Source organism: Myxocyprinus asiaticus, chromosome 3 (assembly GCF_019703515.2).
Source record: "Myxocyprinus asiaticus isolate MX2 ecotype Aquarium Trade chromosome 3, UBuf_Myxa_2, whole genome shotgun sequence".
In the NCBI taxonomy this organism is placed as follows: Eukaryota; Metazoa; Chordata; class Actinopteri; order Cypriniformes; family Catostomidae; genus Myxocyprinus; species Myxocyprinus asiaticus.
The window spans coordinates 65130303-65274481 of record NC_059346.1 but is presented as its reverse complement, the minus strand read 5'-3'; the positions used below and the strand labels follow the sequence as shown (position 1 = coordinate 65274481).

At 41.0% G+C, this 144179-nt stretch overlaps 1 protein-coding gene and 1 long non-coding RNA gene across 3 annotated transcripts; one reads left to right on the top strand and one right to left on the bottom strand.

Annotated features, from left to right (window-relative positions):
• Window positions 1–64108: 64108 nt before the first annotated feature.
• Window positions 64109–65487, bottom strand: LOC127426501 (uncharacterized). Its single transcript, XR_007894788.1, has 5 exons — window positions 65368–65487; window positions 65161–65272; window positions 64959–65055; window positions 64355–64611; window positions 64109–64275 (listed from the first exon to the last, which is right to left on the bottom strand). It is a non-coding gene; the product is annotated as an uncharacterized LOC127426501 (long non-coding RNA).
• An 8569-nt stretch (window positions 65488–74056) lies between these two features.
• Window positions 74057–143738, top strand: LOC127426139 (G-protein-signaling modulator 1-like). 2 transcript variants are annotated; one of them, XM_051672710.1, is made up of 15 exons: window positions 74057–74230; window positions 93364–93585; window positions 93696–93831; window positions 95799–95941; window positions 96379–96502; window positions 96611–96726; window positions 97596–97751; window positions 107446–107554; window positions 108473–108587; window positions 116393–116463; window positions 116841–116990; window positions 132026–132182; window positions 138335–138540; window positions 139454–139647; window positions 140848–143738. In XM_051672710.1, the coding sequence occupies exons 1-15, from the start codon at window positions 74172–74174 to the stop codon at window positions 140882–140884; spliced, it is 1995 nt and encodes a 664-aa protein (XP_051528670.1). In that variant the 5' UTR covers window positions 74057–74171; the 3' UTR covers window positions 140885–143738. The 2 variants fall into 2 exon arrangements, with proteins under 2 accessions (XP_051528670.1, XP_051528679.1); XM_051672719.1 differs by lacking the exon at window positions 139454–139647.
• Window positions 143739–144179: the final 441 nt, after the last annotated feature.

Here is a 144179-nt window from a genome sequence, read left to right as displayed (position 1 = left end):
TTGCTGATGGCTGCAACCTTATTAGTAAAAAATGTGGCGAAGACATCTGCTGTCAGTGATGTGTCAGGCGGTGGAGGGGGAGGGCAGAGAAGTCTGTTGAATGTTCTAAACAAGCTGCAAGTGTCTGTGGTGCGTTGATCTTGTTCTGGTAATAGGAGGTTTTTGCAGATTTGACATTATCTGAAAAAGTTGCAAGCAGGGACTGATATTTACCTAGATCTGCTGGATCTTTAGATTTCCGCCATCTCCTCTCAGCTGCCCTGAGGTCAGTCCGATGTTCACGAAGGACGTCAGACAGCCATGGGCTGCGTGGTGTAGAACGTGCTGGCCTAGTGGAGATAGGACAGATGTTGTCTAGACAGGTTGTTAAAGTAGAGCTTAGTGTGACTGTGGCAGTGTTTACATTAAGCGTGGTAAATATATTTTGTGTAGGAAGAGATGTAGAGACAGCAGTGGAAAACGAGAGGGTGAGAGGGAACGGAGGTTACGGCGAAAGGAAACGCCGGAGGAGTCTGTTTTAATGTAGATGGGAGTGTCATGTTGAATTGAACAAAGTAGTGATCAGAGACATGTAAAGGAGTAACAAGAATATTTGAGTTGGTACAGTTACGTGTAAAGATGAGGTCCAGCTGGTTGCCCGATCTGTGAGTTGCTGTGATGTGTAGTTTTTCCAAGTCAAATGAGGCCAGGAGAGTATTCAATTCAGTGGCCTGGGGCTTGTCTTGGTGTATGTTGAAATCACCAAGAACCACAAGTGGCCTACCATCCTCCAGCAAGGAGGACAGCAGGACATCCAACTCTTCAAGAAAGTTTGTCAGCTGACCTGGAGGGCGATAGATGACAACAACATGGATTTTTGTGGGTTGCATTGTAGTAATAGCATGGAATTCAAAACTAGTATTTTTACATAATGAAGAGTGTGGTGAAAAAGTCTAGTTGTTATGAATGAGCAAACCTGTTCCCCCACCCCTACCGGTGCGTCGAGTGGTGTGAGAGAAGGAGAAGTTGTTGGAGAGAGCAGCAGGTGTTGCTGTATCCTCTGGATGTATCCATGTTTCTGTCAGTGCCAGGATGCTGAGGGTAGACTGCGTGGCAAAGGCTGGAATGAAGTCAGCTTTGTTCACAGCTGACTGGCAGTTCCAGAGTCCCACTGAGAAAGAGAGCGGAGCAGGTGCTGAAGTGCAAAGTGGCCATAGGTTGTGTGGGTTGCATTTGGTCTTGCATTGATATCGTGTAAACGGTCTGTAACAGATAACAGGGATGTGCTTGAAGGCATGTGTTATTCGTGAAGTAGACATGTTAGTATATAGAAGGAAAAGAGATACAATAACAAGATACTTAAGTGCTATGGTGAGTGGCGCCTTGTCGGTGTCCTTGCTTGGTGGACTCGCACAGGTAGACTCGCTGGTCTTTACACAAGTAGGTCTTCACACGAGGAGGGCTTTACACAAGTAGATCTTCACACGAGGAGGGCTTTACACAAGTAGGTCTTCACACGAGGTGGGCTTTACACAAATAGGTCTTCACACGAGGAGGGCTTTACACAAGTAGGTCTTCACACGAGGAGGGCTTTACACAAGTAGGTCTTCACACGAGGAGGGCTTTACACGAGGGCTACCACTTCCACTGCCGCTTCCGCGTCAGCATTCGAGTCAAATATATACGCGATGATAATGAGCCGTTCAATGAAAAAGGCAGGACACGCCTTAATGCTACTTAGCACAACAAAACTAGTCACGTGGTCAGCCAAAACTAAGGGTCGCGCGAGGTGACAAGTGCAACTTCCGTGCACCGCAAATAAATTATGCTGCACATAAGAAATAAATAATACCCTAAACCAAGTGAAGCACTGTTTATAAACACTAAAAACCACGATAGTTTTACACACACACTGGCCAGTCAACGCTAAATCTAGCAGTGAGTAACCTGGGACAAGTCAAAAACAATATAGCACACACACACACACACACACCAACCTTCGTATAAGCAACGCGGGTTCAAGACAGTAAACAAACAGCACAAGTCTAGCAACGAATACCACTCTTCAACAAAGTAAAACAATGAAATAAACACACTTACACGCAAACTGCAGACTCCTGTAGATAGATTGCTTATCCTGGATGACTATGGATCCAACGGTTTAAATATCTTACCTGGCACTGGACACGCCTTAATGCTACTTAGCACAACAAAGCTAGTCACGTGGTCAGCCAAAACTAAGGGTCGCGCGAGGTGACAAGTGTGACTTCCGTGCACCGCAAATAAATTATGCTGCACTTTAGCAATAAATAATACCCTAAACCAAGTGAAGCACTGCTTATAAACACTAAAAACCAAGATAGTTTGACACACACACTGCCCAATCAACGCTAAATGTAGCAGTGAGTAACCAGGGACAAGTCAAAAACAATACAGCACACACACACACACACACACACACACACACACACACACACATACACACACACCAACCTTCGTATAAGCGACGGGGGTTCAAGACAGTAAACAAACAGCACAAGTCTAGCAACGAATACCACTCTTCAACAAAGTAAAACAATGAAATAAACACACTTACACGCAACTGCAGACTCCTGTAGATAGATTGCTTTTCATGGATGACTATGGATCCAACGGTTTAAATATCTTACCTGGCGCTGGACACGCCTTAATGCTACTTAGCACAACAAAGCTAGTCACGCGGTCAGCCGAAACTAAGGGTCACGTGAAATCACGAAATTAGAAGATCCCTAAATGGACTGAAGATGGCGCCGAGTATGGCTGCTGCGTTGCGAGCTCCGACACAACATAGTAATGTTTTGTTTGTTTTGGGGTTCTCCGTGCACCGAGCGGACAGAGCGAAAGACCTCTCAGGTAAAAGCAGAGGTGATGGTGTATGTTTTATGATCAACAAATCCTGGTGTGATCAGAGGAATGTACATTCTATCAAGTCTTTCTGCTCTCCTGATCTGGAATTTCTTATGCTTCTGTGTCGACCATTCTGGCTACCGAGGGAATTCACAGCGGTCATTATCACTGCTGTGTACATCCCCCCACAAGCCGACACAGACCGGGTACTCAAGGAACTGTATGGGATTATAAGTGAGCAGGAAACCGCGCACCCTGAGGCCGCATTCATTGTGACCGGGGACTTTAATAAAGCCAGTTTAAAATCAGTCGCACCAAAATATCACCAGCATATTAGTTTCAACACACGAGGGGACCGGGTTTTGGACCATTGCTACTCTTCATTACGGGATGGCTACAAATCCCTCCCCCGCCCACCATTTGGCAAATCGGACAACTCTTCCATTCTGCTTCTGCCCGCTTACAGGCAGAAATTGAAACAGGAAGCACCCACCCTCAGAACGATCCAGTGCTGGTCGGACCAATCAGATTCTACGCTACAAGACTGTTTTGATCACACAGACTGGGAGATGTTCCGGTCCGCCTCTGATGACAACATCGAGCTTTACGCTGATAGCGTAATGTGTTTCATCAGAACGTGTGTAGAGGACGTCGTTCCGACCAGAACTGTACGAACCTATCTGAATCAGAAACCTTGGATCAATAGCGATGTTCGCGCGCCACTTAATGTGCGGACCTCCGCTTTTAATTACGGGAACGTGGAGGAGCATAAACAAGCCAGTTATGCCCTCCGAAAAACTATCAGAACCGCAAAACGCCAGTACAGGAGTAAGATTGAAGGACAGTTTAACACCACCAACTCTAGAAGCATGTGGCAGGGAATTAACATCATCACGGACTTTAAAGGGAATAAAAACTTCACCATGAACACCGCTGCCTCTCTACCGGATGAGCTAAATACTTTTTATGCTCGTTTCGAGGGAAATAACACCGCCCTTGCGGAGAGAGCTCCCGCGGCTGAAGCTACAGAGGTTAGATCACTCTCTGTCTCTGTAGCGGATGTAACCCGATCCTTCCGACGGCTGAATATCCGCAAAGCCGCTGGCCCAGACGGCATTCATCAGTCATCAGAGCGTGCGCGAACCAGCTGGCTGGTGTTTTTACGGACATTTTCAACCTTTCCCTCTCTTTGTCTGTAGTCCCCACATGCTTTAAAACATCCACCATTGTGCCTGTTCCAAAACAATCAAAAATAACTTGTTTAAATGACTGGCGTCCTGTTGCTCTGACCCCCATCATCAGCAAATGTTTTGAGAGACTAATCAGAGATTACATCTGCTCTGTATTGCCACTCAATCTTGACCCGCTGCAGTTTGCTTACCGCAACAACCACTCCACTGATGATGCCATTGCATCTACAATACACACTGCTCTCTCCCACCTGGAAAAAAGGAACACTTATGTGAGAATGCTGTTTGTAGACTACAGCTCAGCATTCAACACCATAGTGCCCTCCAAGCTAGATGAGAAACTCCGGGCTCTGGGCTTAAACAGCTCGCTGTGCAGCTGGATCCTGGACTTCCTGTCAAGCAGACGCCAGGTGGTTAGAATAGGCAGCAACATCTCCTCATCACTGACCCTCAACACTGGAGCCCCGCAGGGCTGTGTTCTCAGCCCACTACTGTACTCCTTGTACACACATGACTGTGTGGCAACACACAGCTCCAATGCCATCATTAAGTTTGCTGATGACACGACGGTGGTAGGTCTGATCACTGACAATGATGAAACAGCCTACAGAGAGGAGGTACACACTCTGACACACTGGTGTCAGGAGCACAACCTCTCCCTCAACGTCAGTAAGACAAAGGAGCTTGTGGTGGACTTCAGAAGAAAAGACAGAGAACACAGTCCCATCACCATCAATGGAGCACCAGTGGAGAGAGTCAGCAGCTTCAAGTTCCTGGGTGTCCATATCACTGAGGAACTCACATGGTCCATCCACACTGAAGTCATTGTGAAGAAGGCTCATCAGCGCCTCTTCTTCCTGAGACGGCTGAGGAAGTTTGGAATGAACCACCACATCCTCACACGGTTCTACACCTGCACTGTGGAGAGCATCCTGACTGGCTATATCTCCGCCTGGTACGGCAATAGCACCGCCCACAGCCGCAAAGCACTGCAAAGGGTGGTGCGAACTGCCAGACACATCATCGGAGGTGAGCTTCCCTCCCTCCAGGAAATATATACAAGGCGGTGTGTGAAAAAAGCTCGGAGGATCATCAGAGACTCCAGCCACCCGAGCCATGGGCTGTTCTCACTGCTACCATCAGGTAGGCGGTATCACAGCATCAGGACCCGCACCAGCTGACTCCATGATAGCTTCATCCCCCAAGCAATGTTCTCTCTTAACAACTGACTATCAACCGACAGCCTGAATGTCAATACAGTACAATACTGTACATTCTATATATATATACTTTTTTATATATATTTTTATTTTTTATTTTTATTGAATAATGTGTATCTATATAGTGCGTATTGTATATTGTACAGTGTACGTTATCATTTGTACACTGTTGAGTGTAATTATGTGTATATCAGATGTTTAAATTGTGTTGTGTTAATTTATTGTAGTTATTGTAAATTGGTATATGTCTCATCATTGTCACGACTGCTATGTTGATTGGAACTGCACCCAAGAATTTCACACACCATTGCACTTGTGTATATGGCTGTGTGACAATAAAGTGATTTGATTTGAGTTCGGATTTGCACTCCATCACGCTGTTTTAAACCCTAGAACGTATCCTCGTGTTGTGCTGTCTGCTGAAGGGTTGGTTTGTTCTCTGTATAAGCAGCGCATTGCCTATACAGCTGAAGTTTTGCTTACTGCCCCCTGGAGAAAACAGGTGGTACTTCAAGCTTGAATCTTCCTTATTAGGGTCTGGGGACATGATTAATTGCATAATTCTTTTTTAACTTGTTATTTTTTAAATAATTAATCGCAATGAATTAATTTGTTGAATTGAAAGCCCTAGTTATTTGTAAAAGTGAGTCAGTTATAATGGTTCCTACACCCCTGAATGGGGCTAAAGGCCCCCCAGTGTAATAGGCAGTTTTTATTGTATTTTCTCCCAAAACACTAAGCAAAAAAACTACCACAGCACTTTCCTAAATAACTGTTTGTTATGATGAACTGGAAAATGTTCCAGATCCATGAGGTATTTTGCCCTATATCTCCACTATATCACTATAACCCCCCTGGGGGCCAAGTGTGGCGTAAAGGGCCTGACTTTTAATCAAAACAACAAAACGTTTTTTATTTTCACACAAATTATGTTGCTCCATCAATATTCAATGAAAAAAAAAAAAAAAAAAAAAAAAAAAATATATATATATATATATATATATATACGTACTGTGCAATATTCAGAAAGTATTATTCAGACCAGTATTCATACTGCATTAACTAGTATTCCATTCTGAACATGGCGTAAGCAAAAGGAGCAAATGGTAACACAATTATAAGGCTATAAAAAACTATAGTGCTGCTGTATGTGCAATACAATGCATTAAATTTACTGGATTTGCTAAACTATTGACTTGTCAATAAATATCCCCAATAAATGAATATTTTTGTACATTGCAAAGTAGCACTTACATATGCATGCATTCAAAAGTATATAAACAAGTGGATGTGCATCAGGAGGTGAAGTTTGATGGTCAGGGGTTCGGTGCGCTGCTCCTGACACCAGGTCTCTTTTGTGCTGCTGTCATAATCAATCATAGATCTGAATGGGGTGTCTTGTGCAGGGAAGGAGGGCACCAATCACACGCATCATTAAACAGGCTTGGTTACTCAATGCAGCCGTGATCCCGACAGGACACTACGCCTGATGCTGTCTGCCGGGACACCAAACACACTGGAGTGAGGACACTGGGTGGAATCTCGCAACAGGTTTTACAGTCTATTCAAGTCAAAAGAACTGGGATAAGGAGGTTGTTCAATGTTTGAAAAGTCGATAACACTGCACAGTTATGTTGTAAACATAATGTTAACATTAGGTATTGCAGTAAATATTATGAACTAACAATTCCAGGTTCAGCATTTGTAGCATAATGTTGATTACCCTAGAAAATTATTTCGACTCGACCCTCGTTTATTAAAAAAAGAAGCAAAAATCTAAGTTACAGTTAGGCACTTACAATGGAAGTGAATGGGGCTTATCCATAAACATTCAAACAAACACAGTTTCAAAAGTATAGCCACAAGGCATAAACATTATCCTTGTTAACATGATTTAGTGTGATAAAATCACTTACAGTGTTTACCTGCATTTCGTCGTCATTGCAATATGGTTATCATTTTGGAAATAATGTTACGCAGATAAAATTAGTAAGTGATTTAATCACACTAAAATAATGTAAACTTGTATAATGTTTAAGTCCTGTGGCTATACTTTTGAAATAATGTGTATTTTAATGTTTATGGACTGGCCCCATTCACTTGTAAGTACCTTACTGTAACCACAATACATAATTGACTTCTTTTTAATCAACGTTATGCCACAAATGCTGCTGATTGAGTTTACTTGTATTGAAACAGTAACATTCCTTTAATGCACTATGAACTAAAAACTAACAACACTAACAATGGGATAACAACAGGATATTTAAAAATGAATGTTAAATAAATGCTGTAAAAATGATCACGATACCTAATGAATTAAAACATTATAACATATATAACCTTATTGTAATGTATGACCAGTTTTGGTTTATATAAGGGTCAATTTATATTTTGTGTTCCTGTGGCGCAACAGGTAGGACATAGCGGTAGCAACGCTAAGGTCATGGGTTCGATTCCCAGTAACTGTTCAAATGTACTGCTTAACTGCACTGCAAGTCTATTTAGATAAAAGTGTCTGCCGAATGCATACATGTAACACGTAAATATTTTGTCAACACCTTCCTACTTGACCACAAAAATGGTGAAAGCGTTGGTCCCACCCTGTCACAGTCCAAGCAAAACATTTCAATGTGCCGAAACATTGTTTTTGCCGTGAGTGACCTGTGTGGCCCTCGGCTATCTGTCTGACTAGCCGTTAGCCTAGCCGCTTCTGCAGTCAACTCTCATTGTTCTGAAAGTGTCCATATGGCAGTTTCATTGGTCAGCGATGGCTTCCTGAGCAGCTGGTGAAACTGTCCAACTGCTCTTCCCTGCACGTTCCTGACCGCCCAACTGCCGCCGGGAGTGTGCTGACAGTTCAGAGGGTCAGTGGCCGTGACGGCTGTGGACGGGTGACACCACTGAGCCTTTTGTTTGACAGACACAGTGACATAGTGCCTTACTACTGTAACTGTCTGAATATGATTAGCTGTAGTGATCAACCTTGTTAAACAAAGTCAGTGACGGTTGACACTGGTTAACTCATGAATGTCAAGGTGTCAATGTGTGTTTTATTTGATTAGTTGTTTGTATTAATGACCACACTGTCCATTTATTGGTGCTATTTTTTATTTTTTTTTATTATTATTATTTTTATTTTTTATTTCACAGTTATTTTCTGTACATTATATTAGATTGGGCATGTTGACAATTAATGTTTTTGTTTGTTTCTTGTTAAAAGCCATAAATGAAAACAAAGGGGAAAAAAATCAGCAAAGCTTTTAATAATGGTACAATAAGTAACACAAAAGCTGTATGTACGATGGAATAAAACCAACATTATCTCATAGAATCACGTTACTACACCTACTTTTTTATTCCAAATGATTTTTATGTGGCTCGTTGTATGTATCACGACAGTTTCCTGGTGAAATGAACAAGTGGCGCTACGACAACAACTTTTATACCCTTTTACACAAATCACGAGTAAAACGGCAGATTATCAGTTCAGAAACACTTACTTTTCGCTCTCTTCCCCACACAATGCTATCCTATGACATCTAAACACTTTACTTTAGCACATGACTTGTAAGGCAAGACATTTTAATGGTTGCATTACATAACCAATATCTACAAGCTTGTCTGAGTCCAATCAAATTGCATGGTAGCTCAACTCATAGATCACTGCACTTATGATGCAATGAAACAGAGTACGAGTCCCGAAGAGCACACGAGTCGACATGTGAGCAGAAAGTGTCATAGAAGCACCACAAAATAACATGGTTGCTTCAGCAATTGTGTTTTTCATCTCACTTTTGCTTTTTCTGACACTTTCGGTTAGGTTTAAGGTTCAGGGTAGAGAGGTCGGTTTTGTTGATTTAAAACTCGATAGAGCATTAACCTTAAAAACCTATGTTTGGAGAACATTTAACTCGCTTTTAGCACCACACACTGGACATTTCACATCAGAACTGCCATGATAAGTGTAATGAACCACATAATGTCAATTTTGCAAAAATGTCACCACAGTCAAGTAATTTGAATGCATTCAAGCTGAATAAAACATAACAGAACAAGCTTAAAACCTTGACCAATTTGGCCAACAGTTTGTTAGCGTGAACTGTTGACAAATTGGTAGGTATCTGGTTTGATGCAGAGCAGAGCAGGTTTCCCTTCATAATGTATGTCCAACACAGTTTGGCCATGAGCACATCAACAAAGCACAGTAGTGCATGAGCCTGTGAGAGGGGCGACTGCATCTCTACTAGAATCAGCCTCTGAATATTGAGATGCTAATGATGAACAACATAATGCAACAAAAGGCAGAGTGCTGTGACTGGACACCAGAACAATGGTCCTTAGCTTATGCTCTGACACATTTACAACCCAGCATGTGTCACTTGTTTCACCCTCTGTCCACCACCGCTAAGGAATCTCTCCACACACGTCAAGTCTTTTCATTCCTTTTGACATAAATAGCCCATATTTCTTTCAGCTTTAAGTGCCCCTTAAGACCCCTGCTTTATTTGGAGAAGTTTGGTTTTGCTTTGTCTAAAACTGCAAAGACAATGCACATCAGGTCAGACACACTACAAGAGATCAAAGTTCAAAGCCCTAAAGAGAAGTTAACACTTATCCCTGCTTCAAGAGTGGGTGACCTGTTCTGTCTAGTTCTTAGGTGGTCTGTTCTTTAAACAGTAAACGTTCACGTTAGTTCTACTTTCATTATTATTTTGTTATTTGTGTGATTAACTGAAAACCGTTACAGCTGTTTTGTGTTGTACTACATTAAAAACTTTTGGTTTCAGTGTGGCTTCTCTTGGTTGATTATAACTTAAACAGAGATCTGTAGGCTCATTTGTTGTATGAAGTGCCTTTTGACCTTTGTTGAAAAGTGGTTTGAATAACATTTTTAACATTGCATCAAAAAAACGCAGATTGATCTCATGAAAATAACGTGACTAACTTTATAATGTAAATAACGCTGCGGGATTGAGGTGAAATGTCCACTGTGTGGCCGCTAAATGCGAGTTAATGCTCTATGGAGTTTTAAATAAACAAAACATAGAGCATTAACCTCCTAACCAATGGTGTCATGAAAGCAAACGTGAGGTGAACAAAACAGGCATCCTTTCCCCAAACCCCACACCTAAACCTAACCGATAGTATCATAAAAGCAAATATGAGATTTAAAAATGGAATAGCTGAAGCAGCTATGTCGTGGACCTTCTATGACACGTTTGGCTAACATGTTTGTAGCGAACCCAGGTCTACTGCGTTCAAAGTCCACCACTTTATCAGTTACTTAGTCAGGCTTGAATAGGCTTTTAAATGTAGTTTCTTATGTAATACAAGCATTAAAATGTGAAAAAAAATATATGTGTTTATAAAGTGTTTATCTGACATTTTACTCATGATTTGAGTGAAAGTGAATAAAACTCATTGTTGTTGGACCTATAGTGTTTATTTCACCTGAAAACTGCAGCGATATGTAGAACGAGTCACGTAAAACTCATTTAGCAAAAATATAGTAATATGATTCTATGAGACCAGGTTGAGACAACGGTATGTTTATTGTTCAGAAAACAACACTGGTCAAGCTCAAATGTATGAGTTGTGGATTTCATCATTTAATATGAATAAACGATAATGTCATGTGGCCTAACAGGATGGAAAATACATCCTGGTTACTTTCATAATCTCCGTTCCTTGATAGAGGGAACGAGACGTTGTGTCGATGTAATGACACTAGGGGTCACTCTTGGGAGCCCCAAACACCTCTGCTTTTTTGGAAAAAAGGCCAATGAGAATTGGCGAGTGGAATTTGCATGCCACTCCCCCGGACATACGGGTATAAAAAGAGCTGGTATACAACCACTCATTCAGGTTTTGTGCTGAGGAGCCGAGACCAGGTCCCAGCCATTTCAGTGGGTAGTTCAGCATTGTGGCAAGAGGGACACAATGTCTCATTCCCTCCATCAGGGAACAGAGGTTACGTAAGTAACCAGGACGTTCCCTATCTGTCACTCACTCGATGTTGTGTTAATGCCAAAACTAGCTGAACTGTGTTACGTGAACTGGTGGTGTGTGACGGGCAGACTGCTGTGTGCCTTATAGCCAGCGCACCAGGCTGTCACGTAACCTCCCCCAACGCTCTTATGAGCGTCGAACGGTCCATCAGGAACAAGTCGACTGCTCAACTATAGAGAGAGGCTAGCTCAGCCGAGGCCTCTTTTCCCTCTCTTTTCTCCCCAAAAAGAGTGGAATTTGTTAACTGACTGGGAGCTATAAGTGTCTGCGTCGGGGGGGTGTCCCTCCCAAAGGGAAGACACCGCGGAGACCACACCCCACCCAAAAAGGGGGGGGGGGGGTATTTTGAATAGAATATGTCACATGGTCTTACCGAGTCTTATCGGAAGTATGTCATGTGGAGAGGTCCCATGGTAGGTCCTACCTAAAGGCGGAGGAGTTTCTACAGAGCATGGCGACTGGGGACAGAGGGGCCTCTGCCCAAGGAAGATGCAGTTTGCCGACAGGGAAACGATTTTGCGGAAAATATCACATGGGGTCGCCTTCGGGGAACCAGCACATATGGAGCACCTACCTCAGTACAGGGGCTCATTTGTGCACGTATTGGTCTGGTCAACTGCCAGAGGGCTAAGGAGGAAGTCATCCAGGGATCACAGTCTGTGAACACGACTGGGAGTCAAGAGTGCACGTCTTCACCTCAAGGGAGGGGAAAGGTGCTATGCGCAAGCGGTACACCTGGCCAGCTGTCCCAGAACTTACCTGCTCGTGCCTGCCAATACACGGGATGAGACCGGCTCAACCTGGAGATTGTAGAACCTCGCAAAAGTGTTAGGTGTTGCCCAGCCTGCTGCTCTGAAGATGTCTGCCAAAGAGGTGCCACTGGCCAGGGCCCAGGAGGCCGCCACACTCCTGGTGGAGTGGACTCATAACCCCACAGGGGGTGGCACATCCTGAGCCTGATATGCCATCATGATGCTGTCGATGACCCAGTGGGCGATCCTCTGTTTGGAGACAGCACTTCCTTTCCGCTGTCCACCAAAGCAAACAAAGAGCTGCTTGGAGCTTCTAAGGCTCTGTGTGTGATCCAAATAGATGCGTAAAGCTCGTACCGGACACAGCAATGCCAAGGCTGGGTCTGCCTCCTCCTGGGGCAGCGCTTGCAGGTTCACCACCTGATCTCTAAAAGGAGTCGTGGGAAGCTTGGGCACATAGCCCGGTCGGGGTCTCAGGATCATGTGAGAGTAACCCGTACCAAACTACAGGCACTCGATTTGCTGACAGAGAACACCTGCAGGTCCCCTACCCTTTTGATGGAAGTGAGCGCAGTCAGGAGGGCAGTCTTCAAAGAGAGTTTCAAAGGGCTCAAAGGGAGCTCCCTGTAGACCCCGAAGGACTACGGAGAGGTCCCATGAGGGGACGAGGCGCGGTCTGGAGGGATTCAACCTCCTAGCGCCTCTCAGGAAACTGATGATCAAGTCGTTCTTCCCCAAATACTTACCATCTACTGCATTATGATGAGCCAAATCAGCGGCTACATACACCTTCAGGGTGGAGGGGGACAGATGCCCCTCCAGTCTCTCCTGAAGGAAGGACAGCACTGATCCGACTGCGCATCTCTGGGGGTCTTCGCATCGGGAAGAACACCACTTAGCGAACAGACGCCACTTCAAGGCATACAGGCGCCTCATAGAGGGAGCCCTAGTCTGAGTGATTGTGTCTACCAACGCAGGTGGTAGGCAACTTAGGTCTACTGCTTCCTGTCCAGGGGCCAGACTTGAAGATTCCAGAGGTCTTGTTGTGGGTGCCAGTTGGTGCCCCGTCCCTGAGAAAGAAGGTCCTTCCTCAGGGGAATTCGCCGGGGGGGGGGGCTGTCACGAGGAGCGTGATATCCGAGAACCACGTCTGGGTGGGCCAGTAGGGTGCTACTAGGATGATCTGCTCCTCGTCCTCCCTGACAGGGTATGTGCAAGTAGGCTCACTGGGGAAACGTATATTTGCATAGTCCAGGGGGCCAGCTGTGTGCCAGCGCATCTATACCGAGGGGTGCCTCGGTCAGGGCATACCAAAGCGGGCAGTGGGAGGATTCCCAGGAAGCAAACAGGTCTACTTGTGCTCGACCGAATCGACTCCAAATCAGCTGGACCACCTGAGGGTTGAGTCTCCACTCTCCCCTGAGGGTAACCTGACGTGACAGCGTGTCCGCTGCGGTGCTGAGGTCGCCCGGGACGTGAGTTGCTTGTAACAACTTGAGGCACTGCTGACTCCAGAGGAAGAGATGGCGGTTGATGTACACTACCAACATGTGCTTGCCCTGGATCAATGGCCGAAACCTCTGCTGGGCGAGCAGTACTGCCAACAACTCTAGGCAGTTGATGTGCCAACGCAGCCACGAGCTAGTCCAGGAGCCGGCGGCTGTGTGCCCGTTGCATATGGTGCCCTAGCCCATCTTGGAGGCATCTGTTGTAACCACGATGCACCTGGAGACCTGCTCTAGGGGAACCCTGACTCGTAGAAATGCAAGTTTAGTCCAAGGGCTGAAGAGGCGGCGACAGATCAGCATGATGGTCATGCAAAGTGTCCCGTGGCACCATGCCCATCTCGGGACTCGAGTCTGAAGCCAGTGCTGAAGCGGTCTCATATGCATCAACCCGAGTGGTGTGGCCACCGCTGAGGATGCCATATGCCCCAGGAGCCTCTGAAAAATTTTCAGTGGAACCATTGTTCTCCATCTGAATGCCTTCAGACAGTTCAGCACCGACTGTGTGCACTCGTTCGTGAGACGTGCTGTCATTGAGACTGAGTCCAACTCCAAACTGAGAAAAGAGATGCTCTGAACCGGGGAGAGCTTGCTCTTTCCCCAGTTGACCCGAAGCCCCAGTCAGTTGAGGTGCCGGAGCATGAGGTCCCTGTGTGTGCAGAGAAGCGGGTCTCCTTGCCCCTGGGTCACCCGTATCAGGGGCGCTTCGAAACCTTCCTCGGATTCTTGGCGGCCGGCCGTGAGACGGGTGCTGTCTGCTTCCTGCGCTGGGCTCCACGCTGGGGCTGGGCCATGGGGGCGGGCTGCGGCAGAGCCGGTGTTGTAGTTGTAGAAGGACGCCTTTGGCGACGAGCAGATGGGGTCCGGGGTCTTGAGCCGTGCCGTGGCAAGATGTGTTGTATGGCCTCCGTCTGCTGCTTCACTGCCGAGAACTGCTGGGCAAAGTCCTCGATAGTGTCACCGAATAGGCCAACATGGAAGATGGGAGCGTCAAGGAACCGTGCCTTGTCAGCCTCTCGCATCTCAACCAAGTTGAGCCAAAGTTGCCGCTCCTGGACCACCAGGGTGGACATCGCCTGCCCGAGAGACCGCGCCATGACCTTCGTTGCCCGGAGAGTGAGGTCGGTCGCCGAGCGCAGTTCCTGCATCAATACCGGGTCAGAACTACCCTCGTGCAGTTCTTTTAGTGCCTTGGCTTGGTGGACTTGCAGGAGAGCCATGGCATGCAGGGCGGAGGTGGCTTGTCCAGTGGCACCATAGGCCTTAGTCATCAGGGACGACGTAAACCTACAGGCCCTGGATGGGAGTTTTGGGCACCAACGCCAGGTGGTGGCGCTCTGCGGACACAAGTGCACCACGAACGCCTTATCCACCTGGGAATCACTGAATACCCCCTGGCCGCTCCGCTACTGAGGGTAGCAAGAGAGGGGGAGTTGAAAGACCGGGACCGGGCAGTAAAAGGTGCCTCCCACGATCTTGTCAGCTCCTCATGCACTTCCGGGAAGAAAGGAACGGGGGTGGGACGTGGCTGTGGGCGGCGCCCCGAGCCCAGGAACCAATCGTCGAGCCGCGAGGGTTCAGGGGTGAGCGGAGGGTTCCACTCTAGCCCGATGCTCGCGGCCACCCGGGAAAGCATGTCCGTCATTGCCGCGTCGGCCTGGGACTGGGCGACCATTCCCAAAGGAGGAAGCCCAGTCGAAGCCTCTACGTCCGACTGGACGAGCCCGCTCTCCTTTGCTGCGCTCAATAACTCGTCTTCTTCCCAGGCTCCGAACGAGAGGTTGAACTCACCCTGAGACGAGCTGCCGATCTCGTCTGAGCGCCTGACCGGGGCAAGCGAGCGTGCTGTGGAATGGGAGGTCCATGGGGGGATACCCGGTGGAGGTGGTCCCATTGAGGTCCCCAAATCACCCCCAGTGCTAACCGGCACGGCCTCATACCCGTAGGTAGAAGGACCGAGGCGGGGAGCTACTGGGGTGGCTTGCTTTCTTACGAATGCAAGCCACGACCGCAACGTTGCCATGGTCATGTTCTCGCAATGAGGAAAAAACCCATCCACGAACGATGTCTCTGCGTGGGCAGCGCCCAGACACATAAGACAGTGATCGTGGCCATCAGAAGCGGAGAGATAACGACCGCAACCAGGAATAACACACAAACGGAAAGGCATATTTAAAAAGACGTTCCGTGAGAAGCCGGTGAAATGCGGCGTAGAAACCAGCAGATTAGGTGAATGAACTTCGTGGATGAATTCAGCTTCAATGAATAGAACCGCTTGGCACCGAAGAGAAAATCTGAATGAGTGGTTGCATACTAGCTCCTTTTATACCCGTATGTCCGGGGGATTGGCATGCAAATTCCACTCGCCAATTCTCATTGGCCTTTTTAAAAAAAAGCAGAAGTGTTTGGGGCTCCCAAGAGTGACCCCTAGTGTCACTACATCAACACAACGTTGAGTGATTGACAGATAGGGAACACTAACATCCTGGTTACTTGCGTAACCTCCATTCCCTGATGGAGGGAACGAGACGTTGTGTCGATGTAGTAACACTAGGGTTCACTCTTGGGAGCCCGAGACACCTCTGGTCTTTGATAAAAGGCCACTGAAAATTGGCAAGTGGTATTTGCATGCCACTCCCCCAGACATACGGGTATAAAAGGAGCTAGTATGCGACCACTCATTCAGGTTTTATGCTGAGGAGCCGAGACAAGGTCCGGTCATTTCAGCGGGTAGTTCAGCGTTGTGGTAGGAGGGACACTACGTCTCATTCCCTCCATCAGAGAACGGAGGTTACGCAAGTAAACAGGACGTTCCCTATCTGTCACTCACTCGATGTTGTGTTGATGTAATGACACTAGGGGTCTCTATACAAAATGCTTCAACTGGCTGAACTATGTTACGTGAACTGGCGGTGTGTGATGGGCAGACAACTGTGTGCCTCGTAGCCAGCGCACCAGGCCGACACGTAACCTCCCCCAACATAGTAATGAGTGTCGAATGGCCCTTTGGGGACAAGTCAACTACCCAAAAGATAGAGAGAGGCTAACCCAGTTGTGGCCTCTTTCCCCCTTTTTTTTCTCCACTCCTTAAAAGACAAGGGGGATTATCTGACTGGGCCACCAGGTCTAGTCAGGGGGTGTCCCTCCCAAGGGGAGAACAAAGCAGAGACCACACCTCGTCCAAAGAGAGGGGGGATATTTAAGTGGAAAATACGTCACATGGTCTTGCCGACCATGTGAAGAAGTCTCATGGTAGATCCTACCCAACTGGGGAGGAGTTACTACAAACATGGAGACTGTGGCAGAGGGGGCTCTGCCCAAGGAAGATGCAGTCTGCCAACAGGGAAATGAATTAGCAGAAGATATACATCGCATGGGGTTATTTTACAATCTGGAGGGGTTCAGCCTCCTGGCGCCTCTCAGGAACCTGATGATCAGGTCATGCTTCCCTAAGGACTTACCGTCCACTGTGTCATGGTGTGGTGCTATAGCAGCAACGTATACCTTCAAGGTGGAAGGGGACAGCCGCCCTTCCAACATCTCCTGCAGGAAAGAAAGCACCAATTCGACTGCACATCTCTGGGGGTCTTCCCATAGGGAAGAACACCACTTAGTGAACAAATGCCACTTAAAGGCATACAGGCGCCTCATAGAGGGGGCCCTAGACTGAGTGATCGTGTCTACCACTGTGGGTGGTAGACTGCTTAGGTCTTCTGTGTCCCATCCAGGGGCCAGACATGGAGATTCCAGAGGTCTGGTCACAGGTGCCAGATGGTGCCCCGTCCCTGAGAAAGAAAGTCCTTCCTCAGGGGAATTCGCCAGGGGGGGGGGCTGTCGCGAGGAGCGTGAGGTCCGAGAACCACATCTGGGTGGGCCAGTAGGGTGCTACCAGGATGACCTGCTCCTCGTCCTCCCTGATCTTGCACAGAGTCTGTGCAAGTAGGCTCACTAGGGGAAACGCCTATTTGCATAGGCCAGGAGGCCAGCTGTGTGCCAGCACGTCTATGCCGAGAGGTGCCTCGGTCAGGGTGTACCAGAGCGGGCAGTGGGAGGATTCTTGGGAGGCGAACAGGTCTACCTGTGCCTATCCGAAGTGATAGGAGCCAGTGGACTCATCTGGAAGCCCGATCGGGGCAGATGAGCATGCTGGGGAATGGGAGGTCCACGGGGGGATACCTGGCGGAGGCGGTCCCATTGGGGTCCCCAAATCACCCCCAGTGCTAGCCGCGCTGGCCTCAAACCCATAGGTATAAGGACCGAGGCGGGGAGCCACTGGGGTGGCTTGTTTTCTCATGAAAGCAAGCCACAACTGCAATGTTGCCATGGTCATGTTCTCGCAATGAGTACATGATCCATCCACGAATGCTGTCTCCGCGTGGGTCACGCCTAGACACGAGAGACAGTGATCGTGACCATCAGAAGGCAAGAGATAATGACCGCAACCAGGAATAACACACAAACGGAAAGGCATCTTTAAAAAGATGCGTCTTTAAAAAGACGTACCGTGTGTGCCGCTCTTTTAGAGAAATATACACTTTTAGAGAAATATACTCTCTTATTTCTGCCGAAGTGCCCAGGGGCGTTCTCTGCAGTGCACCAGTGCAGAGGAGGGAGAAGCCGCTGAAATGCGCCGTCAGATCCAGCAGAGATGAATGAACAGTCGTGAGAATTCAGCTCAGTGAGCATGACCGTTCGGCTCCGAAGAGAAAATCTGAATGAGTGGTTGCATACCAGCTCCTTTTAAACCATATGTCCAGGGGAGTGGCATGCAAATACCACTCGCCAATTTTCATTGGCCTTTTATCAAAGACCAGAGGTGTCTCGGGCTCCCAAGAGTGACCCCTAGTGTCACTACATTGACACAATGTCGAGTGAGTGACAGATAGGGAAACTTTCTTCTACCAAGGTGGAAATCTGAAGGTAAATATCTGCTGAATTTGTGGACAGGCACTAGCTTGGTTTAGGTCCTACTTATCTGACTGCTACCACTTTTTGTAAACGAGGAACTTTCAGATCAGACAGAAGTTAAGTATGGAGTGCCAAAAGGCTCTGTATGAGGCCCTCTGCTTTTCTCCTTGTATGTGCTTGATTTCTCATAACATTTGACTACCAGAGTGTGTACAAATGGGACATGCATTTTATAATAATATTAATACAAAAAAAATCAGATATCACAGAGTGAGACATTCCATGCTTTCCTTGTTGTATTTATCTCTAAATGTAATATCAGTTCAGGGAATTGATGTCATAGTTGTCTGGGTTAATGTTTTAAAGCTGCCATTTGTACAACTGGGTGGACAGCAATATTGGGGAGTGAAAATATGTACTACTGTTTGGAAAATTAATGATTCAAGACAAAAGAGAATTCAATGAACAAATGTCAATCAGGAGATTTAAAATATTGATCTGATATTTCATATGTTTGTGAAATAATTTCATTGGGTAAGTTGACAAATTTATACTTGAATAGAAATATCTTTATTTTGTAAAGAACATAATCATGTCAGGAGAAATTTCATTTAATGTTTTTATTTATTTATTTATGTGAGATAAATTTATATATAAAATGTGAGAATTTTCCTCAAGGGTAGCATATACCCAATGTCACCTCCTGCTTGCTAAACCTTTATTGGAGATGGATCCAAGCAAATCTGAGCAGGGCAAACTTATATGATGATGAATGTAATGAATCAGCTGCAAAATTAATGTATTTATTATTTGTAATTTCTCCACTTATTAATCACTCTCTATGTCAGTGCTTCTTGGCCAAATGGGCTGCCGTGAAGAGCGCAGAGGTCAGCCGTTTAAAAGCGTGCATTTATCACCATGTCGTTATTATATGTCATTATCGCTGAGCAGCGCTTGATTAGAAAACAATTCATTGAACACTCCACAAATCACACAGGTGTAAGTGCATGTCGCTGTCGAGCATTTGACATTTGTCATTTTTTCATTGAATAGTTTTCATCAGAGATTGAGTGATGTCTTTCATAAAGTCCTTCTTAAAGGACTCTCAAAACTGCAGAGCAAAACAAAGTAGGTGAAGACTGCAAATGAAGCGTGATGTTGTGGGACGGGGAGGGGCTCTGACGGGGATGCTCTAGGTCAATTGGGGGTACATGTTTTTCTTTTTTCTCTCCAGTGACAGCAGGATTTAGGAACGGTGGATAAGGGACAGCACACGTCTCCCGACCCATAATCCTATAGTCTCAGACTCATGACCCACTTTCTTGGAGGAGCGGCAGGGATGATCGGCTGGCGTGGAGCTGTGCTCGTGAGCCGAGCCTCAAAAAGGAGGGTGAGGTGGAGGGTCAAAGACAGAATGGCAGGGCAGACTGCGGGTCCCATTCTGTCTTTGACCCTCCACCTCAAAAAGGAGGGTGAGGTGGAGGGTCAAAGACAGAATGGCAGGGCAGACTGCGGGTCCCCAGGGGCCTCTTCCAGTCGAGGGGTCCATTCAACTGTTTATGTTTATTGTGCATCTCATGTGAAATCAGCATTTTGTGTATGGGTGTTTCTTTAATCATGGATAGTTTTAGCACTATGGATTTCTAGAAAGTATAGTGTTGTTAAAACTTGTTTCACATTCTCACAATTTTTTTTTATTTGTCTTCTAACTAGGTCTAACAGTGTATGTGCATGCATCACAGGTGATTTCTAAACATCATGAAAATTTCCACCACAGTGTAATTTCCAGCACATCTTAAATTCTGTATTGTGTTTAATAGAATTCTGTGCTGGAAATGACATTTTTAATGTTGTTTCTAAAACTAAATATAATTTCATAGCTAACATTTTATGTATCCTGAAAACAGACCATCAAATAATATTTTCACACATTTGGCAAAATTACTGCTGGACTGATAAAAAATATTCTGCACATAAGTGATATTTACCTTCATTTTTCTTCAAACATCACTTGTCTCATATTTCATCTCAAGCATGCTCTTCACTGACACTTTTGCCCACTCGGTTAACAAGTACGCTAACTTTTGAAAAAACGTTCACCCTTAAATGCAAGGGTGTTTCGCAAAACATTATTACCTACTCGGGTCTTTAAGAGACCCGGCACGTACAGTATATCTATCACAAATGGATCTACAAAATGCCCAGAAAGTGTCACATTTTCGAAACATTTTCAAGACAATTATAAAATAATAGAAAAGCAATATATTCTGATATATTTTTATCTTTTATTTTTCATATATCAAAGATATAATCAAATCAAATCAAATCACTTTATTGTCACACAGCCATATACACAAGTGCAATGGTGTGTGAAATTCTTGGGTGCAGTTCCGATCAACATAGCAGTCGTGACAGTGATGAGACATATACCAATTTACAATAACATCAAATTAACACAACACAATTTAAACATCTGTTATACATAATTAAACTCAACTTAAAACATCAAATTAACACAACACAATTTAAACATCTGTTATACATAATTACACTCAACTTAAAACATCAAATTAACACAACACAATTTAAACATCTGTTATACATAATTACACAACTTAAAACATCAAATTAACACAACACAATTTAAACATCTGTTATACACATAATTACACTCAACAATATACAGATAATAACATACACTGTACAGTATACAATATGCTGTTTTTGTTTTTTTTGTTTTTTACTATATAGATACTATATAGATACACATTATTCAATAAAAATTAAAATATATATGAAAAAAGTATATATATATAGAATGTACAGTATTGTACTGTATTGACATTCAGGCTGTCGGTTGATAGTCAGTTGTTAAGAGAGACATAATATAATAACAGTAATATAATTTATGACAGTCCGGTGTGAGATATAAGAGTAAGGGTAATAAAGTGCAGTGCTGATGTATTTTGATCGTGAGAGATCAAGAGTTCAGAAGTCTGATTGCTTGGGGGAAGAAGCTATCATGGAGTCGGCTGGTGCGGGTCCTGATGTTGCGATACCGCCTACCTGATGGTAGCAGTGAGAACAGCCCATGGCTCGGGTGGCTGGAGTCTCTGATGATCCTCCGAGCTTTTTTCACACACCGCCTTGTATATATTTCCTGGAGGGAGGGAAGCTCACCTCCGATGATGTGTCTGGCAGTTCGCACCACCCTTTGCAGTGCTTTGCGGTTGTGGGCGGTGCTATTGCCGTACCAGGCGGAGATACAGCCAGTCAGGATGCTCTCCACAGTGCAGGTGTAGAACCGTGTGAGGATGTGGCGGTTCATTCCAAACTTCCTCAGCCGTCTCAGGAAGAAGAGGCGCTGATGAGCCTTCTTCACAACGACTTCAGTGTGGACGGACCATGTGAGTTCCTCAGTGATGTGTACACCCAGGAACTTGAAGCTGCTGACTCTCTCCACTGGTGCTCCATTGATGGTGATGGGACTGTGTTCTCTGTCTTTTCTTCTGAAGTCCACCACAAGCTCCTTTGTCTTACTGACGTTGAGGGAGAGGTTGTGCTCCTGACACCAGTGTGTCAGAGTGTGCACCTCCTCTCTGTAGGCTGTTTCATCATTGTCAGTGATCAGACCTACCACCGTCGTGTCATCAGCAAACTTAATGATGGCATTGGAGTTATGTGTTGCCACACAGTCATGTGACATGTATAATGCAACAAATATAGAACAAACATTGAAATTTCATGAGACACAACTGGCACATATTGAGCCACAAATAACACATTATCGTCACATAATCTCCACATAAACTCCACATATATATTTTCTCAGGCACTTTTTGAGTTTTAAATAGATGCACCACTTACAAAATTTCAGTAGTACACCCAAATGACAATAGTTATATCATACTATTCATGTGTTACACTTGCTATAGTTTACTTCCACATTGCTTCTTCATCAAATATCAATGTCAAACGTAAATCAAGTCAATCATTGAAACATCAGTGCCACCTTGAGTAAGAAATAACATGTAGAATATGTATGTGTACATGCATGTGGAATACTGATAATTCACCATTGTCACACAGAAAATCAACGTGAAATAGTTGTCTTTTATATAGTACTCATTTGTGTTGTAATAAACAAAGAAATAGATATCCTGTGATAGTAAACTTACAGTATATAGGTATGAAATAATAATAAAAATATGATTTATGGAAGTGCAACCCCCCCAAAAAACTATTATGTATCTCAGATCTTTAATGACCCTATACACTTTTGGTAATCAAGCACTTATAACTTTTTTTTTTCTTCGGACTATTCAGAAGAGAAAGGTAGAGGAATACTAAAGAGGTGTGGGCATAACTCCTAAAAATGAATGAGGTGACACGGGGTATGCATTAACCTGGCAAGACCCCACGTCTACATGCATGAATGTTGTATTTTGGCTTCGCTATACGCAACACATAATTTAATTTTATTTAAACCGACTGATCTCAGTTCAGGAGACTCTGTGCTGTCAGTAAAGGGTTAAACTTGTGACAGTCAACAACATGTGACAAAACAACATGGCGGCGATCACAGAGGAGTTTGCGTTTGGTTGAAACGCCAACAAAACTACACCTGGTAAGCAACCTAATTAAGTTATTAGTTTGAAACCTGTTTGAGTCAAAAGATTAGAGTCTCTAATTTAATGCAATTTTTAAAATTTGAGCAATTTATCACGAAACGGCATGTTGTTAAACACAATGACCACATTTGTGGACTTTATGCTAAATTTCAGTTAAAATATCCTATATTTACTGTGCATTATCACAGTGAGAATCAATGGATGCATCCAAAAGCTGAAAAATGTTGCTTTCAGAGGCTTTATATGGAGTTATAAGGTGCATTTCAAACTGTTCTGAAACCAGTGCAGACAGACAGCACACTGGAGGTTAAAGGGGTAAAATTGTTTGTTGTTGTGGTTATGGCGCCTGCAGTTGTAATTTGTAAAATATATCTAGAAATAATTTTCTTAAAATAAATATAGGAATTTCTCATGTTTATTCCACTTTTTGTTTAGATGATCATAGTTTTAAACATACAATAGTTTATTTTTATAAAGGATTTTCAGTTTAATATTGGAGGTCTGGGTGTCAGGATTCACTAGAAGCGAGGAAATGCAGAATGGCGATAATGAGCTTTCATTAGAAAACAAAAGCTCTCACAATGTAGAAAAAAAACAGAATAGAGAACAAAACCAACTAGATAAAACAAAACCAATGGACTTGAAAACAGAAACAAAAACTCTCATAAGGGAGAGAGAGAGAAAAAAAAAGATAAATTCATAAATCACACCAGGCAGACCAAATACAGGCATGACCAATATCACAGAATAGAGACAACAAACTTGCACCAGACAGAGCACAAAGGGAGATTAAATAAGGGAGTAAACAAGGAGGGTAATGAGGGAGGCAGGTGGAAATAATAACAAGATAACAGGGCAAATGATGGGGCGGGGTTATCACTCAAGACAGAGGAGTGCATGGCAATGAGAACACAAAACAAAGCCACACACTCACACAAATGACAGAAACAAACAATAGACATGAGTGCATGCCGCCAGGATGACATAAGAGCAATATGCACTCATGCTAAAAAAATAACAAGACAAGAGAACACATGACAAGACCAAAAAGCCAAGCCATGTATTCTCACATAAGACACAGGCCAGACAAGACATGAGTGCACACCGCATGAGACAAAACAAAAGTGCCTGGACTCAGCAACTAAGTAAATAAAACCAAATCAAACGGAGTGGCTTAATCCAGACACGAGAGAGAGAGAGAGAGAGAGAGAGAGAGAGAGAGAAAACTAAGGGCAGAACTATATACTGTAACTACACAGAAAAGGTTAGTAAGCAATTTTATAACACAAAATAACATGTTATCATGCATATTGTTTACATTTTATGCCTATACTTGTTTATAAGTATACTATTTACAGGTTGGCCCCATTCACTTCTATTGTAAGTGTCTCACTGTAACACAGACTTTTGATTTTTTTAAAGAAAAAGAGGGATGAAACAAATTTTTTTGTGTTAATCAACATTATGCCACAAATGCTGCTGATTAAGCTTAACTTGTATTGAACCTGGAATGTTCCTTTAACTAACAATTTGCTTAATAAATGCACTTATTCATACTTGTGATGGCTGTTCATCAAAATGTTGTACTGTTGTGCGCTATATTTTTGTTATATTTCCCTGGAAGAAAAAGACAGTACATTTTAATCTATCAGCTAAAAAACTATTTTGTATAGTATATAGATTTTGTGAGCCACAGAGCTCAAAGAGAGAGATGCCGGTTATGGACAGCAGGTATTGTAAAGGTGTAGCTGTGCTCTTTTGGCTCCATCTGCTGAAACCTGAGTTTGAGTTTGTGAATGGGTTACTTTTGTGATGGTAAAACTGTTCCCATGGTAACGGTGGCCTGTAACTCGACCCCAGAAGAGCAGCAGTCTGTCTTTCCTCAGCATCTGGTCAGCAGTCAGTGACATCCTCAAAAGGTAATGCAACACTCCTGCAATGACAAATGCTTTTGAGTAATATATTTGTCATAGAACTGGAAGTATTCACTTTGATTTTGTGTTCCCAAATGTGTCTTTCTAATTGAATGACTATATTTCCAAAAGTGTGTCCAGAAGCACCCTTCCTGTGCTAATGGAGTGACTCTCTCTTGGTTTGCCATTAGTCAAGATTCTACTTTATATATATAAATATATAATGATGGAGCCAAGACTGAAAAATTCTGATTAATACTTTTTTCTTTTTCTTTTTTTATCCCATTTTCTCCCAATTTCAAATGCCCAAGTCCCACACTTAATAGGTCCTCATGGTGGCACGGTTACTCACCTTAATCCGGTTGGTGGAGGACAAGTCTCAGTTGCCTCCGTTTCTGAGACAGTCAATCCGTGCATCTTATCACATGGCTCATCGTGCATGACACCGCAGAGACTCACAGCATGTGGAGGCTCATGCAACTCACCACGCCCCATTGAGAGTGAGAACCACTAATCGTGACCATGAGGCGGTTACCCCATGTGACTCTACCCTCCCTAGCAACCGGGCCAATTTGTTTGCTTAGGAGGCCTGGCTGGAGTCACTCAGCATGCCCTGGATTCAAACTCGTGACTCAAGGGGTGGTAGTCAGCGTCAATACTCACTGAGCTACCCAGACCCCCTGATTAATACTTTTTAATAGTTTTTGGGTGATTCCACATATGCAGTGCCATATAAATTAAACAACTTTCTGTCAATTATCAATTATAAATTATCAAGTGTGTTTTCCTATCTCAAGCAATAATATTTCATTTTTTTCAGGTGCTTTTTTTCTTTCTTCCGGACAATAGCTGCATGTTTCTCAGCCTGTTACTAAAATAAGTCATGTTTTCCTTTTAACAGAGCCAATAAGCAGAAATGTATCACATTTTGTAGAAATGTGATTCAAAAACAGGAGTGATTTATATAAATTTATAATAAAACAATGAAGTAACATAGTTGAATGCTGCATGCCAGGATTGAATATTGGATAACAGTGTTGAAAACAGTGTGTTCAGGTGCGGTCACATACCTTTGCACAGCAAAATTCCGTGGGCAAAATACAGTCATCTCAATGGGAATCCGCACGATCATGAATTTCGCGCAAAGGACTTCCTGTTGGACTTCCGAACTTTTGTCAGCTTGACCAATAGGAAGTTGCTTGTGTAATGGGAGCCAGCTGGTACGTGATAGCTGTGCAGTATGTATAAACCTCACTCACCTGGCCTCAAGAGGCACACTAACGACTGACGCTAGAGGCTGTAGCATTTAGCCTTCTTTTCAGCGCACCTGCCTCCCATGCTGGCTGACACCGGTCTGAATCCCACTTGGAATGGGTCAAGCAGGACATGTTGCAGTGGTGCCGTGACCCGGATTGGGAGTGAGGTTTAGGGGGTTGAGTGTAACAGGAGCCAGCTGGTACGTGATAGCTCTTCTAAACCTCACACCCCTGGCCTCAAGAGGTGCACTATCGACTGGCTCTAGAGGCTGTAGTGTTTAGCCTTCTCGTCAGCGTGCCTGACTCCCATGCGGCTAACACAGGTTTGAAGCGGGTCAAGCAGGACAGGTACACTTGGTTTGGCAGTGACCTCTGAGTGGGTGGCACTTCGTAATCATAATGGACAAGGATATAATTTTAGCAGCGAGTTTCTTTTTAAATTCACTCTCACAGAGTATAAAGTGCCGCATTAAAAAAAGGCTGCTTGGCAGTTCATTTTTTGCTGATTTCAAACATGCTCAACATCCACCCACGGCATCTTCACCCACAGAATTTTGCCATGCAAAGGTATGTGTGACCCTGCCTTCAAGGTGTGACTCAGCCAACTTCCTTGTCAGGGCACTGACCAGGGAGTTGGCCATTTTTAGGGCTGTCCCACTTGCAAAATCATTCCACTGCACTCCAAACTTTTAAGCTCCAAAAAGGACATAAAGGCATCATAAAGGTAATCCATACGACTCGAGTGGTTTAGTCCATGTCTTCTGAAACTATACGATCCGTTTTGGGTGAGAAACACACCAAAACATAACTCCTTTTTCACTATAAATCTTGACATTTGCAGTCTCCTTGATGCGATCATGATTTGAAGCTCAATTACACTTTTTTATTTTTATTTTCTCCTCTTTTCTCCCCAATTTGGAATGCCCAATTCCCAATGTGCTCTAAGTCGTCGTGGTGGCGTAGTGACTCGCCTCAATTCGGGTGGTGGAGGATGAATCTCAGTTGCCTCCGCGTCTGAGACTGTCAATCCATTCATTTTATCATGTGGCTTGTTGAGCACGTTACCGCGGAGACGTAGTGCATGGAGGACCACGCTATTCTCCGCGGCATCCACGCACAACTCACCATGCACCCCACCGAGAGCAAGAACCACATATTATAGCGATCACGAGGAGGATGTGACTCTACCCTCTCTAGCAACTGGGCCAATTTGGTTGCTTAGGAGATCTGGCTGGAGTCACTCAGCACGCCCTGGAATCGAACTTGCGACTCCAGGGGTGGTAGTCAGCATCAATACTCGCTGAGCGACCCAGGCCCCGCTCAATTACACTTTTACTTTTTGGAGCTTAAAAGTATTGGACCCCATTGACTTGAATTGTATAGGTATATTCACATCATATCTTCATCAAAATAGCATAGTTTTTGTTCCGCAGAACAAAAGAAAGTCACATGAGATAGCATAAGGTTGAGTATGATGAGAGAATTATAATATTTGGGTGAACTATTTCTTTAAGTCATAAGTGTCCCAATGTTCTGTGGATCAAGATCCTTGGCAGTGCCTGAATTCATGTTCACGAAATACTGATTCACAACATAGGGAGCCAGGGAGTTAGATGAGATGCACTCTAAAACTTGGTCTTTATTCACTCAGATTACTCAAATGAATACATTAGATATGTTCGACTTCAACTGCACATTGCCTTACGATTGGCGAGAATTTACGGTTGCAGTCAAGGGAGAAGTTCAAAAGATAGCCATCAAGCCGGACACTTTGTGCTTCCTGTTCTGAACCTACATTTGTCAATGGATAGTATAGCATTCCAAACTTTAGTACACTGTCCCCCTCTGGTACAAAATCACTTAGTTTGCCTCTGAAGACAACTTATTCCTGGCTTTCCTTAACCTAAGCTTTTGATAAAGTTGACATCTGTATTCATTCTTTTCTGCATTGTATTGGTATTCTTTTCTGATTCTCATCTAGTGCTTCAACTGACAAAGTGAACAAATAAACCAACTCAAATAAGGGTGCAAACTCTGGTGTTTCTTTGTTTTTAAGGGCTTTATCTGCTCTGAAATATCATGGTGGCTTTTCTAGATGGCACTGTGCCAGCAGGTCTGTGAAAGAATCCACACACACACACACACACACACACACACACACACACACACACACACACACACACACACACACACACACACACACACACACACACACACACTCTGTGGATTACAGTTTCATTTCTAAACTCACACTTGCATCACTTGCATTAAGAAGTGTTTTTGTTTTCCAGAGAGCACTTTCCGGGAAGTCAGTTTGGATGAGCAAATAAACTTCAAGATTTTAATTAAATCATATTTTTAAAAATAACTTTAGAGTTCTTTACTCAACCTGACACTACAGTATAGGGTACAATGGGGTTAAGGGCACCCCTTAAAGAAAATATATATTTTTTTTTTCCTGGTCGAAAAGTGAATCAAGATTGAAAAAAATAATGTATTTTTATTGAAAATTGATGGAGCAACATAATTAGGTAAAAAATAAAAATAAATAATAATAACTCAAAGTTGTTTGGTTACATTGTTTTTTTTAAAGGGGGGCCTTTTGGCCCAAATTTGGGACAAAAGGCCCGTGGGGGGTTATCTAGTGTAGATACAATATACTGTACAGGCAATAGTTATAGGGCAAAATTGGGCTTCTTATGCAAATATTTTTGAGACAGCAGGATGCTTTTTTTTTTTTTTTTTTTTTTTGGCAGCATTTATACCGCAAGGCTATTAAGGCATTAGCACAGATCCGATCTGTTGACCACTGTTGACTGATTTTTTTTTTGTCCTGCCTGTTTACATTCACTTAAGTCATAACCGACATTAATCACCCTCCAAGCCGCACTAGGCTGTTAGTCAGCACTATTTAGCATTGTTAGAACTATTTAGCTAAATCTGCTCATGTAATTCAACCAAATAATTATCACTGATGTCCTCTACATTATTAACAATTGTGTGCACAAAATCAGCCTCAAGTGTATCGTAAAGCTTTCTGGTAAACTTACAGGGCTTACAGGGTTTTTAGCCTAATGTTTGTCTCCTCGCTGTAAAATGAGTGCTTGTCATTCTATAATTGATTGACAACTTGTACCTCCAGAATGTTGTTATATTACTTATGTTTAGGAAAGTACTGTGCTAGTGTGACTGGTCCTGCTCAACCCGCTCCAAGCAAGATTCGAACCGATGTCAGCTGGCATGGGATACGGGTACGCTCACGAGGAGGCTAAAGGATACAGCCTCTATTGTCAGTTGCTAGTCTGCCTCTTGAGGCCAGGGGTATGAGGTTTACACAAACCTTACAGCTATCACGTACCAGCTGGCTCCCGTTACACTCACTGACACCAGTTCAAATCCCGCTCAGAGCGGGTAGAGCTGGACAGGTTACAGTGGTGCTGTGACCCGGACAGGATAGCTGTGCGGTATGTGTAAACCGCAAGAGCCTCAAAAACTGACACAATAGACTCTAGTTTCTTTTTGATTTGTAGAGACAGTTGACTCAGTTGTTCTCAACATGTTTTGTGTCAGGACACAGATTTTACATTGGACATCATGTGAAGACCCAACACAGTACAAAAACTAACAAAAGTAAACAAAAATGTGTTGGGCATAGGCCCAACAATCTGACTAAGTATTACCATGACAAAATAGAAGAATTGATGATTTTGCCTTGTAAATGTCTCTTAATTGTTTTTCAATGGTTGCATGCTCTTGGCAGCCAATAATTAATCAGACCAAACACATTGTGATAGACAAAAAACATGTTTATACTCACTGCAGGTAAACTCATGTTTAATGTAGTCTGAGTCATATTGTCCTTGACCTTAAGTAGTTTAGTTTATGGTTTTTGAGGATGAGGGTATGTCACACAACCTGTCCATGTTGACATCTATCTTATTAGAGAAGCTTCTACGAAGTGACAGATGAATTTTACAGTAGAGTTTGATTGGACTCACGTCCTTTGACATCAACAACAAAAAATATGGGAAGCGTTTTCTCCTCCCTTTTTAAAGTTAATAAGCCTATTTATTTAGCTATTCTTACTATACACAGTTATATGTTTAGTTGTGTTTTATCATTTGCATTTACTGTAGCTTTGTTTTCCCCTGCTGTCCACGACCCTATCAATAGAGAAACACTAATCTAACATTGACAGTGTTGAGTCTCTCTGTCAATGTTAAGGGACACTTTCAAATCGTATTTCAGCAACGACTGACCATAAACAGTGCGCTTACAGCTCTCTCACAGGCTTTTCTGTCACGAAGAAATCTTGAGACAGGATCAAGGTATGACATCATTTACTTTTGTTTTGCTGTCCATAAAAACAAGGGGCAGAACAACAAGCGCAAGGAAGCAAAAACAAAAGTGTAATACAATAAAGTAAAAACAATACGGATTGGCAAGCATTATGTTAAGATGAGTAAATCATGCCATAGCATTTGAAATTCATCCCCTCCAACGTTGATCCCCGAATCCAGTATATTGTGTCTTTTGTACACCAGGGTCAATATCTTCTCAATGCACACGCCATGCGGGAAACTTCTCTAGTCAGCTTACTGCAGCGGTCCGAATGGCATAACACGCATTACTTTGGGGCTAAACCACACTGGAAGTCGAGGCAAAATGGCCATTAGCTTAAGGAGCTTGTCTGCCGGTCAGATGCATTGTCTTGGGATTGTGAGCTTGGGTGGGAGTTTTAAAAGGTTTTAGAGGAGGGCTAAAAGTCTTCTGCCACGTGCCGATCCCAAAGATGTGGCAGAGCGGAATGAAAACAATGCTATGGATTTGCCAGCTCATCACCCGGAGTCCCTCCCTTTCTCTCGGGTAGCTTTGGCTCGGCGGCATGGCTTTGGGAGGATTTGCTACTTTCTCATTAGGTAAATTGGTTTGGTGGCTTCCGAACCACTCGGCTTGACCAGTGAAGTCTGATGCATATATAATTTACTGTTTCTATAGCTTTTAGTACAAAAGACTAGAGTGAAAAAAGGGGACGAGGGCTTCAAGAGTTCAATGGATGTTCTAGGTCAGTGGTTCAACTGGTGGATCGCATCTCAAAAGTGGGTCACAGGTAAAGACAATGCTGAATGCAAATAATACAATGCAACTAACCATATTGATGTTCATAGTTAGAATAGAAAAATAAACAGATATCTCAACTTTTATAAAGGAGGAGTAAATTATTCCCAAATCCCAAATCTAGTGGTTGACGACAAAGGTTGTGCATCCAATCAAACTCTATGGTATTTTGGCACAAATTAGCCTTTTGTTTGGTAGTGTGACTGTGGCGACATTTTTGCAAAATTACATTTCACAAGTTCACCGTCTCATATAAAGTAGTCTTAGGACCTAGAGTGTATTAAGGTAAATGTATTTGGCATGCTGTCAATAATGGAGGAGCTTGAGCAATCTGTCTAAAGCAAGGAATAGAAAGAGAACCTTGAAAAAATAAATTATATAGACATTATGAAATATAAAGGTGGGATGCTGAAAGAATTGTCACACAGGAGTGAGAGAAGCACTCCTCTCGAACTTACATTTTGAACTTCATTATGTTGTTCCTTACATGTATCATGGCAGTTTTGAGGTAAAATGTCCACTGTGTGGCACTAAAAGCGATTTAAATGTTCTCCCAAACAGATGAGGTTTTTAAGGTTAATGCCCTATTGAGTTTTAAATCAACAAAATCTACCTCCCTACCCTTAACCTTAAACCTTAACCTAACCAATAGTGTCAGAAAAAGCAAATGTGAGATGAAAAATACAATTGCTAAAGTAACCACATAATTTTGTGATGCTTCTATGACATTTTGGGGTCATATGTGGACTTGTGTTCTCTTCAGGATTCATACCCCTGTCCTTTGCATCACAAGTGCAATGCTCTATCAGTTGAGATACTGCACAATTTGATCATGCTTGAACAAGCTAGTAAATGTAGTTGGTTATGTAATGCAAACGTTAAAATGGGCCATGCACTATAGTTAATTTTTTAGATGTCATAAGATAGCATTGTGTGAGAAACAGGGCAAAACATAAATGTTTATGAACTTATAATCTGCCGTTTTACTCGATTTACTGGTTTGTGTGAAAGTGAATAAAAGTCGTTGTTGTAGCACCTCTAGTGTTCATTTCACCAGGAAACTGTCGCAGTACGTACAACGAGCCACATAAAAATAATTTTGAGAAAATCTAGATATAGTAAAGTGATTCTATGAGACCAGGGGTGCGTTTCCCAAAAGCATCGTTAGCCAACTATGGTCGCAAGTTCCATCGTTATCAACATGGTTAAAATATTTGGTGTTTCCTGAAACCGTAGTTCCAATGAACATTTGCAAACAGCATCGCAAAATTGTGTAGTTAGAACTACAGCTGTCCACCTGTGGTTAGAAGCATAGTTCCTTGATGGTTTGTGGTGTTGATGTCATTGATTTCGCCACAGCTGGGGTGTGTTCTATTCAGACTTATCACCCTTATGTCCTATTCCTTTCAAAGACTTCACCATCCACTCTGAGAGCTTTGAAAGACTTGAAGTTGTGTTGCTCAGAGTTATTTTTATTGGAAATTCAGTTTGAAATAATCTTCGAGCATGACAGTCACAATTGTTCTCCCTTCGAAGTGCCCTCCAAAGGCATTATTTATGCCATTTGGAACGCAGAATTGGCTTCGTTCATGTAGAAAAGGGGAGTTATTTTATTATTTACAAGCGAATATCTTTGTTACAACATTTTCCAAAGAGAAATTTCACATATGGCTATATATGTAAAACACAATATGCATGTTATTGGTTTTCACTGATATAAAAAGTTATCTGTACTGTACATACAGTATATGCAACATTCCTGAAGTACTTTGAGTATAGTGTCAGAAAAGTGCTAAGTGTAAAATTTATTCATTTACATAATTTCCCAAATCACAGTGTAATTTTATATAGCCAATATGCCCAAATAAATGAACAATAATTGTAGAAATATACATGTATGGCCATATATCTGATTTCTGTTTGGGATATCATGTCTGTGTAAGTGGTTTTGTGTTTATTGTGAGGTGTTCACAGAAGTAGAATATATGGAATATTCTCAATAGTCTTTGTTATAGAAAACAGATGTATACTTCTTGTTTGCAGTAGTCTTTCAATTAATGTTTGCAGGGGGGAAAACATAGACCAAGGTAGGAAATTACACAAAATGTTTATTAACACAAGTTATGTCAATCAGATGAAATAATAGAAAATACAGTAACCAAAGTGTATAAAAAAAAAAGAGAAAAAAAAAAGTAACCAAACATTTTCTGAATGAAATGTTCTCTGAGTTCTGCTTCTGCAGGATGCATTCTGCCTTGATGTGGGTTCAGTTGATCACCAGTTGCAGCAGCATCTTCATCATCATCATCTGCCCCAGCATGACCCCCCTCTTCCTCCTCAGGAAGTTTAACAAATTTCCGTGACTGCAATGTTGTGACTGGAGTTTTTGAGGAGTTGTGGGGAAAGTCAGCATGGTGTTCATAAGCTGTAACAGCAAAGGTGTTACTGCTTTCACAGCTTTGCTGATCTAAGACTTGCTGAGCCACAGGCCATCACCAACCACCTCCATAAAACTTCCCACAGCACAATAACACAGTGCAGATAAGAACTGCACTGCTGGACTTAAGACATAGTTTCTTCTTGTGGCCCTCTGAAGGTGTGGTTTCACAACCTGCAGCAATTCAAGGATCTTGGTCCTTGGAATCTGGACTTTTCTTATGATGTCATCATCAGATAGAGGGTCAAGTGGGAAGAAATTTGTCCTTATGTAGGCATTTATATACACTACCTGACTTCTGCATCACCTTCTGTGCTCAAGCTCTAGAGTTCTTTGTAAATATATACATAGAGTCATTAATACACCTGCTACTGATGCACCTGAGGAATGGATAGAAACACCTTGGTGGCTAATAATCATCTAAATCAGCTAAATGTGAGTGTTTCATCAGTGATTTGTGACAGTAATAAGGCACAGCTTAATTTGATTATCAAATTATTGTATTAATCTGTTAATGGCTTTTTGGTTTTAAAACAGGCTGCTTTCATGCTGTTTTTTTTTTTTTTTTTTTTCATTGTTTTCATGCTGTGTCTTGGGAAAAATGAGAAGGTCTCTCTTTAGAATTGTCTGAGGATTTAAATAAAGGATGTGTTTTGTGTCATGTTTGGCTTATATTATCATGGCTATTATCTTGTGCATTGAGAAAATCTTTACTAAGCCAGCTTTAGTTACTTGACATACATAGGATTCGTAATCACACTTACAGTATATCATTTATTAATGACATTATTCTGGTAGTGGAAAATGAAGTAATGACAATGCATGACATGATTCACACAATAATTGTTTACATTTGATTTGGCATCCCAATGTTACTGTGATGCACCGTCACAAGTATCACTTATTGTGTGCTCATTTCCACATGTTAAACTGCTGGATGAATTCCCAGTGTATTAGAAAAGCACTAACTCAAACCACATGTTAAAAAAATGACAGAGTATTTTTGGTCATCAAATGGGATATTATATTTTGTATTTAAATTCAGATTGTGAAGGGTTTTAACTTGTCACTGAAAAGCAAGTTGAAAATTGTATGTTTTTTGCCATGCAGCACCACACAGCTTCACCAGAGCCCCAATTGCCAGACCCAGTCTGTATTTTTCACACCATATATATTTAATTCTATATCTTTCATTGTGTCAAGAATAAAAGTGGCATTCTTACTGGTTTTTGAAAAGTGTGCATATGTATGTGCTCAAGTGCGGTAAAGTGAGGTAAGAGGGAAACCCCGCTATTGCAACTCAATGCTGTGAGAGGTTGCGATGAAAACAAACACACCAGTAACAGAGGGGCGTGTGAAAATAAAGTGAAACAACGGAGAACAGAAAATATCAGAAGTAGTCCTCAGATGCCATGTTCACTATTTACAGCAGCATCGTGGGGGAATATTGTTGCTGTGGAGCTGCTTACTGACCGAACCGCTTGTATACTGTAGTAAAGAGTACGCCACTTACAAAGTGCATATAAATGTAAATGTCTATTTCTTGTCTTAAGCAGTTTGTTTTTCACAATAAACGGCTTTCTGTCCATGTAAATGAGCTGTTATAATTTGATTTCCATTCGATCTCTGCAGAAGTTATTACTCCACCCCTTGAGTAGCGTCATTAATGACAGCTCTACATTGTTGAACCAACGTGGTTCGAATGATGGATATGCGACATAGTTACTAGGGTTTCGGGAAACAGTCGTGACTAGCTAGTTAGTTTCTCTAACGATGTACCGTACTATGGTGGTTAAGCAGGGAGTTACGTCGTTGTACGGGAAACGCACCCCAGGTTGATATTTTTGTATGTTAAACAATTTTGCGACTGTATTGGTTCACCATTTGATGTAAATCTCTGCTCTAGATTTGAACCATTGAACTATTAGCACTCAGAATCAGAATGATCTTTATTCATGCTTCCACATACATGGAATTTTTCTTGGTGACAGAAGCTTCCTGTGCACAAACAATACAACAACAAGACAGAGATAATAATAATAATAATAATAATAATAATAATAAATGCATTTTTATTTAGTAGGTAACTCAATTGTTGTCTCTTAACATGCACTGTATGATGTATAGTCAGGGGCGGCGTTACGATTTCCAGGCCCCAAGCAACCATCCAGCCGGGGGCCCCTTTCAGCATACAACTGGAGAAAATTACATAAAAGTGATTTTATATCATAATTTTAATATCATTTCTAACAGACATTATAGCCAAGTACATTCAAAATATTTAATGAAATAAAAATCTAGATAAAGATAATGAATGCATGTTTTCCACAGTTACATTTTTTTCCACTAAATGAGCACAAGGAAGAATGGTATTTAATTTATAATATAATATAATTCATATGCACCAATACAGTAATAAAAAAGCAATATTTACCTACATATATTTTTAGAAAACATTTTTTGTAAATGAACAGGGTGTGCAAAAACTACAACTTTGCTTTATTTTGGAACGCAGATGAATATTATTTATTAGGCTATTGTCCAGTCAAGCATATTATTATAATTTGACACTTATTATTACTTTTTTTATATACTATAGTGATATATTTCTGCAGTATTTACTTCACCTGGAGCTTTTATTTTGATGACCTTTGATAGTGCACCGCTGTATGAAGGTTTACAATATCCTCTGTACAAATCTGGTGAAATATTGTCACCTCCTACATTTCTGTGGTACTGTGTTGAATTTAATATATGTATAATAACTTTAAGCGAGTACAAATGTTGGGAATTGTGCCAATGAGTGAACCTGTAGCACGTTTCGTTCACAATGCACATGAACAGCTCATATGTGTGAACATGGATCATGGGTGAATTCCTGTACATCTGAGGAGTACTTCCTGTACCTTATGTTTACCTGCACTATGAAATTTGCATAGTGTGCACAGTAAACACTGTAGCCGGTAGAAAAGTAAGACAAAATGTAAAAACCTCACATAAGCACTTCTTGTACAGTATCTGAGATGACTTCCATAAGAAATTGTCTGGGAAGGTATATATGACAGTCATATGATGTTTATAACACAAATAAAATGAATAAACAAACATCTGGTTTATCTTGCAAGTATGATAATGATTTTGTCAATTGCCTACATTTTATATAGAAATGAAATGCTTTACACAGGGATTTATTAAATCTATTTACTAAGTAGTAGACTGTTCTAAGGGAAACGTAACACAAAACCAAATCTCAGGACACACTAGGAATATGAGAATAAGAAAAATAATAACAAGAGCTGAGCATTATGAGAAAGGTAATGTGGACAGATGGTTCTTGTTTTTTTTACAGGATAGACAGTTAAAAAAATTAAACCTCCAAGCAGATTATGGAAATCTCATTTTGTCTTGGCTTTTTCTTCTCGCTCTGTACGGTAATAAGCTGTGCAGTTTTGAAATGACGCAATACAAAAATCCTGCGATGTTAAAGCCGTGGATTAACTGAGACACTTGATGTGAAAACAGCCTGTTTTTCTGTTCTTCCTAGATGTTGTGGTGGAAAATAAATCTACACATACTGTTTACTATTTCTTCAGCATATCGGATATTGTTTGAAAAGTGTTACATGGTGTGTTATACATAGAACAGTGATGCAATAAGATAGTTTAAAAATGCTGATTTTATCTGAAGATACTGGGCTCACACACACAGTCATTGTATGATAAGTATTAAAAACCATATCAGAGCAATTTCAAATGAATAGAATAAAAATAAATAAAAATAAAATATAAAACTATTATCAAAACAATGATGTTTTAAAAATGTATTTTAAGATTAGACAGAAAAAATAAAATACATAAAAATAATACAACTGTAACATTATTATATTCTATTAGTAATATATTCTCTAATGTTAAAAAAATTATGAAAAACTGTATGTATACATTTACAGTTTGACAGTTATGCTTTTGATTTAAAATCTCTCATTTCTAATCACTGTTAAAAATAATATGTTCTCTTTATTATTTAAAATATATTTAATAAATATAAAAATAATACAAATTAATATTATTAATAAATATTATTGTTTGTATAATTTAACAATGTTTATAAAATACACACACACACACACACACACACACACACACACACATGCACACAAACAATAGATAATGTGTCTTAAACAGAAAGAGCTTTTCAACTATTTCCTGTTTGTAGAGGTTTTACAGATTGTAAAAATGTCATACAGTGTGTCACGTTTATGGTGTCTGACGTGTTACTCATTTACAATATCAAGCATATAGGTTTTTCATGAAAAACAACACGTTATTGAAAAATAATGGTAAAATACAGCTAAATGCAGTTCCATTACATTTGAGCAATATTGAATACAGTGTCTGACGTCCTGCAATCTATTAAAAGTAGTGTACATTAAATCCATTGCAGAAAAATCAATGCAAATTCCCCAAAACATACTGTTCTCTTGACTCTCTCTTTATTAAATGACAAAAGTCCAGGAAGACCTGCATTGTCGAAGGCTCATTAAATAATGATCCTTTAAGCCCAAGCTGCTGACATATTTAATGTTTGCCCTGCATTTTCAGCCATGATTTTCTTAAATGGAGGGTATTAAGAGAACAAGTCTTTCCAAAATCCTGCTGTGCTGAAAGAACACATGATTTGATTCCTCTTAAGATTCATGTATCATTCATTAAATAAAGAGTTCCTTAAAGCTGTACTATCCAGTTGACCACTTTGACTGATAGGGTACGAGTGCAGATTATCGGCAAATGTACAATAATTATTTCCTCATGAAGTGTGTGTGTGTGTGTGGGTGTGGGTGGGGGTGGGGGGGGGGGTGATTTGGGGTAAAAATGCCCGTGTCACAAGATGCTCCACACTGAAACAATAGGACTGCAGGCAAGCCACGCGCCACAACAGATTGAAACCTAGTTGTGGGGTGACATGATTTCTCAAAGTGAAAGAAAATCTCCTAACAATCAGAGCCTGACTTTGTAAAGCATTAGAGAATGAGGCTGCCCCCTCCAGCAGTGTTTATGAGATGATTTTAGCTTGTTTTTTATTATTGTTTATCTATATGTGTCAGTATGTGAGCGCTTATGAAGAAATAATCTGTATATGATGGCTCATCCATGAGGAGGAGCTGTGTGTGTATAATCTATAAATACTTCTGTACTACACACCTGTAAATAAGTCAAATTGTCTAGAATATATCAAATTACATTTTAAACAAGCAAACAGACAAGTAATTTTTAAGCACATATTGATTCAGCTAATATTGGTCAATTTTAAAAATGTATGTCTTCAGTCAGCCCATATGATGTTTTTCATCTGCAGAACACAAAAGGAGTTGGAAAAAGATCCAATGTAAGTAAATGGTGACTGTCTGAAACTGACATACTGTCAGGGTTGGGAGGGTTACTTTTGAAATGTATTCCACTACAGATTACAGAATACATGCTGTAAAATGTAATTTGTAACGTATTCCATTAGATTACTCAAGGTCAGTAATGTATTCTAAATACTTTGGATTACTTCTTTTCTTCGTAAATCGTAATCTTTTTTTTTTTCACTTGTTTTGACTATAAAAACTCTGCCAGTACAGTAAGACAAAATACACATGTTAAAAATACATTCTCTGAAAAACTGAAATATCTTATGCAGTGTTGTTTCTAAAACAAGATAAATCAAATTGATCTTGTTTTAAGGATTTTTAGATATTTTTACAGGAAAACAATACAAAAATTATTATCAAGAATATGATTTTTGCCCTAATATCAAAGGTCTTACTAGAAAATTGATAAGAAATTATGATACAATGTGAATTTTCTTGATAAAAAAATATGATCGTGTCTGGTAACATGTGCATGTAAAATGGCTAGAAATAGCATTTTAGCTTAGCATAAAGATAATAATTTACACAAGGTTTATTTCTATTTCTTGTGCTCCAAACTTACTTCTCTGTCTGCTCGTATGAATGTAACACATCATAAGAAAGTGTTTCACCGCTGTTCAAATGCACTTTGGATCGCATCATTTATATGTATAAACGTTTTTCATCTGAAAGGACTAAATATTAAATGAAACAAATGACAATAAAATGCAAAGTAATCTCTTCAGTAATCAAAATGCTTTTTGAATGTAACTGTATTCTAAATACCAATTATTTAAATTGTAACTGTAGTGGAATCAGTTACTTATATTTTGTATTTTAAATACGTAATCCCATTACATGTATTTCGTTACTCCCCAACACTGCATACTGCATAACATCTTCTTTTGTGTTCCACAGAAAGAAATTCATACGAGTTTGAAGTGTAATCAGTAATGTGATCTTTTAGAGTACACTTTTCAGGTAATCAAATCTATTATTTATGGATGATTTTTCACATGTTTTGATTACAATCTATACTAAGTACCATTAAACCTTAGTAAACATGAAATCAAACAACACAACAACATGAAACAACATGAGGGTGGGTAAATGATGACATATTTAATGTTTGGGTGAACTATTCCTTTAATTTATGTCATAGTTTTAAGCAAAGTTAAGTTCGTTTTTGATATTCCAGACACATTCAGCGATAAATTACGATAACTCTTAAACAGCTTTGAAAATATATTCCAAAATAGTATTACTGTAAAACATGAAAAGCTAATAATATTCTTCAAGCTTGTTTTCATTATTTGCACTCAATATTATGAGCATTTGCCTGCAAAAGCCGTTGCAATGTGAGTTATCCTGGGAAGAGGTCCTCCTGTCGGCAAGTAAGGGACCGAGGAGAAAGTGCAATTCTTTTTTATTTTTATTTATTATTTATTTTTTATTTTTTTTGGTAACAGCTTGGTGTGTGAACAGCATGTCCAATATAAACCTTCGTTTTGTAATAGCTTTTTGTTAAAGGACATAGAGACATGAAACGTCTGGTTACTTTCGGAACCTCTGTTCCCTGATGGAGGGAACGAGACGTTGTGTCAATGTAGTGACACTAGGGGTCACTCTTGGGAGCCCCAAACACCTCTGCTTTTTGAAAAAAGGCCAATGGGAAATGGCGAGTGGAATTTGCATGCCACTCCCCCAGACATACGGTTATAAAAGGAGCTGGTATGCAACCACTATTTCAGGTTTTGTGCTGAGGAGCTGAGACAAGGTCCCGGCCATTTCAGCGGGTAGTTCAGTGTTGTGGCAAAAGGGACACAAAGTCTCGTTCCCTCCATCAGGGAACGGAGGTTACAAAAGTAACCATGACATTCCCTATCTGTCACTCACTTGATGTTGTGTTGATGTAGTGACACTAGGGGTCCCTATACAAAATGCCACAACTAGCTGAACTGGGCAGACCACTGTGTGCCTTGTAGCCAGTGCACCAGGCCATCACGTAACCTCCCCCAACATACTTATGAGCGTCGAACGGTCCTTCGGGAACAAGTCGACTGCCCAAAAAATAGGGACAGGCTAGCCCAGACATGGTCTTACCGAATCTTGTCGGAAGTATGTCATGTGGAGAAGTGCCACGGTAGGTCCTACCCGAGAGGGAAGGAGTTTCTACAAACATGGTGACCTGGGGCAGAGGGGCCTCTGCCAAAGGAAGATGCAGTTTACTGACAGGAAAACGATTTAGCATAAGATATCACATGGGGTAACCTATGGGGAACCACCACATGTGGAGAACCTACCTCAGTACAGGGCCTAATTAGCACACGTACTGAGCAGGCAGCGAGTTTCTCTGCAAACTTGTCTGCCACAGGGCTAAGGAGGAAAGTCATCCAGGGATCACAACTTGTGAACACGACTGGGAGTCAAAAGCGCACGTCTTCACCTCATGGGAGGGGAAAGGCGCTATGTGCAAGCGGTACACCTGGCCAGCTGTCCCAGAACTTACCTGTTCGGACCTGACAACACACGGGATGAAACCAGCACAACCCGGAGATTAAAGAACTTCACAAAGGTGTTGGGTGTTGCCCAGACTGCTGCTCTGCAGATGTCTGCCAAAGAGGCCCAGGAGGCTGCTACACTCCTAGTAGAGTGGGCTCTTAACCCCACGAGGGGCAGCACGTCCTGGGCGTGATATGCCATCACAATGGCATCAACGACCCAGTGGGCGATCCTCTGTTTGGAGACAGCACTTTCTTTCCACTGTCCACCAAAGCAGACAAAGAGCTGCTCGGAGCTTCTAAAGCTCTGCGTGCGATCCAAATAGATGTGTAAAGCACACACCGGACACAGCAACGCCAAAGCTGGGTCTGCCTCCTCCTGTGCCAGTTCTTGCAGGTTCACCACCTGATCCCTAAACGGGGTCGTGGGAATCTTGGGCACATAGCCTGGTAGGGGATTCAGGATCATGTGAGAGTAACCCTGATCGAAATCCAGGCACGATTTGCTGACAGAGAACACCTGCAGGTCCCCTACCCTCCAGTTCCGGATCAATCATCGTGATGGATTGGAAAGCGCGAGCCACGCGTCCAAGTTCCGCGCAAGGGGGACCAAGGGGACAACTTCGTCAGACGTACCAGCAGGTGGGGCCACACGGTGGGGCGGAGCTTGAGGTGCCACACCACGTCATGGCCGTGCTGAGTCTAGGGACATCGAAGCACTTACCTCGCTCCTTGTGACCACCCCCAGAACAGCCTGGGACAGGGAAGGAAGAGGCCTGTCCTCGTAACCCATGGAGACTGCCACATCGGGGGAGGCTGTGTGCCACAGCTGGGCGCTCAGGGGCGGAAAGGCCACTGCTGGAGCGCCAATCCTGCAAGAAAGAACACGTGGACGGTAGTCGTGGTGACGACCGTACACACCGGGTATGTGACCCAAGGAGGAAGGAAGCCGCTCTTTTGCTGAACTATTGGGTACCGCAGCTACTTGGGCATGCGGCGAAATCAAACAAAAAGGCAACAAAAGATTTTCCGCCCGGCCCTCCACCGGGGGATGGAGTGGTCTTTTTACCAGCTTCACGTGAGTGGGTTCCCTCGTCTCTGGGTCGCCCATCTCAGGAGTGCTTTGAGGACCTCCGTGGGTTCTTAGGCACCGGCTGTGAGACGGGTGGCGTCTGCTTCATGCGGTGGGCTCCACGCTGGGGCCGGGCCGAAGGGGCGGGCTGCGGCGGAGCCGGTGCAGTCACCACAGGGGGACGCCCTTGGCGACAAGCAGACGGTGTGCGGGATCTTGAGCCACGCCGGGGCAGGATGTGCCAGATTGCCTCCATCTGCTGCTTCACCGCCGAGAACTGCTGGGCAAAGTCCTCGATGGTGTCGCCGAATAGGCCTGCCTGGGAAATGGGGGCAGCAAGGAACCGTGTCTTGTTGGCCTCGCCCATCTCGACCAGGTTGAGCCAAAGGTGGCACTCCTGGACCACTAGTGTGGCCATCATCTGTCCGAGAGACCGCGCCATGACCTTCATTGCTCAGAGGGCGAGGTTGGTCGCCTAGCACAGTTCCTGCATCAAATCTGGGGCGGAACTACCCTCGTGCAGTTCTTTCAATGCCTTGGCTTGGTGGACCTGCAGGAGAGCCATGGCATGCAGGGCAGAGGCGGCTTGTCCAGCACCGCTGTAGGCTTTAGCCATCAGGGATGACATGAGCCTACAGGGCTTGGACGGGAGCTTAGGGCATCCGCACCAGGTGGCGGAACTCTGCGGGCATAGGTGCACCACGAGCACCTTATCCACCGGGGGAATCACCATATAGCCCCTGGCCGCCCCGCCATTGAGGGTAGTGAGAGCGGGGGAACTGCGGAATCAGGGCCGGGCAATAAAAGGTGCCTCCCACGATTTCGTCAGCTCCTCGTGCACTTCCGGGAAGAATGGCACTGGAGCGGGGCGTGGCTGCTTTGAGCGGCACCGTGAGCCCAGGAACCAATCATCAAGCCACGAGGGTTCCACTCTAACCCGATGCTCGTGGCCGCCCGGGAAAGCATGTCTGTTATTTCGGCATCGGCCTGTGACTGGGCAATTGTCCCCGATGGGGGAAGCCCAGCTGAGGCTTCTGTGTCCGACTGGACAAGCCCACTCTCCGATGCTGCGCTTGAGAGCTCATCACTTCACGGGCTCCGAACAAGAAGCCAGACTTGCCGTGAGACGAGCCGGCGAACTCATCCGGAAGCCCGATTGGGACAGACGAACGTGCTGGGAAATGGGAGGTCCGCGGGGGGATACCCAGCGGAGACGATCCCATTGGGGTCCCCAAATCACCCCCAGTGCTAGCCGTGCTGGCCTCATACCCGTAGATAGAAGGACTGAGGCGGGGAGCTGCTGGGGTGGCTTGCTTTCTTATGAAAGCAAGCCGCAACTGCAACGTTGCTATGGTCATGTTCTCGCAGTGAGAACAAGAACCATCCACAAACACTGCCTCCGTGTGGGTCACGCCCAGACACGAAAGACAGTGATCATGACCATCCGAAGTTGAGAGATAACGACCGCAACCAGAAATAACACACAATCGGAAAGGCATTTTTAGAAAGACGCGTCTTTAAAAAGACGTTCCGTGTATGCCACTCTTTTAGAGAAATATATACTCTTTTAGAGGAGGAAAAGCTCTTTCAGAAAATATACTCTCTTGTTTTTCTGCCGAAGCGCCCAGGGGCGTTCTCTGCAGTGCACCAGTGTAGAGGAGGAAGAAGCCGCTGAAATGCGCTGTCAGATCCAGCAGAGGTGAATGAACAGTAGTATTCAGCTCAATGAGCATGACCGTTCGGCTCCGAAGAGAAAATCTGAATGAGTGGTTGCATACCAGCTCCTTTTATACCCGTATGTCCGGGGGAGTGGCATGCAAATACCACTCGCCAATTTTCATTGGCCTTTTATCAAAGACCAGAGGTGTCTCAGGCTCACAAGAGTGACCCGAGTGAGTGACAGATAGTGAAAATATGTCTACATTTGTGAAATAAAGAGTGGTTTATACTTTTATGTAAGTCATACTCTTTGATATGTTATGAGTTAAAGGACCCATCACTGTAAATACTACTTAGTAATCTGGACAGCAGTATTTGCAGGTGTTGGTTACATTTTCACAGTTGTACTTCCATTGAGTGTTCTGTGAATGGGGACACAAGGTAAAATAATCTAATGGAGAAAATCTATCAGGTTTTACTAATAACAAAAACAAAATATGTTTGATGTTTAGCATTGATTTATACGTGTTTACATATTACATAATGTTAAACAGTCATTACTCTGCATTGTGTTTCAATAGACCCCCTTTGCCACTGCTGATAGTGTGATGAGTAATGATATATTTGACATGTATTTTTTACTGAATTTAAAGAGCATAAATTACATCTTCCCAAATGATTGCAGACAATCGAGTGCTACTTCCAATCACTGCTGAATACCAAAGGTTATGGGAAAAATATATTTTTTTATTCAACCACTACTCTGCCAGTGTAGTTGTGTTTGGGGAGAGGTCTGCATTTCTAAATCACAGTTTACAAAAGGTAAGCCTTTGAAATTGTAATACAATGAACAGGAAAAGGCCAGTAGCAGAATTACAATTAATGTGTTATACTGTATATATTAAATATTTTACAGGTCAGCTTTCAAGACTATGATGCTGTCATTGGGTTCATGCTTGTAGACAACAACCACTGGAAATTTATGGTGAGAACTTAATGTAAAATCATTGTCATATAGTTCATTACTCATGTGAAAGTGTAATTAATCAAACAATAGGTCTTTAATAGTATCTCAATAGGAAATTGGAGAATGTGTTCGTGGTGGATCCCCTTGGAAAAGAAGAAGAGAAAGATTCTCAACTTGCTGCCTCAAGATTCAGGTATTCTGTTAAGTTTGTTTTTGTTAGTTAACATTTCAAATATATGCATTTGTTGAAGCTTGAAAAGTAAAATTTTTTTTATGTTAAAGTAACAAGAATACTTGATTAATTTAAATATGACAGAATAGTTGACACTAACACGACAGTGACAGTTAAACACTCTCTTTAATTGTTCATTGACATCAGACCATAATAGATGTTTTATGTACATAACTTTAGTCATAATTTTGATAATGACAATTTGTTGTAAAACACGTCACGGAAAGACAGACTGGGTGGATGTGAAGTGGACACATGGTGTCTTGAATCACAGCAAACAGCAAGATGGTTACAGCTGTGGGGTTATGTCATGCAGGTGACTATAACATTTAATATAACCTTGACCCAACACTCTTTTTTGGTCAACTTCATTGGTGTAGTATTTACATTTCTCACTCATTTACATGGAAATCTATTTTGAAAATATATTTAATGTTATTTACATTGATAATCAAACAGATTATCCCTGGCTAGGGAGGTAGTGGATGCCATTTTCCCCTGACACCATCTGTAATCACGTTTCAATCGTGTAAGCGACTCCTGTCAGAGCTGTGTAAGGAGATGGCTGTAATGATCCTAGAAGTGTCAGGTGTGTATTGTAAGTACAAAATCAAGGTGATCCTGCATAGTGAATGTGTACAGTGTAAGTACTGTTATTACATATGTAGGTGTGAAAAGCCCGGCCCCCCTCAGTGTGTTGTCGCAGAGGCCAAGATGGCAATAGTTGTGATGTTTTATGCTCATTATTATGCTGGCTTGAAAAACCAACATACTGTTTTCCAATTCAAGCTTTTTATTATTATTGTGCTTCTTTTTCTACTTCTACTTCTTATTCCTCCTCTTCTTATTCAGAGACCCACATTTCTGACTGCATCTCCTCCTTGAACCTTCAAGATACATCCTCCAAACTCGGCACAGACCTTCAGCCTGTTCTGACTTGAGTTGCTATATTTTTTCTAACTAATAGGACTTTTCCGGTATGGGACATTCAAAATTCAGAAAAAATCCCATAGACTTACATTGACAGAATATTCAGATGGGCCAAAACCCTTCAAACCTCATTCGTCAGATTGAAACGTATAAATTGACACTTATAAACTGACACACAACACCTAATGTCTTCATATTACTCTCTCTCATTCGCTGTCTCTCTCTCTCTCTCTCTGTCTGTCTATCTATCTATCTATTTATCTACATGTCTGTCTGTCTGTCTATCGTTCGGTCTGTCTGTCTGCCTTTCGGTCGGTTTATCTGTCTATCTATCTATCTATCTATCTATCTATCTATCTGTCTATCTGTCTGTCTGTCTGTCTGTCTGTCTGTCATTGGGTTTATCTATCTCTCTATCGTTATGGTTACTTTCGTAACCTCCATTCCCTAATGGAGGGAATGAGACGTTGTGTCGATGTAGTGACACTAGGGGTCACTCTTGGGAGCCCCAAACACCTCTGATCTTTTGGAAAAAGGCCATTGAGAATTGGCGAGTGGAATTTGCATGCCACTCCCCTGGACTTAAGGGTATAAAAGGAGCTGGTATGCAACCACTCATTCAGGTTTTGTGCTGAGGAGCCGAGACAAAGTCCCGGCCATATCAGTGGGTAGTTCAGCGTTGTGGCAAGAGGGACACAACGTCTCATTCCCTCCATCTGGGAATGGAGGTTACGAAAGTAACCATGACATTCCCTATCTGTCACTCACTCAACGTTGTGTCGATGTAGTGACACTAGGGGTCCCTATACAAAATGCCACAACTAGCTGAACTGTGTTACGTGGACTAGCGGTGCGAGATGGGCAGACTTTTGTGTGCCTCGTAGCCAGCACATCAGGCTGTCACGTAACCTCCCCCAACGCTGCTATGAGCATCAAACGGTCCTTCAGGAACAAGTCAACTGTTCAACAAATAGGGACAGGCTAGCCCAGCCGAGGCCTGTTTTCCCTCTTTTTTCTCCCCAAAAAGAGTGGAATTTTGTTAACGGACTGGGATCCGCGAGTGTCCACGTCGGTGGGGGGGGGGGTCAATCCCAAGAGGAAGACACTGCGGAGGCCACACCCCGCCCAGAGAAGGGGGGGGGGTACTTCAAGTGGAAATACATCACATGGTCTTACCGAGTCTTGTTGGAAGTATGTCATGTGGAGAGTCGCATGGTAGGTCCTACCCAAGGGGGGAGGAGTTTCTACAAGCATGGTGACCGGAGCAGAGGAAGGAAGACGTAGTTTACCAAGAGGGAAATGATTTTACGGAAGATAAAACACATGGGGTTACCTATGTGGAACCACCGCATGCGGAGCACCTACCTCAGTACAGGGCCTTACCAGTGCACTTACTAAGCCGGCAGCGAGTTTCTCCACAAACTCGACTGCCACAAGGCTAAGGAGGAAATCATCCAGGGATCACAGTCTGTGAAAACTACTGGGAGTCAAGAGTGCACGTCTTCCCCTCAAGGGAGAGGAAAGGTGCTATGCACAAATGGTACACCCGGCCAGCTGTCCTGAAACTTACCTGCTTGTGCCTGCCACTACACGGGATGAAACCGACTCAACCCGGAGATTGTAGAACCTCGCAAAGGTGTTGGGTGTTGCCCAGCCCACTGCTCTGCAGATGTCTGCCAAAGAGGCACCACTGGCCAGGGCCCAGGAGGCCACCACACTCCTGGTAGATTGGGCTCGTATGGCTTCAATGACCCAGTGGGCGATCCTCTGTTTGGAGACAGCGCTTCCTTTCTGCTGTCCACCAAAGCAGACAAAGAGCTACTCAGAGCTTCTAAAGCTCTGCGTGCGATCCAAATAGATGCGTAAAACTCGCACCGGACACAGCAACACCAAGGCTGGGTCTGCCTCCTCCTGGGGCAGCGCTTGCAGGTTCACCACCTGATCCCTAAAAGGGGTCGTGGGAACCTTGGGCACATAGCCCGGTCAAGGTCTCAGGATCACGTGAAAGTGACCTGGACTGAACTCCAGGCACAGTTCGCTGACAGAGAACGCTTGCAGTTCCTGAGCGCAGTCAGGAGGGCAGTCTTGAAAGAGAGTGCCTTAAGCTCAACTGACTAGAAGGGCTCAAAGGGAGCTCCCTGTAGACCCTGAAGGACTACAGAGAGGTCCCACGAGGGAACGAGGCACGGTCTAGAGGGGTTCAACATCCTAGCGCCTCTCAGGAACCTGATGATCAAGTCGTGCTTCCCCAAGTACTTACCATCTACTGCATCATGATGAGCTGAAATAGCGGCTAAATACTCCTTCAAGGTGGAGGGGGACAGCCGCCCCTCCAACCTCTCCTGCAGGAAGGAAAGCACCGATCCGACTGCGCATCTCTGGGGGTCTTTCCGTTGGGAAGGACACCACTTAGCGAACAGACGCCACTTTAAGGCATACAGGCGCCTCCTAGAGGGAGCCCTAGACTGAGTGATCGTGTCTACCACCGCGGGCGGTAGGCCACATAAGTCCTCCGTGTCCCGTCCAAGTGCCAGACGTGGAGATTGTCACGAGGAGTGTGAGATCCGAGAACCATGTCTGCGTGGGCCAGTTGGGTGCTACTAGGATGCCCTGCTCCCCGTCCTCCCTGACCTTGCACAGGGTCTGTGCGAGTAGGCTCACTGGGGGAAACACATACTTGCGTAGTCCAGGGGGCCAGCTGTGTGCCAACGCGTCTATACCGAGAGGTGCCTCCGTCAGGGCATACCAAAGTGGGCAGTGGGAGGATTCCCTGGAAGCAAACAGGTCTACCTGTGCATGACTGAATTGACTCCAAATCAGCTGGACCACCTGAGGGTGGAGTCTCCACTCTCCTCTAAGGGTAACCTGACGTGACAGCACATCTGCTGCGGTATTGAGGTCGCCCGGGATGTGAGTGTCTCGTAGCGACTTGAGACACTGCTGACTCCAGAGGAGGAGACGGCTGGTGAGTTCTGACATGCCATGGGAGCATAGACCGCAGTTGATGTAAGCTACCATCGCTGTGTTGTCCGTCCAGACCAACACGTGCTTGCCCTAGATCAACAGCCAAAACCTCCACAAGGCAAGCAGTACTGCCAACAACTCTAGGCAGTTGGTGTGCCAACGCAGCCGCGGGCCAGTCCAAGAACCAGCAGCTGTGTGCCCATTGCATACTGCGCCCCAGCCCGTCTTAGAGGCATCTGTTGTAACCACGATGCATCTGGAGACCTGCTCTAGGGGAAACCCTGCCCATGGAAATGCAGGTCAGTCCAAGGGCTGAAGAGGTGGCGACAAATAGGCGTGATGGCCATGCGATGTGTCCCGCGGCACCATGCCCATCTCGGGACTCGAGTCTGAAGCCAGTGCTGAAGCAGTCTCATATGCATCAACCCGAGCGGTGTGGCTGTCGCCGAGGATGCCATATGCCCCAGGAGCCTCTGAAAAACTTTCAGTGGAACCGCTGTTCTCCGTCTGAATGCCTTCAGACAGTTCAGCACCGACTGAGCACGTTTGTTTGTAAGATGCGCTGTCATCGAGACCGAGTCCAATTCCAGACCGAGAAAAGAGATAATCTGAACCGGGGAGAGCTTGCTCTTTTCCCAGTTGACCTGAAGCCCCAGTCGGCTGAGGTGTCGAAGCACGAGGTCCCTGTGTGCACATATCAACTCTCGAGAATGAGCTAAGATCAGCTAGTCATCGAGATGCAGATGCCCACTTCCCTTAGCGGGGCAAGGGCTGCCTTCGTGAGCTTCGTGAAGTCACGAGGGGACAAGGACAGGCCGAAGGGGAGGACCTTGTACTAGTATACCTGGCTCTCGAAGGCAAACCACAGGAAGGGTCTGTGTCGAGGTAGGACTGAGACGTGGAAGTATGCATCCTTCAGGTCTACTGCCGCAAACCAATCTAGATGTCGGACTCTCGGTAGAATGCATTTTTACATCAGCATCTTGAACGGGAGTCTGTGCAAGGTACTCGCAGGTCCAAGATTGGTCGCAACCCACCGCCTTTCTTTGGTACGATAAAGTAAGGGTTGTAGAACCCTTTCCTCATCTCGGCTGGAGGGACAGGCTCTATCGCGCCCTTGCTCAGGAGGGTCGCAATCTCCGCACGCAAGGTAGCGGCGTTCTCGCCCTTCACCGAGGTGAAGCAGATGCCGCTGAACCTTGGCGGGCGCCTGGCGAACTGAATCGCATAGCCGAGTCGGACGGTCTGGGTCAGCCATCGCGATGGGTTGGAAAGCGTGAGCCACGCGTCCAAACTCCGGGCGAGGGGGACCAAGGGGATAATCATGTCGGACGTACCGGCGGGTGGGTCTCGCAGCAGGGCAGAGCTCGAGGTGAGTCAAGGGACATCGAAGCACTTACCTGGCTCCTGCCGCCCACCATAAGATTGGCCGAGGAGGGGGGAGGAGGAGTCTTATCCATCAGCACTAATCCCATGTGGGGGTATTCGTGCCACAGCAGGGCACCCAGGGGTGGGGGGTCCGCCACTGGAGCACCAATCCTGCCAAAAATGAACGGTGGACGGCGGTCGTGACGACGGCTGTGCACACCGGACATGTGACCCAGGAAACAAGGAAACTACTCTTTTGCTGAACCTTTGGGTACCGCAGCCTCTGGGGCATGTGGCGAAAAAAGAAACAAAAGATTCTCCTCCTGGCCCTCCACCGGGGGATGGAGTGGTCTGTGCACCAGCTTCAGAGAGATGGGTCTCCTTGCCCCTGGTTCTCCCATCTCAGGGGCGCTTCAAAGCCTTCTTTGGGTTCTTTGTGGCCGGCCATGAGACGGGGGGCGTCTGCTTCCTGCAATGGGCTGCACGCCGGGGCCGGGCCATGGGGGCAGGCTGCAGCGGAGGGTATTTCTGCCCTGGGGTTGATGCAGGAGCTGCGCTCGGCGACCGAGTTCGCTCTCCGGGCGACGAAGGTCTACAGAAGACAGCGGTTCCACTAAAATTGTTTCAGCGGCTCCTGGGATATATGGCATCCTCAATGGTGGCCACTCCGCTAGGATTGATGCATATTAGACCGCACCAGCACTGGCTCCAGACTCGAGTCCCGAGATGGGCATGGCACCACGGGACACATCGCGTGGCCATCACGCCGGTCTGTCACCGCCTCTTCAGCCCTCAGTCACGGCGCGGTCTCTCGGGCATGCAACGTCCACCTTGGTGGTCCAGGAGCGCCACCTTTGGCTCAACCTGGTTGAGATGGGAGAGGCCAACAAGGCACGGTTCCTTGGCGCCCCCATTTCCCAGGTTAGCCTGTTCGGCGACACCGTTGAGGACTTTGCCCAGCAGTTCTCGGCGGTGAAGCAGCAGGCGGAGGCTATCTGGCACATCCTGCCACGGCACGGCTCAAGATCCCGCACCCCATCTGCTCGTCACCAAGGGCGTCCCGGCGTGGAGCCCACCACAGGAAGCAGATGCCACCCATCTCATGGCCAGCTGCCAAGTACCTGCGAAAGGCTTCAAAGCACCCCTGAGAAGGGCGACACAGGGACGATGAAACCCGTTGCTCTGGAGCTGGTAAGCAGACCACTCCATCCCCCGGTGGAGGGCCAGGAGGAGAATCTTTTGTTACCTTTTCATTTAATTTCGCTGCAGGTAAGTCCGAGACAACTGGTTTTATCGCTTGCGCATAGCGCCTTTCACCTCCCCTGAGCTGAAGATGTGCGCTGTTGACTCCCAGTAGTATTCACAAACTGTGTTCCCTGGATGATTTCCTCCGAGCCCTGTGGCAGACGAGTTTGCGGAGAAACTAGCTGCTGGCTCAGTACATGTGCTAACTAAGTCCTGTACTGGGGTAGGTGCTCCGCATGTGTTTGTTCCCCATAGGTAACCCCATGCTACATACATATTCCGGTAAATCGTTTCCCTGTTAGTAAACTGCATCTTCCTTGAGCAGAGGCCCCTCTGCCCCAGTCACCATGTTTGTAGAAACTCCTCCCCCATAGGGTAGGACCTTCCATGGGACTTCTCCACATGACATACTTCCGACCATGTGACGTATTTCCACTCAAAATAACCCCCCCTCTCTCTAGGCAGGGTGTGGTCTCTCCGCGGTGTCTTCCCCTTTGGGAGCGACCCCCCTCCCCCCCAGACGTAGACCTGGTGGCCCCAGTCGATTAACAAATTTCACTCTTTTTTTGGGGAGAGGAAAAAAACAGAGGATAAGAGGCCACGACTGGGCTAGCCTGTCTATATCTTTTGGGCAGTCGACTTGTCCCCGAAGGGCCGTTCGACACTCATACCAGCGTCGGGGGAGGTTATGTGTTGGTCTGGTGTGCTGGCTATGAGGCAAACAGTGGTCTGCCCGTCACACACCACCAGTTCACATAACACAGTTCAGCCAGTTGTGGCATTTACTATAGGGACCCCTAGTGTCACTACATCGACACAACATCGAGTGAGTGACAGATAGGGAACGTCCTGGTTACTTGCATAACCTCTGTTACCTGATGGAGGGAACGAGACGTTGTGTCCCTCCTGCCACAACGCTGGACTACCCGCTGAAATGGCCGGGACCTTGTCTCGGCTCCTCAGCACAAAACCTGAATGAGTGGTTGCATACCAGCTCCTTTTATACCCATATGTTCGGGGGAGTGGTATGCAAATACCAGAGGTGCTTCGGGCTCCCAAGAGTGACCCCTAGTGTCACTATATCAACACAACGTCTCGTTCCCTCCATCAGGGAACGGAGGTTACGCAAGTAACCAGGACGTTTTCAGTGGCATTGCATAGGTTGTAATTTTTACATTAAAGTTGCAAAAAATTTGATATGATTTATCTTTGTTTCATTTTTTACATCACAAAAACCTGCTGTTTTAACAGGGGTGTGTAGACTATTTATATCCACTGTACATGTACTACGTGCCAAATTCTGGTTAAACATATTTGTGGAAAACAAACTTTAAACAGGATTTGCAGTACAGTAAGCTGTTGAGACAGAAACAGGCATGATGTAGTAAATATCTGTGTATACTATACTTAACTGTTGCCCAGCAATAAATTGAAAACAATATTGTATAGACAGTACTGTGTATGAAAGACCCATACAGTAATGAGTGAAATATTACTATTACATATAGGTGTTAGTTTTTGAAGAGTGAATATGTTTTGTAAAAGTGGAGTGTTATGACAGCTAAAAATACACTATATAGGTTTGTGTTAACAGTGGTAGACCATTAAACTGAGGGACACTCCTGTACTGTGATAGCCTGCCTGTATTCCACGATAGTAAGAAAAACATAAGCTGCCCTTGCTCCCAGCAAATTAAATTAAAAATGTTTTGTAAATATCAGTTAAAGATAATGACATGATCATGCAGCAATATATTTAACTCCCTGCTAAGTACCTACAGGTTTAGGTCAAGCATTGCCGTGCTGACTACTTGATGCAGTTAAACTCATGTTTCAAATAACATCATAATAAATGTTCTATAGTCAACTTTTATTAAGTTAATCAAAAGCACATATTTCTTTATCTGCCACAACTTATAAAATTGTATATGATTATATGTAGAAGTTAATATTGTAATGTCATTAATGTAGTATGTTCAAATGTAGTAAAGTTAATCTGTACATTAATATGCTTGTTATAATATAAAAGTATACAAAGTTTAATTGTCACAGTTTTCCCCCCACCAGATACAGTGCAGTACCTGCGAACATTGGTACCACTCCTTCTGTGTCAACTTGACGAAAAAAGACATCATCAAATTTAAGAGAACAAAGTGGTTGTGTGTGATCTGTGTGTGTAAAAACGTAAGCACATTTAAATATTTTATAAGAAATAAAAAAGTGTTATTTTCTATACAAGATTCTATACTTATTTGCAATTAATTTGAAATGCAGACAATACACAAGCTGTCATTTATGGTTTAGCCATGCAAGACAATCACACAATCAGAAATATATGAAGATATATAACCCTTGTGTGGTCTTCAAATTTTGAGTATTCACCCAGTGTTTGATGGACACACGATATTATTGAGTTTTTAAACCCTTGAGTGGTGTTAATTTTTATGTTATTCACCCAATATTTGTGGGTCTGATGGAGCCACAACATTTTTGTGTTTTTAACCCAAAGTATGCATGTAAATGAGTTTGGTCCATCTCCTTCCATCTCTCTCCAAAAACACCACTTTTCTCAAAGTTCGTGTAGCCCAGAAGATTTTCTATATGGTGTTTGGGATACAAATATCAAAAGAAGACTTTATGTCCTGCATATAAGTAACTGCCATCCGCATCGGCACTGGTTGCATCCTTATAACATTGTCAGCCATGCGGGGTGGCGCATTCCTTGGGCCAGAAGACCATTAAATTTCACCATCCATATTCCTGCTCCTGCAGGCTGCTGATGAGCTTGTTGTAGACAGGCTGGTCCTGGCTGACTGAGGGTCAATCACATCCTCTTCTTCCTACTCACTGTCTGACTCAGAATGGATGGGGTCATGACACTGGTTTTGTGTGTCTATCTCCTTTAACAAAAAAGCTATTACAAAAAGGTTTATATTGGACATGCAGCTCCCTATTCAACCACTAGAGGTAAAACGAAAGGATGTGAAAGTTGCGCACTGTCCTACTCTATTGAGTGACGTTGGTTTTGTGTCTCTATATCCTTCAACAAAAAAGCTATTACAAAATGAATGTTACATTTGGGCATGCAGTTCCCTATTCAACCACTAGGGGTAAAACGAATAGTTGTGAAAGTTGTGCAATGTCCTACTCTACTGAATGACGTTGGTTTCATGTCTTTATGTTTTTCAACAAAAAAAGCTATTACAAACAGAAAGGTGATTTTGGGCGTGCATTTCCCTATTCAACCACTAGGGGTAAAACGAAATAAGGTTGTGAAAGTTGCACACTGTCCTACTCTATTGAATGACGTTGGTTTCGTGTCTCTTTGTCCTTCAACATAAAAGCTATTACAAAAAGAAGGTTTATATTGGACATGCAGTTCCATATTCAACCACTAGGGGTAAAACGAATGGTTGTGAAAGTTGCGACATGCTCTCCTCTACTGAATGACGTTGGTTTCGTGTCTCTTTGTCCTTCAACAAAAAAGTTATTACAAAAAGAATGTTAATTTTGGGCGTGCAGTTCCCTATTAAACCACTAGGGGTAAAACAAAAGGTTGTGAAAGTTTCACACTGTCCTACTCTATTGAATGACGTTGGTTTGATGTCTCTATGTCCTTTAACAAAAAAGCTATTACAAAAAGAAGGTTTTTATTGGACATGCTGTTCACACACCAAGCTATTACCAAAATAAATAAATAAATAAAAAGAATTGCACTTTCTCCTCGGTCCCTTACTTGCCGCTGCGACAGGAGGACCTCTTCCCAGGATAACTCACATTGCAACGGCTTTTGCAGGCAAATGCTCATAATATCGAGTGCAAATAATGAAAACAAGCTTGAAGAATATTATTAGCTTTTCATGTTTTACAGTAATACTATTTTGGAATATATTTTCTAAGCTATTTAAGAGTTATCGTAATTTATCGCTGAATGTGTCTGGAATATCAAAAACAAAACTAACTTAATCTCGCTTAGAAAGCATTGCCTTGTCATGGATCAGATACTTGCAATTCCTATCATCAAATAACTATGGAAGATGTATCCCGCCACGTCATTCTTATCTCTTTTTTTTTTTTTCTCGCACAGTTGCTAGATATAAACTCGCAATTGCGTGATAAGATCTCGCAATTTCGACTTTTTTTCCCCCTCTCAATTTCGAATTTATAACACAGTTGTGAGATATAAAGTCACAATTGTGAGTTTTTATCACGCAATTGCGACTTTATGTTTGCATGTGCAGTGGCATAGTCTGTTATAGTCTAAATATAATTTTTTTTTGTGTGGATTTTAGTGATTTTTTTTTCTTAATTAATTGAATACTGTTTACGTATAATTAGACATATTGGAAAAATAATATCTGTAATAAGTCTCAAAATGCATCTCACTGTGAACCTATTACAACCTTTAGAATAAGAAAACAACTTATTTTGGTGATTTTTTTATTTTGTTTTATTTTTATTTTTTTTTACCCCTAAAACAACTGAATGCTGTATTAATATAATTAGAAATACTGAAATAATCTCACCTGTAGAAAGTCAGTCTATACACTAGTAACATACTACAGCCTTTGGAATGTGAAAATATGATTTGAATGAATTTTAGTGGTTTTTAATTTGTTTTTACTTAAATAATTGAATACTATATAAGTATAATTAGACATATTAGAAAAATAAGACTTACATCCCATTATGAGCCTACTACAACCTTTGGAATAAGAAAACAACTTAGTGATTTTCAGTGATTTTTTCCCCCTAAAATAATTGAATAGTGTATACATATAATTAGACATATTGGGATAATAATACTTTTATACTCTGACCTGTAGTAAGTCATTCCATCCACTAGCAACCTACCACAACATTTGGAATGTAAAAAAATAACATTTTTGTGAATTGTAATTTTTATCTTTTTTTATTTTTTATTTATTTTTTATTTTTTTGTTTAAATAATTGAATACTCTGTTCATACACTTGACTTACCAAATGATCAATTTAGCATGATTACTCAAGGATAAGTAGTTGGAGTGATGGCTGCTGGAAATGGGGCCTGTCTAGATTTGATCAAAAATGGCTTTTCACAAATAGTGATGGTGCTGTTTTTTACATCAGTAACGTCCTGACTATACTTTGTGATCAGTTAAAAGCCACTTTGGTGAATTAAAGTACCAATTTCCTTCTGAAACAGCAAAATCTGCACATTATTCCAAACTTTTGGCCGCCAGTGTATATATGTATATGTATATGTATAGAGAGAGAGAGAGAGAGAGAGAGAGAGAGAGAGAGAGAGTGAGAGATAATAGGCATAAGTAATTTGACTGAATGCTTGGACACCTCTGATGTTTCAGCACAGATGGTCCTTTACCTACACCAGGCAATGAAAGCGCATCCAAACGTTTGAAGGCTTTATTCTGTAGCTACAACAAATGTTGACTGTGTTAAGTAAAATGTTTTATGCCCATATAGTATGGTTATATACTCTTTAACCTAACTGTGCTTATGATATTTGTAAGACTGTCAAATTGAGAGAACCCAACACAATGACGAGAAATGCCACTGCAAATGTGAAAATAAAGTTGCAATTGCATGTTATAAAATCAAAATTGAAAGAAATGATGTCACAATTCCAAGTTTTTATCACGCAGTTTTGAGTTTATATCTCAAAATTGTGAGTTTATACATCACATTTGTGGCTTTTTTTCTCTCGCAATTACGAGATATAAAGTCACAGTTGTGAGAAAAAAAAGTCAAAACTGAGAGATAAAAAGTCAGAATTACCCCTTTTATTTTTTTTTTATTATGTGGTGGGATCCGTCTTCCATAATAACAGACTTAATCAGTCAAATAATAACAGAAAAGTCTCAAAATAAATAAATACAATTTGAATTTTCACTGGGAGAAGGCGGTAAGGGAACATAGTGAGCAACGATGCTCCTGATTTTTACAGTGCACTGTGGGATTTTTTTTGTTTCAGTGCACTTGAACTAATACGCGATTGACACAGCCCTAAAAATGGCTGACTCCCTGATCAGTGCCCTGACTACTGAACTAGGGAAATGATTGAGACGCACCCCAATCCTTTAGCAACGTCACTGCTTACGTCACACATGGAAGTGGTGGCAAAACCTGTGTGCAAACAGTAAACTTTTATCGGATATTGTTGTTGAAAAATGATTTCAAGGATTTTCGTAGATGGCTTTTGCTTTAAGCCATCAACAGAGCTGCCTGGACTGAGGAGATCCTTTCAGTTCACGGCTTTGCATCGAACATTTATAACACACATTATTAGAGGTCATATCATTATAATAATTGTATAGCTAAGAGTATTTGTGCATTTACGGTGGTTTTGTGTTGTATTTTTGTTTAATCGTCTAATCTGTAAAATCGAATTTAACAGTTTGCTAGGATTCATGGGAAATACAGAAATGCACTTACAGAAAAGTGTGCAAATGGTCTGTTACATTTGTGTGCTGATTCCAGCCTTTTACTCACTTCAGACTAATTTAGACATGCCCTCTCCTCAGCAAACCCCAGTGAGAATGATGGACAGACAGAAAGCATTTCTTAAAGGGATAGTTCACCCAAAAATGAAAATTCTCTCATCATTTACTCACCCTCATGCCATACCAGATGTGTATGACTTTCTTTCTTCTTCTTCTATCTCAGCTCTGTAGGTCCAGACAATGCAAGTGAATGGTGACCAGAACTCCAAAAGCAAGATAAAGTCAGCATAAAAGTAATCCATCAGACTCCAGTGGTTTAATCAATATTTTCAGAAGTGATCCAGTTGGTTTTGGGTGAGAACAGACTAAAATATAACTCCTTTTTCATCTTGCCATTGTAGTCTCTAGGCATGATCATGATTTCAAGCTTGATTACACTTCTTAGTGCTTAACGCACACGCAGAGCGCTAAATGGCGCTATAGGAAGTGTAACTGAGCTTGAAATCATGATTGTCAAGAATTCTGTCAAGATGTAGTGTTTTGGTTATATTATATTTTAAGTATTAGAAGCATTAGTATCATGTGTTTTGTAATACTGGTATTGTCTTTCAAGCAACTCATAATAAACAACTTATATTAAACTCTTTCAGAAATGCAACAGGCTAACCAAATCCTAAACATTAGTAAAAATTCTAAAACTTTTAAAGCTTTTCAAATTTATGTAAACACCTATTTTATTATTTTATTTATTTAATCATTGCTAACCTCATAATATCTATATTATGAATTTACTCCTTCACAGGTTTTTGTTTTATACTCATGAAAATGCAAAGAATGTTTGATTGGTAACACTTTACATAAAGGTTGTATTTATTAACATTAATCAACTACATTAGTTAAGATGAAATAACAATGAATAACAATTAACAATACCTTAACTGCATTTATTCATCTTCATTAATTTTAATTTCAACATATACATTTTTAAAATGAAAAGTTGTAGACTATTTGTATGTTATTAAATGCATTATGAACTAACATGAACTAACAATGAACAATTGTATATTTATACATGAACATTTACCAAGGTTCATTAATGCTGTTAAAAATATTGTTCATAGTTAGTTCATGATAACTCAAGACTTTACTAATGTAAAATGCAACCAAATGCAACTTATTGTGAGTGCTACCCTTTGAGTGTGAAAGCATTGTATAAGTGTAGAGCGCCATCTAGTGGAAAATATACAAACATACAAAACAAGGACAAAGAGCCCAGACACTGCATTTCAAACACTGCAATCTCAGCTGCATAGAACTCTTAAAACATTTCATCATTAAACACTGTGAATGCTGCGTTCAAAACAAAGATTATTGTTATTGAGGAGAGTCTCTGTGTCGCATATTTAAAACACTGATACGAGTTTATTGGCTGGTGTGAGGATGGCAAAAAAGACAGAAATCCCACCCTACCACACAGCAGCACTGTCCAAAATCCATCACAGAGACAAAAACGTGTGTTATTCCCCTGAATTCCACAGAGCAGGAAAACGTATAATCTGCAACAACTGAACAGGGCCGGCCCTAGCATTTTGGGGGCCCTGAGCAGATTTTCAAAATGGGGCCTCCCGCCAACAAGTACACCTATATAAACACACCCAACATCAATAACTAAGCAATTTTAAATTGAGAAATTTATGAGAGTAGTTTATCAGCACAGTTATATCAACTTCAGAAGTACAAAAAAAGAAAGAATATAGTTTTTGAAGTACATTGCTGGCAGTGGGAAGAAACGCACCTGATGTGTCACATAACGGGACCTCAGTACTGCTTTCTTTAAATGCCGAATGCGGATTTAGAGTGGTCTCTTCAGGTCCAAGAAATGGAAACAGAGTCACTGCCATGACCCTCACTTTCCACTAGCCCTTGAGATGCTGAGCCGCTGGGAAAAGCTGCCAACAACGCATTTCAGACCGGGAAAGGCATACATGCACACGTCACACTCTTCTCTGGACTGCCCAATGCTTAGTGAGCCTCCCGATCATGACAAAAACACCGTGTTTACCTTCAGTGATATCACACTCCCTATTTTTATTTAAAAATATATGACTTTCTGCCACATCAGATCTTAGGCAAAGGAAGGTCAAATTCACATACTTATCTATGCATGTCTTTTCTTCAGAGCGTATGCAATATTTTAAATAGTTTTGATAGGTTCCTTCAGTCTATTGGTGTGCATATAGCCAGGCTGTGTTCCCAGGGCAATTTTCACCTATTGCAAATTATTATTTGGAATACTGAACCTGTGGTAAGGGGGCCACTGGTGGCCGTGGGGGCCCTGTATGAAACGCTATATGAATATGTCGCTTAATAGGCAGGGCCGGCACTGCAACTGAATCAAAATAATATCCCAAGAAAAATCCACAGGCTCTGTACACAAACCACAGATGTTCTGCTATCAAAGCCAACATTATGAAGGAAATAGATGTTAAATTCTACCACACAAGAATGACAACTAAGAATATATGGAGGAAAACAAGATATATATACATTTATACAGTATACAGTTGGTGGTGGTAGTTGGCACTCATTCAACAGGGGCTGATCACTACTCATATTTATAAAATCATTATTCTGCTAAATTAATATTCATGATGTCTTGAAGCTTGTAAATATTTGCAGCAAAGAAGACTAATTCAGTTTTTAGTGAGCATATCTGGCCCCTGACAAAAAGTGGAAAATAAGTAACTCAATACTGAAGTTTAAAACGGCACACTGAGAGACCAAATTTGGACAACTTCTGGACATACACAATCACCACCAACCCTCCAGTAATGTATTAGCATAAAATAACTCCTCATTGTTCCAAGACAAAAGCTAGTCCATGTGTGCCAATAACAGGAAACAGAGCCACTTGTGTCTCTATGATATATTGATATTATTAACAGAATACAGAACTTAAATTATTTGATCAATTTAACTGTGTTTATTGTGTAACGTAAAATACTGGTCATCATATTCGAGGCAGTGACATCATCATATGGTTCAAATAGATGTAGGTTTCTCTTACAGTCTTTATCATTATTTCATGATTTTTACACTTATATTGACCTTGTCAAACTCATTAGTTCAACTTTGTTATGGGAAATAAATCACAGTACTTTATTTACTTTACTTTTAAGTTGCCTTCTAATATACTTTTCACAGAATTTATTATTCTACTCAACAAATATAAAATAAAGTCTATATTTCCTTGTTCATTGTCGCACATCCTTCTGCTGTCACAGAAACACAAATTACTCAATTTATAAGACTAAAGGCTGAAACATACTCTATGCTGTGATCAGTTTTTATCTATTTTTTTTTCTTTTTTTTCTGGCCAAAGCAATAGAATATTGACTGTAAATAATGTGGTGTGGTGCAAAATTTGCTAGCTAAGGCCATTACTAGCCATTTTTGCACCGACTTTCAACTCCGTAACATTCAACCCCAAAACATTTTAAATGTAAAAGGCAGAAAACTTATTTTGAAAGGGAATTGTCATGTTTTTTTGTGCGTGTGTGTTTTTTTTTTTTTTTTAAGAATAAGAATGTGTTTTATTACAACACCATATGGGTCTGGAACATGATTGGGATGGGTGGGTAATTCAACATGATCACACAGGAACACAACATGTACCTATTGAATGTTCCAGTACTCCGACATCAACCACATTCTGCCGATATCTTTGCATCAGTTTAAATGTGTTCACCTTTAGCATGTTGCATCAGCAGTCTTAGAGAAACAGGTTCTGGTCCCATGGAAACCAGTAACAATGAAATAAACAATGGTAAGCAGAATTTGGAGGTTGCATTTGTCCTCTAAAATTGATTTTTTACTCCACTGACAATTAGGTTTAGGATTAAGGTTTGGGGTAGGGCATATGGTTATTAAAACATGCATTCCTGTTGACTGTATTTCATCATTTACAACTATAAACAACTTGCTTTTGGCGCACCACTATGGACATTTTACCTGGAAACCAGAGCTCACACATGCCCATACATTCAACAACACTTCAGCCACATTGGGCAATATTTCAAATTTCAGTAAGCATAGACTGACTTCAGTTGAAGAACTTTTAACCTGCTGTTTCCGATTTCACAGTGAAAAATCAGTCAGAGTAATTATAGAATTTTCATTTCTGGGTAACTCTTGTCTACAATGAATTTCTCAAATCTGTTTTATTAAAGTATATACTTTGTCTCAGATGTTTATCCTAAAGTTCTTTGTGAAAATAGATAAATAAAAATAGATACAAATGATACAAATCTGATTTGCTGTTTAGCCAGAGGGGAACTGGTTCCCCCAGCTGAGAACGGTTTCTCTATTAACTTATGGAGTTTGGGGTTTCTTGCCTCAGTCACCTTTGGCTTGCTCTCTGGGGGCCTAAAGACAAATAATTTAAGGCATGATTGTCAATGACTTTTTTGTATGAATCTGCTCAAAGTGGACTTTTAGGCAACTACAGTAAGACAATACAGACATTGCAGCATATTTTTTATTTTATTTTTTTATATCTAAAGCTGCTTTGAAACTATGTGCATTGTGAAAGCTATACAAATAAAAATGACTTGACTTGTGACAATTGTTGGCAAATAATGAGTATAAGAATATAAAAAATATAGCTGCAAGCAGCAATGCAGATTCCTCCTCAAAATGGCAAATCATTTAAAAATGGATCAGTAGAGGGTTGGGGTTAACCCTTTCGCACGTACCATAACACTGGTTTGATCATTCCAGAGTGGTCCCAGGGGAGTACTGTCAAACCGGTTCGATTAGAACGTTCGTGTCTGTCGTCATCAACTGGCAAATTTTAAAATTCAAATCTGCTTTCCTGAGTTTAGCTGCCGCTGCTACAGAGAGGGATTGGCTAAGCAATGCCATTTACATGCCTAACACAGCTGCTTGAACAATCTTTTTAACCACAGGATGTTTATTTTATGTTACAGGCATTCAGACTAACGCAGCAGATTACACATTTACTGCTCAATCCACAGTGTATAACTGTACAAAACTAACTGAAACTCACCATAAAAGCTGTTGTACTGTTTAGCAGCTACATAGAAAGACACTGGCTAAGCACTTGTCATTTAGATATCTAAAACAGCTGCTAGAACGGTCTTTTTAAACCATAGAATATGTTACGAACATTCAAACAAACACAGAATACAAGTTTACTGTCCATATACATACACTGTGTACTCGCGGAAAAACTGAGAAACTCACCAAACCTGCTGTCGTGCTGCTGCTGCAATGGAGAGAGAGACTGGCTAAGTGCTTGTCATTTATGTCTAAGATAGCTGCTCAGTCTTTTCAAACACATGATAAAATAAATGTATGTAACGGGCATTCAAATAAACACAGAGGTATTAGAATACAAGTTTACAGCACAAACCATATGACAGCAGCAAAAATAACTGAGAAAAACGATCACCATTCAAACGTAATGTTTTATTCACATGAAATAAATATTATGTTGACATGCTCTGGACACTGAAGTCTGCATTGCAATGTAAACAATCAGCAATTTTACCCCTCCTGGACCTCAAAGTCAGACCCCACCTGCATCTTCCACAGAGGTTTAATGCTGAGGAGATCAGGAAACAAACCACTATTCCACAGAACAGCTGGAGAAAACACCACCTGGAGTGAAAGGAAAGCTGGCAAAGTGGGTTCTGACTAATGTAAATGAGATTAATGTATTTGAGCTTATATTGTAATTTTGTGTGATGTACTCACTGGTTACACTGGATCCAACACTGACATCCACCACTACGAGGGACTTGGGATCTCTGGGTCCGTCACCATGTCCTTACTGGCCCCTTACTATTGATAGGGCACTCCAGTGATTCCCTGCAATTCAGGATCAACCTCACGAGAGGGCTGCTTGAGGAGCACAGTTCAGGGGCCGTCCTGCCTCAGACAGCCAGGCATTTCCCCTCTGAAGTTCCTCAAACCACTTCCCAGGGTAGCAGGTCCAGGCGGCACTGCAAGGTCTGTCTCCAGCACACGGAAGACAAAAAAGAGGCACTTTAAAAAAATACATTTGTGTGCCGTGCAACACTCCCTTGTGTGTTACTCCATGCTTTGAGGAGTACCACACACTCAAACATTACTGAACCTATAAAAGGTTGTTTAAATGTTCTTTATAGTTAATATGTAATGTTATTTCATACTGCTTAGTAAATATTATTATATGTATATATTTAATGAAATTTGTAAGTAGTTCTTAAAATTACTAACTAACATTTCATCATTATTCAATATGCCATTTATTATGCCTCTTGATGAAGCAGAGCCAAGTAACATAGTACTTCACATCGTGCAGACATTTACAACTTACAAGTGAATAACACTCCTTTCAGCAAGTTTTTTGTTCCTCTCCATGGATGAATCAGTGACAAAGTGGAATGGCAGGCTGGCATTTCATCAGTTTACACCTGCAAAAAGAAATCGATTTCACATTATTTTTTTGTGTGTGTGACATGCACACTGAGTATTTGCAAGACATGATTATTTATATCAGATCCACCATAGACATTCACCATTATGAGGGGCTTGGGATCTCTATGTCTGATGTAATGATCTTACCGCCACCTTATGTGAGGAAGGATACTGGTATACCAGTCCCACATTCTCCCAGCCATGTTACAGGGCCTGTGGTACAGGGGGGCAAATAGGATGAGAATGACCATGATCACCTGAAAAATGACCAAAGAGAAAGCAGAGTAGTAAGGTATTAAGGTACTCACCGAGTACATGAGAGCTGTGCAACACTCCCTTTTGTGTTAGCCCATGTTTTGAGTACCACACACTGAAGCATTACTAAGAACTGTGAAATAAAATAAGCTAATGTTAGTTATGGTTATATTTCAATTGTTATGTATTGTAAATTGTGTATTTTGTCCTTGTAATTGGTTTATAATGTATGAAATGTGTGCATTGTGGGCTTTTGTTTACCACAAATGCAATGTAATTGAATGTTATGAATGCTATTTAGTAGCTGTTATGGTTATATTGCTTTTATTTGTTAAAATATTTATATTGTTATTCATTATATTGATATTTATTATCTATAAACAAATGCATATAAAAAGCATAGCTCAATAGATAAAATTAAATAAAATCTAATTTTAAGAATAATGGTAATACAGAACTTGTCTCTTGTCTCACACAGAGCAAAGATACATGTTTTTTGACATCATGTGGCTATTTCTCTATATTCCCTATACACTCTAGTAACACATTTGAGCATCTAATGGTGATGGAAGGAAACAGTGTGACTACACTGCATTACAAAAGTCTAACATGGTAACTATGCCAACACAGAAACAAAAACAAAAATGGCTTCAAACTTTATTTTACTTGTCCAGCCAATTGTCATACTCTGTTTGTTGGAATATGAACATAGTTGAGCGAAACCCATCTGACACAAGACAGATCATAATCCAAGAGACCCTTTGCATTAGAGTTTATTGCTGATGAATTACATATCATGCTACTTTCAATTGCAACCCATTCCTAATATTAGCATTAGAATATAGGCTATACCTCACACAATAGCATTTGATCAAAGTGAACACGATAAAACATTAGATATGTGCAATATGCCCACATTACACAAGCAGTGAACAGCACGAGCCATTACGTAAACTATATCAAAATACGATAAATACAGATCATAAACATATTATTCATGCATTTATCATGGTCTACATGTGTTTGCAAACAATTTTCAACAATTCTCAATCGAAAAAGACTTAAAATGTACTCACCAGTAGCAATCCTGTAATGCGTTGGCAGAAAAGTTGCACGTGGGAGTGAAATTAATAGCCCAAGAAAATAAAAGAAATAATGTAAATCGTTGGTTAAAACATTTATTATAGTTTATACATGTTTTAAACCAATGAGGAGGGTTTTAAAGTGAAGAAAAAAGCGAAACATGACTTGCAACGATTACCTATACCCTGTCCTCCAGCTCCAAGCGAGACGAGTCAGCGGTGAACTGTCATGTGACTGCCCAGAGTGTCACGTCACAAGCTTGGTGCATCACACTGGAGTTTAAAATTTGATACGTTGTAAAATAACCGGCGAAAAAAAATTCATGCTGGGGGCATCAGTTAAATCATTTAGAATTTACATGCGAAAGGATTAAACCCTCCCGATGGAGGAATCCAAAAAACATGTCTTTCTGTCTGAATCCTAAATGAAAAATTATGGCTGTGGCTGGATTTAAACATGTGACCCTTCACTTACCAGCACAACATCTTAGCCAAGTAAGCTATTCACATTGCTGAGTTTCTGTATAAAAAAAGAACCAGTGGCTAGCATTGTCAGATTTGGCCCAAGTTCAGACAGCTGTAATTCAGTCATCTTTTGACATATCAAGGTGACATTTTGCACGGTACTTCAGAGTAATGTCATCTTGAAGCAAAATGACATTTGATTTATTGACATATATTGAGGCAATGTGGACATTTACATAAATACGCCCCTTTCAGCCACTTTGTATTGTATTCATTTTTGCTAAGTATCAAATTGAAAGACATAAATTCTACACATGGGTACCAAATTTCAAGTCAATTGGATCTACGGTTCAAGAGAAGAAGATTTTTGTAGGTTTTCCCAAATTTTCACTGTACAGGAAAATCCATCATGGTGGACCTTATGAGTCCTTGAGGCTTTTTTGTTCCCCATGAGAAATGAGGCATGTACACCAAGTTTCAGAAGAATTGGACAAATGGGGTGGAAATGCCATCACTTTGAAAATGAGACATTTGGGCGTGGCCTGTAGTGCTCCTTAAGGGCGAATGTTGGCCATTCTTGGTGTGGGGGTTCCCGGTGGCCTGTAGTATCAATGTGCCAAATTAGAAGATTTTTGACTGGTGACTTTTTGAGATATTGGGGCACAAGGAGAATAATAATAATAATAATAATAATAATAATAAAACCAATAACAACAGGTTTCCTCCTATCGGAGGAATCCTAATAAAACCACCAATAACCATAGGTTTCCTCCTACCAGAGGAATCCTAATTAAAGTGGATAGCATGTCTCAGTTAATTTAGTCTTGGAAGAATTAAATTAATTTTTGTTTATTTTGAGATCTCTGATTTTCGATTACAGACTTTAGTGTCTTGGTAAATCTGAGCACAATTTAGTAGGGATGGGCTGATCGAGCCTTAAGTATCAGTACTTCCAGTATTAATGTTGTAAAGCCTCCTGAGACCCAAGCGTGACTGCTGTGTGCATTTTCCATTTCCATTTTTTGATTTGGAACTAATAGCACCTAATAAACAAAAAGCAAATAGTTTTCCTAATAACTGATGTCCACACATGTGGACAGCGAGACTACGTTGTAAAATTTTAAATAACATCAAGCTATATAAAGTCAGATTTTTTTCATCAAATTGTTTATGTTTCCAGGAGTGTTGGTTATTCATGTTTTTGAGACATTACAGCTGATTTTCTGTAAAGCTGAATAAATATTTCTGATTCAAAGTAATGTCCAGCATCATCCAATCACTGCAAACCATGTAAAAATAAAATGATACATTATAAATTCTGAATCTATGTACTGATTATCATTGTCCCATGTCTGCCAAACATGTTGAGTGATTCAAACATCATCTGCAGCCTGAAACTGAACTTTTGGTCAGAATTCAGGATTGAATGTACTTAGCTGCATAGAAAGCAATAGGATGCTACCTTGCTCCCTATTTAGTGAATGACTTAACCTCCAGTGTGCTGTCTGTCTGTCTGCACTGGTCTCAGAACAGTTTGAAATCCACCTTATTTTCATCCTAACTCCATATAAAGCGTCTGAAAGCAAAAATTTCAGCTTTTGGATGAACCTATTTATTCTAAATGTGAGAATGCACAGTGAATATATTGGAATGCATTTACTAATGTTAATGAATAGAATCGTATTGTACAATGATAACAAAATAAAATATAGCAAAATGTATATTAAAATTATGCTAAATGACCCACAGATGTGTTAGAGTTGAAAGTTGTTAAAAATAACTAACATGTTTTTTCTACTTTTGAGGAAATGTGGTGCCAGTGTCCACATAAGTAGACATCGCAGTGGCGGATTTAGGCATGGGCGACATAGGCATTTGCCCAGGGCGGCATCTTGTGGGGGGCAGGCACAAGGTGGCACCCCCCCGAAAATGAACAGATTTTTTAAAGTGGCTTACCAAATGAAACTAGAGATCTACTCTTTACAACCAAACAGGTTTCAATAAAAATACTTAAAGATATTTCTTACCAGAGGCACTTTTGTTGGTGCAGCGCCCATAGAACTTTAGATCTAATAAGACCCAGTGTGTGAGAATTGATGGGGTTCTATTTTCCAAGTTATATTCATCTACAGGCTCCCCTCAGGGGTGTGTTCTCTCTCCCTTACTTTTTATTTTGTATACCAATGATTGCAGAAGTAGGTTTGATAATAGGTATGTTTTGAAGTTTGCTGATGATACAGTGATTGTGAGTCTTTTAGAGGGTGTTGAGGTATCTCACGGTCCTGTGGGGGAGGACTTTGTTTCCTGGTGTAAAACCTGCTGTTTGGATATAAACACAGCTAAGGCTAAAGATATGATTATAGGCTTTGGAAGGTCTGCCACCCCTGTCACTCTGACAATTATTCAAGGGACGGATATTGAGATTGTATCCGAATACAAGTATTTGGGTACAATTGTTGACAACAAATTGAGTTTCGATGCTAACACTGATGCTATTTATAAGAAAGTCCACCGGTTGGCCGCCTCGGTGTGGAGCGCTTCTATTGTTTTGTTGTTTTTGTTTGTTTGTCCTGTGTTTAGTAATCTTTTTCCAGTCAGTTTTACCAGAGACAAACTGCTGAACATTCGACAGCATTTACAAGTCAATCTTTTCCTGGATTTTGAATATTCAGACGTTTTGTTTGACATTTTAGTCGGAGGCGCGGCTGTGTTGTTTAAACGTGCTATGAGACGCAGGTGAGGGAGACGAGCAGGCGCGCTGGTCAAACTCCGTCAGCGGGGCTTTCGAACAACGCTGCCGAGCATTCATCTAGTGAATCTCCACTCTCTCCCTAACAAAACGGACCAACTACATCTACTCACCCGCACAAACAAGGACTTTTCAACCTCTGTTGCCTTGTGCTTCACAGAAACCTGGCTGAGTGAAGCCATTCCAGACAGCGCGTTACATCTGCCCGGCTTTCAGCTGTTCAGAGCGGATCACATTGCGGAGTTAACGGGGAAAACGAGAGGCGGTGGAACATGCTTTTACATCAATGAAAGTTGGTGTACAGATGTAACAACGTTAAAGAAGATGTGCTGTCCTAATTTGGAAGCACTCTTTATTAACTGTAAGCCTTTCTACTCGCTGCGGGAGTTTTCCTCGTTTATTCTGGTGTGTATATCGCACCAAACGTGTGTTTGAATGCCGCGCTGCAACAGATGGCTGATAAAATCACAGACACAGAACAACAATACCTGGACTCAGTTATTATTATTCTTGGGGATTTTAACAAAGCAAACCTCACACATTAACTGCCCCAATACAAACAGTACATTACATGCCCAACAAGACACAGAAATATACTGGATCACTGCTACACAACAATAATGGATGCATATCGCTCTGTCCCTAGAGCAGCTTTGGGACTATCTGATCACTGTCTGGTTCATCTTCTTCCAACCTACAGACATAAATTTAAATCTGCTAAGCCTGTAGTAAGGACTGTAAAGAGATGGATCAATGAAGAAGAGCTGGAACTACAAGCCTGCTTTGACTGCACTGATTGGAGTGTTTTTGAGGCTGCAGCCGCAGACCTGGATGAGCTTACAGATAATGTTACATCATATATCAGTTTCTGTGAGGATATGTGCATTCCTACTAGGACTTATTTAACATTTAACAATGACAAACCATGGTTTATAGCGGAACTCAGGCAGCTTAGTCAGGCCAAAGTGGATGCTTACAGAGTTGGGGATAAAGTCTTGTACAATCTGGCCAGGAACACACTGAATAAGGGAATCAGAGTGGCTAAAAGAAGATACTCTGAGAAGCTGAAAAACAAGTTTTCAGCTAACGACCCTGCATCAGTGTGGAGTGGCATGAAACAACTTTCGAATTACAGGACTCCTACCCCCAACCCTGTGGTGGACCAACAACTGGCTGAGGACCTGAATGTGTTCTACTGCAGATTTGAAAGGCCAAATCTCACACCCCACACCCACTCTGACCTTCACTTCACACAAACACCAACACCTCCTGCAACCCCCCTCCTCCCCCATCCTGCTACTCAACCCGCACTTAAGATCTGTGAAGATGATGTGAGCCGCATCTTTCGAAAACAAAGAATAAGGAAAGCACAGGGCCCAGATGGCGTTTCACCTGCAAGTCTTAGATCCTGTGCTAACCAGCTGGCCCCCATCTTCACACAGATCTTCAATAGATCACTGGAGCAGTGTGAAGTCCCATGCTGCTTCAAACGTTCCACTATCATCCCCAACCCAAAGAAACCAAAAATCACAGGACTTAATGACTACAGACCTGTTGCCCTTATGTCTGTGGTCATGAAGTCATTTGAGAGACTGGTGTTGGCCCACCTGAAGGACATCACTGGACCCTTACTAGATCCCCTTCAATTTGCTTATCGTGCAAACAGGTCTGTGGATGATGCAGTCAACATGGGATTGCATCATATCCTGAAACATCTGGACAGACCAGGGACATATGCAAGGATCCTTTTTGTGGACTTCAGTTCAGCTTTCAACACTATCATCCCAGCTATACTCCAGAGTAAATTACACCAACTCTCTGTTCCCACATCTATCTGTCAGTGGATTACCAGCTTTCTGACAGACAGGCTGCAGATTGTGAGACAGGGGAAATTCACTTCCTGCACCTGTACAATCAGCACTGGTGCCCCCCAGGGACGTGTGCTCTCCCCACTACTCTTCTCCCTCTACACCAACGACTGCATCGCCAAGGACCCCTCTGTCAAGCTCCTGAAGTTTCAGACGACACCACTGTCATCGGCCTCATCCGAGATGATGATGAATCTGCATACAGATGGGAGGTTAAACAGCTGGCTGTCTGGTGCAGTCAAAACAACCTTGAGCTGAACACGCTCAAAACGGTGGAAATGATTGTGGACTTCAGGAGGAACCCCCCAACACTGTCCCCCTTCACCATTCTAAATAGCACTGTGGCAGCAGTGGAGTCATTCAGGTTCCTGGGCACTACCATCTCACAGGACCTGAAGTGGGAGGCCAACATTGACTCCATTGTGAAAAAGGCCCAGCAGAGGTTGTACTTCCTTCGCCAGTTGAGGAAGTCCAACCTGCCACAGGCGCTGCTGATACAGTTCTACTCAGCGGTCATTGAGTCTGTCCTCTGCACTTCAATAACTGTCTGCTTTGGTTCAGCTATGAAATCAGACATCAGAAGACTACAAAGGATAGTTCGGACTGCTGAGAGGATTATTGGTTACCCCCTGCACCCCCTTCAAGAACTATACACATCCAGAGTGAGGAAAAAGGCTGGAAAAATCACTCTGGACCCCACTCACCCTGCCCACTACCTTTTTGAACTGTTGCCTTCTGGCCGATGCTTCAGAGCTCTGAGCACCAGAACCGTCAGGCACAGGAACAGTTTTTTCCCCAGGCTATCCATCTCATGAACAGTTAAAACTGCCCCTTTGAGCAATAATCAATGTGCAATACACAGCTTAGTCTTTTTATATTATCCAGCACATCCTACCTCTTCTGCCATTACATTCCCTTGCACTGCACATAAACGATTTGTATTTAGATTTACACTACGTATGTATGTGTGTGTTTATGTATGTATGTATATGTATGTATATGTATATATATATATATGTGTGTGTGTGTGAATATATGTATGTGTATATGTTATGTGTGTGTGTGTGTATATGTATATGTATGTATGTATGTATGTATGTATGTATATATATATATATATATATATTGTCTATTGTGTATTCTATATATACGTTTTTCTTTTCAATATTTATCTATTTTTTATTCAATTTTAATTTTTTTTTAAAAGTCTTGTTGCTGTTTTTGTATTATTGTGTACTGGAAGATCTTGTCACCAAGACAAATTCCTTGTATGTGTAAGCATACTTGGCAATAAAGCTCATTCTGATTCTGATAAGAGAATTGGTGGTGGTGTACTGGACTAAAGCATTAAACTGGTAAGTAGAAGGTTGTTTGTTCAATCCCCACAGCCACCACCATTGTGTCCTTGAGCAAGGCACTTAACTCCAGGTTGTTCCAGGGGGACTGTCCCTGTAATAAGGACAGTGTAAGTCGCTTTGGATAAAAGTGTCTGCCAAATGCATAAATGTAAATAAGAGACTGTCTGCTTCTACTGTGTTTTCTCTTTCAACAGTTTGAAGATAATATTGTTGTATATGTAAGTTAAAGTCAATATATTTATAGCCACTTACCTGAATAATAACACATCCAGTTTAATGGCACAGACATTTGAAGGTAACTCTATCGCCCCTTTGAGTACTGAGGTTTGTTACCGCCACAGTAACGCAAGAATGCATATTATGGATGTTCATGTTTAATATGCAGTGGACAAGCACTCGCATATGCGTTCACGTACTTGTGTACAGTATGTACTTTGCCATGGGCTCCCTTAAGAATTTTCTATGGGTTTTTAGAATGGGGATTTTTGAATTATGAGTAAAATAAGATCTGTGGTGAAAATTAGTAGAAGAGACTTTCAAGTTTTTTTCTGGAACATAAATTACACACAGTCATGCCTCAGTTGTGGATTTTATAGCTGTTGTGTCTTCTAAAAATGCATCTTGCTAATTCATAGCTAAATAAGGACTACAACAGTCGTCTTTTTCATAAAGCACATTGCTCACATGCTGATGGAAGTTGTAGTCCTTAATTAGCAACAGGCATTTTTAAAAACACAGTCGCTTCAAAATTAACGTGAAGGAACACTGAAGGAACCCATGGCATGAAAATGCTAATTGTCTTGCGGGTTTTTGGACTACATCCTGAACAGCTCTGTTGGTATTGGTATCAAATGGGAATGAAAATAAGTGATATCGACCATCCCTAAATCTCTTCTTAAACTCATGAGGAGACACGTGATATTACTGGGGAAAATATATTTCTTTTAAGTCTACTGAGCTTTGAAAGAGCAACCTCTGTGCAATCAAATTGTCCTGTAAATGTCTGCATCTACTGATAAATCTGTATTCGTATGTATGCATGTAAGAGCGAGTCTGTGTGTATAGGCTATGCACCAAATAAATAAGCATGCACTCCTTCACACAGACACACGCACACAAATGCACACTGCTTCCTGCTTGTCAATGAAACTGGAGGGGAGGGACTTGCCTTTTATGGTCTATTTGCACAATACCTCACTTCCTCGGCAGCTGCCATTGCTGTGTACACACACACACAGAGAAGGAGAGAGAGAGAGGGCTGAAGTACGTGTGCTCCAAGCCCCAGAGGAAGAGGGAAGCGTTGAGCAGCTCTGGAGGTTTCTGTACGGCTCCTTCATGGCTCAATCAGCAAGCAGCATAGACTCTGATCTGGCCAGCAAACGGCTCCAATCAAGGTATGAACTGACCGCAAGGGGGAGGGGGGTCTGATCTGCTTAAGAAGGCAAGAAAGACCTTGTTTGGATGGGGGGAGGAGAGGGTAAATCAGCAGGGTCTGCCGGCTAACTGTCTGCCTGAGGACGGGCTGGTGAAGACAGCAGATGGCTTACGTTGAGGTTTAAGACGTGGTCATGATTATCCTCTGAACACTGACACAGTCAGATTGAAGCTTTGGGTCTGTGAGGAGAGAGATGGCTCAGATTCAGATGGCACACATGTGGGCACAGCATCAAAAATGACAAAAAAATAACAAAATTGTGACAACAATATTTAGCTAACACAGTCTGTGTTTTTCATTCTGAGAGACATTTGCATGTGCAGTTTGCTGCCCTTGTCTTTGCCTACGTGTCAGACATGTCATGCTGCTCTGGCAGATTGTTTACTCACTTTTTTTATGTTTAACTGACCTGTATAACTCTTGGAGGTCTCTGAAGGTCTAAGGTCATGAAAACATGTTAAGTGAACTGAGGCAGACAACATTCTTGAACTGTTGATCTAGAACGGTTCTAGTACTATTGACTGAATAAAGTGTTTAAATTATGCATGGTGATGGAAGATTTGATGAACTTGATGAACAGACATGAGATCACAAAGTGAAGCATTTACCTGCGCGTGGATCGGTCACTATTTAACAAACTTTCTGACGCCTGCCATTTTGTTATGATTAACAATAATGCAGTAATTGTCGAATGCTGCATCTTGTGGCGACAGCAGAGGGCATTGTGTCATCGCAGTAAACACTGACATCAAGCTGCAACTGTATATAGTGAGGAATACTAATGATATCAAAGGTAGAAACTCACTGTGGCTGATGAAGACTGTTCAGTAACACTTTACATTAATGTTCTCTTTGTTAAGCTATTATAAATGGATTCAGTAATGACTAATAAGTCATTTACAAGTGCATTATAAAAAATCAGATCAAATCAAATCAAATCACTTTATTGTCACACAGCCATATACACAAGTGCAATGGTGTGTGAAATGGTTTATAAACCATTAATATGTGGTTATAATAGTAAAAATATATTTTAATGCAATAATAGTGAGCCAGTTAATCTCACATTTTATCAATGTGTAATAACACTTATTCAACATTAGTAACCTAAGAAAATGCTCTGTATTGCAAAATGGGACACCTTTGAAGCATTTATTAAGGTGTTACCAACCAGAGACTATAAACAGTTCAAGAAACTAAAATGGAGAACGAACAATTATTATTTTTTTATTTTTTGCAGAACGTAACAAAAAACAGGAAGCAAATCCCTTTCGGTTGTTCAGGAGTAAAGTATTAGAGTCAAAAATTGAATTTCTTCTTTGTTTCTAAGGGTGCTTTCACACTAGCACTTTTGGTGCGCACCCGGGGTCGAATGATGTCAAAGTTCGGTTCGTTTGGATAATGTGAACGCTGTTTTCCGAACTCGGGTGCGCACCTGGGAACCGCACCCGAGTCCACTTGAAACAGTGGTCTGGGGTACGGTTCATGTACACTCCAGTGCGGTTTCCTGCTGATATGAACGCAATCGTACCAAATCGCGGAAGTGAACCATTTGTGATGATGTATAATTTGTGTCTTTGCAGGCACGTGATAGCAATACCTGCTTGTGTCCAGATACACCGCCTTCAGAGAGCAGCTCACATTCTTCACATCTCTTGCAACGCATCCATGGGCTTGCGGCAGACAAATGCTAATATTCATCACATAATTGCACATTCAATGCATCTGCGGGTGACAAACACAAGCGTTGTTCTGTACATGGCAAGTTTTCATGGTAAATCCAAAGAGACAAACTTTAATACTTCACTTAACACAGTGACGTCTTCTCGAGTTGTTACCTAGTTACAGTGGTAAACAGCTGCCACTTGTACTCACGTTGATGATGTAATCAGACCATGGTTCGGACCGAAAATAATATGATGTGAACAGAGACCAGCACGGGCAGCGGGAGGAAACAAACTTGGGTTCGGTCCAATCAATCGAACCAAGTGTGAAAGCACCCTCTTCACTGAATAATTAGACATGATGAAAATTATACAGATTTGATGCTGCCGGATTTTGACTGAGGAGCAGACCTGTAATTAAAATGAAACTATCCATACAGTTAATTTTTTTATTTGTTTATTTAAGCATTACTTTGTGATAATGTTCAGTATCTATGGATTATCACAGGTAAAGAGCCACGAACAATAAGTGTGTTCCCTTCAGTTTTACCTTAATGTTGGTTATTAAATCAGTATAAAGTTGATTTATTACTTAAAGGGATAGTTCACCCAAAAATGAAAATTCAATCATTGTTTTTTTGAAAGTTTTTGGACCTTTTATCGCAAGTCGTTTGCCATCAGTTTAGGACACGATGTGACTGTGGCTGCCTGTAGCCTTCTCTATGTTTCTGTCTGATTTCCGAATACTCCGTTTAAAAAAATAAGTCTGTGCGTGTTTAGTGCTCACGCACTCTGCTGATGACAAGATTTGCATCACACATCCTGTACATGGAAGCTCAGCATTAGCATCTGACCTAAGTATACTTTGAACTTAACTGTCTGTTCTTATTGTCACAACAACCCTACGGTCACAGAATCACACAGAGGATTTCTCAGGTCATATAATTAGTGATTATTTACTCGGAGGCTAAAATGTTTGATTCTGATTCAGTACGTCACAGCTCATCGTGACTGCAGATGGGTGTATAGAGATTTGTCCCCAGTGTTGTGAGTGTGATATCTCAGCAGTGAGTCATAGGCCTGAATGGAGTCTGTTGACGTGTAGACATCTATGATCTAGAATTAATAATGAGAGAGTAAAGCCATTCACCACTCCATAGACATTTTCAGTTATTAGTCATTTTTGCATTGACATTCAACCCCATGAACAGATTTTTTGGTATCTTTTTAGCTATATTCAAACTGTGCCAGTACAGTATGAAATCAGCATTCACTAATGATAAGAAAGAATCCTCTGCATGAGTTTGAGGTTTGTCTTGTCAACTTCACAACAAAGCAACATTTTTCAAGGCAACGAAACCACAGAGCTGAACTGACGGCACTGAAATCATTTCATTGTACAGTTCACAAGTCAGACAGAACGAATAATGCCTCTTTCTGACTTTCTCACTCCATCTGAGGGATTGTTTTTCTGTCCTTCTCATGGAAGAAATGCATTACTGTTTATGGTTAGAGTGATTTATGTACAACAGTTCGTTTAATTTCTAACAGTCAATCTCCTGAAAGCTGTTATTATTTCTTATTATTGCATTATTAAAAATCACACACTGAAACTTGATCAATAATTTATGTCTACTTACACTACTTACAATTAATACATTTTTTTTAATAGGCCTTCTTGGCTAGACACTTAACTACTTTTCTGTATACATCAACTCTACAGTCCTTCCACTTGACAAATGCACTTTTCATGAATAGGGTTTACTTAGGTATACTCTATTAAACAACATAAAATTAACCTTGTACACAAGGTAGGTAGTTTTAAACGCATCAAATTCCTGTATTCCCACTCTATAATGATTTGTGATTATGACCTGTCCCACCTCAGAGGTCTTGACCTTCTCGAATGTTTCCAACAATTATACTCAAACAAGAATGTAATTTTGACATAATCTGTTGAATTGATATTCAATTAAATGTAGTAAAAATATTTGTAATTACTAAATAATGTTAGTAACTAAAGAACATAACATTTAGGGTCAGATTCACTAAACAGTTGCGCCACTTGCACGTGGTATTTCAGAGCAAAAATCTGCATCTTATTCTCTAACAACTCACAATCTAGTTGGACCAGGTGCAATCAGCACTGAAATTCCTCTGCGTCTTGATTATTTAAAATAAATCATTGTCATTCCTTTCCGTGCAACCACGCCTCCTTTCTATGTAAATTAGACTTATTATAGATTGCACTTCATTCACAAAAACTGCCTTGCCCAATATAGATTGCGCTATTACCACGGATGAAAGGCGGTAAAATTGATTTTATTTAGCCCTTGCGTTGTGTTCATTTGTGCTTATACCTTTTGTGTTACCAGTCAAAAATGACCGACCCACTAAGATTGTTCTTTCATATTGCTTATATTATCACAAGATATTGGATTAGATCTTTTTATCAACTTCATTTTTAGTAATTATGACAGGTTTAGTACTTCTTTTTTGAACATATTTTAAAATAATATATTTATTTTTTTATTAATGATAAAAGGATATATTGAACTGAGCTCATACCTGGTTAGTGGGGGGCACTCTCTGCAGAAAAAAATAAACTCATAATTATTATGTAATAAATGAATAACCACTTCTATGATCTAAAAAAATAGGTGTCATTTTAAAACTTAGAAACTGTTTTGTTCTCATAACTTGCACATTTGTTATCACAACAGTCATATTCAGAGTTGGTAAAATCATATAAAAGATGAGATAACCATGTGTTGGAAATGTCTCAATTAGTAAAATGCAATGAGAAAATTTGTTTCACTCAGAGGCCAATCTGCAGTGAGTATTAGTGTGTGAAATTCCCACTGACAAAAATAATAAACAAGAGTGTCTTTTTGTCAAATTTTTCCTTATTACTTTACATATCGTAACTTACAGCAGATTATATCGATTCAAACAAGCCCAAACACAACATAATATGATAAGTAGATCTTGAAATATTCCTCAAAGAGTGTATATGGAAAGATAATGCACAAAAGGGTTAGTGCATTGTAGTGCACACGTGTTGTGTGTGTGTGTGTGTGTATGTGTGTGTGGGCGGGTTTGGGTGATTTATGAGGAAATTTGTTTAGGTTACAAACTGGTAATTACAAGGGTATTATGCTATAAATGTGGTTTATGAGGACATTTCTAGTGTCCCCATAATTCAAATCACTTAAAAAAACATACTAAATTATGTTTTATTGAAAATGTAAAAATGCATTAAGTTTTCTGTGAGGGTTAGGTTTAGGGGTAGGGTTAGGGGATATAATCTATAGTTCGTACAGTATAAAAATCATTATGTCAATGGAGAGTCCTCATTAGGATAGGCACACCAACGTGTGAGTGTGTGTGTATGTGTGTGTGTGTGTGTGTGTGTGTGTGTGTGTGTGTGTGTGTTTGTGTGAAGGATCACGTGAGAATAGCTCGGATCGAAATTCAGGCACGTTTCGCTGACAGAGAACGCCTGCAGGTCCCCTACCCTCTTGATGGAAGTGAGCGCAGTCAGGAGGGCAGTCTTCAGAGAGAGTGCCTTTAGCTTGGCTGACTCCAACGGCTCGAAGGGAGCTCCCCGTAGTCCTCAAAGGACTACAGAGAGATCCCTTGAGGGAATGAGGTGCTGTCTGGGGGGGTTCAACCTCCTAGTGCCTCTCAGCGCCGTAAGAATCCAGCAGAGGAGGTGAATGAAAATCACAGAGAATTCAGCTCAGTGAATAAAACCGCTCGGCTCCGATGAGAAAATCTGAATGAGTAGTTGCATACCAGCCCCTTTTATACCCATATGTCTGGGGGAGTGGCATGCAATTTCCACTCACCAATTCCCATTGGCCTTTTTTCAAAGATCAGAGGTGTTTGGGGCTCCCAAGAGTGACCACTAGTGTCACTACATTGACACAACGTCGAGTGAGTGACAGATAGGGAACTAACCTTTAATTGAAGTAAAACAATTGAAAGAGGGGAAATATCTCATTATTAAATAAATATTTTTCTCCAAAACATGTTGGCCACAATTATTGGCACTCCTAGAAATTCTTATGAGTAAAATATATCTGAAGTATATTCCCTTTCATATTTCACATTTTTTTAGTGCACATGGGTGACTAGGAACATGAAATTGTTCAGCCATGACTTCCTGTTTCACAGGGGTAAAATATGAGATAACACACAGGCCAAATTCCCTTAATCATCAACCACAGTGGGTTAGATTAAAGAGTACAGTTCTGATGTGCTGCAAAAGGATGTTGAGCTTCACAAAATGGAAAGTGGCTATAAGAAAATAGCTAAAGCATTGAAAATACCCATTTCCACCATCAGGGCAATAATTAAGAAGTTCCAATCAACTGGAGATGTTAAGAATCGACCTTGAAGAGAACATGTGTCTATACTGTCTCCACACAAGGTGAGGAGGATGGTTCGAGTGGCCAAAAATTCTCCAAGGATCACAACTGGAGAACTACAGAAATTAGTTGGGTCTTGGGGTCAGAAGTAAAAAAAAAAAAAAAAAAAAAAATCAGACATCACCTACATCACCACAAGTTGTATGGGAGGGTTTCAAGAAAAAAAGCCTCTGCTCTCATCCAACAACAAACTCAAGCGTCTTCAGTTTGCCAGACAGTACTTCAAATGTTGGTGCCATATGGGCTGGTTTGAGTATTTCTGTAACTGCTGATCTCCTGGGATTTTCACAAACAACAGTCTCTAGAATTTACTCAGAATGGTGCCAAAAACAAAAAACATCCAGTGAGTGGCAGTTCTGTGGACAGAAACGCCTTTTTGATGAAAGAGGTCAACAGAGAATGGCCAGACTGGTTTGAACTGACAAAGTCTACGGTAACAGTTTCAGGCCTTATTTTGTACTCTGGTTTTGAAAAGTGTCCAGCACTATATTAGAGACAATGAAGCTTCTACTCATTCTTTTCCTAATTGGAGATACATTGACTTGTGGCTTCTTAGTGGAGACTAGACTTCTAAGTCAGGGTGAAGCTCTTTTGTTTCCTTAAGTCTGTGTTTTGTTTTTCTGCGAGCTTGTTTTTCAACCGTGGCTTTAGTGAGGCGTTTTATTTGGCCCGTACACTAGCGTCCTTGGCTTTGAATTTACACATATTTAACTTATTACAGCTGACCTACAGTAAAAGTTGTTACACAGTTGAATAATACAGTGGCATTATCTGCCTTTCAGCCTATTTATCTTGCACTTGGATCACATCATAATTTTGTTGTTTGCTGATTGTCAGTTTACACACAGGCTGAGCTCGGGATTAAATATTTGGGTAATACTTATTGCATATTGCTTTTTAATTACATTTTTGGTGATTTTCGTCGTCCAATCAAAGAGTGAGTGAAGAAGATGATGTTATAGAATCACAGTTGCTAAAACTTGTGCTACTAAAAAGCTACAAAAAATTGGTGGGGACATGTCCCACCCATCCCACCCCTGACCCATAAATGATGCCTGTGCTTAATAGATCTGGACAATAAATAAATAAATAAATGAGCATCACATCACTGACTCAAATGTAGAAGGTCATCTAGGGAATTTGCCAATTGTGCACACTATACACACACCACTACTTTATATAAAAGTATGTGGTAGGTTGTTTGATAGTAAACACCACATGTTTCAAATTACGTTATATATCGTGAGCTGTTGGTTAGTGACTTTGTCTGTGCATAACCGTTTTTCATTCAGGAGGCGAGTGCGATCATTTCAGAACTCTCAGCTGATTAGAAAATACTCGTCTTTAATCCCTGTTGCTCCAGATCTCATTTGCTGTAATTCTGGATTACCCAGATAATAATTTATAACCCCATTAGGAAGAGCAGCCATGTCTGTGTCTGATTAATCAATGAAAAGCAACCAACAAACATTTTTTTTGATAAATTTACAATTCTAAAATTGATATACAATATCAAATTGCCCCTAAATTTCTAAACACCCAATTATCTCTGAAGACCTACACACTTGACTTCATAAGTGTGATGAAGTGTTTTGGTTAAGGTGCTGGTTTGATGTTGTTGGTGTGTGATACTGCCAGTATGAGGCGATAAATATTCATGCAGGGTCTCTGCCTTTTACTTAATTGAAAGACTGAGGTTGTGACCTGCTGTGAAGTGACACTAGACAGGAGTCACACACGGTTCTGCTGTGGAGATCAAACGTGTGCATGTCAGTCAAATGATGGCCTTTCTTTGAGTGCATGTCAACACGTCCAGCGCATTCAGTGACATGCCCTTCCTGCACTGCATGAACTTCTTAGGCTCTCTTAGTGTGCCAAACACCCAATTCACTGTAAAGACTGACAGAAACTACTCGAATAAAGATAAATATAAATTACATCTGTCACATATATCGGCAGATAATGCTTATTTTTTAAATCAAGGAGTGCGTGCTTGTTTCAGTCTTGCATTAAAAACAAAAAACAAAAAAACAATTTTCAATTGAGTATGCAAGCTGACATTTTGGGTAGCATGTGCACCCCCTAGCAAACCTGGGGCAACGCCACTAGTTTAAATGAGGATAAAATGCTTCATAGACATTCATAGCCACTTGAGAACAAAGCACTCATCTCAGAACAGGCAGGATAGTCTCATTTGGTGTGATTTGTTTTTGTGCATGTAATTATGCAAGTCAAAACTACAGTGATGTTTTCAATGCATGTCCTCAAAGTCTGAAGCTCTGTGCATTTCAATATGTGTTATCATCATGTCCGCGTCCTGTGTTTGAGCTCTTCAGGTCAGTAGGACAAGGATTATCTGTGTTCTTCTGGAGAATTAGAGCAGATTCCTCCTTTTGCAGGGGCATTTGTACAGCAGTCTCACTGTCATCATCAAGGACTCGTCTCTTTCATTTAGACTGCATTATATGGAGCTCAGGAGGCGTCAACAAGCAGTTTTTCTGTGCCTGAAACTGGAACTTAGAGGGAAATTTCTTGTATTGGAGAGTCCAGTGCACATGTTGCTTCATGGGTCTAACTGAAGTCTTCTAAGTCTCATTTTTGCCCATGTGGATTTTTAAACTGATGTTGGGAAGGACCAATGTTCCGGAATACTCTTAAATCTTCAATTTGGTTGTTAAATTGGACTTTCACTTGAAAGACAATTTTCTCATCACAGCAAAATACTGAAACTGATGGAATATGATTGTGAAGAGTCCTGTTTGAAGTGGCATCTACAAACCATCTCCATCACAGGATTTGTAGAATTGTGTTGTTGTGAGGACTGTGATTGTGAGTCATGTCAACTGAAGCATTTCCTTTGAGTGGAGCTCAGATAGCAGTGTGTCGTCTGATTCATCAGGGCCCCCGACCACAGGCAAAGCTGGGGCCCCTGAACATGGAGCTTAGGATACATGTTGAAAAGACTGGCACCAAACCAAAATGTAGGTACAGGTGGATGCTAAACATATGGCTGATTTTATAATTATATCCAGACCAAATAATAAAATGATTAATCTACAGGGAACCAACACAAACTAGAAATATTAGCAATATGTGTTCATGTATATAATAGTAAGTGTGTAATGACCAGGCTTGTGGACTCGAGTCGCATGACTTGGACTTGACTTGGACTCGAGTCTGACATAATCAAAGAAGACTTGCGACTCGACAACAATGACTTGCGACTTGACTTAGACTCGAGCCCTCTGACTTGGAAAGACTTTATACCTTCTATAACCAAAGATCAGAGTTGTACATTTAAAAATGTGCAGCAAATCAATTATTCATATCCCCAATAAACAATTAGTTTGATTTTTAAATCTGCATTTCCATGCTCCACATTCAACCAATCAGATAACCAACCAATCAACTTCCATGAGAGCAGGACCAAGTTTGAAGGCTGCACACTCATGGATGACACATGGATCATCCCATATTTAAAGATGAAGTGATGCATCCCGTATCAACCAATATGGGACACAATTTGTCCCGTATTTAAACTGGTCAGATGGTGTCATGGCGAAATAGTTCCAGATCGTTAATTTAACATTAAGTAGGAAATTGTGCCTACGGTGGGTAAGGGGTCGTCTGAAAAGTCCACATATTGTGCTAAAATGTGCTGATGGTGTGGAGGGTGTAATTACTATAGTAATTAATACTCGGACACTAATTCGGGCAAAGGGTACTAATGACTTGTTTAAAACTTGACACTTAAAGTTGAGGACTTGGGACTTGACTTGGACCTGCCTGTCTTGACTTGGGACTTGAATGCAAAGACTTGAGACTTACTTGTGACTTGCAAAACAATGACTTGGTCCCACCTCTGGTAACAACAGTGTTGAGCCGCATTTTCTAAATAGTTGGTGTTTGTTAAGTCAAGCATTACAATTACTCAAAGTGATTTGAACAAACCTTTAACACTGTTTGTGCTACAGACACGAATGATAACTCAAGGCCATTAAATGGACAATTTTCACCTGACGTACAGTCAAATTGGTGGAAAAAATTCTATTGACCAGGGCTACTCAACTTTGGAAAGGTCAGGGGCCGCAAAGCTAGATCCCTGCACCCTTGGGGCTGCACCCTTAATTTTTATGATTATATACTATATATATAAAGAAGTTAACATTTTTATAGGAAGAATGTTGGAATGTTAGTTAACGGGATAGTTCACCTAAAAATGAAAATTCTGTCATCATTTACTCAACTTCATGCCACTCCAGATGTGCATGACTTTCTTTCTTCTGCTGAAGACAAATTATTATTTAGAAAAAAATATCTCAGCTCTGTGGATGAGACAGATCAATGTTTAAGTCCTAGGCTTTTTACTATAAATCTCCACTTTCACTTTAAGATGTGAAAGTGAAACTAAACAGGTGCCACATGTGACTTACAGGTGTGAAAGTGGAGATTTATAGTAAAAAAGGACTTAAATATTGATCTGTTCCTCACCCACACCTATCATATAACTTCTGAAAACAGAGATTTAACCACTTTTATGCTACTTTTATGTGCTTTTTGGAGCTTCAAAGTTCTGGCCACCATTCACTTGCATTTTATGGACCTACAAAGCTGAGACATTCTTCCAAAAATCAAGAGTGATATATCCAAAATTAGCACCAAAAGTCTTTCAGTGACAAGTCCTAACGATTTGATCACCCCGCTTAGCATTGTGCCAAAGTAGATCACTTGCGTGAAGGCGTCTCATTGCAGGAAACACTGTTATTTTTTCCTGTAAATACTGTTGTCATGACGAGTATCTCTGATGAGCCATTCAAGAGATTGGACAGATTTGCGCCGTGTTGAGTAACTCAAGTGAGATTGCGAGCGTGCATGTTTGATTTACATGTACTGTGTATGAACGTGTGCGCAGACCGACCACTGCTTTCATAACATCTCCATGCTCAGATATTATTTTTATTTTTTGTAACATCCTCTTGCAGTTGAATTCCCCCTGTAACGTGATTAGCGAAAATCCTCATGAAAATGGACAACTCACTATTCATACAGATTTGATAGGCTGCTGATAAATATATTTCTGATAATGATATCATAACGCAGGCCACATAAGATCGCTCAAGGGCCGCGTGTTGAATAGCGCTGCTATCCACCTTATTTTTCAGCAGGGCGCTGCCATTAGCAACACTGAATGTGTACCACTTCCGGTATAAGCCACTTCCAGCTATTTTAGCTATACAAAAATACTACATTATGCTGCTTTATACATATTATTATCATTAATTACAATTTTCATATACTCATTGGTTTTGAGTGCATATAGTTTTACCGTTTATCGCCTTTTGCCATCGTTTAATCACACACTGTGCACTGGCAGAATGAATTAAATCAGGCGCTGAAAAGGACAGTCCTGGGTGCCATCTGACAGGCCTCCACAAACTTTACACAACCAGCAGAGAGAAGAAAGATGCCGGGAAAATGTTGCTTCAACTTTCTTTGCACCAAAACTGCATCTTGTTTCATCTTGACAAAATAATAAACACATTATTGTCTCCGTTCTTGTCAGAGAGCATTCTCAATTACTTAGCGGTGCATAGTAAACATACACGCAGATCTCGCATTCAGCATGGCTTATGAAACATCGCCTTTGGAAATAAATAAATAAAGGCATCATCGGAGGTTATGCAATTTCATATGAACGGAGGTTTACATGGAGACAAGAAAGACTGCATCATCACAATCTCAGTAAAGAAAGAAGCAGATTTTATTATCCTCTCTTCATCACAACACACAGCAACAAATGAATGATTTACTTACTCTTTTACTATAAATACTGACGTTAGAAAATTATCCGACATTGGCATATAATTCTGCTGTACATCCTGTGGTTGTGTGATAGTTTATAAGCCCAGATCATTAACTCTGGTATTATAACCTTCTAGTTATTTACACTGCGGTCAAAAATAAATAAATAAGGGACTCTAGACATATATCATAGAGACTTTAGGGAGGGCTCTTTTGACTTGAGCCAGTAAGAAACCACCTATTAAACCATAGCAACCACCCAGAACAACCTAGCGACCAACCAGAACACCCTAGAAACCACAGAGAACACCACAGGAACCACTCAGAACACCCTAGCAACCACGCAGAACACCTTAACGACAACAGAGAACACCATAGCAACCACCCAGAATATCATGGCAACCACACAGATCACCAGAGCAACCACCTGGAACACCATAGCAGCCAACCTGAACATCATAGGAACCACCCAGAACACCCTTGCAACCACCCAGGACACCCTAGCACCCACTCAGAACACCCTATCAACCACACAGAACACCACAGCAACAACCCAGAACACCCTAACAACCACACAGAACACCATAGCAACCACACAGAACACCACAGCAACCACTCAGAACACCATAGCAACCACCCAGAACTCCATAGCAAAAATGTAGAACATCCTATCCTAAAGTCCGGCGCTGAGTTATCCAGGAAGCCTGTGTTTGTTTGCAGGCTAATTCACAGTAGTGTAATACGCTTCTCATTGAACATCTGATAAAATGCTTGTCCGGTGCCGTTCTCAATGCATGTTATAGGCGGACCGAATTATTGATCATCTACATCTGAGATGGAGTTAGTGTGGAGCGACCACATATTGCGCTGAGCAGCGCATCACGAGCCTCTGCGCATGTTTATGTGTGTGTGTCGGAAGAACGGCGCTCGTTCAGTAAAGCGTGGTGCCAGAGACTTCTTAGCTGTGCATGCTGATTGTATATTTATTATTAAACACAGCCTTTTGCAATTCACAAAGCTTTTGGATGACTGTAAGAGCCTGAATAAAATGTATGAGTTATATGGACTACTTTAATGGTGATTTGAAGGTTATTTATGTTATTAACTGAGCTTGACAGTAACACCAATGACCAACACGCGTTATCAGATTTGGATCGGGCTCGTTGGACCGATACTCGATCCGGGTAAAAACGTCAGTATCGGACCCGATACTGATCCAGGTATTGGATCGGTGCCATCCCTACCCAGAAAACAATAGCACCCACCCAGAACATCCTAGCAACCACCTAGAACACCCTATCAACCACCCAGAACACCATAACAACAACAACCCAGAACACCCTAGCAACCAAACAGAATACACTAGCAAACATCTAGAACACTATAGGTATCACACAAAACACCATATCAACCACTCAGAACACCGAAGCAACCACCCAGAACACAATAGCAACAACCCAGAACACATTAACAACCACACAGAACACCATAGCAAACACCAAGAACACCCTAGCAACCACACAGAACATCCTATCTACCATCCAGAACTCCATGACACCCACCCTGAACATCAAAGCAAACAACCAGATCACCATAGCACACACCCAGAACACCTTAGTAGCCACCCAGGACACCCTAGAAACCACCCAAAACACCATAACAACCACCGAGAACACCACAACAACAACCACCCAGAACACCATAGCTACCATGCCAAACATCCTATCTATCATCCAGAACACTATGGCACCCACCCTGAACATCAAAGAAAGCACCCAGATCACCATAGCAATAACAACCCAGGGGGGCCTGGGTAGCTCAGCAAGTACTGACGCTGACTACCACCCCTGGAGTCACGAGTTCGAATCCAGGGCGTGCTGAGTGACTCCAGCCAGGTCTCCTGAACAACCAAATTGGCCCGGTTGCTAGGGAGGGTAGAGTCACATGGGGTAACCTCCTTGTGGTCATTATAATGTGTGGTTCTCACTCTTGGTGGGGCGTGTGGTGAGTTGTGCGTGGATGCCGCGGAGAATAGTGTGGGCCTCCACACGTGCTACGTCTCAGCGGTAACGCGCTCAACAAGCCACGTGATAGGATGCACAGATTGACGGTCTCGGACGTGGAGGCAACTGAGATTTGTTCTCTGCCGCCCAGATTGAGGCGAGTCACTACGCCACCAAAAGGACTTAGAGAGCGCAATTGGAACTGGGCATTCCAAATTGGGGAGAAAAGGGGAGAAAAAAACAACAACAAAAAAAACAAACAACACAGAACACCCTAGCAACCAGACAGAACACCTTTGCAAACATCTAGAACACCATAGCAACCACTTAAAACCATAGAAATCACTCAGAGCACCATAACATCCATATAGAACACCATAGCAACCACCCAAAACACCATAACAACCAAACAGAAACCCTAGCAACTACCCAGAACTCAATGGCACCCAACCAGGACACCCTAGCAACCACTCAGAACACCATAACAACAACAACCCAGAATACCCTAGCAACCACCCAGAATACTCCAGAAAACACCTAGAACACCATAGGAACCACACAGAACACCATAGCAACCACTCAGAACACCACAGCAACCACCCAAAACACCATAACAACAACCCAGAACACCCCAGAATCCACCCAGAATACCATTACAACTACCCAGCACACTACAGCAATGACGCAGAACATCCCATCTACAATCCAGAACAGCATGACACCCACCCAGAACACCCTAGCAACCACCCAAAACACCATAACAACCACCCAGAAAACCCTAGCAACTACCCAGAACACAATAGCACCCAACCAGGACACCCTAGCAATCACTCAGAACACCATAACAACAACAACCCAGAATACCCTAGCAACCACCCAGAACACTCCAGAAAACACCTAGAACACCATAGGAACCACACAGAACACCATAGCAACCACTCAGAACACCACAGCAATCACCCAAAACACCATAACAACAACAACCCAGAACACCCCAGAATCCACCCAGAATACCATTACAACTACCCAGCACACTACAGCAATGACGCAGAACATCCCATCTACAATCCAGAACAGCATGACACCCACCCAGAACACCCTAGCAACCACCCAAAACACCATAACAACCACCCAGAAAACCCTAGCAACTACCCAGAACACAATAACACCTACCCAGGACACCCTAGCAACCACCCAAAACACCTTAGCAACCACACAGAACATCCTATCTACTATCCAGAACACCATGACACCCACCCTGAACATCAGTGTAACCACCCAGATCACTATAGCAACCACCTAGAACACCATAGCACACACCCTGAACATCATAGCAACCACCCAGAACATCCTAGCAGCCACCCAGGACACCCTAGCAACCACCCAAAACACCATAACCACCACCCGTAAAACCCTAGCAACTACCCCGAACACACTAGCACCCACCTAGAACACCCTAGCAACCACTCAGAACACCATAACAACAACAAACCAGAACACCCTTGCAACCACCAGAACACCTTAGCAACCATCCAGAACACCATAACAGCCACCTAGACCACCATAGCAACCACCCAGAACACCATCAAAATAATCAGAGCACTATAGCAACCACCCAGAACACCATAACAGCCACCCAGAAAACTGTAGCAAACAAATAGCAACATGCTAAATAATACTCAGATTACACTAGCAACTTCCTTGTAATGCCTTGGTAACCACTTATAGAATTGTGGCAGTAAGTTTTACACAGGCAAACACAACTCACAAACACAAATATTTTTTTTGCAGAAAATGTAAACGTCCAATTGTGTTTTTTCGGTTCAAAGCAGAGAACAATACATTATTTTCATCTCATCTAGAGAAGAAAAGAAACTTCAGTGAATATAAAACAAACGAGAGGTGTATGTGAGTCTGTCTGCTGCTCGTGCCAGAATTCTTTCCAAACCGCAGCACTGAATAAATCTCTCTCGCTCCTCAGCAGCCAAACCAAAGCACGACTGCTGGAGACATTCATGGAAAAGAAGCCGTTCTATAGAGCTGATTGTCAAAGCATGACTAGATATAATTGCTTTCTGACCATTAAAATGCTGAGGCTCTGAGAGTGAAATGGAAATATGTTTAATGTTTAAGCATAATGAGTTAAGAAAACAAAATCTTGGCAAACAAATGCGTGCTCATTGCCACATTTTTGGGCTGAATAACTGTTCTGCATGAACTTCAGGCCTTGGAGTGTTGCTGACAGATGTTCTTTTATGGCAAGTTCAGAGTTATGTCAGTATTCCACACAGAGTGAATAAAACATCCTTATTTTATACTTGTTTAGTTGCAGATCTGTTGAAATTATACTGGCATTTCTCTTGTGTTGTGTTCTGCTTCATTGAGGTCAGTTGTGTAATATAAATGAAAGTGATATAAATTAAAGACTTCAAATCTATCACCGTTAGTTTGAGTTCATGCTTTAATGATACTTAATTGTTCAAAATCCTCAGATTACAGTCTTTTCTATGAGCAGCATAAATCACATCTGTTTTATTTTCTTTCCCGCGATATTCTACACCAGCTGTCGATAATAATGGTCATAAAATTGCAATAGGCCCATCCTATTACTGTAAAACCTTTCAAACAATCCTGATTACCTGTTGTCCCCAATTTATCTTTCAGCCCTCAGAATGAATTCATGTACACAGAATAAATTCACAGCAGTACGAAAAACTCTTTAGTGTTCTTGCTGCTATTATTTTGCCTCTTTCTGTCTGGGAGTTTATGACAACCTATAGAACCATATGGTATGAAGTTGTGAAATTTGGCACAGTTATGGGGAGGGTCTGAAGTTTAATTTGACCAATTTTCTGGATAACCTACCTTTTCTAACTCCTCCTAGAGCGTTTATCAGATCTACACTGAATTTGGCTCAGATCATCATTAGACCACACAGATAAAAGAAAAAGAAAATTAAAAACTTTTTGATAGACCAAATCGTTCTTGAAAACCGCATCAACAAATTTTGTTATGGGCGCCAAACAGCAAGTGAGGCTGTGTCTTTGGACTATTAAACCTAAACTTGATATATTTCATCACCGCCCTACCCTGAGTGTACCTGAGGAATTTCCGCACAGCGCCATCTATTGGTCCTTAAATATAAAAAAATAGAAAATTATCCTTGCTTCATAATTCTTCTATATTTTGGCCTAAATTCATGAGACTGATGTCTTTACATTCCTTGAGTTGAATGATACCCAGTGTTCCTAGGTCCTCTATATTGTATGTCTGCCATTTTAAATTTTGTTGTAAAATGCTGTATTTTACCAATGCATCGAGATGAAACCTTATATGTGTCAGCGGCCCATGCCCTGTTGGTACCTGAGAAGTTCGGTGACAGTGTTACCTAGTGGGAAAAAATGCTTATAACGTTTGAGCAATTTGGTTATAATCATGAATTTAATGATACCAGTGTTTGCCATGGTTAGTCTTATTTTCTCTCTCTCTTTGAATTTCATAAATAAGCCCACTTTTTTAACCCTTTCTACAGCATTCATCGATCTTCCCCAAATTTGCATAAGGTCATCAGACCTTGTATGCAAACATTTGTTAAAAGCTTTTTGATAAACCAAATTGTTCTTGTGCAAAGCATCATTGAATTTGATGCCAAGACGCCAGAAAGGATCTGAGGCTATATCACAGCAATGCTTTAACGTATCGACATGAACCTTTGCATGTGTCATATCATGCAATATCATTTAAATTTTGACCAGAATGTGGTGTTGTCACCAAAAATGTAAGCAGTTTTATTTATGCTTTAGAAGGGGTCATAAAATGCTGTTTTTATAATTGTATTATCTTCCCTGAGGTCCAATGATAATGTTATAAAACAGTCATGTTTTTGTCCCTCTGTCTGAAACGCTTGGTTTTGGCCTAAGCCTTAAAACACAAAAGAAAAGAAAACAATATGTAGCAATATAATGCTTTATTAATATTTTACAAACAAAGCCTTCCACAATATAGGTAGAAATGCACAAAAAATATCACCAATTCAAGTAACATTAAACGTTTCCTAAAGTCTAAGTGGGAGTTTGACTAATTGAAAGAACTAGTCCCAACATACAGTAGGTTGCATATTCATTGCAATGGGTATTAAATCCCTAACTGTCTTCCTCCACAATATTAATCTGCCCGTAGAGTGTGGCTATCCGCTTTGTTACAGCAATCGTGAAGCTGCATTCATGATTTGCATCAGAGTGTCAATGCCAGCGTCGATTATAGCTTTGAACTCACCATGAAAAGCGCCTGCAAACAAACATGTCTCAGTCTGTGTTTTGGTGATAGTCAAGATTTGTTGTGCTTCTGTGATAATTAAAATGTGCCTTACATAGTCTGAAATACTTAGTTTCTATCACAAGTCCCATCTGGGCTTGTTTTGTACATCAAATAGTGCTAAGAGCTCCTTTCTCCATCATTTCATCTCTGACAGGGAAGCAGTGTCAGAGATTGTTTTATTTACTGAGAAAACAACCTCCGTAGATCTATCATAGGAGAGAGCGAAACAGTCAACTAGCCTGTTAAGACAGTACCGCCAATAGAATGTCTATAGGACCGCCGCATTATGCTGTTTTATGCTAAGTTTGTAGGATCTTCTTGGTAGAAGGGCTCTGGGGCTGTCTGTTTGTGGCATGTGTCAACGGGCGGACACATTACAAAAGTTCTGCCCTTCACACCAGTGTTTATGCTGTTTTAACAATAAGTGTGTTAATTGCGATTAAGAAACATTAATGCGCTAAACTTTTTTAATTAATTGTATGCATTAACGTATTGATTCTGACAGTATAGTAAATACATATAAGCAATGTGTCATGACGTCACAAGCAGACAGATTTCAAAACGAGACGTTTCAGCAGGGTGGCAACTATAAATTGACTTTTTAGACTAGGGAGGACGTTTTGAGTTCTGAAATTTACAGTCTGTTTTTTAGTACAGTTACCTCTTATATGTCTAAATATCAAGGAACATTTTATTCTCAATTTCATGACCCCTTTAAGGAATTCTACTTTTGGTTTTTAAACCATCTTGATTATTCCATCTCTGATGATCATTTTAGGCAATCAAATATTATTGCCATTGTTATCGTTGGTGTGCTTGTTATAGTGATTTTGCTTGCAGCTATATTTATTCCTGAATCTCTTGTTTCCTCAGAATGGAGGCATCATGTTTGGAGTTGGCTTTGGAGGGTGAGCGTCTATGTAAAGCAGGAGATTTTAAGGGTGGCACAGCATTCTTTGAAGCTGCAGTTCAGGTGGGAACAGAAGATCTGAAGACTCTTAGTGCCATTTATAGTCAGCTGGGAAATGCTTATTTCTACCTGAAGGAGTACGGTAAAGCCCTGGAGTACCACCGCCACGATCTTACACTTGCACGGTAAGATCAATGATTTTGAACATCTCAAACAAGTCACTGACAAACAAGAGTGCAAAGTTGTGCATCCCACGAGAAAGGAGTTAAAGAGTTGTACCATATATTCTCATCAGGACAATCGGTGACCGGATTGGTGAAGGGAAGGCCAGCGGGAATCTTGGAAACACTCTGAAGGTTTTGGGTCGTTATGATGAAGCAGCCGTATGCTGTCAGAGACACCTGGACATTTCACAAGAACAAGGAGACAAGGTGACAGAAGCACAATCATTACATCCAGCTGACCACATTTATCTCCTCTTAAGACTGTATTAACATATTAATAGCATGTAATAACTGCTCAGCTAACCCATCACTTAATAGGCCTTTATGTACCAAGAAAATATACTAGGGGTGTAAGTGTTTGCTCTGATAAAGATTTGCTTCTGTTGCATTTCTTTAATAGAAAGCATAATGAAATCTGAAATTTGGTCTTGATTTGGTCTGATTCACTTATTTTGATATGTTTCATAATTATTTTAAAAAATATTACAAAGAAAATGTAATGGCAGGGACGATCAAATGCAACCCCACCACAGATTGGGGATCAGGAATTAGTGGATTTTAACTACTGAAAATATGAAATAGGTCAAGAATCGCAGTTTGACTAGTTTATTTAATTTGTCTACTAACAATGTAAAATGTAAATGTTTCACAGGAGATTTATGTAATTTTTGTCATGAAAATTCCCACCACAGTGTCAGATTCTGTATTGTGTTTAATAGAATTCTGTGCAGGAAATGACATTTTTAAAATGTTTCAAATGTTGTTTCAAATGTTTTTTGTTTTTGTTTTTTTTTAAACAAAATGGCCGACTCCTTAGTCTTGCTAAGGCTAATTTCTTAGCTTTCAAGATTTGATGTATCTTAAACACACACAATTAAATCAAATTTTCACAATTTTTATTCTGTCCAACTTTATATTAGTGTCTTTAACTACTGTGAACTAACATTAAAATACATACAATGTATTTTTTGTGTAACTACATATTATTCAGCAAAATTCTCAAACAATTTAGCTACTGAGGTTGAGGTACGGGTAGGTTTAGGAGTAGTGGTAGGGTTAGGGGTTGCGGTTAGGGTTTAGGATAAGAGTTGGCTTAGAGTTAGGTTTAGGGTTAAGGGTAAGGTTAACAGTGTAACTACAGATGTAATGCAGGTTCTTTAAATGTACAGTAAGTACAGTGCAACAACAACAAAAAATTTTCTCCCCAATTTGGAATGCCCAATTCCCAATGTACTCTAAGTCCTCGTGGTGGCGTAGTGACTCGCCTCTATCCAGGTGGCGGAGGACGAATCTCAGTTGCCTCCGCGTCTGAGACCGTCAACCTGCACATCTTATCACGTGGCTTGTTGAGCGTGTTACCGTGGAGACATAGCACGTGTGGAGGCTTCACACTATTTTCCGCGGCATCCACGCACAACTCACCCGCGCCCCACCCAGCGCGAACCACATTATAGCGACCACGAGGAGGTTACCCCATGTGACTCTACCCTCCCTAGCAACCGGGCCAATTTGGTTGCTTAGGAGACCTGGCTGGAGTGGTGGTAGTCAGCGTCCAGCCACCCCCACCCCCCTAATAAATGTTTAAGTACATTTTAGTTGGTCCAAATATTCTGCTCACAAGTGATATTTCCCTTGATTTTTCTTTGTTTTCCCTCATATTCCATCTCAAGCATTCTCTTCTCTGACACTTTTGTCCACTTGATTAAAAAAAAAAAAACTTTATTTGGGACTAAATTGTTTGGTGTGATGGAAATTACACCACAACTGTGGGACAGTCTTAATTTTAGAAAAAAAATTGATAGAAATAATTTTCTTGTACTTTTCTAGTATTTTCAATTACACGCATACACATTAGCTGGACCAGCATGGAAAATATCGGTTTTGAAAAAGTCGAGTGATTTGAAATAAAGAAGCACAACTGATGACACCACTGCTGACAGATTTTACTGTTGATTTTAAATTTGTTCTTTAATCGTAATCTTGACTGGCCATTTTGGAGATTACAGTATTTCCCCAACTTTCATGCAGCTTGTACCCATAGAAAATAGCTGCTCAGGAGCGGCTTGTTAAATTAACTCTTTTTATGCTTGTAAATAATAGCATACACATTGTTCAGGTTTGTATGTTTGGCTCTTATGGGTTCTAATGATGTTCTGCTCTCTCTGCTGCTCTAGGTCGGGGAGGCCAGAGCTCTGTATAACATTGGGAACGTGTTTCATGCGAAGGGTAAACAGCAGCTGTGGGGATGTTCACAAGATCCTGGAGATCTTCATCCTGATGTGAGAGATGCTTTGCAGAGAGCCACAGCCTTCTATGAGTGAGTCCCACACGTCATGATCTTATCACAGTACAGACACTGAAGCTGAGAGTGTCTGAAGCTTTAATATTCACTAGGCAGACACGAGAAATGGATTGTTTACTTAAGTATTAACAGCCACATTTAACAGATTCAGAAGGCTAAATGACACATAAATGAGACCAGAGGTGTCAGATGTGAACAAACGGCCTGAAACAGTCATTAGTCACTCTCACAGGTGTCTCTGTTTATTGGCAAAACACTGAGAACAGAAAAATCTGCTGCCCTGGAAAGAGTTCAGTTGAAAAAATTATTATTGCTATAATCTGTTTTTCAATGGAGGAAACTGGATTTTTACTTCTGGAACCTGACTGTCACACTCTATAAACTGATTTGAAAGACTGGTATGATTGATTGTTTTTATGTGGATAACAGCGCCGTTTGTACCTCCCTTTCAGAATGAATTTGTCACTGGTGAAGGAGTTGGGTGACAGAGCCGCTCAGGGACGAGCCTTTGGTAACCTTGGCAACACTCATTACCTGCTGGGTAACTTTGTTGAGGCCATCAAGTTCCACAGAGAGGTGCGACACTGACATCATTGAGACTTTAACTTGCACAGTTGATAGGAAGTTCAGTCTAACAGGATTTGCATTTAAAAGTAACACACAAATCCTGCTTGTTATTCGCAGCGTCTGTCCATTGCCAAGGAATTTGGTGACAAGGCCGCCGAGCGGAGAGCGTACAGTAACCTAGGCAACGCTCTCATTTTCCTAGGCCAGTTCAATGCAGCTACTGAGTATTACAGGTAACCATGACTACCTGATGGCATCTAGAGTATGTGCCATATCTACCACACAGAATGTATATGCATAAGCACACCTGTTGTATCAATGGTATTTGCATACTTCTAAATCACAATGCAATTCTATTTCAGTGCATTTATTTTAGTGCATTTAAAATAATTTAACGCACACCTAGCCATGGATTATCTTGCTTATACCATGGTCACTTGCCAGAATTGATTAGTTACAGCTGTCATTTATTTTTTTGCAGCACAAATTTTGACTGGAAGAATAAAAAAACAGTTAATTTTATCTAAGGGCTGTTAGATCTGTAGCTCCGCCTGTTCTAAATCAGATGCAAAGAAAAAGTAGAGCGACCACACACTTGGTCAAAACTGTGAATTTAAATGCACAATCCAGAAATAATCATATCCACAGAATGTAGAGGAGTTAGCACTCTAGAGAAAATGTATTATTACATTTGTATTCATTGTCATTTTCACATTAATGTGGAAAAACCGACATGATAAACAACCCAATGTACAAATGACCACAAATTTGTGCAAAGCTCATTTGCATGTGAAAATTATCAGTGGCAATTAACTCTTGAGTTTCGTTAGGGTTACTGTATGATAAGGGGAAAACCTTTCAAAACAAACTGGAAACTGCAGATTTTCAACTCTGAGACATCGGTATGGCATCCATCAAGGCTGCATGATTGACTGAATTAAGAATGAAATCGTAATTTGTCCCAGAACACCCAGGCAACCACCTAGGAACACCTTAACAACTACCCAGAACACCCAACATCATGGCTGTGAGTTTAGCACAGGCAAGCAATCTTTTTTTCTAGAGGAAATGTAAACCTGTAGTTTCTCTGTGTTGTTTCCAGAAAAACTCTGCTGCTGTCTCGACAGCTGAAAGATCAGGTGATGGAAGCTCAAGCATGTTACAGTCTGGGAAACACACACACACTGCTGCAGGAGTACGAGCATGCCATAGACTATCACCTCAAACACCTGCTCATCGCACAAGAGCTCAATGACAGGTCTGAACACACCAGATCTCCATGAAGTCTCCAGACCTACTGTTTAAGCCACAATTAAGATATTTAAAGGGATAATTCACCCAAAAATGGAAATTCTCTCATCATTTACTCACCCATCCCGGATGTGTATGACTTTCTTTTTTCTGCTGAACACAAATTAAGATTTTAGAAGAATTTCTCAGCTGAATGGGTGTCAAAAATGGAAAGCTCCAAAAATCACATAAATATTGATCTGTTTCTGACCCACACCTATCATACGGATTGAACCACTGGACTCTTATGGATTACTTTAATGCTGCCTTTATGTGCTTTTTGGAACATCAACATTTTTGGCACCCATTCACTTGAATTGTATGGACCCACAGGGCTGAAATATTCTTCTAAAAATCTTAATTTGTATTCTGCTGAAGAAAGAAAGTCATACACATCTGGCATGTCAACATTTTTGGGTGAACTATTCCTTTAATGGCAACTATTTATGTTTACCAAGCAAGATGTACCTTTTCATATATCTGATTTTGTTGGTTTTCCTCACTTCCTGTTCCGGTTGCTGCCGGCATGCTGCACAAGTCTGTGTTCGTAGCTTGCTAGCCTGCTTAGCATTGCTTATTCTTATACGTTCATCGTTTTAACCTTTTCCAATTTTCCGCTTTTCTACTGTTTTAACTGCGTGTATTTTACCGCGTGCACACGTTTACTCTCTTTTTTTTTCTTTTTCCCACTTGTCTACATCTCGCGCCTCGACTGCATGCATTAGTTTTCTCCTCTGTGTTTTACACGGATTATTGCATCAATCTCAAACCTCTGCTGATCAGGAACCACATCGATCTCAAACACTCGCCGCTCAAGAATAACCATAACAGCCATAACAACAACAACAAACAATTGCGGTAAGTCATGGCATCTGCTCATGTTATTTCTTTCTGCATTGCATACCATATGTTTACTATAGCATCTTCCATCAGCAATGAGGGACTTACATGTGATAAATGTAAGGAATTAGTCAGGCTGATGGAGAAGGTTAATGAGTTAGAGATACGCATCCGAATGCTAGTTAAGGTCAGTGAGAAAGAGAAGCCAGTAGATACTGTTTCAGATGCGAGTATTACAGCGAGCAACACACACTTTGGTTCTGGCTGAAGAGCCCCCGCAACAGGGCGTTTGGGTGACGTCTCAGCAGCATACTCGCTCAGCAAAGCAACACTATTCTCCCATTTCTTTTAGGATTTCCAATCGATTCTCCCCACTCAGTGATGCACCCATTGAGAATCATGTTGAAAAAAAGGTGATACTATTGTAAGGAACGTGGAAATAAGACTCTAGCCACTATTGTTAAATGCATTTTGGGGGCTTGGGCATCTGACATCAGATCAAATTTACAAGTGCTGGCTGGATTTTCTAAAATTGTTATTCATGTATATGCGATGCCTGCCAGTCAGAGATCACTAAAGATAATATTAAAGAGGTGTGTGAACAATGTCAGACACTGTAATATGCTCTGGCGCCCTCCCTGCTCGTCGTGGTGACGAGGTTTATAGTAGATTAGTGTCACTGAATGGCTGGATGTCCAGAGTGGTGTCCGGAGAATAGCATAGGATTTATAGACAATTGGAGTTTTTAGGGTAGATCTGACCTGCTAAAGAGAGACAGACTCCATCCCTCAAGGGAAGGTGCCACCCTCCTCTCTAGTAATTTGACTAATAGTCTTAATAGTGATAGTAATTGACTAACCGGGGTCCAGGTCAGAAAGCAGACAAACTGGTTAATCTGAACGTCTGCTAGCTGCCTTGAGATGTCACACAGGTCACATAAACTACAACACATAAAGACTGTATCATCCAGATATCATATAGAGACTGTGTCTGTTCCCAGAACTACCAAACACAAACCATTCATTAAATCATTTAGAAAATTTTGATTAAGGTCAAACTTGAAAAAAAAAACAAATATATATATATTTTTTTTAAGATAAACATCATATAAAGGTAGGGCTACTAAACATTAGATCTCTTTCAACAAAAGCACTAATTGTAAATCAAATTATTACAGATCATAGTTTGGAAGCACTCTGCTTGTCTGAAACCTGGCTTAAACCAGATGAATAAATTAGTTTAAATGAATCTACTCCCCCAGGTTATTGTTATAAACATGAGCTTCATCTGAAGGGTCGAGGAGGAGGTGTTGCTGCAATTTACAGAGAAGTTTCTGGTGTTACTTAGAAAACAGGATATAAGTTTAAATCTTTTGAACTAATAAATGCTTAATGTGACACCATCAGATATAAATAAAAAATCTCTGTCTTCTTTTGCCCTTGCTACAGTATATTAATCACCCGGGCTGTATTCTGATTTCCATGGTGATATAGCAAATTTTCTATCAGATCTAGTAGTTACTGTAGATAGAGCTTTAATTGTTGGTGACTTCAACATTCACATAGGATTAGAATTTATTGATATTCTAAACTCTCTTGGAGCCAGACAAAATGTGACAGGACCAACTCATCGCTATAATCATACGCTAGATTTAATTCTGTCATATGGAGTTGATGTTGATACTATAGAAATTCTACCGCAGAGCGATGACATATCAAATCATTACCTTGTCTCTTGTTTGCTGCGATCAGCTAATGCCACTCAATCTACACCACGCTATCGTTCAGGTAGAACTATTCTTTTGACCACTAAAGATAGCTTCACCATTAACCTTCCAGATTAATCTCATATACTCAGTAAGCCAAAAAGTCTATAAGAACTTGATGTAATAACAGAAAATATAAATAAAGTCTTTTAAAGCACTCTTGATGTTGCTTTAAAAGAAAATTCAAGAAAAAAGCCCTGCATCATGGTACAGTGATCACACTCATGCCCTCAAGAGAGCAGCTCAGACGCTTTTATCCAAAATGACTTAACAAAAGAGGAAAACAAAAGCAAATCATCTTAAGGAGACAGTGGTATGAAAAAGTGCCATACTACAAAGTTTCACTAGCATCAGAATAGTATTCAAAACAGATTAAAAGTGCAACAAGAATTTTTATTTTATTTTTTATTAATGACTAGTTAAGTGCTAATGGAAAAGATGTGTTTTTAGTCATTTTTTGAAGACAGAGAGTGAGTCAGCTTCACGGATGGAGTTGGGAAGGTCATTCCACCATCGTGGTATGATGAAGCTGAAAGTCCGGGAAAGTGTTTTAGTGACTCTTTGTGTTGGTACAACAAGGTGACGTTCCTTAGCCAACCGCAGGCTTCTAGTGGGCACGTAGCTCTGCATAAATTATTTTAGGTGTGCTGGAGCAGACCCAGTGACTGTTCTGTATGCCAGCATCAGAGCCTTGAATTTGATACGTGCATCAACCGGCAGCCAGTGGAGAGAGACAAGGAGTGGTGTAACGTGCTCTCTTTGGTTCATTAAAGACCAGACGTGCTGCTGCATTCTGGATCATTTGCAGGGGTCTAATTGCTCATGCAGGGAGGCCTGCAATGAAAATGTTACAGTAGTCCAGTCTAGTTATGACAAGTGACTGGACAAGCAGTTGTGTGGCATGTTCAGAGAGGAAGGGTCTTATCTTCCTGATATTGTAGAGTGTAAATCTACATGAGTAGACTTTGAGATGTGGTCTGTGAAATTTTGTCTGTTGTCGATGGTTACCCCTAGATTTCTGACCGTTTTTGAAGGCGTTACTGTAGTTGCACCATGGTGCACAGTGATGTTGTGTTCAACAGCAGGGTTGGCTGGAAAGACAAGGAGTTCAGTCTTGGCTGGGTTAAGTTGCAGGTGGTGTTCCTTCATCCAGGCCGAGATGTCTGCCAGGCAGGCTGAAATTTGATCTGTCACTGTGGTGTCGTTGGGCTGGAAAGACAAGTAGAGTTGCGTGTCATCAGCGTAGAGGTAGTAAGAGAAACCATGTGCCTGAATGATGGGTCCCAGTGATGTTGTGTATATAGAGAAGAGAAGTGGCCCAAGCACTGATCCCTGAGGTACCCCAGTAAGTAGCTGATGTGGCTTGGATACCTCACCTCTCCAGGCTACCTTGAAGGACCTACCTGAGAGATAGGAATTAAACAAATCAAGCACAGTTCCTGTGATGCCCAGCGAGGAGAGGGTAAAGAGTAAGATCTGATGGTTGACTGTGTCAAAGGCTGCAGAAAGGTCCAGCAGAATCAGGACAGATGATCTCGATTCAGCTTTTGCCTGTCTCAGTGACTCAGTGACAGACAGCAGGGCAGTCTCAGTGCAGTGTCCACTTTTGAAGCCTGACTGATTGTCATCCAGCAGCTTGTTCTGTAAGAGATAGGCAGAGATTTGATTGAAAACTGCCTTTTCAAGTGTTTTTGCCATGAATGGGATGAGAGAGACTGGTCTGTAGTGTTCTATTTGTGTGGGGTTAAGTGTGGGTTTCTTCAGCAGTGGGGTTACTCGAGCCTGCTTAAATGTAGTGGGAAAAGTGCCTGTAAGTAGAGATGTGTTAATTATGTGTGTGAGTTCTGGTAGGATGGGTAGGATGGGATGGGCGAGTTGTGACATACAATGGGAGCATAGACTGCCTTGACGGTTGATATATGCTACCGTTGTCTGTCCGAACTAACACATGCTTGCCCTGGATCAATGGCCGAAACCTCCGCAGGGCGAGCAGAATTGCCAGCAACTCGAGGCAGTTGATGTGCCAACGTAGCCACGGACCCATCCAGGAGCCGATGGCTGCGTACCCATTGCATACAGCGCCCCAGCCCGTTTTGGAGGCGTCTGTCATAACCACAACATGCCTGGAGTCCTGCTCTAGGGGAACGCCTGCCCGTAGAAATGTGAGGTCGGTCCAAGGGCTGAAGAGGCGGTGACAGACCAGCGTGATGGCCAAGCGATGTGTCCCGTGGTGCCATGCCCATCTCGGGACTCAAGTCTGGAGCCAGTGCTGAAGCGGTCTCATATGCATCAACCTGAATGGAGTGGCCACCGCTGAGGAAGCCATATGCCCCAGGAGCCTCTGAAACAGTTTCAGTGGAACCGCTGTCTTCTGTCTGAACGCCTTCAAACAGGTCAGCACCGACTGTGCGTGCTCCTTATCCAACTCCAAGCCGAGAAAAGAGATGCTCTGAACCGGGAGGAGCTTGCTCTTTCCCCAGATGACCCGAAGCCCTAGTCGGCTGAGGTGCGAGAGTACCAGGTCCCTGTGTGCACACAACACATCCCGAGAGTGAGCTAGGATTAGCCAATCATCGAGATAGTTGAGGATGCGAATGTCCACTTCCCTTAATGGGGCAAGGGCTGCCTCTGCAACCTTCATGAAGACGTGAGGGGACAAGGACAGGCCGAAAGGGAGGACCTTGTACTGATGCTCCCGACCTTCGAATGCAAACCGCAGGAAGGGTCTGTGTCGAGGTAGAATCGAGACGTGGAAGTACACGTCCTTCAGGTCTACCGCCGTGAACCAATCTTGATGCCGGACGCTCGCTAGAATGCGTTTTTGCATCAGCATCTTGAACGGGAGTCCAAGATTGGCTGCAACCCACCGCCTTTCTTCAGTACAATGAAGTAGGGGCTGTAAAACCCCTTCTTCATCTCGGCCAGAGGGACAGGCTCTATGGCACCCTTCCGTAGGAGGGTAGCGATCTCCGCGCGCAAGGTAGCGGCGTTATCGCCCTTTACCGAGGTGAAGTGGATGCCGCTGAACCTGGGCGGACACCTGGCGAACTGAATTACATAGCCGAGTCAGACAGTCCGAACCAGCCATCGTGACGGGTTGGAAAGCGCATGCCATGCATCCAAGCTCTGGCCAAGAGGGACCAAGGGGACAGTCATGTCGGATGTACCGGCGGGTGGGGCCTCGCAGCAGGGTGGAGCCTGAGGTGCCACACTGTGTCGTGGTGGTGCTGAGTTCAGGGACATCGAAGCACTTACCTGGCTCCTTGTGACCACCCCCGGACAGCCTGGGACAGGGGAGGAAGAGGCCTGTCCTTGTGACCCGTGGAGACTATCACATCGGGGGCGGATTTGTGCCACAGCTGGGCACGCAGGGGCAGGGAGACCACCGTTGGAGTGCCAAACTTGCCAAAATGAATGGTGGATGGTGGTCACGATGACAGCCATGCACACCGGGTATGTGACCCAGGGAACAAGGAAACCACTCTTTTGCTGAACTCTGGAGTACCGCAGCCACTTGAGCATGCGGCAAAATTAAATGAAAAGGCAACAAAAGGTTCTCCTCCTGGCCCTACATCAGGGGATGGAATGGTCTGCTTACCAGCTCCAGAGCAGTGGGTTTCGTCGTCCCCTGGTCACCCGTCTCAGGTGCGCTTCGAAGCCTTTCGTGGGTTCTTGGCGGCCGGCCGTTAGACGGTGGCGTCTGCTTCCTGCGGTGGGCTGCGGCGGAGCCGGTGCAGTCACAGCAGGGGGACGCCCTTTGCGACAAGCAGGCGGGGTGCGGGATCTTGAGCTGCGCCGGGGCAGGATGTGCTGGATAGCCTCCGTCTGCTGCTTCACCGCCAAGAACTGCTGGGCAAAGTCCTCGGCGGTGTCGCCGAGCAGGCCAACCTGGGAAATGGGGGCACCAAGGAACCGTGCCTTGTCGGCCTCTCCCATCTCGACCAGGTTGAGTCAAAGGTGGTGCTCCTGGACCACCAAGGTGGACATCACCCGCCTGAGAGACCGCGCTGTGACCTTTGTCACCCGGAGAGCGAGGTCAGTCGCCGAGCGCAGCTCCTGCATCAATCCCGGGGCGGAACTACCCTCGTGCAGTTCCTTTAGCACCCTGGCTTGGTGGACTTGTAGGAGAGCCATGGCGTGCAGGGTGGAGGCGGCTTGTCCAGCGGCACTGTAGGCTTTGGCTATCAGGGATGACGTAAACCTACAGGCCTTGGACGGGAGCTTTGTACGCCCGTGCCAGGTGGCGGCACTCTGCGGGCATAGGTGCACCGTGAGCACCTTATCCACCAGGGGGATCGCTGAATAGCCCCTGGCTGCCCCACCATCAAGCTTAGTGAGGGCAGGGGAGCTGAAAGATTGGGTCCAGGCAGTAAAAGGTGCCTCCCACGACCTTGTCAGCTCCTCATGCACTTTTGGGAAGAAAGGAACTGGGGTGTGGCTGTGAGCGGCACCACGAGCCCAGGAACCAATCATCGAGCCGCGAGGGTTCAGGGGAGAGCGGAGGGTTCCACTCTAGCCCGACGCTCGCGGCTGCCCGGGAAAGCATGTCTGTCATCTCCACGTCAGCCTGTGACTGGGCGACCGTACCCGAGGGGGGGAGCCCAGCTGAGGCTTCCGCATCCGACTGGACGAGCCCGCTCTCCGATGCTGCGCTCGAGAGCTCATCGGCTTCGCGAGCTCCGAACAAGAGGTCGAACTCGCCATGAGACGAGCCGGCGGACTCATCCGGAAGCCCGATTGGGGCAGACGAGCATGCTGGGGAATGGGAGGTCCGTGGGGGGATACCCGGAGGAGGTGGTCCCATTTTGATCCCCAAATCGCCCCCAGTGCTAGCCGCGCTGGCCTCATACCCGTAGGTAGAAGGACCGAGGCGGGGAGCCGCTAGGGTGGCTTGCTTTCTTACGAAGGCAAGCCGCGACCGGAACATTGCCATGGTCATGTTCCATCCACGAACGCTGTCTCCACATGGGTCGCGCCCAGACACGAAAGACAGCGATCGTGACCATCAGAAGGCAAGAGATAATGACCGCAACCAGGAATAACACACAAATGGAAAGGCATCTTTAAAAAGACGCATCTTTAAAAAGACGTTCAGTGTATGCCGCACTTTTAGAGAAATATACTCTTTTATTTCTGCCGAAGCGCCCAGGGGCGTTCTCTGCAGTGCACCAGTGCAGAGGAGGGAGAAGCTGCTGAAATGTGCTGTCAGATCCAGCAGAGGTGAATGAACAGTCGTGGAACTCAGCTCAGTGAACATCGACCGTTCGGCTCCGAAGAGAAAATCTGAATGAGTGGTTGCTTACCAGCTCCTTTTATACCAGTATGTCCGGGGGAGTGGTATGCAAATACCACTTGCCAATTTTCATTGGCCTTTTATCAAAGACCAGAGGTGTTTCAGGCTCCCAAGAGTGACCCCTATTGTCACTACATCGACACAACTTCGAGTGAGTGACAAATAGGGAACTTGTGTTATATTTGATACCAATCTGTCTTTTGAAAATTAAGTTTCCAATGTTTGTAGAACAGCATTCTTCCACCTCAGAAATATTGCTAAGTTACGACACATGATCTCTGTGCTGATGCCGAAAAACTAATTAATGCGTTCATGACCTTAAGACTAGATTGTTGTAATGCATTACTGCGAGGATGTCCTGCAAGTTTAATAAATAAACTTCAATTGGTTCAAATTGCAGCTGCCAGAGTGCTGACTAGAACCAAGAAATATGATCATATTAGCCCCATTTTATCGTCGTTACATTGGCTACCTGTTAAATTTCGTATTAATTTTAAAATTCTGTTAACTACATACAAAGCTTTGAATGGTCTAGCTCCACAGTACTTAAGTGACCTTCTGTCACGCTATATTCATCACGTTCATTACAATCACAAAATGCTGGCCTGTTAATAGTTCCTAGAATATCAAAATCCACAAAAGGAGGTAGATCCTTTTCCTGTTTGGCTCCTAAACTATGGAATAGTCTCCCTAACATTGTTCGAGATGCAGACACACTCACTCAGTTTAAGTCTAGACTAAAGACTCATCTATTTAGCCAGGCATACACCTAATTTATCCATCAACTCACAATTAGGCTGCTTTAGTTAGGTCTGCTGGAACCAGAAACATTTCTCAGAAACATTTCTGACAACTATAACTCTGCAATAAATTGAATGGCATATATTCTAATAATATTCTATTTGTTTCCCTGTCTCAACCTCAGGATTCATATTCCGAGGTTACCAGAGCTGGCCAGATCCAGCTCCGTTCCTGCATCTTGTCGGACTCCACTGCTACGTGTCTCTGAGTGATGATGACAAACTACAGCCAGTGCTAGCCAGACAACACTTCAGTCTTTTACGATGGACTTCAGCGGATGAACTGCTGCCAACTCCAACTGTAAGACATCGGATACTTCATATGCCACTGCCTGAACCTTGGACTTAGGATGGACCCCACAGAACCTCACCGAAATGACCTGCCAGTTGAACTGCAATGCACCTCATTGATCTCTGTCTGCATCACCTTTGTCTATTGATGGACTACACTCTTGAAATGGAATACATAGACTAGTATCAATTAATTGCCAACAAAAGCCTTCATCAGCCAACTAACAAAGGACAATGCATCTATGTGAATTTTTCTCCATTAACCAACATCTTATGGAGTTTTGTGTTCCTTGCCACAGTTGCCTTCGGCTTGTTCACTGGGGTTCTAAATACAATTATTTTTTAATTATTTATTAATTTATTTTTATACACATTTTATAATCATATTTAATCAAACTACACAATGATGACTCTAAGACTTTATAGATATTACAGTTTAATTTTCTGTTAATGCATGATTTTCTGTTGAGCTGCTTTGAAACGATGTGTGTTGTGAAAAGCGCTATACAAATAAAAATTATTTGACTTGATTTTAACTAATCTTTGACAGAATCTTTCTTCTTGCAAAGACCAATACGTAAACAAAATGGGGCAAAAAGTCTCCAGAGTTATCAAAGTGCAACATCAACAAGAGCAATAAATGTTATGGTTCTTTGTTGTTGGTCTTCTATAGGGTTGGAGAGGGCCGGGCATGTTGGAGTCTGGGTAATGCTTATGTGTCTTTAGGAAACAACCGTCAGGCTTTACACTACGCCCGAAAACACCTGGATATCTCCAGAGAGGTGAGCACAAACTGTGCTTTCATGTTAGGTTGGACATGTCCAGCAACAGTCCCCACTTCTCCTCCTTATCGTTAATCTATGCTTATCTTTAAAGGTATGGTTCATCCCAAAATTTAAATTCTGCCATCATTTACTCACTTTCATTTCAGTCATGAAAACTCTCTGAATAATTTTAGGGGGTTATAATGAATATGCCATGTTTGTAGGTTAGGCCTTGGCAGACTAGATCTGCTTACACTGCTACATCAGAGCAAGAACGAGGAATTTAGATTGCTTGAACAAAAACACATGCTGTGTTGAGCATGTAAGAGATGTTTATGCTGCTTCACAATTAGACATACTTACAATTCCCTTGCAGCAGATCTAGACAGGTGGTGCTGAGAGAGGGGGAGGGTTTCAGAGAGAAAAATCTTGCACCACGCTGCAATGAAACCAGCTTACTTGCAAATATGATTGGCTGAGGACCTATTAGCTTGGGTCATGTAGAGTTTCATGGCTGAATGATAATCATGTAGCTTAAAACCTGTTTAATTTTTTTCTCTATGAAGCACAAAACGAGATGTTAGTCAGAATGTCTGAGATACGTTTAAGAACTATAACAAAGGCTAAGATTATCTGTGAAAAGTCTGTTTCTCACACAAAACTATAATATGACAACAGAAGACATGGAATATAGCACACACGTCATTTGGACTACTTTCATGGTACTTTTGTGGTGCTGTTTTGTCCTTTTTGGATATTGACAGTACAAAACAGAAATGCACCTTCCTTGTATGGAATATTTGTTTGTGTTCCACAGAAGAAAGAAAGTCATACGGGTTTGGAACGACATAATGGTTAGTTAATGATGAGATAATTTACATTATTGGGTGAACTATTCCTGCAACTCTTTCCTTTTCTTTGCTCTCTCTCCTTCAGATTGGGGACAGGAATGGTGAGCTGACGGCCAGGATGAATGTTGAGGAGTTGATGGAAGCTCTCGGGGTGAAGGAGGCCGATCTCTCTCCATCTGACTCAGATTTTACAGTGCAGGGTAAGACAGGAAACCTTTTAAGTAACTACACGGGAAACATATAGGAGAGACTGGGCTAGTTGTCACACTTTTAACTCCAGTGAATATTTCTCAGGGGGTGGGGGGTTATTTCTGTAGAAACACAGACCTTGACTATATAAAAAAGTAAAATTTCATGAGCACTTCCACCATTATTGCCCAGGAAAACAAGATCCAGTTCATTTAACAGACATTTCTTGACAGATGTTGTCACACTATACGGGGTAAGTTGTCACAAATGGCGGCCCACTGTTTATTGGTATTTGAGTATCTACTATCTCAAAAAAAAAAAAAAAAAAAAAAAAAAAAAATATATATATATATATATATATATATATATATATATATATATATATATATATATATATATTTCTTTCAAAAATATTAGTATTTAACATATTTATATGCTATTTAATGGGTTTTCAGCAAAAGCTAAACAGTGAAACAATTATGAAACTTAAAACGATTCATGAAACAGCAAAAATGTAAATGGTAACATCAAATAATTGTTTTGGCCAACATACATTGTTATTAATAAATTGTAATTGTAGTTGCAGTTTGTGTTTATATTGGAATTTCAGTTCAACAAAAAAAATCTCATTTAAAGCTGGAATGTATAATGATGCATTCACGTAATGTAAAAAGAGTAAAAAAAGTGTTTAAGTCTTGTAAAAAAAATGAAAATGGCAGCGGCCTCAACAGTGGGTAGTAATCACATATTTCCTTAAAATTTCCATTTTATTATACCATTATTATTGTTCTTAAAAATGTTACAGCAACAATGAGGTAATTAATGAATGAATGTTGTGATTTACTGTTATCAACAACAAAGCTGTTTTTATGTTATGAGTGTTGCCATAAAAACTAATATCTTTTGAGATTGGAGTGCAGCTCCAAGTAGAATCTCCGCATTGCCATTTCGAAATTACTGTAATTCCGACATGATGTGATCACAGCATAATTTCTACCCTACTAGACCCTGTATTCAAATATTTTTCTGAATACTCCCCCCATCTGCTGTTGATCGAACCAGCCACCTAACTCACGCCATTGGTTGAGTCAGTGTTGTTGTGTTGGGTGGGTCGCTCAAAACAAACATTGCAATTTTTATAGTGTCACAGTTTTATAGTTTAAATATTTTGAAAAAATAAATTAACCTACAAATGGCTTGCTTGTCATTGTCTCTGCACTTTAAGCTGAGACAGGAGAAAGTATCTGAACACTGAACTTCAGCTTTAAGAGGGTTTTGGACTGGGTGTTTGAAAACAACAAACAAACCCACTTCTAGAGAAAACACATTTGTGTAATTAATGTTGCTTAGGCAATATTACATGAGCAAGAGTGTTGTTTCTCTGAATATCACACATGCTAATATTCAGACCAACAGCACAATACATTTGATATTGCTTTTATATAAAAGTTTGATATTGCTTTGTTATACAACAAACAGGTAAACATCGAGTAATTTGTGTTTCAGATAAAAATCGGTCAGTTAGTTCATCCTTGTCTTCTTTGCCAGAGAAAATATTTCCAAAAGAAGCCAAACCAGCAAGCACAACTTGCTCCCTGCACTGCTCTCTATACTCTGATTAGAGTGCTAGTGCTAATGCTGCATTACTATATTACAGCTTTTTCTGTTGAAGCATAATTTTCTGCAAAGCTGCTTTGAAATGATGACTGTTGTAAAAAGTGTTATACAAATAAAAATGATTTGAAAATGACTTGCTGATTCGTTCATAAAAAAAATAAATTCTTGAATGAATCTTATAAGAAAACAAATTGTTTTGTAATGATGTTATTGCAGAGATTGTTTGGAGTTTTCAGAGTCATTTGACTAAGCCAGTTCCTACGGCAAGGGTATATGAAAGGAGAATTGGTTTAACAACTTGACTTTGTGTTGTAAAAATAATCTTTGAATGATCGCATTCACGTACCAGAACAGAACTCCATGTTTGGAAGTGTCTAGAAAGGTCTGTACTGTTCACCTATCAGAACTCTGTACTTGTAATGGATTATCTAAAATTTTTTGCAAGTGCATATAATTACTTTGAGAGAACTTTGTCTTTAGTTCATTAATCTCTTTCTCAACTGATTGAAACTCAATTTTGACTCCTGGTCTACACTGAACAAACAAATCTCTCTAATAGGTTAAGCTGTATTCCCCTACAATAGTGTCCTCTAGAGCTAACAAAACCTTTTAAAATCAATGACTCTACACTTCTGAAAGAGGTAGTGTCATGGTGTTCATGGTGAACAATGGTAAAAAATGAATAAGAACAGATGGTTATCTTTCCATCAAGGTTGAGAAGGACCTCACTGGACTACAGGCCTTATCCAGCTGGACATGACAATAAAACTCCAAATGTTTGCAAAGTTAGACTAAAATATACTTTTAATTACATACTATTTGTGAATAAGTTCAGGCTGCAAAGAATGTCATGTGACTGTTTCATTGTAACACATAATTCCACATTGTTCTGTTCTAAACAATGTTTCGGCCTTGACAAACAGTAAGCCAACGTTTTTCCCTTCTGCTCTGGTGTGCTGAGGAGCTGCCATGCCTTGTTAAAACTGTGTACTGTTACAATACTGTTTCGAATGTTGCCTACGATGCTTACATAAAATACAGCCTATTGCAACAATACTTGGTTTGAGAAGAAATTATAAAGAGAGTGATCAATTTCGGGTTTGGGTCAGGTTCGGGCTTGAAATCTGACGTTGCCGTTTGGGTCAGGTAGGGTTCGGTCACATGGTCTCGGGGACGGGACGAGTACAGGTTTCATTTCACTATCTGTCGGTGATCACTATCATTTCACACCCCTTCACTGTCTAGAGGACTAGAGAAGACTGTATCTATATTTTCTGTGACTACTTTAAGTTCGTTCAAACTTTGTGGCATACTGAGTATTTGAGACAGATCTGGAAGATTATTAGTAAAGCTATCTTTAGTGTTTAAAAGGATAGCTCTACCCTATTGATAACGTGTTGTAGATTGAGTGACCTAAGTGCAGCGTACAAAAGACGAGGTAATGATCTAAGATGTCATCGCTCTGTGGCAGAATTGTAGAATATGTAGAATCATTCCATATGACAGAATTAAATCTAGCATATGATTATGGCAATAAATTGGTCCTGTCATATTTTGTCTGACCCCAAAAGAGTTAAGAATATTGATACATGCTAATCCCAATGTATAATTTTCATTATCTATGTGAATGTTGAAGTCACCAACAATTAAAGCTCTATACACAGTAACTACTAGATCTGATAGCAAATCTGCAGATACTCTAAGGAAGTCTGTATTGGGCCCTGGGGGTCTGTATACAGTAGCAAGCAGAGGTGGGTAGAGTAGCCAAAAACTTAACTCAAGTAAAAGTGTAATTACTGAAAAAAAAAAAAAAAAAAAATGTTTTTTAAAAATTGCTCAAGTACAAGTAAAAGTAATAATGTTAAAAATTACTTGAGTAAGAGTAAGAAAATATCCAATAAATAGAATACTCTAGTAGTGAGTAACTAGTTACTTTTACATATAACGTAATGGATGTTTACTCTCCTATATTCCAGTACATGATACACATTTAACATGCATTACAGAATGATTAATAATAATAATAATAATAATACTATTAATATTATTGTTAATAATGGAAAATTGTCATCTTTCACCACCATGTTGTTCCAAACCCATATAACTTCAAATTAAAGGGATATTTCACCAAAAAAATTAAAATGCTCTCATTTACTCACCCTCATTTCATCCAAGATGTGTATGACATTCTTTCTTCTGCAGAACACAAATGAAGATTTTTAGAAGAATATCTCTGTTGGTCCATACAATGCAAGTGAATGGTGACCAGATATTTGAAGCTCCAAAAAGGACATGAAGGCAGCATAAAAGTAATTCATACGACTCCAGTGATTTTCAGAAGCAATATGATAGGTGTGTGTGAGAAACAGATAAATGTATATATATACACTATATTGCCAAAAGTATTCACTCACCCATCCAAATAATTGAATTCAGGTGTTCCAATCACTTCCATGGCCACAGGTGTATAAAATGAAGCACCTAGGCATGCAGACTGCTTCTACAAACATTTGTGAAAGAATGGGCCGCTCTCAGGAGCTCAGTGAATTCCAGCATGGTACTGTGATAGGATGCCACCTGTGCAACAAGTCCAGTCGTGAAATTTCCTCGCTACTAAATATTCCACAGTCAACTGTCAATGGTATTATAACAAAGTGGAAGCGATTGGGAATGACAGCAACTCAGCCACGAAGTGGTAGGCCACGTAAAATGACAGAGCGGGGTCAGCGGATGCTGAGGTGCATAGTGCGCAGAGGTCGCCAACTTTCTGCAGAGTCAATCGCTACAGACCTCCAAAGTTCATGTGGCCTTCAGATTAGCTCAAGAACAGTGCGTAGAGAGCTTCATGGAATGGGTTTCCATGGCCGAGCAGCTGCATCCAAGCCATACATCACCAAGTGCAATGCAAAGCGTCGGATGCAGTGGTGTAAAGCACACTGCTACTGGACTCTAGAGCAGTGGAGACGCGTTCTCTGGAGCGACAAATCACGCTTCTCCATCTGGCAATCTGATGGACGAGTCTGGGTTTGGCGGTTGCCAGGAGAACGGTACTTGTCTGACTGCATTGTGCCAACTGTGAAGTATGGTGGAGAGGGGATTATGGTGTGGGGTTGTTTTTCAGGAGCTGGGCTTGGCCCCTTAGTTCCAGTGAAAGGAACTCTGAATGGTTCAGCATACCAAGAGATTTTGGACAATTCCATGCTCCCAACTTTGTGGGAACAGTTTGGGGATGGCCCCTTCCTGTTCCAACATGACTGCGCACCAGTGCACAAAGCAAGGTCCATAAAGACATGGATGAGCGAGTTTGGTGTGGAAGAACTTGACTGGCCTGCACAGAGTCCTGACCTCAACCCGATAGAGCACCTTTGGGATGAATTAGAGCAAAGACTGCGAGCCAGGCCTTCTCGTCCAACATCAGTGTCTGACCTCACAAATGCGCTTCTGGAAGAATGGTCAAAAATTCCCATAAACACACTCTTAAACCTTGTGGAAAGCCTTCCCAGAAGAGTTGAAGCTGTTATAGCTGCAAAGGGTGGGCCGACGTCATATTAAACCCTATGGATTAAGAATGGGATGTCACTTAAGTTCATATGCGTCTAAAGGCAGATGAGCGAATACTTTTGGCAATATAGTGTATATATATATATATATATATATATATATATATATATATATATATATATATATTTATATATATAACTTTATAATATATAAAGTCCTTTTTTTTTTTTTTTAACTATTAATTCTTCTCCCTGCCCAGTAGGTGGCGATATGCACAAATAATTGAATCACCAAAAACACAAGAAGAAGAATGTGAAATTGGAGATTTATTAGTAAAAAATTATTTAAATATTGATCTGTTTCTCACCCACACTTATGTCTCTTCTGAAGACAGATTGAACCAGTGACATTTGAATTCCTTTAATGCTGCCTTTATGTGCTTTCTGAGCTTCAAAGTTTTGGCACCCATTCACTTGCATTCTAGTATAAACTAACAGAGCTGATATATTCTTCTAAAAATCTTTGTGTTCAGCAGAAGAAGAAGAATGAACACATCTGGGATGGCATGAGGGTGAGTAAATGATGCGAGAATTTTCAATTTTGGAAAAATTATTCCTATAAGGAGATGTTAGACAGAATGCTAGCCTTAATCATCATTTACTTACACTGCATGTCCCCCCCCCCCCCCCCCCCATATTTTGAAAGGGAATGGTGACTGAGACTGTCAGTCTCTAACATTCTGTCTAACATCTTTTGAGTTCCACAGAATACAGAAAGTTTCACGGGGTTGGAAGTTCATGAAGGTGGGAAATGATGATATAATATTAATTAAAGGCTGAACTATCACTTTAAGGATGCTTCTCAGATTTGGACGAATCTGTCAATTAGAAGAGAAGTTCGGAAACCTTTTTCTAGTAATTATTACGGTGAAAAATGTGTAATTATACACTGAAGCAAGATCATGCTTTATTCATGCCTTCTGTCATTATTTCACAGCATTTTTCGTCCTGCGTGAATTTAGTTCAGTGACGGTCATTTAGATAATTAGTTCTGTACACCAAGGGTAAATTGCACCGTATCTCTGTGTTTGGAAGCTTGTCCATAAGACAAAGCCACCCGCAACTGTCAAACGCTGTGCATGCGCCAACCTTGCGTGTGCACAAATGCTCACAATCGTGATAGGCAGGGCAAAACATTTGCACTTAATGCAGATGTTTACAAGGATTTATACAGTAGGCACTGATATGTTGCAGTGCTGATATAAAAATGCAAACTTAGAAACTGAGGTCATGAGAGCCCACAGTTACAGATTCACACTGAAAATGAATGAGTATCACTATGACACAGACAAGCCCACATTGTCACAATCTCTAAAACATACCTCACCATGTTTTCTTAAGTTGGAGCTGCACTTTTAATCTTGAAATATATCCATGTCTTGGTGTAAAATGAAGGCATTTTGTGGAGTGAAGAAATATTTGTTTTGTGCGCTTGCTATGTTGGATGCGACTCGTGTGACAGCGTGCAGCTGTGAAGTCCCATTCAAAAATCTCAATAAATTACGCATTTATTAACACTTATTAAATTAAAACCAGTAATGTAACGACAGGAACGTTACCCATTGTAACGAAGTAAAAGTACATTTGTTTTTATCAGAAATTTACTTGAGTAAGAGTGAAAAGTACCCACCATAAAACATACTCGTAAAAGTATATTTTTCCCAAACAGTTACTCAGGTAAATGTAATGGAGTAAATGTAGCATGTTACTTCCCACCCTCTGGTAGCAAGAGCAAAAGATGACAGAGAATTTTTACTTATATTGGACAATGTCAAATTAAGCGCTATCACTGAGTTACACCAAGATCACTGGAAATTGTAGCAATGCCTCCTCCTCAACTATTCAGGCCCTTCAGAAATACCTGGATGAGTAGATTAATTTAAGCTAATATATTCATCTGATTTTATCCAGGTTTGCAGTAAAACAGAGGGAATCCTTGATCTGTAATAATGTAATTTACAATTAGTGTATTGGATGAAAGAGGTCTAATGTTTAGTAGCCCTATCTTTATTAAATATTTATCTTTTTTTTTTTCTTTTTTTTTTTTTTCTAGTTTGACATCAATACAAATTTTTCTTAATGACTTAAAGGTTTTGTGTTTGGTAGTTTGGGGAACAGACACAGCCTCTATATGATATATGGTGATACAGTCTCTATATTTTGTAGATTATATGACCTGTGTGACTGTATCAAGGCAGCTAGGTGGATACTGCACACTGGTGGTGGTTGAGGAGAGTCCCCTCTTCACTATGTAAAGTGCTTTGAGTGTAGTGTCATAAAAAAGCCGTATAAGTGTAACGTTCAACATTCAGCTAGCAGACAGTCAGTTTAGCCAGTCTGACCTGGGCCCCTGTGAGTCACACACTAACACTATTAAGACTATGAGTCAAATTACTAGAGAAGAGAGTGGTCTACCCCAAAAACCTGCTAAAACAAATATCTGCTGACATTCGCAGAGCAACACAAACAATCTCTCTTCATCTCTAATGAATATGCTCTCATAAACATGTTTGAAGGCAAAATAATGTTCAAGTAATGCAGCAATTACTTAATGAAGTAACTGAATGTTAATATGCCATGTTAGTAATTAGTATTACATAAATGATCCTTAACATCTTGTCCTTGTGTTCTCCTGACAGGTGCCAGACCAAAGTTCACCAAAAAGAACAGTATGGACAGTGTTGACCTCTGGAAATACAATACTGAAAAGGTCCAATCTTTATTATATAATTTGGTAACCATAATTTTTCCAAGTAAATATCTTTTGTTCATCCTAGAACAACATTCCTGTCAAACAAACACTATCCCTGACCTAAACCCTAACCATAGCAATTAACTACCTCTTAAATTAGAGGGAAATTGTAGGTAAGAATAATGTTGCTTAACCCTAAATGTAACTTTCAAATCTGACTGGTTGATAGGAATGTTTTTCCAGGAACAACAAGAAGCCATGTGGTACTTCATTGTCGTACAGTGTGTAGGAACCAGTAATACAGAAATACTACTATTGCTTCGCTTATTATCACTTACAGTTATTATAATTTTGTCATAAGCGTACATGCTCATGTGTTGTGTTGTGGATTGCAGAATGGAGATGGTCCTGAAGTTGATGGTGTATCAAGGAGGTCAAGGAACAGCAGAAGGAAAGGTTACACAGACAGTCAGTCATCTGATGAGAGACAGTGGCTAGACTCACCTCTAGACACGGATGACATCACCGTTCATGTCACACCTCCAGTGAGTGTCTTTCTAACTGTCTATGTATCTGGATCATTCTTTGGAAATGGAAACATTCATGCATTAAATGCTTTTTTTATTACATTTTTTATGTCATTGTTTTAACAAATAATTTTTTTTCATTAGTCGATACTTAAACTATTATCTCCAATATTAAAATGTGGTTACAGCTAGGGGTGGGTGACAAACCGTTAAAATTGATATACCAGTTGAAATGTGTCAAACAGTAGGAGTTTTTGACTATAGTTTCTATCATGGCCATGTAAAGTGTCACCGCAGGGTAAATAATGCGTTCCAATCAGATGCTAAAAAAATCATTATCTTACAATCATTATATTCGTTTTTTCTGTCATCAGTTACTTTTACGTTATTTCTGCATTAAAGGGTGCCCTTTTCTCAAGGTCTTGGATAAGTGTGAGCTCTCTCATGCACACACGCATTTGGAATTATCCAACAATGTTAGGTAAATAAAGAAAAATACCTAGTTAACACAGCATCTGGATCCAATCACTTCACAACTGGAGAGAAAATGACGAAGTGCATGTTAATAAAAAGCTGCATTAAATAACACCTTCATCAACTATGTATTTATATCTACTCTACTGTATAGTTGGCAAAAAAGTTTCCATTTTCCAAAGGAAGGCAAAAAATAAAAATAAACAAAAGAATAAAAAATAAATTAATTAAAATACATGAGATACAATTAGATTTTTTTAGTCTATATAACCCGTTAAAATGTAATAATAAATGGGGACTACTCTTCCATCCAGTATGTAATGCTGTGGTTTTTGTACAGTTACTACATGAGTGTTTGATGATTTTATTTAGCTGAAATCGTAGCTCAAGCTGAACAAGCAGATGTGCTTGTGTTCAGGCTTTAATTGAATCCATGTTGTAAAGTGCTTCAATGAAGATTTTACCTGATATCACCAGCGATTTGTGTTTCACTGTGAATCAATACACATGGCTGCACTGCTGCTTAGTGCATTCATCTGCATGTGCGCTGCTCACACAATCAAGAGAATATGACAATATTACACTTTAATAATGCAATTATTAATATTTCCACAGTTTTTTACATTTTGCAGATGGTCAGTCTGTCAGTCAAATGTCATAAGGTATATAGACACTCTTTGGATTATATTTTTAATTGATTAATTCAAACATTTAGTCATTTTTTTGGCTAATTATAGTCCTTATTTAGTATATAAACTGGACTATAGTTTTGCATGACATTATATTTTATATTGTATTATATTATATTATATTATATTATATTATATTATATTATTGCTCTTATTTTCTTTAAAGCAATTTTCAAAACCTTCACTAAGAATAATAATAATAGCAGCAATTGTCTGTGTAGAGTTTGTTCATATATGATGTTCCGTAATTAGTATCATTCAAATATTCCAAAAGCTTTAATCTTGTGTCAGATGAAAGTCTTTCACTGTGCTACAGTACTAAAATTTGTATTAATTCTCATGGGTTTGTAAAAATATCTTTCTCCTTGACCCTGCACACACACACACACACACACACACACACACACACACACACACACACACACACATACCATGTGTGCATGTTTTTTAGGGTTTGTGCATTTGACCAAAGGCCACAACACTGGGTCATGGGGTTTCTATGGAAACCGTGATGTTATTTAGTCAAAGACCCATTCTCTCTCACTCTTGGTCTCTCTCACACGCTCAGTGTAACTGAATTATTGAAGTAAATGCATCGACAGCTTTAAGAGCTGAACAGGATGAGAGAGACAGGCAGACAGAGAGAGTGCAGGAAGGGTTTAGAGAGACACTGGAGACTGAGGACTTCATGATGGACTCTCTACTATGAGCAGAAGAATGACAAACATATGGACATTTGTGAAGGAAAAATGTGAGAATTTATCTGCATGCTTTGACTTGTATTGTTGAAGTCCTTTTACACAACAAATTATTTTCTTTATCAGTATTTTTGTCTTGTTTTTCGGTCAAAGATAACATCCTAAAAACAAGACTAAGCAAACAACATTTACTATGCAAAACTGTGCAATTGTGTTGAAATATTTTTTCAGAGAATATATCTTGAATTAAAACTGTATTCTCTTTCACACAAATCATGAGTAAAACATCAGATTATCAGTTCATAAACACTTACTTTCATCCAGTTCCTCACACAATGCTATCTTATGACATTTTACTACAGCGTATGACTTGTAAGGTGATTTGCAACTCGATAGAGCATTAACCTTAAAAACCTTATCTGTTTTGGAGAATATTTAACTCACTTTTAAAACGGAATTGTTTTCAAGCTTTGAAGTACTCCTGTTTCACTTGGACAAGGATCAAATAGCGATCACAGTGGTGTATTGTCTGCCGAAGCCTAACAAGGATTTTATAAATGAGTTTTCAAATTTTTAGGACAAATTGTTCTTAAGTACAATAGACTTTTGATTGAGGTGGATTTTAATATTCATGTTTGCTGTGACTCAAATCCATTGGCAAGGGAGTTTGTTAGTCTTGTTGACTCTTTTGATTTTATCCAAATGGTGCATGGACCCACTCATAAACAAGGTCATACATTAGACCTTGTTTTGTCACACAGATTTTCGATATGTGATCTTAAAATCTGTGATTTAAGCTTTTCTGATCATAAGCCTGTTATGTTTACCTGTTCTTTTTTAAATGAAATCTCAAAATCCAAGAGTCCAGTACACTGGACTTGCATGTTCAGTTCTACATCTAGTGGTGATTTCTCAGTGTCTTTTAAGGAGGCTTGTCAAATTTATAACCTTGATTGCCCTTCCAATAATTTAAATTCAGAAGAACACCTTGTGATGTTTAATTCTATCTGTACTGACATCCTGGACTCTATAGCTCAATTGAGAGAAAAACAACAAAAACCTAAGTCTGATCCTTGTTAAATAACACCACACAGGCACTAAGACGGGCCTGTCGAAAAGCCGAATGAAAGTGGACAAGTGTCCTTTGAAATATTGAGTGACTCATTGAACAGATATCAGAAAGCAGTAAAATCTGCAAAGTCTAAGTATTTCTCGGATATTATAGCAACAAATTGTTATAGACCTAGGACTCTTTTTGCCACTATAAATTCTGTGATTAATCCTCCTGTTACTGTTCACTTGGATGCATCAGCTACAGTGTATGAAAGTTTTCTTAAGTTTTTCACAGATAAAATAACTGATATTAGACAGTTTATTGTACCTTCAGATTATGATCCATCTGATCCTCCTTGCTGTAAATCATTTTTTAAAGAATTTGAGTCAATTTCTTTAAACTCATGTCAAGATTTAATTAAGCAGTTAAAACCTACTGTAGGGCTTTACTGGTTGTTTAGATCAGTGTTACCATCAGAAATAATTGGTAATTATTTCTTTAGTTATTAATTCATTTTTAAATTAATTAATTGAATCTTAACTCATTAAAACCTCATATGGGGCTCCAGTAAATGTAGTGTGCTACGTTTAGGAGCGGGTTTGGTTATTAGCAATAATTAATAATTATCAAAAGATAATTATTAATTATTAAAATCAATAGAACATTGATGTTAGCTTTTTCTAATCCTTTAAATCAACAATTATCAAAGATAATTGTTAATTGTTAACGTCAATGAAACATTAATTAAAATTAACACTAGCTTATTGATCATTCAAATTCAACAATCATCAAAGATAATTATAAATTATCAAAAATCAATAGAATATTAATAAGGATTAACATTGACAGGGCACCACCCTGGAATCAGGGACTAATAACCAGATAGTAAAACAGTCTCAATATTAGATTGTTTTCTTAGGAAAATCGACATCCGAAGAATATCGATTTTCGGGAAAAAAAACAATGAATGAAGGCTTGAATCCGAGCACTGACATCCCGTCAGCATGACACAGGTGTATGCAAAACAAAACAAAACTCTTCTCTTTGTAATATAACAATGTTTATTTATGCAGTAATATCAATTAATAATTAATAAAATGCAGTCAATAAACTTCCGACTTACAACTACAAACTAAACAGTGACATGATTAGATATGGAAATCAAAATAATCCCATAATACATGAGTGTGTGTGTGTGAGGAGGTACGTGCTCAAAATGGCGGACGTGACTCTCGTGGAGAGTATGTCACGCGAGACTTCTGGCCAGGGAATATGGCCGCAAATGTGGGCGGAGAGAAACCAGTCAATGGAGTCTACCAGTTACCGTATGTATCCGCTTGTACGATAGCTTAGGGACAAAGCTGAGCTTTATCATGAAGCTATCTACTAGTCAAAAATGTGTCCGAGAATGTTTGTGAGGGATCGCGCACGTGTGTGTGTGTGTGTGTGGTTAGTACAAGAGAGAGAGAGAGAGAGAGAGAGAGAATTAAGTGACTGCCCCAAAGCCGATTTCGCGATCGTGGGAGAGAAAGCAGCTGTTAGTTGATCACTCAGAGACGCGGTGGACGGCTCGTAAACTGTCCCGCATTCTTTGATTCTTTAATGGATAAAGTCAGTTTGCCGGTCTCACCCGCGATGGTGGAAATGCACAACAGTCCAATTTGTTTGGACCACAATACAGCAAATCAAATTCGTGATAATTAATACCCTGAGTATTAATAATGAGCGGACATGGCGGTCCGTAAGCTGTACAAGCAATAACCTTGATACACAGGAATAACACACTATAATATTCTATCTCTGCCCAGACGTAAACCTCTTGAATGGCATAAGGATGCAGAATGTGTGTTCATCCGTCCTTTGACTCCGACTCAGTTCCTCAAGGCTCGGGTGATCACGGGAGGATGTTTCCTCGCTCTGTCGGCGGGCAGTACAGCTGCTGATTCTCGGCGGGCTGGCGGAGAAATCAGCGACGTTGACTTGAATGAAGAGGGAAGAGAAATCTTTTCTCTTCACTTCTGCAGGCAAACAGATGAAGATGCAGATTGCTCGGCGGTCTCCTTCAGATCCGTTAGAGTGTTCAGTGGAACACAGAGTAATTTCAACTCATCCAGCGAGATGGAGATTGTATGGCCACACTTTCAAGTCGGACGTTACTTCCTTGTGCCACGAGGCTGCACTTGAGAGCAGCGATGAGCTGCGTCTACACATGGCGAGCAAAGTTGCTGGAAGCAAATCCCGGAAGCATTTCAGAGGTATTTCTACTCCTGATGATGTCATGGTTGAGGTGCATTCTGTCGTGTGCCTCATCCAATAGGAGTTGAGAGTTCGATCCTTTAGTGAGCAAGGCTTCATGGGATTTGTAGTCTGTTTTGGACTCCCTTTGTTTGATTTTGGCACAGTTTTTATCAGTATAATTTATGACCTGGTATGTGGGGGCCTGAGTTAGGTTTTACGACTGTGTTAGACCTGCCTTTGTCTTATATCTGAATACATGAGGCCCAACACTACTATGTCTCTGTATGATATTATCCCTACACATTTTCTTATTCAGGTTTTTATGTTGTTGGGCCAAGTATTTTAGCAACAATAAATAAGTGTCTTCATACAGGGATTGTCCAAAAATACCTTAAACATGCAACTGTTAAGCCACTGCTGAAAAAGTAAAATCTTTACTCAACTGTCTTATCTAATTTTATACCAATTTCCAATTTACCTTTTATTTCTATATTTTAAAGATGGTTGTTCAAGTTTTTTTAGAGTTAAATAGTACCTTTGAAACACTTCAGCCTGGGTTTAGGAAACATACAGTACTGAGTCTGCCCTTTTAAAATTTTAAAATAAATGAGCAAAAAAAAAAAAATGTTACCTTTCAGATGTTGTTGTAGGAGGCCTCTGATGCAGAAAAAAAAAGTTTTTTAAAAGTTTTTACATTTTAGTAATTTTTTAATGACACATTGTAATATTACAACTGTGGTCAGGGAGGGCAGCAGAAATCCTGTATTTGTACTTGCATTGTCTGAACAAATATACAGAACAACTAAGTGTTCGTTTGCACAGTTGATTGTTTATGTAGCCCCATAACTGTATATATCATGTATAATAAAAACACAACAGTCATATTTTTTATGAATTGTTATTTATTAATAAAAAATATAGGAAAACAGGAAAAAATGTTTTTACAAAATGAACTTAGACTTAGTCCCAAAGTTCAGGTATGGTAGTCCCAAAGTTCAGGTATGGTCATCCCAAAGACAGTTCTTGTCCTCCAAATAACAAAGATGAACATTGCACTTGCGGCATAGAGTATTGGTGTAACCATTTTTGCAGAGTCTGCAGCGTCCTCTTGTTGTCTTCACTGATGTCCCTCCACACGTCCACTGGGGTGTGTGCAGATGGCCTCTTAGCTGGGGTCCCGTTTGGTTCACTCCCATCTGAGGACGGTCTCTTGTGAGCATTCAAAGGGCTCCTTGATGTCACCGTCTGTGTTACTGGGCTGCCACCGGCTGAAGATGGTCACCCTCTCTTTGGTTTAATTGGAGTTGTGTTCACCTGAATTGGATTAGAACAGAATCAATTAAGATGTCAAAAATACATTAAGATACAAGTCAGATATGTTATAAACAGTGAAATATTAAACATATTACAAACAGTAAATAGCAGAAATGCATTCTCACCAGGATAAGAAAATCTGCTAGTTCTGCCTGAAACTGTCTCCTGTCCAGCATCTCTTTTGGCAAAATCTTGAGCGCTTTGCAGTCTTGTTTGTAGAGGAGCCAGGCGTTGATCACAGCGAGAATAATGGTGTGCCAGAAGATGTACAGGTACCACTGTTACGATTTTATGCGGAAATTATTTTTGGCAGCAAATGAATCCAATAAATCCACACATGAATTTGTTGTAAGTTCCCACAATGTAAGGCCTCTCAACTTCAGTGTAGGTTTTGGTGGCTTTGTCCCAGCATTTAATTTTCTGCACAGGTTCTGGACCAGCAAAGGATGACACAAGTGTCACCGCCCTGTTGTAAAACCATTTGACAGCACAGATGTTGTGGTTCCCCTCGACTCTGAAGTCAAAGCTTCCTCTCCCACTCTTCTTCAAGCTCTTCTCGTCTGCAAGGTTACAGTTGGGTAGGCGTACCTGTCTGGCTGTTCCCATGTAATGAATTCCACGACAAAGGAGCTGAACTACCAATGGGATGCAGGTGAAATAGTTGTCTACATAGATTTTGTAGTTCTGCCCTTCTGGAAGCATGGAAGCAAGCTTCATCACAACATCCCCTGACAATACAAGGTCAGATTTGGCTCGATGTCCATTGACACTGCCTTGGTACACCTCAAAATCACAGACCATGCTAGAGATTTCACTTCTCACCCATAATTTGAACCCCCGCGGGTGTGGCTTTCCTCGCAGATACTGCTTTATGCCACTGAATTTCCCCTTGAAAGGGATCATCTCCACAGTTTGTCTGTCTTTTCTGTCTCTGGCACTGTCAAGTTGTTGACAAAATGTAACGATCTCAGCAGTTCTTGGAATCTGTTGCATGACATCACATCTGAAACTTGGTTGTACAGGGTGAATTGGTGGGTTTTTGTTAAATGTGAGCCAAAATCATCACAATTAAAAGAACCAAAGACTTCAGCTACTTCAGTCTGTGTGCATTGAATTTATTTAATACACGAGTTTCACAATTTGAGTTGAATTACTGAAATAAATGAACTTTTCCACGACATTCTAATTTATTGAGATGCACCTGTACATCTGTTAGACGTCTAAAGTCATCTGATCAGAGATTATTGATGGTTCCTAGGTCTAGACTGATGTCGAAGGGAAATTATCCCTTAGAGAAATTTGGACAGAATCAGAATTTAAATCAAAGTTAAAATCTTTTCTATTTGTGCAGGCTTACGATTGTCCTTAGGGTCCAAAGGTGTAAACTTATGTATGTGCTATGATGTACCTCTTTATCTTGCATTGCGGTTTGTACAGCATAGCTGTATTAATGTATTTTGGTGATGTATTTATGTGATGTATTTTTGTGATATTTCTTTTATTATGGTTGTACAGCACAGTGGTCAACTACTTTTGTTTTTATTGTGCTCTGTAAATAAATTGATTGATTGATTGATTGATTGATTGATTGATTAAATTTATTTAGTTTTAAGGGTATGTATATTTTGCCAACACATTACATTAATGTTCTCTTTGTTAAGGCTTTATAAATGGGTTCATTTATGACAAATAAGTCATTTACAAATGCATTATAAATAATTGATATGCAGGCATAGCAGCATGCATTAACATAGCAACTTTCACGCTATACTTGCCAAATAGTGAGCATTTTAACTTACATATTATAAATGCTTAATAAATACACTTACTCGTATTTATACTAATCTAAAACATAAAATGCCCTAATTCATGATTTATGTCAAAACGCAGCAAAAATAGTCTATCACAGTGAGATAAAGGAGGGATTATGTCACTTTGTGTTTATATTCATTACTGTAATGTCTGTAATGTCACTTTCCTTGTCACGTTAATGTCAAAAGAATGGTGCTACTCCGAGAGCTGTTCCAACTTACCTAGTCCTAGATACCTGTCCAAAAGTCCTCTGCAAAAACACTTTTCAGATCTTCATGCTCATTCACAGAAGATATCATATAGGCTAATAAAGCCTGACAACCATCAAACCATACTGATCTGTATGTACATAGATTTCTAATGTTGCCAACGCATTAATAAATGATTCAAACAGTATGTGTCAACTTTCCCATTTTCATATATTACTAATGTTGAATAAGTGTTATGAAGCATTTATAACATGTAAGTTAAAATTGTTCACTATTAGGCAAGACATGACAGTTGGCCTTTTTATTTATGATGTTATAACTGCATATAATGTAAATGATTTATAATACATTCATATATTACTTATTGGTCATTAATGAACCCCTTTATAAACCTTTAACAAAGGGAACATTAATGTAAAGTGTTACCAATATTTTTTCTTGTAAACAAAACGTCCTGGTTACTTTTGTAACCTCCGTTACCTGATGGAGGGAACGAGATGTTGTGTCGATGTAGTGACACTAGGGGTCACTCTTGGGAGCCCCAAACACCTCTGCTTTTTTGAAAGGGCCAATGAGAATTGGCGAGTGGAATTTACATGCCACTCCCCCGGGGCATAAAAGGAGCTGGCATGCAACCACTCATTCAGGTTTTGTGCTGAGGAGCCGAGACCAGGTCCCGGCCATTTCAGTGGGTAGTTCTGCATTGTGGCAAGAGGGACACAACGTCTCATTCCCTCCATCAGGGAACGGAGGTTTACGAAAGTAACCAGGACGTTCCCTATCTGTCACTCACTCGACGTTGTGTCGATGTAGTGACACTAGGGGTCCCTATACAAAATGCCACAACTAGCTGAACTGTGTTACGTGGACTGGCGGTGCGAGACGGGCAGACCTTTGTGTGCCTCGTAGCCAGCGCATCATGCTGTCACGGAACCTCCCCCAGTGCTATGAGCGTCGAACGGTCCTTCAGGAACTAGTCGACTGCTCAACAAATAGGGACAGGCTAGCCCAGCCGAGGCCTCTTTTCCCTCTTTTTTCTCCCCAAAAAGAGTGGAATTTTGTTAACGGACTGGGATCTGCGAGTGTCCACGTCGGGGGGGTGTCACTCCCAAGGGGAAGACACTGCGGAGACCACATCCCGCCCAGAGAAGGGGGGGGGGTACTTCAAGTGGAAATACATCACATGGTCATACAGAGTCTTATCGGAAGTATGTCATGTGGAGAGTCACATGGTAGGTCCTACCTAAGGGGGGAGGAGTTTCTACAAGCATGGTGACTGGAGCAGAGGGCTACGATTTTACGGAATATATAACACATGGAGTTACCTATGGGGAAACACCGCATGCGGAGCACCTACCTCAATACATGGCCTTACCAGCACACTTACTGAGCCAGCAGCTTCTCCGCAAACTCAACTGCCACAGGGCTAAGGAGGAAGTCATCCAGGGATCACAGTCTGTGAACACTACTGGGAGTCAAGATCGTACGTCTTCCCCTCAAGGGAGGGGAAAGGTGCTATGCGCAAGCGGTACATCCGGCCAGCTGTCCCGGAACTTACCTGCTTGTGCCTGCCACTACACGGGACGAAACCAACTCAACCCGGAGATTGTAGAACCTCACAAAGGTACCACCGCGGGCGGTAGGGCACTTAAGTCCCCCGCGTCCCGTCCAAGGGCCAGACGTGGAGATTCCAGAGGTCTGTTCGCGGGTGCCAGATGGTGCCCCGTCCCTGAGAAAGAAGGTCCTTCCTCAGGGGAATTCACCAGGGGAGGGGCTGTCGCGAGGAGCGTGAGATCCAAGAACCATGTCTGGGTGGGCCAGTAGGGTGCTACTAGGATGACTTGCTCCCCGTTCTCCCTGACCTTGCACAGGGTCTGTGCAAGTAGGCTCACTAGGGGAAACGCATACTTGCATAGTCCAGGGAGCCAGCTGTGTGCCAACGCATCTTAACCGAGAGGTGCCTCAGTCAGGGCGTACCAAACCGGGCAGTGGGAGGATTCCTGGGAAGCAAACAGGTCTACCTGTGTTTGACCGAATCGACTCCAAATCAGCTGGACCACCTGAGGGTGGAGTCTCCACTCTCCCCTGAGGGTAACCTGACGTGACAGCACATCCACTGCGGTGTTGAGGTCGCCCGGGATTTGAGTGGCTCGTAGCAACTTGAGGCGCTGCTGACTCCAGAGGGGACGGCGGGCGAGTTGTGACATGCAATGGGAGCATAGACCGCCTTGGCGGTTGATGTAAGCTACCGTCGCTGTGTTGTCTGTCCGGATCAACATGTGCTTGCCCTGGATCAACGGCCGAAACCTCCGCAAGGTGAGCAGTACTGCCAACAACTCTAGGCGGTTGATGTGCCAACGCAGCCGTGGACCAGTCTAAGAGCCAGCGGCTGTGTGCCCATTGTATCCGGCACCCAAGCCCGTCTTGGAGGCATCTGTTGTAACATGATATGCCTGGAGACCTGCCCTAGGGAAACCCCTGCCTATAGAAATGTCAAGTCGGTCCAAGGGATGAAGAGGTGGCGACAGACTGGCGTGATGGTCACGTGATGTGTGCTGCGGCACCATGCCCATCTCGGGACTCGAGTCCGAAGCCAGTGTTGAAGCGGTCTCATATGCATCAACCCGAGCGGTATGGCCACCGCTGAGGATGCCATATGCCCCAGGAGCCTCTGAAAGTGTTTCAGTGGAACCACTGTTCTCCGTCTGAATGCCTTCAGACAGTTCAGCACCGACTGTGCGTGCTCGTTCGTGAGGCACGCTGTCATTGAGACTAAGTCCAACTCCAGACTGATAAAAGAGATGCTCTGAACCGGGGAGAGCTTGCTTTTTCCCAGTTGACCCGAAGCCCCAGTCGGCTCAGGTGCCAGAGCACGAGGTCCCTGTGTACGCATAGCAACTCTCGAGAGTGAGCTAAGATCAGCCAGTTGTCGAGATAGTTGAGAATGCGGATGCCCACTTCCCTTAGCAGGGCAAGGGCTGCCTCCGTGACCTTCATGAAGACACGAGGGGACAAGGACAGGCTAAAGGGGAGGACCTTGTACTGGTATGCCTGGCCCTCGAAGGCAAACCTCAGAAAGGGTCTGTGTCAAGGTAGGACCGAGACATGGAAGTACGCATCCTTCAGGTCTACCGCCGCAAACCAATCTAGATGTCAGACGCTTGCTAGAATGCGTTTTTGCGTCAGCATCTTGAACGGGAGTCTGTGCTAGGCCCGGTTCAGTACTTGCAGGCCCAGGATTGGTCGCAACCCACAGCCTTTTTTTGGTACGATGAAGTAAGGGCTGTAGAACTCTTTCCTCATCTCGACTGGAGGGACAGGCTCCATCGCACCCTTGCGCAGAAGGGCCGCGATCTCCGCACGCAAGGTAGTGGCGTTCTCGCCCTTCACCGAGGTGAAGTGGACGCCACTGAACCTGGGCGGGCGCCTGGCGAACTGAAGCGCGTAGCCGAGTCGGACGGTCCGGGTCAGCCATCATGATGGGTTGGAAAGCGCGAGCCATGCGCCCAAACTCCAGGCAAGGGGGACCAAGGGAATGATCATGTCGGACGTACCGGCAGGTGGGGCCTCGCGGCGGGGCCGTGCTGAGTCCAGGAAAATCGAAGCACTTACCTGGCTCCTGCCGCCCACCATAAGATTGGTCGAGGAGGGGGGAGGAGGAATCTCATCCCCGTAGTCCACTGGAACCAATCCCGTGTGGGCGTGTTTGTGCCACAGCTGGGCGCACAGGGGCGGGGGGTCCGCCGCTGGAGTGCCATACCTGCCAAAATGGGACGGAGGATGTGACGACAGCCGTGCGCACTGGATATGTGACCCAGGAGACAAAGGAACCATTCTTTTGTCAGGCTTTTGGGTGCCGCAGCCTCCTGGGCATGCGGCGACAAAAGATTATCCTCCCGTCCAAAAGATTATCCACCGGGGGGATGGAGTGGTCTGTCGACCAGCCCCAGAGAAGTGGATCTCCTCACCCCTGGGTCGCCCGTCTCGGTCACCGGATTAATGAATCACTCAGTAAGTATTAATGATTATTTATTATTGATTATTACAATTATATTGCATTGCTGGCATTGTATTTTATCATATTTTAGCACTACGCTTAAGAAATGTTAAACTGCTGTAGCTTAAAAACTAAATTTCCTGTGGTCTGATTAATGGTTTGGAAGCTTGGACGTTATTGGTGATTGTCTAAAAGTTGTTAACATGCTTAAATATTTTTATATTATGTGAATACTGTTGTTCACTAATATATATTTAATGATGCAGTGATTTTAAATGAATGTTTGTTGAGCAGGGCTGGGCTGGTACTGGCACATTTCACACTGTTATTGATTAGTTGTTTGATTGGGTCTGTCCTGCAAGAGCCCACTCTCTGATTGATCTATGATCACTCAATCTAATATTCAGACAAGATGCCTTTGTACACTCGTTTTTAAAGGTGACATTTATCCAATAATGATAAACACAACATGTTTTGTTGACTTATTGTAGGCATCAGTCTTTAATTAATCTCAAGCATTCAGAGTAACACAGGACAAAACGTTAATCTAATTTGATTTGTCTTGAGATGATCAGTGTGATTAAAACATAATTTGATGTTGTTTTGTGGGCTTTATGAATCCATCTCACATCAGGATGGTGATATTGTAATGTTATTCAGGTCTTTAGTGTCAGGTGTAAATGGTAAATTCAGCACTGTGGAATTGATTGTGTGTAGCTGGATACTAAAATGTCATTGTGATAAGCACACTCTTCACACAGGGCTGTTGAGAATTGAGATAACAGCTCACATGAGTTGTTAGATATGTTTGGGTGAATCTGACGAAAATTGTTTCAAACTTATTTATTTCATATATATATAAGAAATATGAGCTAAATATGTTCTGAACAAGTTTCGTCACATTCACCCATACAAACACTCAAACATATCTGAACAAGTATATATACTGTATATATATATATATACTTTTTTCCTTTCAGTGGAAAAAGTCTAGAAAAGTCCTTAACTATCACAAGAAGGATGCTTAGTCTTCAATACAACTGAAATTGTTTTGCGTTCCCTTACAATAGCTAACAATAACCTTGTTTTTACTACAGTAACTACTGTAAATTATGGTATTTTTAATTAGCCATAAATAATAGAGGAAAACCAAAATTATGGTAATAAAAGTTTACAAAAATGTATTAAAAATAAAGTTTTACAATAGTAACACACACACACACACACACACACACACACATACACACACAAGTTTTGAATAATGTACAGATTTTGCTCTTATGGAAAGAAATTGGTACTTTTATTCACCAAAGTGGCATTCAACTGATCACAATGTATAGTCAGGACATTAATAATGTAAAAAATTAATATTACAATTGAAAAAATGTTCAGAACTTCTTAAACTACTTCAAAGAGTTCTCATCAAAAAATCCTCCATGTGCAGCAATGACAGCTTTGCAGATCCTTGTTATTCTAGCTGTCAGTTTGTCCAGATACTCCAGTGACATTTCACCCCACACTTCCTGTAGCACTTGCCATAGATGTGGCTGTCTTGTCGGGCACTTCTCACGCACCTTACAGTCTAGCTGATCCCACAAAATCTCAATGGGGTTAAGATCCAGAACACTCTTTTCCAATTATCTGTTGTCCAATGTCTGTGTTTCTTTGCCCAATCTAACCTTTTCTTTTTGTTTTTCTGTTTCAAAAGTGGCTTTTTCTTTGCAATTCTTCCCATAAGGCCTGCACCTCTGAGTCTTCTCTTTACTGTTGTACATGAAACTGGTGTTGAGCGGGTAGAATTCAATGAAGCTGTCAGCTGAGGACATGTGAGGCATCTATTTCTCAAAAAGAGACTGATGTACTTATCCTCTTGTTTAGTTGTTCTCTTTCTGTCCTTGTTAGAGCCAGTTGTCCTTTGTCTTTGAAGACTGTAGTGTACACCTTTGTATGAAATCTGCAGTTTTTTGACAATTTCAAGCATTGTATAGCCTTCATTCCTCAAAACAATGATTGACTGACGAGTTTCTAGAGAAAGCGGTTTCTTTTCTGCCATTTTTGACCTAATATTGACCTTAAGACATGCCAGTCTATTGCATACTTTGGCAACTCAAAAACAAACACAAAGACAATGTTAAGCTTCATTTAATGATCCAAATAGCTTTCAACTGTGTTTGAAATAATGGCAAGTGATTTTCTAGTACCAAATGATCAATTAAGCATGATTACTCAAGGATAAGGTGTTGGAGTGATGGCTGCTGTCTAGATTTGATCAAAAATGACTTTTTTCAAATAGTGATGGTGCTGTTTTTTACATCAGTAATGTCCTGACTATACTTTGTGATCAGCTGAATGCCACTTTGGTGAATTAAAGTAACAATTTCCTTCCGAAAGTTTGGAATAATTTACAGATTTTGCTGTTTCGGAAGGAAATTGGTATTTTAATTCACCAAAGTGGCATTCAACTTATGAACATCTTATAGAAGTAGTATTAAGTTGTTTTGAAATGATCAACAAATGGTTGTACACATACATGTTTTAAATGAAAGTTTTCATTTTTATTTTGTGCAGAAGCTAAGCTGTGACCCATCAGATGAGGACTGCTTCTTTGACCTGTTGAGTAAGTTTCAGAGCAGCCGTATGGATGACCAGCGCTGCCAACTGGATGATACACCCGACGGCGAGGATGTTGGAGGAGTGGACGAAACTTCTTTTAATGACATGATCGGTCAGTCACATGCACTCTTTTACTATCAACTTTACATAATAAATATCAATATTCACATCAATATTCTTCAGATATATGACAAAATAAACATATATTGTTTATATATGTGTCATGAATATACATTTAACTTCTGTAAAGAGTAAAACAGTGGGAAATAATGTTGAACTACCCATTAGCACTTGATTGGCTAGTATGATTTTTTTTTTAAATAAAATAAAAATAAATTATTTCAAAGGTAGAAAGTTTTTATACAGTAATGAATTCACAATAAGATCAGGGACATTAATAAAGCAATGTTGAATATGTTGAATAGATGGAATTAGCTGGTATCACAGAACTCATGCTAGAAAACAAATAAAGTAAGCCATATAAAACAAAACTGTGAACAGACAGATAGATTACTTATACCATTTGGTTTTTTAGAATGAGTTCAATGATACCAGCAATCCATCCATCCATCCATCTATTTGCCACGCCAATAATAATTGAAAGTTATTCAAATTCAAATGTTTTATTACTTTAGTATAAATACATGTTATTTTGGATTCATATGTCGTTTTTTTCTGACTTTACGTGAACAAAAAGACACAAATTCACCCATTTTCTCATTGGAAATGGGTACGTTTCAAAATATCACTGTCCTGGTCACAAAAGCAAAGTTTGTGGGTAATAATAGACATTTTCTATACTTTTGAGGCATAAGCAATTAGGAAATAATACTTACTACCCAGGAACAAAAATTGTGTTACATAGTGTTATTAATGGTAAAGTGCGTATGACTGATTCACAAACTCATTCACAAAATCGCCGCCAGGAGGCGCAAAGGGACACGTTTTACCATTGGCATATAGAAAAAAATGCTAGAATGTCAGACTTAAAAAAAAAAAAAAAAAAAGGAAACCGTTGCTTCATAGCTATTTGTTACTTAATAATCCTCATGAAAAAAAAATGAAAATACATTGTGATCATTCAGAATTTTGTTTGTCAGCCCTACTGAAAAAGGCAACAGCAATGCATTTAATTAACAACGTTAACATTTGTTATAATTGACCCAGCTAGTCTGCAGTGCTAGACTAACTTAGAGTGGTTCAACTAAATCCCCACTCATAAGCGTAATGAAATGTAAATGTTTTTATTGTGTTGTTATTATTTTTGATATGCTTTTAAAGTTACAGAGGGTGGTTTGGAGTAGATAATAGTTTATAATAGTTCTTTAATAGCACATGTGGGCTGATAGCATACAGTGCATCCGGTAAGTATTCACAGCGCTTCACTTTTTCCACATTTTGTTATGTTACAGCCTTATTCCAAAATGGATTAAATTCATTATTTTCCTCAAAATTCTACAAACAATACCCCATAATGACAACGTGAAAGAAGTTTGTTTGAAATCTTTGCACATTTATAAAAAATAAAAAATGAAAAAAAATCACATGTACATAAGTATTCACAGCCTTTGCTCAATACTTTGTTGAAGCACCTTTGGCACCAATTACAGCCTCAAGTCTTTTTGAGTATGATGCTACAAGCTTGGCACACCTATTTTTGGGCAGTTTCTCCCATTCTTCTTTGCAGGACCTCTCAAGCTCCATCAGGTTGGATGGGGAGTGTCATGGCACAGCCACTTTCAGATCTCTCCAAAGATGTTCAATCGGGTTCAAGTTTGGGCTCTGGCTGGGCCACTCAAGGACATTCACAGAGTTGTCCCGGAGCCACTCCTTTGTTATCTTGGCTGTGTGCTTAGCGTCGTTGTCCTGCTGGAAGATGAACCTTCACCCCAGTCTGAGGTCCAGAGTACATTGCTGCATTCATCTTTCCCTCGATCCTGACTAGTCTCCCAGTTCCTGCCGCTGAAAACATCCCCACAGCATGATGCTGCCACCACCATGCTTCACTGTAGGGATGGTATTTGCCAGGTGATAAGTGGTGCCTGGTTTCCTCCAGACATGACGCTTGCCATTCAGGCCCAAGGGTTCAATCTTTGTTTCTCATGGTCTGAGAGTCCTTCAGGTGCCTTTTGGCAAACTCCAGGTGGGCTGTCATGTGTCTTTTACTGAGGAGTGGCTTCCGTCTGGCCACTCTACCATACAGGCCTGATTGGTGGAGTGCTGCAGAGATGGTTGTTCTTCTGGAAGGTTCTCCTCTCTCCACAGAGAAATGCTGGAGCTCTGTCAGAGTGACCATCGGGTTCTTGGTCACCTCCCTGCCTAAGGCCCTTCTCCCCCAATCGCTCAGTTTGGCCAGGCGGCCAGCTCTAAGAAGAGTCCTGGTGGTTCCAAACTTCTTCCATTTACGGATGATGGAGGCCACTGTGCTCATTGGGACCTTCAATGCTGCAGAAATTTTTCTGTACCCTTCCCCAGATCGGAGGTCTACAGACAATTCCTTGGACTTCATGGCTTGGTTTGTGCTCTGACATGCACTGTTAACTGTGGGACCTTATATAGACAGGTGTTTGTCTTTCCAAATCATGTCCAATCAACTGAATTTACCACAGGTGGACTCCAATCAAGTTGTAGAAACATCTCAAGGATGATCAGTGGAAACAGAATGCACCTGAGCTCAATTTTGAGTGTCATGGCAAAGGCTGTGAATAATTATGTACATGTGATTTGTTTCGTTTTTTATTTTTAATAAATTTGCAAAGATTTCAAACAAACTTCTTTCACGTTGTCATTATGGGGTATTGTTTGTAAAATTTTGAGGAAAATAATGAATTGAATCCATTTTGGAATAAGGCTGTAACATAACAAAATGTGGAAAAAGTGAAGCGCTGTGAATACTTTCCGGATGCACTGTAGGGGCTGTGAGCTTGGCTTTGGTGCTGCAGATCACAGGTTTGAAACTCGTTTCTCAGTCTGCATTCTTATGTGTTCTCACGTTCTCGTGGACTTGTTTGATGTCATCATCCACTGTCGAAGTACAATTCCAATCCTCAAGAACGCAAGTACCGAGAGTGCATAAAATTACACGGATGTGTTTTTGATCAGGCCAAATATCGAGGATGGTGTCTTGTGAGCAAGAACCTATTGAAGTCCCAGAAGTCATAGCGGCACTACGGTGGCAGACAAAGGACATTTATCATTGTGTTTTCCCTCAAGAGTTTCCTGCTGTAAGGTTGTAAAAGTCTGATGGCTCATGAGAGTCATCATTCTCCGTTAACATTGGGCATCATTTTAATAAAGTAATAAACACATGGGGGAAATGAGTGTTAACAGACTTTTTTTCTTTCAACCTGTCACTAGTCCTGCAAAATCTCACTGGTGTGATGGTAATAATGCTGTCACTGGTTTGATAATGCCAGTAGTTCTCTCTTTAAATGTGCTGTGAAGGTTAATTACATCTTACATCTTAAAGCTTGCAATAGATGCATTCTATGTCCTCCTGCCCTTCCGAGTTCATTCTACCAAGGTAGCTTGACAAGACTGGTCTTCATAAGAACGCAAGTACGTTCTCTGCATTCTTAGCATTGAGAAACACCCCTTATCTCTCTTGTTTGTCTGTTTGGATACATATGGAAAAGTAAAATTCAACCAGCAGATGAACGATATGCCAAGTTCATTCTACCAAGGTAGCAGGGCCGGCCTGTCCTACAGGTGATACAGGGGGCTGCCTAGGGCTCCGACGTGCCTGGGGGGGCCCTGCGAACATGTGAAAAGTAAATTAACAAGTCATAAGATTAAGAAACATTGATGACATTTATTCTGAAATTCTTCATAGTCCAAAGGTTTCTATCAAAACATCCTAGTAAGTATAAAATGAGCTCTGATTAATCACAAAAAGACAAATAACTGAAAGTTACATCAAATAAAATAACAGCAGTGTATCTAAAATTGGCAAGAAGTAAAGCTAAGCAGTACACTCTAATCTGCATAATTTATTCATAACACAAAGCATTGCTGGGAATTGGAGCGCAGCTTCTTATAACAGCATTATTAGACACAGATCTTCAGCACACCTTGCTGAATAATGTGAACACCCGACAGAAACGCAGGAAATAAGTTATGAAAAATATTGCTTTGTGGCTATTTGAGTCTTTGAGACTTATTTTGTATAAAGGATAGCAGAAACAGCGCTTGTCAAATCATTAGGGCTTTTCAAGTTTTCTCAAGAATAATCTGCTGGGGAAGGAATTCTGACACTGTCGATATAAAGACGCAAAAAACTCACATAGAGTGAAAATATGAGCAATTCATCTGCAAAGAGCTCTGCTCTCTAAGAGGTATATGTTTAATCCTTGCTGTAGTTGCCTTATTTTTAGTGATGTTTTAACTTTTATTCACTTTTACACACATTATGGCAAACTTTATTTTTTTTTCATAGATTTTTTTTTCATTATTTTTTTTGCACTAAATAAACATACACATAGTGATGTAGGTAGTTGAAATGGAATTTCAAGCACTATCAGCAGTGTCCTATATTACTGAAACTAACTAAAACTATTTTAAACAGCATTTTCTTATTTTGTATTACTTTAATGGGTAACACTTATGGTTGTATTTGTTTACATTAGTTAACTACATTAGTTAACATGAACTAACAGTGAACAATACTTAATAATCTTGGTTCATTTTAATTTCTACATATATGAGTCAATTTTTAACATTAAAAATGTTACAAGTTAACATTAGTTAATACAATATGAACTAACATGAACAAACAATAAACAATTATATTTTTATAAATTGATATTAGCCAAGATTAATAAATGCTGGAAAATTGTATTATACATTGTTAATGATACCGAATGCAAATCTTGTTGTAAAATGTTACCCAGTAATTATCATACTTGCAGTTTCCATGATATATTCATTGAGATGATAGTTTATTTGTACTTCTAGGCTGCCCATGTCGCCCATGCCTAAATCAGGCACTGGGCGGTACAGTCGCATAGGGTGGCAGCGTTCATGATTAAATGGTAAAGTTTATGATTTAACTTAAATATATTATACAATACAATAGCGTGTGGTTCACTTATATTTACAATAGTGTGGTTTTTCCATAAACAAGATACTTTTTTACAGTGAGCAGTGGTGTAAGCTGACAAAGAATTATTGCTTTTTGTCTACATTGTATTGCGCTCGCTGCAGCCAAGCGAACCAAGAAAATGAGCTCCACAACAAGTGTAAAACACGAACATGACGTCTGAGAAAGACTTCATAAGTTTTTGTTCTCTGTTGCTTCACTTTATTTCCAAAAGTTCCACGGTTGCTGCTGTGTTTGTTTTAGCCGCATTGCGATGATAGTGTGGGTTCTCCGTTACCTCATTTTCTGGGATTCCCCCAGTGCACTTGAGTGCAAACGTGGATGCAAGGGACAGTTGTCAGTTTTTAAAATTGATGTGTTCTGGTGATTAGTTTGGTGAGTTCATATAAATTAACCAGTTCAAATAAATAAGAAATCACAGATTCTGGGTGGACCAAGCGTCCTGTGCGCCCAATCGATTTTTACAGTACCATGTTTGGTCTCCAGGCCAAGCAATGTAAGCAGCCATGTCTGGAAGAATTTAACAGGTTGTCGACCGTCCGCGCCTTATTTCAGGCAGATGGCCCGAATGTTACCCCTCCATCTGTGATTTTTCTGCATCCTCAGTTTTTTCAATCACGGTTATCTTGTTACTTAGCTGTGAGTCTGTGAAATACAGTTCTCTGCCTCTGTGATGGGTTTTATGTTATTCTCAAGTTTAGTTGTAATTGTGTCCCTGGTCGAATCAAAGTGAGCAAATTTCTGATCTAACAAAGCACTTAAGTTCTCAGCAACGGCCTGCACTAGGTTAGTTTGCTCTGTTGAGGCATGGCCATCTTTGCATCCATGACAAGCAGCCGCTTGTCCTTTTGCCATTGTATAACCCTTCCTTGGTTTTTTGTTGGAATGCTGCAGGCCCAGTACCAGACCTGGTTGGGAGTGTACTGGTGAAGATATAAACCAAAATATCCACTTACTTTAGTTTTGTATAAAACTCAGAGATTTGCACGATGGTAGCTGGAGCGTTCACAAAAAGAGCATCATGTGACTCTGTGTCTTTACAGTTTAGATTTGTTTTTTTAAAGCTCTCCATTCCACTAAGATCATCAGTGTAAAGTTTAGCATTTAGCACAAATATTATTATTTTTAAAAAAAAAAAAAATTTTTTGTCTCTTTCTCTTTGTCAGATGCTAGTTTCCTCACTTCTCCTCAAACTGAAGAGCTGTTTGACTTGATCGCTAGTTCTCAGAGCCGTCGTCTAGACGATCAGAGGGTGAGCGTCAGCAACCTGCCCGGACTCAGAATCACTCAAAATAATCTGGGTCACCTGTGCGGAGAGGGCGACCCTCAAGAGCCCAGCGACGACTTCTTCAACATGCTCATGAAGTGCCAGGTAAGATCATGATCACAGATGCTGTGATAGACACTTCAATTGAGTAAATTTACATGCACACCAATACGCTATTAACTGCAAAAATCAGCTTATTTTAAAAACTGACAACTCAAGAAAGCCAAGCATACATGAGATTTGAAATAATCATATTATTAACTGCTTTAAACATCAAAACATAAACAGTCATGCACACAAATTACGCCCACTGAAAAAGCCTTAAGAATGCCGATAAAGACGTTTACATGAAACGTGAAATCTGGGTAATGGCAAAAACCTACATATGTCAATAGGTTTTGCTTAAATAGTTTATGACCTTACACCGAAAAAAAAAGAAAACCCGTTTAAGGGGTTTATATGACCATGCACATTGTTGGTTTATTTAGCACTATCGATGTAAGAATGTGCATGTAAACATGTACTGTCTCAGAATGGTAAATTTTAGTCTTTGTGATCAATTCATCTTGGAATGCCTTGAGATCCGGCCTTATTATTTGCACCCAAAGTAGCTCTGTAGCAAATGTTGGTTAGCTGCCTACCTAGAGAGCATTTTATGCCATCATATGTGCACACTCCTGACCCAAAGGCATATTTACAGTTTGCTGCCCTCTGACATACGTTTCCAGCCCTAAAAGTAATTAAAAAAAAAATGTTCTTCAAAGATTCATATTTGTGTATTCCAGAATATTGTACATTGTCCTGATAAATAAATGGCAAATACATGGCAGTAAATAATTTTCAAAGCATTGTGTTGTTACCCAATAGTTTTTGTGTGCTATGTATTTTTGAGCATATTACAGTATCGCATCATTAGCTTAGCAACATGCTTAGAAGGCAGCTGCTTATGTAGACAGTAAACAAAAGAGCCCTCATGTTATATTGCACAAGTCTTATCACTGTTTATTTATGTGGTCAGTCGTCCAGGATAGATGACCAGCGCTGCTCTCCTCCTGAAGGGGGTCCGCGGGCCCCTACGGTCCCTGATGAGGATTTATTCAGTCTCATACAGAGAGTTCAGGCGAAACGGATGGACGAACAGCGTGTGCAGCTCCCGTCAGATGAACAAGAGCTGCCTGAGGCTGAGAGAGAGCCAGGAGCTGCAGACTCTTGGTAAATCCACAGGGGCCCACAGTAGACCGGGGCCAAATATGGATAACAAGAACCAGACGAGGAAGGATGCTTTTTTTAGTGCAAAACAGACTCTTTAATGAGATGAAAAGAAATGTACACTTCAGAGTGTGTGACGTGTGCTGCCATGAGTGCAAAGCATGATATTTAGCGGACGCATGTGAGATAAGAGATCATCAAACTGCAACGCAAGTGCCATCACAGTATACGGTGCAGTGTTACACCTCATGTGCTTTATAGCCAATGATCCATAAAGTTTATATTGACTAGATTAATGGACATGCCTGCATTTGAACTGAACTGTCTTTGGGGAATTCACAAAGAAGGAATTGCACCCGCTGATAGTGTTATTTATTTTATGTTTTAGTGCCCGATTCACTAAAGGTATTACGCAAAACAGGTAACAGTGTAAAGACGGGGAAAAAAAATTGTGCTGAATGCAACTTACAAAGTTGCGGGATGGTACTAAATGCTAGGTTGTGGAGGATACAGTAGACTACCATGATCCACCACTGTAGTCCAGCACCTGTATTGATACTTTAAAATGCTGAAAACTACACCGCGCATCTGGATACAGTATATGACAAGTTATATTACTGTTCTCCATCATTTGATCATTATTTGATGAATTACTGCTGTCATGATCATTAGAAAATTTACACAAACATCTCTTTTATATTACATGTATATGAAAACCCACCTGCTTTCTGTGGGCAGTTATAGCGTCACACAAATAGAGAGCATTTTTTTTCCTTAGGGATTTCATAAAAGAGTTGTGTGCCAAGAACAAAACCAACCAGCTCTGAGGTGAATCACAGCATTACAAACTTTGATTTGAAGCAAAAAATTATTTGAAAATATGACAAAAAGACAAAGATACAAGACTGTGTACTTACCGTCTTTAATGAGGGAATGAACTACAATCCCATGAAGCATTGCGTATGATGTAATTGAATTAAAAACAATGGAAAAATATAAAACTATTTATTTAATATGGTTGATTTTAAGTATAGAAACAATATATTTGAATTTTATTGTCAAACATTCAGATATTTGCAAATATAAATAGTTTGAGACTCGATTGCATCATTCACAGTGCATCATGGGAGTGGGCGGTTGCTGCAGAGCTCATTTGCTGCACTTTGTCTGCCACAATTCTGATTGTTGGATCTTTCTCTTTAGGATCATGGGTTGTGTAGTTCTTCACCAGGAATTCTGAAAATAAACACTATTTTTTTTTATTTTATTTTTTTTATTAAGTTGAAAATACATGGACCGAAGGCTTTAACAGAAGTATATACCATTGATTAACAACCTCAGAACTCAAGGTAGGTTTGTCTTTAAAGGTTTATAAGTTATCATTAATAATCTATTACCCTATGGAAAATATGAATGGGATTTGTACTTCCAGAACCCAAGTGTTTGCCCTGTTGTGTTCAAGCACCTAAATCAGCTCTTTAAAATGCCAAAAGTGTTTAATTCACCCTGTTGTTTCCAATGTCAGATGGACAACCACCCCATTTGTCATATTTGTTTGCATACTGCCTTAAAATTATATTCATATAGAGCCCCTTAGAGGACAAGGACTTGGTTTTTAAAATGGATACTACAGTCATGGTTAATGCGGTTTTAGTATAGAAAGTATAGTATCTATGATTACTGTAGAAAAATAATGGTTAATTTCCGTAAGGGACAGACTGAAAGCTATTGTGAGGGAATGCAAAACTATTTCAGAAAAAAATTCCCTAACTGTCCAGTAAGGAGCTCTGTAGAGTTGCAGACTCTGATTGTATTCTATGATAATCTGTATTTTACAGCACTTGAAGGAGTATTGTTCTGGTTTAGTGTATGTTTATTGACAGTATTGGTGTTGCATCATTGCCAGTGTTACGGAGCTGCTAACTTTGACCTTCCTAATCGCAAGTGCATTTGGGTTCTGCTTTTATATTGCATTTATAATTTACCTGTAATATTAATGAAGACCTTAGGGCTGGTTATCCTCTTTTCATTAAACTCTTTGTTTTTATCACATTTGAAGATATTATTGTTGTTAACTTCACAGATGTATTTATTAAAAGTGTTGATAAAAATGGATATCTGTAAAAACAAAAAAAAGAAAAAAAAGAAAAAAGACTGTGAAAATAATTTTTAAGTATTGATAATTGTGGGAACATAAAAGTATGTGAATGTTCATGGTACAAAAGCTCATTTTACTTCTTGAAAGTCTGACCCACAGCGGTTTGACTGATTTGCTTTATTTTTTAGTTCTGTGTGGGACAAAGAAAAATCGAAACAGTGATTTGCCCTGTGGTGGGCTTTGACTGCTTTAGTTTTCCATCATTAGCTCTGAATCAGTGAATTGTGTTGTTTGGACATTGATTGAGTCGCTCATTTTTATGCATGATGCTACAGTGTTTACGGCATTTGTGGCGGAGCTAATTTACAATCAGAATAAGGGCTCACTTGCGTTAATTTAATTTTTTGAGGCATAGAAAACTAATATTTGAAATCAAATGTTAATTGCCATACATTTCTGGCTGTACAGCAATTTGACAGTTTATTTAGTGTATTTTTATTATTATTATTTTGTGTGGAGGTGAATAGAAATGATTTATCAATTCACTGCCACCTTGTGGTTGAAAATAAGTAAAGGCCAATTTTTTATTTATTTTTTATTTTTTTATACTCGGTGAGTCTGTTATGGTTTGATTAAACATTTTTGTAATAATTTTATTTTTAGTATTTAAACAACAGATTCATAATGAAAATTTTGTTCCTATTAAAGGGATAGTTCACCCAAAAATATTCATTTTCTCATCATTTACTCACCCTCATGCCATCACAGATGTGTATGACTTTCTTTCTTCTGCAGAACACAAATTAAGATTTTTAGAAGAAAATTTTAAGTGAATGGTGACCAGAACTTTAAAGCTCCAAAAATCACATAAGGCAGCATTAAAGTAATCCATAAGACTCCAGTGGTTTAATCCATATCTTCAGAAGTGATAGATTCTTTTTTTTTTTTTTTTTTTACCATAAATCTCCTCTTTCACTTTCACATTGTTCCTCTTTTTTATCTTTTTTTTTATTTTTTATTTATTTTTATTTTATTTTATTTTTTTGGAAATTCGCATTCTTAGTGCATATCGCCACCTACTGGTCAAAGGTGGAGATTTATTGTAAAAAAAAGGGGCTTAAATATTGACCTGTTTCTCACCCACACCTATCATATCACTTCTGAAGAAATAGATTTAACCACCGGAGTCTTATGGATTACTTTTATGTTTACTTTATGTAATTTTTGGAGCTACAAAGGTCTGATCAGACAAAGGTCTGATCACCATTCACTTGCATTGTATGGACCAACAGAAATATTCTTCTAATAATCTTCATTTGTGTTCAGCTGAAGAAAGAAAGTCACACACATCTGGGATGACATGAGGGTGAGTAAATGATGAGAGAATTTTCATTTTTGGGTGAACTATTCCTTTAATGCATGATGCTTGTAACTTATTCTCATTTCCTATATCAGTTTACTTTAATTAATTTACTGCAGTGACCAAATGTGCAGTTCGCTGACTGATATTTAACAGATGCATGTCTTAAAAAACAGAAATTTCAAAATATAGGAAATATGTAATTCATTCATGACAGAAGCCTTTATTTTGTCACACATTATACATTTGCATATATACAGTGAAATTCTTTCTTTTTTTTTTTTCACATATCCCAGCTAAACTGGGGTCAGAGTGCAGGGTCAGCCATGATACGGTGCCCCTGGAGCAGATAGGGTCAAGGGCACTAGTCACTAGTATTTAACTACAATGTAAATGTAATTAAAGTACATATCATTAGTTCATCTAAATTATTATTATAATTTTTTTTTCTATCCCATGATTATGTTTGATATCTGCCTTCTATTTGCTAAAATATCGTGTAAATGGGTGAGAAACGATCTGACAACCTTTGAAATTACATTTACTGCTCAACTGAAAGAACTTGTTTATATTTATTTTCTGTTCATGAACGTGGGATTAAATCCCTTGCTTTTAATAAAATTTTAATCAAATGTTGTTAGAATCTTGTCTTATTCATGACTTTACATTTAAGTTCAGGACTCAAAGTACCATGGCCGGAAGTCCATAAATATATATATATACAGGTGCATCTCAATAAATTAGAATGTCGTGGAAAAGTTCATTTATTTTAGTAATTCAACTCAAATTGTGAAACTCGTGTATTAAATAAATTCAGTGCACACAGACTGAAGTAGTTTAAGTCTTTGGTTCTTTTAATTGTGATGATTTTGGCTCACATTTAACAAAAACCCACCAATTCACTATCTCAAAAAATTAGAATACATCATAAGACCAATAAAAAAAACATTTTTAGTGAATTGTTGGCCTTCTGGAAAGTATGTTCATTTACTGTACATGTACTCAATACTTGGTAGGGGCTCCTATTGCTTTAATTACTGCCTCAATTTGGCGTGGCATGGAGGTGATCAGTTTGTG

What these genes read in the sequence shown, in the direction of transcription:
- LOC127426139 (XM_051672710.1), top strand. Translation starts at nt 74,172, where the DNA reads ATGGCTCAATCAGCAAGCAGCATAGACTCTGATCTGGCCAGCAAACGG. An exon ending in CCGTTCATGTCACACCTCCA is followed by an intron (nt 116,991 to 132,025) that starts GTGAGTGTCTTT and finishes TATTTTGTGCAG; the next exon opens with AAGCTAAGCTGTGACCCATC. An exon ending in TTCTTTTAATGACATGATCG is followed by an intron (nt 132,183 to 138,334) that starts GTCAGTCACATG and finishes TCTCTTTGTCAG; the next exon opens with ATGCTAGTTTCCTCACTTCT.